At 35.9% G+C, this 144,179-nt stretch overlaps 1 protein-coding gene and 1 pseudogene across 1 annotated transcript; both read left to right on the forward strand.

Annotated features, from left to right (window-relative positions):
• The first annotated feature begins 9,204 nt into the window (after positions 1-9,204).
• NCKAP1 (NCK associated protein 1) lies at positions 9,205-108,793 on the forward strand. Its single transcript, XM_024766872.1, has 32 exons — positions 9,205-9,499; positions 9,692-9,768; positions 25,057-25,167; positions 44,641-44,733; positions 44,934-44,990; positions 45,719-45,861; positions 45,949-46,039; positions 52,021-52,158; positions 52,984-53,032; positions 56,780-56,936; positions 59,580-59,636; positions 62,087-62,183; positions 62,565-62,671; positions 63,422-63,554; positions 65,963-66,044; positions 68,014-68,072; positions 74,360-74,505; positions 76,584-76,716; positions 81,147-81,266; positions 81,912-82,051; positions 82,916-83,047; positions 85,353-85,571; positions 85,760-85,890; positions 86,121-86,218; positions 93,836-93,929; positions 99,778-99,860; positions 100,314-100,394; positions 102,631-102,724; positions 105,197-105,313; positions 105,907-106,016; positions 107,108-107,197; positions 108,228-108,793. Exons 1-32 carry the CDS (start codon positions 9,205-9,207, stop codon positions 108,342-108,344), a joined length of 3,651 nt encoding a protein of 1,216 aa, XP_024622640.1. The 3' UTR covers positions 108,345-108,793.
• Positions 108,794-128,168: 19,375 nt separating this feature from the next.
• On the forward strand, positions 128,169-132,568 carry LOC112414388 (CUB and zona pellucida-like domain-containing protein 1; annotated as a pseudogene).
• The last annotated feature ends 11,611 nt before the right edge of the window (positions 132,569-144,179 follow it).

Genomic DNA, 144,179 nt, shown 5'->3' on the forward strand with positions numbered 1-144,179 from the left:
ATTTAAATTGACTTACAAATATCAAACCATTCTATAATTAAAAGCTGACACAAGAAATTATTTATACGTATATGCTAAAGTTTGTGGGTTTTTTTTTTTTTTTCCGGTACGCGGTCCTCTCACTGTTGTGGCCTCTCCCGTTGCGGAGCACAGGCTCCGGACACGCAGGCTCAGCGGCCATTGCTCATGGGCCCAGCCGCTCTTGGCATGTGGGATCTTCCCGGACTGGGCCACGAACCCGTGTCCCCTGCATCGGCAGGTGGACTCTCAACCACTGCACCACCAGGGAAGCCCTAAAATTTGTTTTAACGTGCTCCTAATATTGTAAATGTGGAATCTATGATATGAAATAAGTAAAAAATTTGATACTAGCTGGGAAACATGGCTTTCCTCTCTTCACAAACTGAAAGTTAACTGTTCATCCTATCATTTCAAATACAGCACAAATAAAGACCATTGGGAATGGGAGAAATACACAAAGTAATTGAGGAAAATTTGAATAAATTCTGATTCTAAAGTTTTGTTGGGAAAAGAGTAACCAGTTGAACTAATTAGAAATAATGGAAGAAATGGTAAAAATGTAACATGCAAATAATCTGGGTGGGACAGTGAATGTTCATAGTTTTAAAGCAGAGAAACAGTAGCAGGTTCGTATGATGGTGGTTAAGTAACACTGGATTTGAATTTAAGTGGGAATAGAAAGTTGAATTTAAGTATCAGTGAACACTTGACTTATTGTAAACATTTAGACTTCAGTGATGTTTTAATGGAGGGAAATCATCTTATAATGCGTTTATAATATTTTAGCATAATGTATATTTTATAATAAGAAATTATTTAATGTCCCTAACATTTGCACATAATCAACACTTAGAAGCTTAATGATTATGCTGTGTGTCTAACATGAAATAGAGAAAATGTCATTTTCAAAAATTATTACTTTGAAATAGAATTTGTCAAGCAAAGCAATGTTAATATAATTAGGTAGGTTTAAAAATTTTTTTGGTTAAGTGCTAAAATACAGAGTTAGCTATATTTTTCCCTAACCACTACTCTCAACTCCTTTGCCACTCTCTCTCTCCATGGCACTCAACTAAAAAAAGAAAAATCTACAACCCTCCATCTCTTTTGTGCCATGTACCAATGTAGAAAATCACACAACTGGGCAGACTGAGGCAGTAATAATAATCACCATAATAGTAGTAACAACAAATATTTATACTCACTGAATTACACAAGGTACAGTCCTAAAAATTATCCCATACATTCCTCAGACAATCCAGTGAGGTAAGTACAATCATTTCCATTTAAGGTGAAAATCTGAGGTTTAGAGTGCTTTGGTCACATATCCAAGGTTGACTGTAAGTGGCAAAACCAGGATTCAGACCCTGTCAGTCTGACCCCAGAGCCTAGGCTTTTTTCTGTTAGACATTTAAATATATGACATCAAACTCAAATGAACATTCAACAATTTCTGACACATGACCTCCTGTTTAGGCTGATGAACTATTTCTAATTTATTGAGAAAATACAAGATATGAGAAAACTTTCTGATCTTCCACAAACCAATTCTATTGACCTACATCAGTGTACACAGCAAGTGGTTAATAGCCTGAGCTCCTCCCCTTACCAGTTGTGACCTTAGGTACAACTTCCTCATCTTTTTAATAGGAATGATATAGTGTTCCTATTTCAGAGTTTGTTATGAAGATAAAAACACATTAATACATGTAAGACACTTCGAACAGAGCATGACACATTGCAAGTACTCAACAAATGTTAGCTAGTATCATTATCCTGTCTTTTCCTGAAACACCTGGTCAACATTAGTTTGGCTGTTTATCATCAGCTTCCCCTTCATCTCTTTCCTTCCTGTTCTGTCAAGGCTTCTGTACCTTTGATTATGCTTTCTCTTTACTGAGTTATAATTCTCTCCCTCTCTACAGGATAATCTGACAACTACTACTGAAAATAGATGAAGAACCCTCCCTTGACCCCTCCAGCTATTGCCCTAGTCTCTGGTTCCCTTCACACTCCTGTTCAGTCTTATTTGCTGACTATTCTTCTTGTATCTGATTCCTAAAATTCAGAGTTCTTCAGGGCTTTGGACTAGGCCCTAGTTTCCTTTTTAAAATACTCTCTCCTGTGGGCTTCCCTGGTAGCGCAGTGGTTGAGAGTCCGCCTGCCGATGCAGGGGACACGGGTTTGTGCCCCGGTCCGGGAAGATCCCACATGCCGCGGATCAGCTGGGCCCGTGAGCCATGGCCGCTGAGCCTGCGCGTCCGGAGCCTGTGCTCTGCAACGGGAGAGGCCACAACAGTGAGAGGCCTGCGTACCACACACACACACACACACACACACAAAAACCACTCTCTCCAAAAGTGATCTCATCTATTGCCATGATTCCAAATACCACCCACATTCTGATGATCCTAAATTTACATCTCTAGTCTAGAGCTCTCCTTGGAGGTCCAGTTCAGTATGTTCAATATCCTTCCCAGTTTTTGAAAAACTGTTCATCTTTAAGGTAGACTAAATGTAAAATATAAATGGATTTTATGTTCAGCTGGAAGTTGGTTATCATCGTAGGTTTAGCCTGTATTCTAACTCAAGTTTTGTTCTACCATTGTTTTTGCCAATTTTACACGTAGCATTCTAATATTTTAAAAATGCTTACGATCAAACTCCAAAGATCAACCAATAAGTGTATGTATACACTGATGCGTCATCTACTATTTAGGTATAAGTCTAAACACAATAAATTTCTTTAAAAAGACCCCAAAACTCACAAGTCCTTTGTACTGAGAAAAGAACCAAGAAAGTTTAAAACCAATCATAAACTGAAATTGTTCATTACATTAGAGTTTTTCCACAGAAAAAACTGAAGTTCTTTGAGTGAATTTAAAAGGAAAGATAAATCTATCTTCAGTTTGCAGAACAGAAGCAAATAAACATGTGTGAAGTGCATTATCAAGATCTGGCAGGCTGTAAGATGAATTTCATTGGATGTGAATGGTCAAGATCAAGGCTGTAATGAATTTTTCATTGTTTTCTTTTTGAACTTTTTGGATCAGTTCTATTTCTGGCATGTCTTCTGCTGACTACTGGAGACACCTTATGTTTCATTTAGACCTGTCTTGGTTACTCCTTTGCAATACCAAGTTGCAATCTCTGGCTAAGCCTTAACTCCTTATTCATTTACTACAGATACTGGGATACTGTTGCTCCATCTTTTCCCTATTCATTTTCTTAATCATTTTTAGTTGAGTAAATTTTCATACCCTGTGGTCTTTGGATATGTAGGAGAACAGAAGTTTAAGTATGGATTTAGCATATATCTTACTGTCTATCCTTTTTATGACCACAGTTAAACCACAGTGAAATCTCCTATTGTCCTTTTCCACAGTTCTTCACCCAAAGTCAGTTCCTCTGTCTTTGGTATGGTCCAAATATATGCAGTCTTTATTTATTTATTTTTGGCTGCATTGGGTCTTCATTTCTGTGCGTGGGCTTTCTCTAGTTGCCGCGAGTGGGGGCTACTCTCCGTTGCGGTGTGTGGGTTTCTCACTGCAGTGGCTTCTCTTGTTGCTGAGCACGGGCTCTAGTTGTGCAGGCTTCAGTAGTTGTGGCACGTGGACTCAGTAGCTGTGGCTCACGCGCTCTAGAGTGCAGAATCAGTAGTTGTGGCTCATGGGCTTAGTTGCTCTGCGGCATGTGGGATCTTCCCAGACCAGGGATCAAACCCGTGTCCCCTGCATTGGCAGGTGGATTCTTAACCACTGCACCACCAGGGAAGTCCATGCAGTCTTTAAAACAATTTAAAAAGTAAAAATTCCTTGCAACACTCCATTAATTTCTTGTTTACATATGCCCGATCGTTTTCCCCACAGCCTGACTCATTTTTTGCTTTCTGTACTCAATTTTGTCAGAAGGTAGCAGTTTCACAATAGGAAGGGATGGAAGACAGACAAAACCAATATATGTCTACTATGATATTTCTAGGCTATTTCTCAGAGAAATTTCGTCATACTTTTCTAGTCATACATAGCTACCTGGTTTGAAGTCTGATGCGAGGAAAAATGTTGCATTTGTCTTTAAGAATTAGTGGAGAGAAAGAGGAAAAAAAATAAGTGGAACATTAACTTTGTCAGGAGATATCCTAATCAAAGGGCTTTACCCTACCCAGGAAGAAGCTTTTCCTCAATTTTTCTTTCTTTTTGTCTTCAATAGGGAAGGAACAGAAGGCTGGGTGATTTAAAAAGGCAAACTGAAATATACTTCATGATTAGCAAAAAGTGTTACAGAAATAATTCCCATTCTAGTTTCTGGAGGAGGCAAAGCTAAAGAAAACCACCTAAAAGACTGGTATACCAATCTGGGAAAAATATGGCAGAGTCTAGCTGTTAACTGAAGAAACTTTAATGAAGGGACTGTTTATGAAGGTCTGGGCAGAGTTAAGGAACTCTAGCAGAAACTACAGAATCATGTTCACTGATGCATGCCAAATTTATGCCATCTAAATTGTTGTCAGTTACATCACAGTGGTTAAGAATATGCATGAACTTTGGAGTTAGACTGATAAAGAATCTAGTACCAGATTTATCACTTTCTATGAGTGTGACCTTCAGTAGTTAAAAACGAAAAAACTATCTGTATTTCAGTTTCCTCACCTATAAAATGAGGATAATAATAGCTCAAAGTATTTGTTGAGAGAGGTGATGAGAAAATGTAACTCAAATAGTAGCACCTGACACAGTACAAAAACACTTAGTCAATATTAAATCTGATTATTAGTCCTTGTTTTATTCCTAGTAGTGATACTATAATGTTGACCTCAAAAACTGTTATCATTTAGTATAAGGTTGGGCTGTGAGTAATTTTTTAAAGAAGTCCCAGATAAAAGAAGCTTAAATAAAACTTTCTCTTTCAAACAAAATCCAGATGTAGAAAGGGCAGGTTTAGTATGGTAGTTCTGCTCTAAGAAGCCCACTTGTACCTTCTATTTCTATGTTCTGCCATCCTTAGTGAGTGGCCATTGTCTTCATGGCCTAAGATAGTGGTCATTTGGTCATTGCATCCTTGTTTCATGTGGAAGAACGAAGTAAGAAGGGACGACTGGCAAAAAGAGATCATAGCAGTCTCTTAAGGAAGGTTCCTGAAAGCTTACATCCTAATGGCCAGAACATTAGTCATATGACCATACTAGGCTGCAAGGGAGACTGGGAGATGTAGTCTTTATTCTAAGGAAGAAAGAGAAATATACTGAAGGATAATTAGGAATCCTTGTCACAGTCAGCAACTATTTCAAATTTTCTTTATTAACCTCAAATTCCCAAGGGTTACCTTTAGTTCTCCCATTTTTTTTGGATATTTCTTCTTCTCCATTGAATTTTTTTCTCCTGCTTTAGCAATCATAGGCCTACATATTTTCTGTTCTACCTCCAGCTTTATTTCCCATTATTTCTTTCATGTACGTGATGAGCATTCCTATTATTTTCCTGCACTTTTTAAAAATCATTTTGCATTTATTAAAGTTGCACCTTCTGCTTAGAGTGTCCTTTTCTCTAAGTTTTTTTTGTTGTTGTTGTCGGTATGCGGTCCTTTCACTGCTGTGGCCTCTCCCGTTGCGGAGCAACAGGCTCCGGACGCGCAGGCTCAGCGGCCATGGCGCACGGGTCTAGCTGCTCCGCGGCATGTGGGATCTTCCCGGACTGGGGCGCGAACCCGTGTCTCTTGCATCGGCAGGCGGACTCTCAACCACTACGCCACCAGGGAAACCCTTTTTCTATAAGTTTTTAAGTCCAAGACTTACTTCTCATTCAAAGCCCAAATGTAAGTTTTAGAATAACTCTTAGGAACTTCAGGAACTTCAGGTTGGAACTCTTCTCCCTAGGTTTCCCTTGTAGCCCTGTATCTCAGGCCTTATGTATATTTCTATTCTCACCGAGAATGTGAGCTCAAGGAGATTAAAATCTATATCTTATACAGCTTTATATCTCCTCCTAGAACAACAGCACTTTGCACAATTTAAGTATTTATTGTTCAATCAAACACATAAGTTTGATTATTATATAGAATAGAAAAATATTCTTTAAATCCATCCAGGATTGTTACTATGAATGATTGAACGTTTTCCAATTAGGATTTTCAAATGTTTACTTTCCTTAGAGTGGGTACCATTATACTTTTCTCAATAAAAAAATAAATTTTCAAACATAGATATATAACTTTTAGTCAGATTTATTAAGATATACTTTATGTACAGTAAAATTCACATTTTTTAAGGTATACTGGTCTATGCTAGCTAACTTTCTATGATTACTACAAATATGAAGCTGTCTTCTACTTTCTAAATCTCTCTGAAGGCTTATGTTCTGAGACAAACAGTGGAAATCTCTTAACTGAAGAGAAACTATTTGAAAATCTTTAGTACCAAAGGAACTGTGAAGAGCGTGCTTGATATGATGAGGGAAATAAAATCTTCAATCATGCTTTTTACTTTTATTTTTATTTTTTTTGCGGACCTCTCACTGTTGTGCCTGTCCCGTTGCGGAGTACAGGCTCCGGACGCACAGGCTCAGCGGCCATGGCTCACGGGCCCAGCTGCTCCGCGGCACATGGGATCTTCCCAGACTCGGGCACGAACCCGTGTCCCCTGCATCAGTAGGCAGACTCTCACCCACTGCACCACCAGGGAAGCCCAATCATGCTTTTTAAAACTTACTTTCCTAATGTCTTTTTTAAACTTTCATAATCACTCTTAAAATGTTATGCTTTTCCAGAAAACTGTAGCAGGAAAAAAATCTACAAGAGGGGCAATTCTTTTAATAACTTTATAGACTGATTCACATGGTATGAAAACTGAGAGGAAATATAAAATGACACATACTAATTACACTTGCCGTAAAATCATACATGCATGGCAAAATATATGATTATTACGTTAGCACTGACAGTATAGTTTATACTACACATACAGTCAAAATTCCAAAGGGTTGGCTCTTAATAACAAAATGCTTTTTGATGGAAAATGTAGAGAAATGCAAGAATTGTGAATACTTCATCTAGACCTAATATCTTTTACTCGAATAGACATGTTCCATTCAATCTAGGGCCAATATGTCTAAAAGTTGTTTATAATAAAAATTCAATAATGAGACTAGAATCCACAGAGTTCTCCCTCTATTGGGTACTCTGAGTTATAAGCAGCTACAAATGTTCAAGTTCATATGGAAACATGACAGTGGCTTTCCTTGACTGATAGTTGTGTTCAAATTTTAATATGGCACCATTTTCTTGTTCTCTCTATACAGGAGTTTTGAAAAAGTAGAAAATGATATAACCTTTCTTTGGTGTGATTCTGTAATCCTGCCTCTGGTTAAATTTGTCTGTGGTCCCTGAAAAGAACACATCTTTACTCTCCAAGCCCCTCCCTGGACCTCTCCTTCCCAGGTCTGCTCTCACTATCTCAGGCTCCAGACTCTTACCTCCTCTAAATTCATATTTAAAATATCAGGTTGGAATGTAACCAGATAAATTAAATCCCCCCAACGTGCTAATGATTAATAATAGCTCAATAGGTGATCTCTCTGAGGTGTTTGCATTAAAAACCTTCATTCAAGTTAAGTTCTGTGTATAGGATTCCAAGCACAAAGGCAGGTAGGACTTTTTGGTGGACTTAGGACTCTATTTAAAGCTTCTTAAATCAAATTCAGTCCGTCTACTGCCTTTCTCTCCTTGACATATTAAAACGAAGATTTCTGTAGGAACTGTACGTATACTAGCTTAAAAAAATGTTTCAAAAGATATTCGTCAAAATTTCCTTTCCCTAAAGTGTTTTGATCAATGAAATGATATTTACTCTTACAATGTCGTTTATTGAAGGTGGCAGAATATTTTGTCATTCACTTAAAATTAATGAATATAATATAAAAGATTAATATATCAGAGGAAATTAGGGCGAAAAAAACCATCAGAACAGCTTGACTCCTCTTTGCTGGAATTCCTCACCCCAGTCAATGACATAAATCCTTAATTTTGCTCACTTTTGGAACCACATCTAATATATTTGACCAGAGGGAGTAGCCTTCGGGTGTGACTGGGAGGAAATTGATCAGGAAAAAAGAAAAGAGAGATGGAAATGTAGAATGCTCTCAAGAAGGGGTGGGATTTGGGGTGGAGGCCAGAAAAAAAAATGGGACCGTTCCTTCATTCATTGAACAAACATTTATTTCTGCCTCCCACGTGCCAGGGCCTCTTCTATTGGCGTCTTCTCCGGAAGGGTGATCCTCGTCGACAAATTCCAGATTCTGATTATCTCAGGAACTTGAGCTGCCCTCACTTCCGACCTCCTCTCTCACGAACTGCCTTGAAGCAGGAGAGTCAGGATGGGATGGGGAGGGAAAGAGAGGCGAGGCCCGCCTCGCAGAGCACATCTGCTGTGTTCAGCCGGGAACGTCTGTCAAGCAGTGGGAGGGAGAAGCGCATGGAGCCACCAGCCCACTCTCGGGAGAAACTCGCCAGAAAAACACCCGCCCTGCCCCCGCCCCACTCCTCCCCGCGGGCTTCTGGTGGTTTCTTTAGGGAGGTGGTGTGGAAAAGCAACTTTTGGGAACTTGAAGGAGAGGGGTGTGTGGCGAACAGAGAAACGTGACGTCATCAGGTTCCAGCTTAGACTCCCCTGCCGGGATCAGGGGCAGTGGGCGGGCCAGGCCGGGTCGAGACGGGTGTGGGGCCGAGGCCGCGTCCCGAGCGGCGGTAGCAGCGGAGCCGGGCGGGGAGGGCGAGGGCCCCCAGGCGCAGTTCTCTGTCCGGCCTCGCGGGGGCGCCGGCGCGGCCGATCAGGTGACCGAGCGCTCGTCCCGGGCTGCGGGAAGCGGCCTCGTTCTCAGCCGCCGGAGACGACGCCGCCGCCGCCACACCTAGTGGAGGAGCCCGGGAAGGCGGCGCGGTGGGGGCTGGGGCGGAGAGCGCCGGGGGTGGGGACGGAAGGGCGGCGGGCGGAAGGCAGGAGGTTGCCGGGGCGCGGGCTGCTGAGGGGAAAGGGAGCCCGAGGCGTCCGCCGCGGCTCGCTCTGTCACCGGCGCGGGTTAAAGGCGCGAGGGCCATGGGCGCGCTCCCCTGAGGCGGAGGTCGCGGGCGGGAGGGGGGGAGGCCCGACAGAGGGAGCTGCGGGGAAAAGGGCGGCGGGTGGGCTGAGGAGGGATGGAGAGCTGGGGAGGCCCGGGCGGTGGGGGCGGCGGGCGGCTCCCGGGACAGAAATCACCGCCTCACGGCTGCAGGCCCGGCCAGGGTCGCCGGGATGCGCCGCGGCCTAATGCGGAGTCCCGGCGCCTCTCCTGCTGGCTCGCGGGCCGGCCAGGGGCGGAGAGGAGCCATTTCCCCGCTCCCAGCGGCCAGATCCGGCCGGCCCGGCGCGGGGTGAGGGGCGCCGCCGCCGCTCTCGCCCCCTTCTCGGCGCCCCGGCTCCCGGAACGGGCTCTACGGGAAAGAGAGGAGGGTGGGTGGGCGAGAGTCTAAAAGGGGGATAGGAAAACTTGGGTGTTCAATAACTGAGGTCGGATGGTAGGAACCTGGCGGAGATGGAAGCAGTTGTTTTCTGTTTTGGGTTTGTTAAGTGTGGGAATGTGGGAAGGGAATGGCTAATGAGGATGAACCCCGCATCCCCTCCACTTTTGCCATTTTATTTTAGATTGCCAAATAAAAGCCATTAGAGAGCGTGTTGACGATTTGGAATTATTTCATTTTGAAGGTGGAGAGGAGGGGGAAGTGAGGGTGGAACCAGTTTTCTCCTGAAATACTTCTGGGTTGTGAGTCACTAGAACAGGAATAACAACCTTCTCTCTTTACTCCTCCTCATCTTAGTTTTTCCAACCATGTCTGATAATACCAAAACATCATTTCTTAAAGTTCGGCGTCTATACAAAATAAAAACTGTGAATATGTTGCTATTACTGCTGATTTTATAGTGTATTCTGATCATTTGAGTAGATCTAGCTAATAGGCCCATTGAAAGTCTTTACGTGGCTTCAGCAGATTAAGGAATGAGGGGCTGAGTTGGAGTTCAGAAAAATAGATGTAAAGATAGAACAAATATTAATTTATCTTAGGAAAGAAAGACCAAAATCCTCTTTCTTTTAAGACAAAGTTAAAGTTTTAAATAATTTGATAAAGAGAAAGTTAAGATTTTTTGTGACAATCTAGATCCTGACAGTTTCCAATGTGTATTTGACGTTATATCTTCGTAATTATTTTTGTTGGCTTTTTATTGCATCCTGAAGGTTTCTTTTTAGTTTAATCATAGCAGTAGAGTTGTAGCCCTTGTGAATTAGGACTCCTGAAGAAAGAATATTTAAAAAAAATTCATACATGGGGTTCAGTGTAAAACTGACTTATTTGAACAATTTGATGTAGACACTGAATTCTAAAGGAGAAAAAACTGTCCTGGCTTAATAGTGGTAAATTTTGTGTAAAGATAGCTATGTTCCAGTCGCTTACCTGGACGTGAGGATTGGTTGACTTTAAACGCAGTGCAATCGGGATAGTAACTGCAACATGCCTGTTCACTTTGTTACATTTTATGTGGCAGGAGCTCAGGGTCATTATAAAGAAGCCCTCTGCATTTACCAATGAGCCTTGGTTGTAAATTTATGTAAATTAGGAATAATTTAATTTTAGATAGTATTACTTATAGGTTGTATTGACCAGAACTTTTTTGTGAAATTACGCTCCTTAACAAACTTGGAAATTGGTTCCTATATGCCCTTTGTGCAAAAAACGAGCAAGTCAAACATTACTAAAAGTTTCTAGACATGTGGTATTGTGGTTAAAGGAAATGGTTATGATGGTTTCCAGAAGAGGAAGTGAGAGTAACATCAAAAGTGATTTGGGTATTTGGGCAAAATACCTTTTTTTAAAGCATTCATTGAACATTTTTATGTCATAAATACAATCAAACTTTACATATTTCATCTTCATAAATGAAATAAGGTTGGACTAAATTCTAAGCATTTGAATGCTTATAATTCCAGTTCACTGCCTTTTCTCAAAAGCATATCTTTTTTTCACTTCCTGTTTTGAGAAACTCCAGGCTCTTGTATTATTAAACTAGTAAAATTTAAAATGAGTTGAATGTGATCATTATATCCAAGTGGCTAATATTTTGAATTATTGAAATGTTATATTTCAGCACTTAACGCATTTATAATTTCTTGAGAAATATTTTTCTACCTTGCTTGATTGTGAGTTCTCTCTGGGTGGGGACAGTGTTACTTATTTTTGAATTACTGGTACTTAGGGCCCTACCTGGTCCATGAGGCCTTCAGTTAGGACTTGTTGGAAAGGATGAATATATTATGTATAGTATATTTTATATATATGCAACATATATATGAATATGTGTATAATCTTGCTCTAGTTTTAATAGTAATAGCTTTTGCTCTGCTCTCCTTGTGTGATTTTGCATACACATACATCAGATGGATTTTGAATCTTTTGCCCTGTATAGAGTTGTCTGTAAAGGCTGGCATAGCTTCCTGGCTGGCTAGGATTGAAACATTTGTTCAAAAATCTTGCCAAAAAAGTGAGTGAGATCTGTTTACCATGTGTTTATAAGGTTCCTGCTGTTTACATTTTTATGACAGTATAAACCACATAATCTTTTCAATCTCTATCTCTTATACCTCAAAAAGAACTTCTACCGCATAATACGTGCCTGCCAGTCAATTATCACATTTTTATTAATGCATGTGTGCATTAGATTGTCTATCAGATCTGATTGCTCTGTTTCAATTGAAAGTCTGCAATGGCAATATTTTAGTGAGCATACACAGTGAAAAATACTTCAGTGACCTAAGCAAAATAACTTTTTAAGTTACTGTAATCAAGAGTAATAGGCTTTAATGCTTATTAGGGGAATGTAACATGGTTTCTGGAAAATGTTTTGCTTTTTTAAATAAAATTTCATCAATTGAAAAATTTTTGAGATCCTTATATATACAGGTTATGAAAATTTTAAGGAATTTGTAGTCTAATCAGGGATGTAAGAACACATAAAGGAGGATTTTAGGGAAAAGAGGTGAAGGTGGTAGATAGTTTCACATTTAAATTTATTGCATAATTCCTTAATTTTTTTTAAATTAAAAATATGTCTTCCCTTTTCTGGACCTAATAATGCTACTCACTTATATAGTGATTTTTAACATTTTCAGGCTACTTTTATATCTGCTACTATGGCATGGCAGGCAGTGTGGTGGTGGAAATAAAGTATACTGGGCCAGAAGTTAGGAGACCTGCCTTCCAATGTTTCAGTCTGTCTCTGAGAGATTTGTAATACTGGGTAGGTGTCTTGACTTCCCTGAGCTTCATTTTTCCTCATCTGTAAAATGGGGGAAAATTAACTGTGAAAGGAACACTAAAGTCTGTTCCAGCTCTGATTATGTTATCTTTCAAGTAGACATTAAGGCCTATTTTAAACAGGAACTGAGCTCAGTTTAGTTTTCCTTAATATAGGGATGGTAATGTGTGCTCTGCCTACTTTACAGAATTGTTTTTGTGAAGATAAAAGATAATAACAATGTGAAAACAGTTTAAAACTTCTCTGAATCTAAGATAGTATTTGTTTAGGAGTCTCAGTAACTTTTGGGGGCAACATTTGTTTCTCTGAAATAATTTACTACTGCTTAGCAAACACATATGCCGAAATTCCAACAGAAGACATTTTAGCTAACCTTAAAAATGTTTTTTTCTTGTTTACTCTTTCTTGTTTTTTCTATTTTTTCCTACACCATCACCAACATGAACTTGATAACAACGGATAACAAAAGGTATCAGTTAATACTTTCATATTTTTCATCTTGTTAAATTATTGCTTCAATTTTAAAGGATAGAAAAGGAGAAAAGACCTACCCAACTATTGCAGACTTCTTTTTAATGGTGTATTTTTGCAGGTTTCAATGTACTTTTACTTCTTTATTTGAGGAGTACTTTTTTTCCCACAGTGTTCTCCCCATGATTTTGGATGAATTTATTTCATGAGGAAAGAAATTAATAGAATAGCAGTGTAAAATTGCAAGTCTTTAGCTGGTATCTGCTTATCTAATGGAGGAAAAAAAATGTATGTGAAGGATGCAGTCGAGGTAAAGCGAGGGGAATCAGATTTAGTGTTCCCTTTCAGTGTTACGTTTCTCTTCATTTAGGGCCTTATTTTCTGTGTTGGTTGATCAGGAGCAGAAGCATGTTCCAAAGATTGGGATTCTGGCAAGTTGTAGACTAATAAACATTGTTAGTATGCATAAGATTTTTTTCCCCAGGGAGATTTCATTATCAAGATCCTTAAACGTGTTAAGAAGGAAACAGTCTCTTCATGAATCTGTATTTAAATAATATATATATTTACATAAACAAATCCTACTACATCTGTAACTTTCAAGGAAGCTGCTTGTAAAAAATGAAGATTTGATAATTCTGTTTCTTGTTATGCTGGATGGTAGGCTGAGGAGATGAAGGTCACTGAAAAATTGCATAGGAAAAAAAATTATTTTTTTAAGTGGCAGGGGTAGGTTATCCATCTTGTGTTTCCTTTGTGGAATTGTTAGATAACTTAAATATTAATTTTTTTAATGATTATAAAAGGAATACAGGTTTATTGTCAAAAACTCAAACATGACTTCAGAAATTCTCTGCCTGCTCATCTCCCACTTTTAAAAATAAGCTGTATATAGTTAAACAATTTTCTGTACAAATGCTGATATATGTGCATGCACATTTTGTATTATGATTCAATTAGGTTCTTTCCAAAAATAAAATTGAGGAAGCAGCATGGTACAGTTTATATATCAATGAAATTAGGGTTCTTAATCTATTGCTAGTATACTTATATTTTAAGAAAATTACAGGGATGGACATATTTAGCTAGCTACATCCAATGTGTTAAAAATGAGTGGAGCCAGATGAGAAAGTGTGTCAGTGTTGAAAATTCTTGTCCTTAACTGGCTAGGATGATTAAAAATTTAATTTGTATTCTTTGATAATTTACTAGCAGTGTTACTGTTAAGTAAAATTCTAACAATAATTTCAGATCACGTTCAGTAGATGTACATTTTATGTGTTTAGAACTAAATAGTTTTATCTCTTTATTGTTCAACAAAAATAATGTGTAATAAAAGTAATACTAGCTGCTATTTATTGAGACTCTATTATATGCTAAATTAAAAAAAAATTTTTTTCTTCATAGATCTGTGATGTAGGTACCTATTCTATAGATAAAGCAATTGAATTTGGAGAATTAAATTTGCCCAATTCTTACTTTAAAAAATAAGAATTGGATTGGCACCTTTCTTTCTTAACCCCTAAGTCTGAGCTCTTAATTTATTTTTGCCATTAGATTTATAGTCATTAGTGAAATTTTCGTGGTAGACATAATTAGATTTTTAACACACAATAACCTTAAAGAAATATGCAGTTATATTACAGAAATAATTTTCCTCTTAGACTACTTTTGTATGAACTTTGTATGGATTTGTTATGAAAAGATCATTGAGATCATAATTATCAGTATACCAGTGATTATTAAAGACTTCTGTTTAGCTTCGTAATGTATTAAAATGAGAAATAGTTTAGAATTAGGAAATTTAAAATTCAGTTTATTAGCATTTTTGAGGACATGTATTTTGTATTTACATTTCATATTATATGCATTTTTCCTTTGTGATTATTTCTAATATTTAGTTCATGACATATTATAATATACAAACTGAAAGGACTGACCATACAAGTAATACTAAGAAAACTAACAGGAAATTTTGCTTTAAACTGGGGGTAGAATATATATAAAGCAGGAAGAAAGGTGTAAACTCAAAGAAACAGTGAAATAGCAATTATCTTCCTTAATTTTAAGGACGCATACAATCATTTCCTCATTGAAGATATTCTGTCTTTAATTTTGAGATTTTAAATATACTTTTTCATTTTACATTTAAATTTTTAAAGTCAAATGGTAACAGTTTTTTCATGGAAAAACCCTGCATGAATTATAAGAAATGCAATTAAGAAAGTGTAACCGGTAAGTGTATTTCTTTCTGTCTTGGAGTTTACAAAAATAGCAGTATTCTTTTCTATTCCCAAGGCATGTTTTTCTGTTGACTGTTTTTAATATTGTCTTTATTAGTAAATGTAGTAAAATCTTAACTTTGATCCTATTAGGAATTTGCAGTAGTGTAATTATTAGATTTTGATTTACTTAATCTGACAGTGATGAGAGAATCTCCTACTTAATCATTTCGTCACATACTATTGTACTGAAATGTTTTACTTAAATAAGTTAATAAGCTCTTGAATTGTTAGTTTGTCTATGTTGTTCAATTCCACTTGCAGCGACATAAACATCTTCTTGAGAATTGAATGGTAATTAGTAACTTTTATTTGAATCTTTAACATTTTTAATAATGAATTTTGAAATATATAATGGGTTAAAGGTTTCAAAGGAATCTCTTAAGTAAAAGAGCCTTGTACTGGAAAAACTTTCTTATTGCACGGTTGATTATTTTAGATATTTGACAGTAATAAACCTGTGTCTTTAAAACTTTTATAAGTCATATGAACTATTCTTTTAGTCAGTACCAAAAACTGGGAGTTTCCTTTTCATTCATTCATTTACTCTTCATTTATTGAATGTCTTCCTGGACACTAGGGAAACAGATAAATTAAGATACAGTTTCCAATGCCAAGAAACTCATATTGTAGTGGGTGAGAGAGATGTATAGATAGCTAACTAAAATGCAGTGTTTAAGTGTGGTTGTGGGTGTCTTGAAAAGGGAGTTAAAGATTCCTGTCTGGGAGAGATGGGAACAAGAGTTAGTGACTTTTGTGCTTGGTTTTGAAGTATGAATAGAAACTTTAGCTGGGCAGTGACAAGGAGTAGCCAGCCAGTCATTATTCAAGATTTCAGACATTTTTTCAGTGGAGTATATAAAGATACAAAATATAAAGTTATAAAATCCCCTAGTAATATCTAATGTCCTTCTTGCTGGCATATAGCCTCTAAACTTCTCTGTTATTTTCCCATACTTGTAGCATATTCTGTGGGTTGAGAGGGCTAGATTCTAGGTAAAGCTCTGATCCTTTTTTTTTTTTTTTAAACTTTGGACAAGTTGTTTAGTCTTTCTGAATTAGGGTTTCTTTATTTAGAAATTGAGAGGACCAGTGGTTCTTAGTCAGGGATACACAATATAATCATTTTAGAAGGTTTTTAAAAATACATATATCTGGGTCATGACCCAAACCTACTGAAAAAGAAAAAGCCCCTGAAGTGGTTTTGATGTTAAGAACCACTAAAATAAGTAAAGTGTAACTTCTTAATACTTCTGATTTCTTTTTCTGATAATCGTTTGCTATAATGATTTAATTTTGTTTTTTGGGGATAACTAAATTTCTGTAATGCTAAGCTGCATGTAGACCCTATACTAGCAAAACCATCTATAGGGTACTTATTTGCTCTCAGCTTCTCTTATGCTTCAAGTTATAGTTTTTGGTTTTCTAAGCCATATTAGTCTTATTGATTCTAATTCTTGCAATCTTAGATAGATATTCCAGTTTTCCCACATTTGTGGAATACTCTTTAATTAGCCTTATAAGGTTGAGAATTAAATGAGTTAATTCACATAAAGTGCTAGTGTAGTGCCTGGCACAAGAGTAAGAAGTGAATAAATGTTAGCTATTAGTTCTACTTCTGGGGCTTGAAACATAGTGGACATTTACTAAGTGTTCATTTTTTTTCTATTAACCCAGCTCAAGACCACCTTTAGGAAGCATTTCTTAATTATTCCTTTTTACTGTCTGATATTATAGTTTGATATCTACTTACTGCTAATACAAAATAACTATTTGTACTTCAGAAGTATGTTTCTCAGCAGTCCTTTAAAGGGCAACTTCTTTAAAGTAGTAAAAATGTGGCCAGATATAACACTTTTAAAAAACTATAACAGAATGCCTTTGTTTATAAACTGAAATGTTTCTGTATATGAGAAGCTGAAAAATGTTTGAGAACAAGGACATAGACATCTTGAGAATTGAATGGTAATTAGTAACTTTTATTTGAGTCATTAAAATGTTTAACAGTGAATTTTGAAATATATAATGCATTGAAATATTTCTTAAGTTTATGGTTTTCCCAGAACCTGTGCTTAGGAAACAGTAATCATAATTTATATACCTTTAAATCTGCTACTGTTGACTCTAATTAAGAGGTAATGTATAAAATTACATTAATTCTAAAGCATTTCTAATAATTTCAGTATACTTTCCTATCAAGCTTCTTAATCCAAACTGTAGAAGTGGGTTACTTCTTTTTCCTTCCGTTTTTTTTTTTTTTCACCTACCCCAGGTCAAGGGGGAAATTGAAAGCAAATTGGTTGGGCAAAATATAGGTGATACGAATGAGGGGAAAAAATGGAAAATTAATCAGTAATAATAGAATTTGAAGCTTGTTTTGGTCTTGATAGAGTTTCCAATACTTACTGGAAAATTTCACACCGTATTTCATTATTTTTAAAATTAGAAAATAAAAGAATTATACACAAGTTCCTTTTATGGTCCATGATCTTATTGGGTCCATTTTTCCTCTAGGCATTAATTTCAATTTGCTGAAGACTCAAGGGAGAATCTTTGTCCCTTTATGCCTTCAATTTTGCAAAGCCTGCTTTAAAACAGGTTTATTATTTCTTGTTTATTGAGTAAAAAGTTAAATTCCTCTTTCTAGCATAAATTGGTCACATTTTGTATTTTTCTCCTCTTTCCTGATACGATTCAGATGAGGCTAATTTCTTTCCTATGCTTTCAAAAATAGCATTCTCACTCTGATCCCTGGGATTTTGTTCATGGTCTTTTCAATTAAGTTATTATATTAAAAGAAATCGTTTTGAAAAAAAAATCGTTTTGTTCTGTAGTATTTTGGCAAAGGAATGTGTTTTATTGCTGAGTTAGACTAGAAATTAAAAAATAAAACTTATTGAAATCATCGGAATTTTCCTTTAATAGTGATTACTCCAATAAAAGTTTTGAGCAGCTGAGGTATTGAAAGAATGGAACTTTTTTTTTTTTTTTTTTGCGGTACGCGGGCCTCTCACTGTTGTGGCCTCTCCCGTTGCGGAGCACAGGCTCCGGACGCGCAGGCTCAGCGGCCATGGCTCAGGGGCCTGGCTGCTCCGCGGCACGTGGGATCTTCCCGGACCGGGGCACGAACCCGTGTCCCCTGCATCGGCAGGCGGACTCTCAACCACTGCGCCACCAGGGAAGCCCTGGAACTATTTTTGTATACATTTTTGGGAGCATATATTTTTATTTTTTAAATTTATGTATTTTTGATTAATTTTATTGGAGTATAGTTGATTTACAATATTGTGTTAGTTTCTGCTGTAGAGCAAAGTGAATCAGTTTTACATACACATATATCCACTCTTTTTTAGATTCTTTTCCCATATAGGTTATTACAGAGTATTGAGTAAAGTTCCCTGTGCTATACAGTAGGTTCTTTTTAGTTATTTATTTTTTATATAGTAGTGTGTATATGTCAATCCCAGTCTCCCAATTTATCCCTCCCTCCTTTCCCCCTTGGTAACCATAACTTTGTTTTCTACATCTGTGACTTTCTGTTTTGTAAATAGGTTCATTTGTACCATTTTTTTAGATTCCACATATAAGCGATATATCTTTGATATGATATGATATGATATCATACGTTTGTCTTTCTTCACTCAGTATAACAGTCTCTGGGTCCATCCATGTCACTGCAGATGGCATTATTTTGTTCTTTTTTATGACTAATATTCCATCGTATATATGTACCACTTCTTTATCCATTCCTCTGTTGATGGACACTTCGGTTGCTTCTATGTTCTGGCTATGGTGAGTAGTGCTGCAGTGAACATTGCGGTGCATGTATCTTTTTGAATTATGGTTTTCTCCGGATATATGTGCAGGAGTGGGATTGCTAGATCATATGGTAGCTCTGTTTTTAGTTTTTTAAGGAACCTCCAGACTGTTCTCCATAGTGTATGTACCAATTGACATTCCCACCAACAGTGTAGGAGGGTTCCCTTTTCTCCACACCCTCTCTAGTATTTATTGTTTGTAGATTTTTTGATGATGGCCATTCTGACCGGTGTGAGGTGATACCTCATTGTAGTTTTGATTTGCATTTCTCTAATAATTAGTGATGTACAGCATCTTTTCCTGTGCTTTTTGGCCATCTGTATGTCTTCTTTGGAGAAATGTCTATTTCGATCTTCTGCCCATTTTTTGATTGGGTTTTGTGTTTTTGATGTTGAGCTGGGAGCATATGTTTTTATTTTTATTTATTTTTTTTAAAAATTATTTATTTATATATCTATTTATATCTTTGGCCATATTGGGTCTTTGTTACTACACGTGGGCTTTCTCTTGTTGTGGCAAGCAGGGATTACTCTTCATTGCTCTGTGCAGGCTTCTCATTGCAGTGACTTCTCATGTTGCGGAGCACGGGCTCTAGGCACGCAGGCTTCAGTAGTTGCAGCACGCGGGCTCAGCAGTTGCAGCACGTGGGCTTCAGTAGTTGCGGTGTGCAGGCTCAGTAGTTGTGGTGCACGGGCTCAGTTGCTCTGCAGCATGTGCGATCTTCCTGGACCAGGGCTCGAACCTGTGTCCCCTGCATTGGCAGGCAGATCCTTAACCACTGTGCCACGAGGGAAGCCCATGGGAGCATATGTTTTTATTTATTTATTTATATTATTATTATTATTTAAATTTATTTTATTTTTTGGCCATGTTGGGTCTTCGTTGCTGTGCATGGGCTTTCTCTAGTTGCGGCGAGCAGGGACTGCTCTTCGTTGCGGTGCGTGGGCTTCTCGTTGTGGTGGCTTCCCTTGTTGCGGAGCACGGGCTCTAGGTGCGTGGCTTCAGTGGTTGTGGCGTGTGGGCTCATTAGTTGTGGCGCACGGGCTTAGTTGCTCTGCGACATGTGGGATCTTCCTGGACCAGGGCTTGAACCCATGTCCCCTGCATTGGCAGGCGGATTCTTAACCACTGTGCCACCAGGGAAGTTGGAGCATATGTTTTTAAATAAGTGTTTTTAGTGTTTTGGAATCTTTGGGTACTTCGAGTAACTGTAAAACCCTGAGCAAGTCACTTCAGATGCTCCTTTCCTCTCTGTTGAGTGATGGTTTAGATAATTTCTAAACCAAGGTGTTTTGCACGCAACAGCTGCCCAGTAAATGTTCCTTTTACTCTCTACTCTTGTGTCTTTATTGTTTTCCTTTTTAATGATTGTTACTTAATCTCTTATGAATAGAGAGAGGACTATTTCTATCTATATATTTTTTAACATTGTGGTAAGGCAGTTTTTGAAAAAACACGTAACATTAACCATATGAAGTTAAGCTGTGGTACGTAATCTATATTGAGACAATCTGAGGAAAGGCCTTGGGAAGGAATTTTGGTGGTAGATTGGCAGAAAGATTTGTTTTTAAGTCATATTTAAAATTACATAAAGTCTGATCTTGAGGTTTCTAATCAAAGATGTTTATTTTGTGCCCCTAATAGAATATTATGTGGTTCTCTGAAACATCTTTGTTCTTTATTTTGGGTAATAACGTTATATTTGTGTTTTGTGAAAAAACGAATTAGGAAATACTGAATTGACAATACTGACATTGAATTGGTTACGTGGAAAATCTTATTTTGATAATTGGGAACTCACTATAGATATCCAGGTGTTTTGAAAAGTTTTACTTAAAAAAATAGAATTGTTTAAAAGTTATAAGTACTTGTGTGCCAGGCACCTGAAATAAGCACTTTATGTGCATTTTGTCTTTAAAAAATCTGAACAGTCTACCCTATGAAGTAGGTAATAATAGTATCCTCAGTTTATGGGTTAGAGTACTGAGGCTTAGGTTAAGCAACTTGCCTAAGGTCATATGGGTTGTGATCCGCTTAGAGACAAGAGTTGTTAATTATTATGTTTAACAGTATTTCCTTTAACACTTGTGTAATTTTATCTGCCACATTAGTCTTAACTTTGTTGAATTTAAAGATAATTAGAATATTCATGGGAAATAAAGTTCCAATTCTGAAAACTGGAAATTTAAGTATATAAATATTTAAATTTGCTTTAGATCTTCTGAGATTTTAAATTATAGTATTTTATGCATTATGAAATCATGCTGAGTCAAGATAAAGTAAAACATAAGGTTTTAGTGTGGTGCTTTTTAAAAAAATTGTGTAGTTCAGATATAGTTTCCTTTTTGTCTGGTGAAATAGCCCTTTTAGCCAATTATGCAAAACACCTTTTATTGTAGGGCCATTAAGATTCAGGGGTTTAGGCACAGTTTTGCCCTCTACTCACCTTTTCTTTTTTGGGGGGTGGGGGGCAGGGGCGGCGGTTTGCAGGTTAGAAGTACTCAAGAGTTTAATTTAATTGAATTGGTAATTTATTAAACCTTTTGATTCAATCTTTTTGGTAGTGTTTCTGGAAAGTATTAGTCTAAAATGAATTGATAACTAAATATAGTAGTCTATATCATTTTCTTAAATCTGCTATTTCAAAGGGCGTTACTTTTAAGAATGAAAGATTAATTTTGTGTAATATTGTTATTGCAGTAAGATAGGGTTTTAGGTGTATCAAGTGTAGGCTGTGTTCTTAAAATATAAGTTGTTATCTTATGATTCCTTTGTCCTCAATGTCATCAAAATGAAATTTTTGAGTTAGAGTGGGAAAGAAGATTAATCTTAATAAAACAAGACATCTGGTTAGTTGGAATTTTGCTGTACTCTTTCAGTATAGTAGGACATTCTTCTTAACTAAATTATTCAGTATGGCTCTTTGCCAAGATGTACTTACCTAGATGACCTTGGGCAAGTTGCTTAACCTAAGCCTCAGTATTCTAACCCATAAACTGAGGATACTGTTATTACCTAGGTACTTTTAGTTGGGTTTTATTTTTTTCTTGCACTTTTTTTGGCCAGAGTATTTGCAAGTGTCTGTATGGGTGTTAAGTAAATAAATCAAGTAGGTTGATTTCAGAAAAAAATAAAATGTGCCTAGTACTTCTGTATAGTGTCTATTAATCTTATATTTTTTATTGAGCTTTTTTGAGTGTTTGTGGTATACCAGATACCTTTAAGAATTCTGCTCATGTACACACATACAGACACTCATGTAATGGGCTTAAAACCTTTTTGGGTACATTGTAATTATTATCACCTAGTTAACAGAGGAAGAACCTGAGGCACAGAAAATCACTTGGGTATATTACAGTTAGGAGCCAGGATTTGAACATGGACAGCCTATATCCATGTTTTTAACTACTAGGCTAATCTTTTTCTATAAGTAAAGCAAATTTAGTATGTTTAGACTTGGAGTAAATAAAGAAATAAGTGATTGGGGGAAGGAGTTGTAGTCATTATTACTAGTTCTGTATACTCTGATAAAGACTATTCTGTGGTTACTATTCATATGAGACTTTTACTTAGGTAATTATAATTATAGCTATTATTAACAACAGTTAACATTTTTAGAGCACTATGTGCCAGTCCTTTTGCTAAATACTGTACATAGCTTATCTATCTGTCTTTTAATCCTCATAATTAACTCTATGAGGTAAGTACTGATTTCCCCATTTACACGTGAAGAAACTGAGATTAGGAGATGTTATGTAATATAGTCAAGGTTCGATGGATAGTAAGTGATGAAAATTGAAATTCAGCCAGTCTTATTCCAGAGTCTGTATTCTTAATCTTTATGGCATACTGCCTCCCAGTGTAGTTTGTTTAGTTATGGCTCACTGAGTAGTGTGGAAAAAGATAAATTAATTCCAAGGAAAGACTATATAACCATTTATTTTTCCATGAAATTCCATTCTTTATGTTTTCAGTGTAATAAGGAAGAGCCATTCATATATAGATATATGTTTAATTACTTGATTAAATTCTTACATAATTTGTGATCATTGGAAATGGGTATGATAGTCTATCATATTTTCATTTGTTGATTGCACTAATATTGTTAGGATGGATAACTGAATTTCTAAGTAATTAGAGTATGAAAGATAATACATATCATTTAAAAAGAATTTGGAATCACTTTGGGATTCTTCACTGCCTCAGGCATGTTTATGAAACTTGCTTTTCATTTTATCATTGATATAAGGAAATGCTAATATGTAACTATTTCTATTGGGACAAATTCTTAGTTATGTGGTTCTTAGTTATTCTTTATAGTATAATATTTTGGGGGAAGTAGATTAATTGGAAGATTAATTTATGAGAAATAATATTTTAAGCAAATGATAGTCTACTCTAAGGAAAAGTCAGATATATTTTAATATTTATGATGTTGAAATGGAATTTACAAAATAGCCTCTTATTGGTGTGGTTAAGGATTACAAAGTTCTAAATTTCTTATCTAATTATGTTTGAGAATTAAGATAATTCTTATTGCATTCCTATTTCCATTTGGAAAATATAGGAATGTTTGCATTGATTTTTATACTTTGGCTTGGAAAGGAGTTAGTTGATATTTGAAAAATAGTTTTAATTTGAGCTGAAGTGCAAAAGTCATCCAATAACGATTTATTTTTATTCTTGGCTACCATTTCTTTTTAAGGTATGTAAAATTTCACTGATGGTTTTGTTCCTGTTTTTATAGTTGCATGTAGTCTTTATTTTTCCTTCTAGTATTATTTTAAGTTGATTTAGAAAGAGCACCAAGAAAGTGACATGGTTGTACACCTACACAGTAGTATTTAAATATATATAAATAATATAAACTCTATAAATCTGTTGTATACTAAAACTTGCTACTTAAAATACCTTTAAAATTATAGCACCATATAGTTCTCATCTTGTTTTGTTATTCGTAGTCTGCAGTGCATAAGTTCTCTACTGAAACGTGTGTCATAGTTTGACAATCATTGTTTACAAGTAATTTTCTCTCTTTTTATTACAATGCTTCCCCAGCAAGGACAAGTTTGGAAGGTTTGCAAAGCTTTTCACCTTCCCTCTGCCCGCTTGCCCGCTTTCAGATCAGTTTCATGTTTCATAACTTCTCTTTCTGCAATCCACAACATAGCCATAGTGAATGATGAAAAAACATTAAATTGCAAAACTGTGTTTCTTCACACATAATAGTTAACTTTTCAAAGGGCACATCCTCTTTAAAATGCAATAAAAAGAAGTTAAGTAAGAATGTTATAATTTTAGTAATTCCCTAAGAAATAGCATCTCACTAGAAAGCAGTTAATTAAATGTCACAGAATGAAACTGAACAGTATTGAAGATTATTCTGTATTGCTCATAGTTCAGATAAAAAGTTCTTTCTAATAATAATACCTTACATTTGTACAATGATTTACAGTTTACTAGAGAGAATGCTGTACTGCTGATGTGGTCAAAATGTAAACATTTCCATTTGTTCTGTGTTTAAGAGATATAGAATAGGTGTAGATTTCATTGTTTGAAGTGCTGCTGGTATGATGGAAACCAATGTTGTAACTCAGATGTTCGGAGGAACAGGCAACACAGCTTTAGTGCTGTGAAGACAATTTTAGCAGCTTCCAGTTCTTTTGAACTAGGGCTCTTGTATTAAAATGTTTAAAGTGAATGAGGAAAACATTTTGGAAGAGACATTTAAACATAAGCTTTTATTATATAACACGTAGAAAGAAACATTTCCAGTACTCTACTGAATATTTAATTTTGTAATATTTTAATAGCCTCAAATGAATACAATCCTACCTCAAACCAAGAATTTCTTTTTCTTTTTCTTTTTTTTAGGTTTGAGCTTTTTCCTTCACTGCTGTTCTGCGCTAACTGCTTTGAAACTTTCCATGCATTTTTTTCAGTAGAAGAACATCTCTGTACTGTCTCCCATTGCATATTTCAGCTGTGACAATCCCTGCACTTTGCCTATTCATTTTGTCACCTGCTCACCAAAAACAAATATCTCCTTAATTTCTGATTACAGATTTGCTATTATTCCTTGGTTTTAGAAGAAGGATGCATTTTACTTTTATTACTGTTGTTTTATAGGCTTGTGGAGACCCCAAGGCAAAACCATCCTACCTTATTGACAAAAACCTGGAATCTGCTGTGAAATTCATAGTCAGAAAATTCCCTGCTGTAGAAACCCGCAACAACAATGTAAGTCATTTAAATTTTTATATTACTTGATTTTAGCCATCTGTAGTGGAAGTAGTGGTCAGTATAATGCTTGAAGTAGCTGTTATTTATCTACTTTATATTTAGACATACAAATTGCATACATTGATTAAGGGCTTTTAGAGATAATATTCTTATCTCTAAACTGGAAAAAAAAATGACTGAGCTACATTGCCATTTTATTATAGAAAACATATGATCTTAATTTCTTATATACACTTATTACCTTTCAAATTGCAACAAAGAGTAAGGTAATAGATACATGTGTATTTCAAATATTTGCATGACTAGTTGGGGAGTGTTTTCTTATAGTCATAGACTTAACTTTGTCTTGAAGTTAGAAAATGTCTTCATAGGGCTTGTATTGTTTTTAGTAATTAGCTGTGTTTAGCTTTAAAATGTATTTGTTTCTCTAGTTTTTTTTATAATTGAGAAAAACATTTTTGAAAAATAATATAACAAGCTGATGGTGTTAGGATCTTTATTATCCCATATTACTTTTCTCTGATGGGAAAATTTTTCATAGTACTCTATTGAAATATTTAGTCTTCCCAATATGTTCACATATCTTTTGGTAATTACTTATAATAACTGCTATGAATAACTAATTTTAGGAAATTGGAGTTATTTTTCACCTTGCTGTGGCCTTTTCATTTAAATTTTGTTGACTTGGAGTCTTTCTGCATGTCTTCTCTTTTTCCTTTATTTTTTTCTTTGATAGTCTTATGTTATAATTCTTGCTATCTCTTTTTCTTAATGTACAAACTTAGTCTAGAAATTTCCTCTTACATGTGATTTCCCTACTTTTAAGAAGCTCTGCTTAAGAAATATTTTGTCATCTTTTGGTTTCCTCAAATCATGTATGTTCATTGAAGATTTGTATTAGCCTGTTGATTCATCTTTCACTTAAAAATATTTTAATGTAGAGGAAAAATACTAGTCACAATTAACAAAATACATCTGATAAAGTGCTTTTAAAGAATTAATTTTTTAAAGTTTTTATGTTTTTTGTGAGTATGGGTTAATAGAAGTCTTTCTTTGTTTCACAGAAGATTGTGTTTTATCATTGGTATATTAAGGTATCACAATTAGTTCCTGATTACAAGTGAGTGATTCAAAGCACACATCCTTAAGAACACTGTTATTTGTGTGGAGAACTCTTTTTTAGTTATTGACATTAATTAGCTAACTCATCTGAGAGATTATGTACTCTAAATTAAAGAGATTTTATAATAAAATCTGTCTTACGTTTAATTTCATATACACTTCTCTTTTTCGTGGCTCAAAATCGCTGTGATATGAGCTCTTCAGAGAATCTTTTCAGTTTAATTTATATACATATATATGTAAATTTCTGTGTGAGAATGAGCATTTTCTTAGAAAATTAGCAAGATCTGATTAAATATATATTCACTGTTTCATAACAGTAAAATTTTTTGTTAAAGAATAAATAGAGAATCTTTGTTCTTGATTTGCTGGGCAAGCTGTTTACAATAATGCGGTTGGGGGGTTTTTTTGGCTTGTTTGTTTTTTAATACTTTTACTTACCTTTTTAACTTTTGCAGTACAAAATTGATTTTTTAAATAACAGCTTTATTGCAGTATGATTTACATAGCATGCAGTTCACCCATTTAAAGTATACAATTCAGTGGGTTTTAGTATCTCCACACAGTTGTGCATCCAATGCCACAATCAATTTTAGAACATTTTCATCATCCCCCTAAGAAAGTCCAGACCCAGTAGCAGTCACTCCTGCCAACATCCACCCTCCCCTGCCCCCAACCCTAGGCAAACATGAATCTGCTTTCTGTATGCCTGCCTATCCTGGAGATTTTATATAGAGTCAAATAACATGTCTTTTTTGACTGGCTTCTTTCACTTAGTGTAATGTTTTCAGTCTATTCAAGTTGTAGCATGTATCAGTACTTCATTTCTTTTTATTGCCAAAAAATATTCCATTGTGTGGGTGTAATGTTGGGGGGTTTTTTTGGCTTGTTTTTTAATACTTTTACTTACCTTTTTAACTTTTGCAGTACAAAATTGATTTTTTAAATAACAGCTTTATTGCAGTATGATTTACATAGCATGCAGTTCACCCATTTAAAGTATACAATTCAGTGGGTTTTAGTATCTCCACACAGTTGTGCATCCAATGCCACAATCAATTTTAGAACATTTTCATCATCCCCCTAAGAAAGTCCAGACCCAGTAGCAGTCACTCCTGCCAACATCCACCCTCCCCTGCCCCCAACCCTAGGCAAACATGAATCTGCTTTCTGTATGCCTGCCTATCCTGGAGATTTTATATAGAGTCAAATAACATGTCTTTTTTGACTGGCTTCTTTCACTTAGTGTAATGTTTTCAGTCTATTCAAGTTGTAGCATGTATCAGTACTTCATTTCTTTTTATTGCCAAAAAATATTCCATTGTGTGGGTGTATCACATTTTATTTATCCGTTCATCAGTTGATGGATGCTTGAGTTGTTTCTGCTTGACTATTATGAATAATGCTGCTATGAATATTTGTGTAAAAGTTATGTGGACATATGTTTTTTATTTCTCTTGGATGTATACCTAGGAGTGGAATTGCTGGGTCATGTGATAATTCTATGTTTAACCTATAAAATCAATTATACAACGTTGTTGAATGTTATGACTACTTGTAGAATGTACTCTGGTTGTTTTGTTTGCAAAGTCTGAGTTCTGTCATATGGTCTTTACAACTATTCTATGTAATGCTATTCTTTTTTTTTTTTTAACCTGCTGAAGCACTGTGTAGTTTTTGAGTATTTGTGAAGTTTTGTGATCTTATTTTGATTTGGGCCTGCTAAAATCCTTTGAGAAGTTCCTAGCCAGTTTAGGTTAGGAAATGAGAAGTGAGGAGTTTAGTTTTATTGTTATATTTAATTCTAGAGAAATAGTTAATAGAAGCTTAAGGACAGGGAATGACAGTAGCATCTCGTATTGATAGGAGCTTGCAGATTTCTGGCTACTAAAGCACACTGAAGAAATAGTATTGATATCACAGTTGGTTTTTTTCTTTCTTATTCCTTACTCTTTTCTTATTCTTTGGGCCATTGTATAAATATGTGCTTCAGAACATGCTTACTTTATCTCAGGGATCAAGAAGATTACTGGTTAGCACTTTTTTGTTTTGATTTATGTTATACAAGCACCACTTGTCCCCAATTTCAGAAAAGGCAGTCACGAAAATTAAGATTTTTTCAGTGAAAAATTCAGCAAAATTTTTGCTTTCAAGTTTCTAAAATAGACTATCCTTACAAAAAAGCCAGTCTTGGGCTTCCCTGGTGGTGCAGTGGTTGAGAGTCCGCCTGCCGATGGAGGGGACACGGATTCGTGCCCCAGTCTGGGAAGATCCTACATGTCGCAGAGCGGCTGGGCCCATGAGCCATGGCCGCTGAGCCTGCGCGTCCGGAGCCTGTGCTCCGCAGCGGGAGAGGCCACAACAGTGAGAGGCCCGCATGCCGCAAAAAAAAAAAAAAAGCCAGTCTTATTTTGTAGCCAAAAAATTGTTGATTTTTGATTGTTTCTTTAGTAACTGCTCCTGCTTCCAGCTCCTATACTTTGAAATCCAGTAGAAGCTGGGAGCACATAGATATCTAGTATACAATGAAGGAAGGCAGTGCCGACTAATAGCAGAATTGGTTCCTAACACGGCTTCAATACGTGATGATGTTGCACTCTGTCAAGTCACTTTTACTGTCTTGCTTAGGCCCTTTTGTGACCAGTTTTAAACTTACAAACTTTCCCCCCCAATTCTGGACTTAGGGAGAGTCTGTACCAAGGAATGTGATTCTGCTTTTTTCCTGGGTCATGGTGTTGAACTAAATGCCCTATACGCTTCAAAGCAGGTTGATTAAGTAAAATTCATATGAATAAAAGCCATCCAGTTTTATAATTATGACACTTAATTGAGTGTCTGATATGTGCCAGGCTATATATTTTAATAGACTTTATAGACTTTCTTATTTAGTTTAGATTAAGGAAAGCATTTCTGAGTTGAGAGATTATCTAATTTGCCTATAACGTGATATCTTCCATTATTTTGAAAGTGTAACTGTCAAATGGACTTATGATTTGTTTCTCATAGGTTTCTTATGAGCATATAGAGGGAAATCTGTTATTTCCCTGGATGGAGAAAATAGTAGAAACTCCTTATTTTATCAACAGGTAAAAATTGTTTTGCCCAAGAAATCCTAAAAGCTAATATTCAGGTGTATGTTAAAACTTTTCTTAAGAAATTTTTTTTTCTAAAAGTTAAAAAACTTAATCTCCCTTCCCCTTTCTTCCTACGCAGCAAAAGTATCTGGCACAAAAGTGTCATTATGGGATTTTCCTCTTTATTGTCCATTTTAGTACAAAATTTTGGACTTGATTCCCAAATTAAGGGGGAAATGATATAAATTACTGTCCTGTATATGTTAAATTAGATCTTAATGCCCTAAGAATGAAGACATTGTGAGTAGAGTGGCACAATAATAATATAGGGATTCTGGACTTAGATACAGGCCATTATTGAAATAATTTGAAATTAAGCTTTCAGACTTAGAGGAATATTTTGTGTTATAGATATTGTTTATTTCCTCTTTCAAGGAGCACAGTATTACAAATACTATGTAATTATATTCTTTATTTAAGTAGCTTACAAATGTCACTCAAGGCAAGACAAAATAAAGCAACTCTAAAGGTGTCGTCATTGCAGTAAGGTTTGTTCAGAGATACAGCATTAGAGTCTGTTTTTAGACACCATTTTATCCCTAGTGCTTGGCAGATAAGAGGTACTAAATAATGATGAGTGAATGAACCTAACTGATATGATTTAATTTAGCTAATTTTCATTTATTCAAACATTGTCTTAGAACTATGTCAGGATTCAAACTTACCAACACTTTTTAAAAAAACTTCATTATGTTATTAGCTATAAAAATAACTGTACTTTTAATTTTTAGTGGAGTCCCAGCTTCCTGAAAACATAAATGTGTTCTGGGGGTGGGGTGGTGGTATTGGGGATGGGGATGGGGAGGCTCTTGACACATGCACTGTGGTTTAGTCAGGAGTCAGAAAGAAAGGATAAGAAAACGTACTCGTTCCTAGTCTCTAAATGGGCATTACTTGTCTTATCATGGCTTCCATTATGATGGTAGTATACTGGTTAAGAGGATGGACAACAAACCAGAATTTGAATTTTGGTCTTTCCACTTAGCTGAATAATATTGGACAGATCATTCAACATCTTAAGGTCTCTTTGTGCTTATCTCTAAAGTGGTGATAGGGACTTTCCTGGTGGACAGTGGTTAAGAATCCGTCTGCCAATGCAGGGGACATGGGTTCGAGTGCTGGTACAAGAAGATCCCATATGCTGCAGAGCAACTAAGCCCATGAGCCAGAATGACTGACCTTGCGCTCTAGAGCCTGTGAGCCACAACTACTGAGCCTGCATGCCACAACTACTGAAGCCCGTGTGCCTAGAGCCTGTGCTCTGCAACAAGAGAAGCCACCGCAATGAGAAGCCTGCGCACTGCAACGAAGAGTAGCCCCTGCTTGCCGCAACTAGAGAAAGCCCACGTGCAGCAACGAAGACCCAGCACTGCCAGAAATTAAATAAATAAATTGATTAATTAATTTAATTTAATTAAAAATAGATTAAAAATAAATAAATGGTGATAATTCCAGTCTTAAGCAGTTTAATATCTCCTAAAGCACTTAGCAGATTTGTGTAACAAATTGCTTTTGAAAAATGGAAGCTGTTATTTATATTACTTCTCTGACTTTTTGGTCTACTTTACTGGCTTTTCTTCTAGCAGCTCTTTCAATGTGGGTATTTCTAAATGACCTTTTTTTCCACACCCTGCAGTATATATGTATGAAAACATTTTACTTCCATGGCCTCAACTAAGTAATATACTATCAACTAAGTAATATACTAGATAGTATACTATCTAGTAATATACTATCTGTAGTTACCCTTTGGACAGCTCCACAAGCTAAATATCAAACATTGTATCCAGTGTTGAATACATGATTATCCTCCATTTTGTTTCTCTTCTGTGTTCTCTGTTTTGAGCCATCACCATTCACTTGGTTACCTAAACTGGAACCTTTGGAAACCCCTTTAACTTTTTTTTATATAAATTTATTTTATTTTATTTATGTATTTTTGGCTGCATTGGGTCTTCATTGCTGCGCGTGGGCTTTCTCTAGTTGCGGCAAGTCGGGGTTACTCTTCGTTGCAGTGCGTGGGCTTCTCATTGCAGTGGCTTCTCTTGTTGCAGAGCACGGGCTCTAGGCACGCGGCCTCAGTAGTTGTGGCGTGTGGGCTTAGTTGCTCCTCAGCATGTGGGATCTTCCCGGACCAGGGCTTGAACCTGTGTCTCCTGCATTGGCAGGTGGATTCTTAACCACTGCACCACCAGTGAAGCCCTATAACAGAGTTTTGTTTTGGTTTTTTTTGCGGTATGCGGGCCTCTCACTGTTGTGGCCTCTCCCGTTGCGGAGCACAGGCTCCGGACGCGCAGGCTCAGCGGCCATGGCTCACGGGCCCAACCGCTCCGCGGCATGTGGGATCTTCCCGGATCGGGGCATGAACCCGTGTCCCCTGCATTGGCAGGTGGACTCTCAACCACTGCGCCACCAGGGAAGCCCTGTAACAGAGTTTTCATGATGTACTTTTGTGAAGAAGTATGTGTGTGTATCCTAATGGCAACTTAAAGAAATATTGGTTTTGACCAATTAAACTTTACCAAAATTCAAAGAATTTTAATACAGTGAGGACTAACTTGTGTCAATATTCTTTTAAAAATGTATCTTCAACATTTAGTTAATATCTCTTCTACATGTAATAGTCTTTAATTCTGCCTTGAATAAAGAAAGTAAATATAAGAATGAACCCCTCATTAGAAGAAACAACTAAGCCTTGCTTTAATATATTTGAAAAGTATTTGAAATAGATCAAGTGATGGCAGGGAATTGCATCAGCCCTAATGACCTACCTAAATGTTTAAATTTTTTTATTTTTATTTTTAATTTTTACCATGCTAACATGAATACATGATAATGAATTGAATAGTCTAGAAGAATTAAGGATGAAAAGCGAGTGTATGTAATCCTACCCCACTCTCTCCCACCCTGGTCATATTTCTCAGGGGGAACTTCTGCTTTTAGTGTATCTGGAGGTTACCTCCAGAACTATAAGGAATATGCTGATTCTTTTATATATTCATTTGCCAACTTTAGACAGGATCTATTAATTCTTTGCTACAAAATATGAAGATTTAGCTCGTTAGGTTTCCTCCCCTCATTTACCCTCTCCCCTCTTCCTGATGTTTGATAGTTTTTTTGTTAACATTTTTGGATCATTGGTTACTTCCTTTTTAAACTTTAAATAATATATAGTTCTTTATATTTGTACCCTTACCCTTGGTCATTTATACTTTCATGTTGTCAAAATTGTTAATGCTTTCCTTTGGTTCTGTAATCATAAAGTGTTCTGAGATTGAATTATATGCTGATTCTAAAAATTAAAATTAATAAAGACCTGAGTGTTCGGTTTGCATTGCTGCACTCCATTATCACACTTTGTACTTATTCTTATAAGTCCAAATATATAATATGTTTACATTATATGTATTTTTATATACATAATATCATATATTTATTATCAAAGTGAAATGGATTCTCTCTTCCAGAATATTTCACAGTTAAATTTGTTACATTGATATATTGACTTTCTTGAATTAGTTAAGTGCCTTCATAGAATTTTAAAATTTATCCAGTCTAATAATCATACCACCTTTCTGTAAGCTTTTTTTTTTTCTGGAGCCCACTTTCCTATAATCCTCTGTCTTCTAACTTCCCTCTGGATAATTTGCATAAGCCTGCTGCATAGCTCTCATCCTGGGACATATTTCTCTTTATTGTCCTGAGTGTAATGGTTTTCACCTGAACTTTCACACTGAGTTTCATAGAGTTTGGAAATCCCCTGAAATTGTGTACAGAGTTCTTGTGTGAATGTATTTTTCAGCTTTTGTCATGTTCCCAAGGGTGGTTCTTATGATCCCAAAACACATCTGTTTTAAAATCACCTTATGTTGTGAATCTTGCCCACTCTATATTCTAATCATACTAAACTGCAGTAATACCTTCTTTAGCTCAAGGATGCTGTCAGTTTTTCTGCAAATGAAATGGCCAATGAGCATTATACTGAGGTTTCATAGCATAGTCCCCAAGGAGATGCATTCCTGCCATTTGCAATCATTTATCCATTTTCTTCAAATTTCCTGAAGTTATATCTTGCCAGTTTTTCAGCTATCTTCCAAACGTTGTTAGCCAATCCCTTTGGCTGCAATGGTGATAATGATTTCCTTCATAATAGCAAAGTATGTTACCAGTACCTAATCACCTGTTGGTCTTTAGCTTTTGTTTTCTTGGTCATTTGTTTGAAGGGGCCTTTAGCCACTTTTAACCTGCTATCCTTTGAGTACCTTTGACATGGTATCTTATTGTTTTTCATGGCCAGTCCGGTTTTACCTGTTGTCAAATCAAAAGTTATTTGCCAAGATCCAAAATTGAAGCCAGCAAAAGAAACTATAAGGAAATGAATAACAAATGTTGTAAAATACTTATTTTCTTTTGTTCTTCCTAGCACTCACTCATCTTGGCTAAAAATGTTTTAAATATGTACAGTAATGGTCTTTGGCCAAGAACATATAGGATAGTATACTGTGTTAGTCCTCATTGTCTGGTGTAGGATAGAATGTAGAAAATGGGGAAATAGATTTAATTGCTTTATTTTTTAAAGAAATATTTTGGGAGAGTGTACACTTTCATGGCACAAATGGCCATTCTTTCTCTTGCCTCTGGGTCTTTTGTTTATGCTGTTTTTACTATCTAGAACAATCTTTCTCTCCCATATTCTTTCACTAGGATAATTTCTACTTGTCTTTCAGGTCTATCCTTAGATGTCACCATTCCAGAGAAGCTTTTACTAACTCTTTCAAATTAGGTTAAGTGCTGCTTGTGTATGTTCTCATAGTCCTCTCTATTATTCATTTATTTATTTAAAACATTTACTGGGTGCCTTCTATTAGCTAAGTCCTGTTCTGGGAGAGGGAATCCAGCAGTAAATAAACAAGTCACTGGGCTTTGTAGAGCTTACATTCTGCTGGGCAGAGATAGACCAAAAAATAAAACCCAAACAAACAAACGAAAAAACACATAGTGCCACATAGAGTTGAGTTCTAAAAAGAACAAAGTGATAGTGGGAAGATGCCAATTTACTTGACCTGGGGAAAGCCTTACTGAGGAGGAGGCAATATAGCAAAAGATTTAAAGATAGGAGGGAGTGAGGTGAGCTGGGGGAGGAGCCTTCTGTGCTGAGGGAGCAGCAGTGGCAAAGGCTCAGGCGGGAGTGTGCCTGTCTTGTTCATGGAACAGGAAGTAGGCCATTATGAATAGACCAGAGTGATTGGGGAAAGGGGCTGGGAGATAGTGGTAGGAGATGAGGACAGTGATTGAAGGGGTCGGCAGATGAGATACGGCTTTCTAGGACATAGTAAGGACTTTGGCTAATTACTCTTGAGTTGAGATGTTATTGGATAAGAGTGGTAGAGGAATGAAATGATATACCTATGATCACTGTGGTTGCTGGGTTGAGAAATAGTCTGCAGGGGAACAGAAGTAAAAAACTGGTTAGGAAATTTGCAGTCATTGAGAGGAGAGCTGATAGTCGCTTGGTCTAGGGTGGTACAGGTGAGAAATTGTTCAGATTTTGGATGTTTTGAAGACAGAGCCTATGGTATTTGCCAATGTATTGGGTATGGGGTATATAAGACAGTGAGAAATGTAAGACCCCAAGGTTTTTGGATTGAGGAAATATCAAGATTTACTGGAGTGAAGAAGCAAGAGGGACTGGTTTGGGGTGGGAGTATAGAAGGGATAGTACTCAGTAGCTTGATATTAGATATGTTAAGTTTGAGAGACCTACTAGAAGTCTGAGTGGAGATGTTGAGTAGCCAATTGTATATATAAGCCTAGGGCTCAGGCTAGCATTAAGCTGAGAATCAAGTTGAAGAGGAATTATTGAGAGAGAGGAGAAGGAGTGGAATAATCACTGAGGAGAGTGTGAGAGTGAATTGATGGTGAAAATGGCATAATGTTGCTACTCAGTTATATTTAATGATTGTGAATTCAGGTTGAGATGGAGTCAGCATAGACATAGGCTTTCTCCTGCTGTGGGTTTTATCAGGTAATTATGATAGAGGGACAAGGGAGTAATATAATGAAGGACCATTATATTACAAGGGAGTAATATAATGATGGCCCAAAAGAGGAAACCGAACATGAGAGGTTGTATTTCAATAAAAAGGTAGTAGGGTGAATGAATAGGAGCTCCCTCCGAGCTCAAAGAATTGATGAAGGTAGGGTATTAAGAGGGTATTAGAGATATCAAGTGGGAAGTATTCTTCCACTGATGCCACGTCACCTTATCTCCAGATCTCCCAAGAACAACAGATGTCCAGAAAGGCCAGAAAAAAGTCAAGACGGCCTAAGCATAAACTTTATTCCTCTTTACAGGCCTACTGATTGAGGCAATTTAATATGAGCCACCACTCTGTTAGTATGTAATCAATTAACAAAAATAATCCCTGAGTGCTCTCTGAGTTTTAGGCCCTCCTTTAATTTTCCCCATCTTGTTTCTTATCTTCACCACCCTTAGAAGCTCTGAACTTTCTTGTTATGGTCTTTCTCATACTATTTTGTGTGTGGGGTTTTGTTGTTGTTGTTGTTTTTATAAACCTCTTTCATGTTATTACAAATTAGTGAGGGTCTTTGTCTTGAAGGGAAGGTGGGAATTAATCATTGTAGTTTTTCACCATCTTTGAACCTTACACTTAGAAGTTAGTGTGGTGTAACCAGATTCTAAAACTGGATAGTTAATCTAAAAAAAGTGAGAATTACCTGTATATCTAGATATACAGTCCTCACTAGATTGGTGAAATTATCATTTCACTAGAAATCATTTTATTCATAGTTTTATCCCCAGCTCTTCCAACAGTGTCTGACAATATAATATCATGTTGGGGTATTTGTTGACTAAATGAATAATATAATTGTTAACGAAATAATTGTTAACTAAATGAATAATAATATTATTACAGTAACTTGTCTCTTTTTAGAGGTTACTTTTCATATCACAAGCCTCTCTGAATCACATCTGGGAACTAGGAAGCAATACCACTTGTAGGAATCTGCTCAAGAAAAATGGAAGTACATTACATGTCCACATATAGATACGTTTATAGCAGCATTCATTGTTCATAAGAGCTTAAAACTGGAAATAATTCAAATGCCCATCAACTGATGAATAAAGTAAATTGGTAGTATATGCAGTTAATGGAGTACTATTTAGCAATTAAAAGAAACAAGCTACCAATACATGTTATAGCATGGATGAACTCCAGAAACATTAGGCCAAATGAAAGAAGCTAGATGTAGAAAGCTTATATATTATTTGATTTCATTTTATAGAGAGTGTCTGGAAGAAGCAAATTTATCGAGGCAGAAAGCAGATCAGTAATTATTAGGGATGCGGGTAAGAATGGGATTAACTGTAAATAGGCACAAGGGAACTTTTTGGGATAATGGAAATGTTCTAAAACTGGGTAGGGCTGGTGGTTGCACAACTCTGTAGATTTACTAAAATTATTTAATTGTTCACTTCTGATGGATGAATTTTATGGTATATAAATTATACCTCAGTAAACCTGTAAAAAACAAATGATTTTGAGCAACCAGAAATGGTAGTTTATAAAAAATGAAGTTTATTCAGAAATAAGCTTTTTGGTTCTCACTGTGCCCAAGCTTGTTGAGTTTGCTTAGGTAAAATTGTTAACACGTATATTTTCTAATGCATTGTACCTTAAAGGGTATTCTCATCAGGAGCAAATGGTAATTGATAGGAAGAGAAATAAAAACTTTAAAAAGTAAAAAGTATAGCCAGCAAGGACTGTTTAATGTTGGCATGTTACCTTGCACATGTCAGTAGCGCCTGAGGCCATCTTGACATAATTAGCTCAGTATAATTGATTACAGTTATGATATCTAATCAGTAAGAAAAGCCTGACTTATTTCTCTGTACCCAGGTTGTGAAAGCAAGCTAACCACATATCTGAAAGACTTTTAAAAAATATTATTAAAATTGAGTGTAAAGGGGCTAGCTTCATTTACATTTTCCTTCATAATGGGAAATGGTACCATTATATGAGGTAAATTGTATTTTCGTTAGTACAGTGTGATATCTTTCATACAAAGATGTTAGATCTGACTGACCACACTATACTGGGGCATATATTTAGTGCTTTTCTAGTACTAATGATAAAATTAGTTTCATCAGTTTGCGTTAATTTAATCATCTTGTGACCAGAAATCTTAAACTTCCAAGATTTTTCCTGGTGCAAGTTAATGTGCTCAGGTGGTGAAATAGAGATTATTTTAATTTCTTTTATTGATCTTTGTTTCAGTTACCGAGTGCTGCCTAACAGACCACCCCAAATCTTAATGGACTTAAAACAACAACAACTCATTTCATATTCTGGGGTTGATTGGGCAGTTCCTCTGCTGGTCTCACCAGCCTTAGGTCACAGCTGCGTTCATCTGGTGGGTGGTTGGGGCATGGGGCCTGTTGGGATAGAGGATGTGTAACCTTCCTTTCTGTGGGATATGTTAGCTTTCTCACACATGACACTTTAGGACAGTGTTCCAAAAAAGAACAAAATGTGAAGTTACAAGGCCTTGTAAGTTAAGAGTATCATTTCCGCTGCTTTCTCTTGGTCAAAGCAAGTCACAAGGCCAGCTGGGATTGTAAGGGTAGAAAAATAAACTACATCTCTTGATGAGAGGAACAGTAAAGTCCTATTGCAAAGAGGCACGCATAAAACCTTTAAATTTTTTTGCCTTTCTGTTCTTTAAAAAACAAAACTCTTTGCTTTTCAGAATTAATTTAAACAGATGACAGCAATATAAACTTGAAAAAGATCACTTTAGTATATAAAATGAAGAGGTTGAATTAGAGTTCTTAGAAGCTTCAATCTGTGAGATTGATGAAGCTACAATTAAATAGAAGTATTTTCTGACAAGAAAATAGCCTTAGCTTTGCTTATCCCTATACTACTTTTGTCATGGTTTGGCAACTTGAGTTTTAAAGTGTATTGAAGAGGTGTTTTGAACTTTGAAATCTGATTGACCTGGATTAACATCTTAACCCTTTTCTAGTCTGTTTCTATATCTGGAAAATGAGGATAAAAATATACCATGACTGGGAAGATGAAAAAAATTCTGGAGATAGGTGGGGTGATGGTTGCACAGCAATGCAGATATATTTGTACGTGTGAACTGCACACTTATAAAATATGGCTATATTGGTAGACTTTGTTATGTTTTACCACAATTTAAAAAATGAACCTTGCAAAGTTGTGGTGAGGATTTAATTTAGTAACAAATATTAAACATTCAGTAATGCTTATTTACTAGGCAAGTGTTAGGATAACTTTCCCTAAAATTTATTTACTACCTTTTGCTCAGAAAGATGCATTTATGAAATATTGAATGCCAACAGAATCATTTGTATATAATAAAATGAAAGTTCAACAAGGTCCCATGAACCTTTTTTAAAATGACTAATCTTTGTGTTAATTTGGATTTTCATATAATCTTAGGAGATTTGCTTATATTTGATATGAATATGTCATTCTCTTTAAATGTTTCTCATTTCTTATCCTGTAAGGACATAATGAAGTATTTTATCCAACAGGGATTTATTCAAGGGATTAAATTACCACTCCGTGTTAGGATACATAAACTCATTTGAGACATGAATTGGTACCTGATATTGCATTCATTGATAATTAGTACAATTTAAAAGTTGATTCTATGACTTATGTTGAGAAACTTGAAGATCATTTATTTATTCATTTAAAGTGCATCTACTGTGTGCTAGTATTCTAGACCTTGGATACAATAGCATGAAATAATACAAACCTCCTTTCCTCTGTGGAATCTCAATTCAAGTTAGGATGTTAGACAACAAACAACTAAAGTGAATAAATACGTACCTTTATTTGGAGATAAGTGGTAGGAAGAAATAGAAAGCAGGATGAGGAGTAAGAGAGTAACGTGGGTGAGAAGACTATTTTAGGTAAGTGCACAACAATGGCTTCTCTGAAGAGAAGTGAAGTGAAGGATTGAGCTATGTGAAGAAGTAGAGAAGAGCATTCCAGACATGATAAAGAGCAAGTGCAAAGGCTCAGAGGTGGGACCAACCTTGGTGAATTTATTTGATGAACATAGCACGCAGACCAGTATGACAATTACTGTGAGAGGCTGGAGGAGCATGAGGGGAGATGAAGTTGTAGAGACAGGCAGGGGTCCTATTTAGATTTTATTCTGAGACATTGGTAAGAGACTTTGTATTTTAAGTGTGATGGGAAACTTACTAAAATTTTTTTAAAAACCCTTTATTTTGAAATAATATTAGACTAAAACAAAAATAATACAGTGAGTTCACGTATACTCTTCATCCAGTGTTAATATCTTGTATAACCTTCATTGGAATCATCTCTTCAGGGTAGTGTGTTACCTTATAATGTCCACTCTCCTGCCACTATATGGAGAAGACTGAAGAGGCAAGAGCAGAAGTACAGAGATCAGTTAGGAGGCTTCTATACTATAGTTAGTAGTCCACATGAGTGTTGATGAGTAGAGTGGTGGCTGGACAGTTCCTTAAAAGAGGTTTATGGGCTTCCCTGGTGGCGCAGTGGTTGAGAGTCTGCCTGTCGATGCAGGGGACATGGGTTCGTGCCCCGGTCTGGAAAGATCCCACATGCCGCGGAGTGGCTAGGCCCGTGAGCCATGGCTGCTGAGCCTGCGCATCCGGAGCCTGTGCTCTGCAACAGGAGAGGCCACAACAGTGAGAGGCCCGCGTACCGCAAAAAAAAAAGAGGTTTACACAAATAGCCTCTCAGCACTCTTATTTTAAAAAGCCTGGTTTAGGGACTTTCCAGGTGGCACAGTGGTTGGGAATCTGCCTGCCAATGCAGGGGACACGGGTTCAAGCCCTGGTCCGGGAGGATCCCATATGCCATGAAGCAACTAAGCCCATGTACCACAACTACTGAGCCTGCGCTCTAGAGCATGCAAGCCACAAGTACTGAGCCCTTGCACTGCAACTACTGAAGCCCCCGGGCCTAGAGCCCATGCTCCGCAACAAGAGAAGCCACCACAATGAGAAGCCCGTGCACCGCAACAAAGAGTAGCCCCTGCTCACTGCAACTAGGGAAAGCCTGCATGCAGCAATGACGACCCAACTTAGCCCCCCCAAAATAAATAATAATAAAATTAAATAAAAAAGAAAGAAAAGCCTGATTTAGAATATCATACTAAGAAATTGAACAAAGCCTTCCCTGAACCAAACCTCTGTACTTGGTGGTTTTTTAAGAGGAACAAAATACTAGCATAGTTTAGGTCAAGAAAAATAATTTATTATGCATAAGCAGTTTCGATGATGAAAGAATATTTGAAATGGGTGAATAAAGGACTTCAGTCACTTTCCTTTATGTTGAAAATCTGAGTTAGCTCTCTTAGTCATTGGTTCCTTATTGTAATTTGCTAGTATCTTTTCTTTGAAAGAATGAAAGCTAGTAAATACTAGATTTCAATCAGTTTTTTAGATACTTATATTTTGTGTAGAAAATGCTTCTTAATTGTACAAAGATTAATTACCAAGATTTTTCATTGCAAAGATATGATCTTATTTTGTGATCTGCATGGCTATTTATCCTGTTTATTTTGTTTCTACACATTTTACTTAAATTTTAAGAATAATGTTCCACAGTCAGAAGCTTTAATGAAAGCATTGTACAGATATTTTGCTCATATAGTTAACCCATGTATCCATTATATGCTTTTAAAGTGTTAGCGAATATTAATAGAATCATTTCTCAAAATTGTACTTTTCTAATGTTCTGTTCCGTAGCATCAAACAATCTATTACTGAGCTATATTCTTAAACCATTTCCTACTTTTTATTTACTATAAAACAAAGAGATAATGGGAAAAAAACTTGTTCTGGATGTTGAACCTAGAAGTTAAATACTTTTTGATAGTGTCTGCTCTACTTCACTTTAAAAACTAAAATAGGAGCATTTTTTTTCAGTTGAAGCCCAGGAGTTGTAGACACTTTTATTCTTTGTTGTTATAGTTGAACTTTCATGCAGAGCTTTATGGAATTTATTTTCATTAAATAGGGAACATAATTGTAACTATATGTAGAGACATTGAGGGGATTTTGTGAAATACTTGTATGTTATTTGGAACACTGCCTGGCAAAGAGAGCATGCTCAGTTAAATATCAGGTCTTATTAGAAGTACTATGAGTAGTATTGGGATTATTTAAAACAGCTTTATTCTTGCTTATTTTGGAGAAGTGGTCTGTGAGCATCTTCTGTTATTCACTTAATATTTAATGAGCAGCTTCTGGGTGCCAGGCACTGTAAAGTGTTCTCATGTATATTATCTTGGATAAACTGCCCACATCAGCTCCCATTTTGATAATGGGGGTATTAGACTCTGAGAGGTTAAGTCATTTAGCCGTGATTTCACAGTAAGAGGTGGGTGTCACTTGCTAAAACATGTCATCTGACGCTGACATATAAAGGTTTTTTAAAATTGTCCTAATCACTCATCTGATAGATGTTTATATTGTGTACTTCTTATGTGCAGAGCTGTTTGGTATGGGCTGTGGAGTTTGATACACTGTCTCATAGTGTTGCAGGTAACTGATATAAGGTAGAAAGTGATATTATTAGAAATTATACACATTTAGAGTAGGGAGATGTTATTTGCATTGAGGGAAAAAGTTCAATCAGGGATGTTTTCTTGAAAGTCAACATTTAAATTGAGTAGTTTAGGAGTAGTAGGATTTGGACATACGTGAGTGGTGGGATTTGGACATCTCAAGAGAGAAAGCAGTAAAGAAAACATGAGATGTGTGTAGAAAATAATGAATAGTTTGTTTTGGCTACTGTGTATAGTGTGTGAATGGATATAGGGGAAATTTAGATTGGAAAGGTAAATTAGGACCAAATTATGTAGGGTCTTAAAAACTTGAGTAGTTATTTTGAATTTAGATATCCTTTAGTTCAGTAAATTTGTTTTAGCCAGTGTAGAGGCTAGTTACATACAATTTGGGGGGAAATAAAATTGAATGAGAAATTGAGACCATAATGAGATTTTACTATTAAAAAGGAAGATGGGGGGCATGTGGAATGGTAGAAAGAACACTTTATCAGGAGCATGGATATGAAATTTTTAATCCTGGCCTTGTCATATTAAGTAGTTATATAACCTTGGGAAGATTCTTTTAAGTTCTGTGAGCATTAGCTTCTTAATATGCAAAATGAGAATTTGTGTAAAAGATCCTTAAGGCCCATAATAAGATGGTGACTGTGTCATTTTTTGTCCAAACTAGGACACTGAAATTGAAAGGAGGCACTATTAATAATTAACCCAGTAGCAACCAAATTATACTTTTGCTTTTTATCCTATTATATTATGTTTACTTTCACCTGTTACCTTGCAAAGTTCAAATTTGAAGTACTGAAAAGTAGGGGAAAGGATTAAGATGTCAATTGTAAATGTTTAATGTTATTGAACAAGGTAAAGGTAGTATAATCTGAGGAAACAGAATCATTTAGAAAGGTGTCTGCTTGATGTTGTGAGTGGTAATGATTAAAAGTGTGCTTATAAACATAGAATTGTTTTGAAACATATATTGTTCAAAATAGAGTCAACTACTACCACAGATAAAGCTAGAATGGTTACATCCATCACTATAAGTATATATCTCAGTTTGCCTGGCATATAGGGGAAGTAGAGATACTTCGTTTACACTTTTTTACATGTCCTCAGGGACTGCCGTGTCTAGGGCACTTTATAATAGTTGGGTCTACCAGAATGCTGTGCTTGCTGTTTTTTGTTTTGTTTTGTTTTGTTTTTTGCTGTACGTGGGCCTCTCACTGTTGTGGCCTCTCCCATTGCGGAGCACAGACTCCGGACGCGCAGGCTCAGCGGCCATGGCTCACGGGCCCAGCCCCTCTGCGGCATGTGGGATCTTCCCAGACCGGGGCACGAACCTGCGTCCCCTGCATCGGCAGGCGGCCTCTCAACCACTGCGCCACCAGGGAAGCCCCTGTGCTTGCTGTTTTTTAAATAGTCTTTTAATAGTTTTTTTAATCTCCTGATGCTATGCTCACTATTATAAATTTTCTGACTTATCATAATGGTTCAATACAATTATGTGTAGAGGCACCTCTCCCCCAACACTCTTGTGTAGGTGTAAGTTTAAGAACTGATTGAGGGCCTCAAAACTATGGGCTTTGATAGCAAGTTTGATATTTTGAAGCACTTTCTCATATTTTCTGGTTTTCTCATGTTCTAGGTGAATTATTTTATATTTAATGTGCATTCAGATCACCTGGGTATCTTGTTAAATGGCAGATTCTGATTTGGTAGGTTTGAGGTGGGCCTGAGATTCTGCTCTTCTAACAGAAGTGGAAGATGTGGAAGTTTCTATTCTGTAGACTACATTCAGAGTATCAGATAGGTTCTAGATGTTTTTCCGGAATTCTGGCAGACTTATGATATATGATGTTAAATATGGCTGGATTCTTTCAGAAATTATATTAATAGTTGTTTTAAAGAGAAAACTTAGGACTTTTGTAAATTTAATAATACAGTTGATTGAAATAATATTTGTCTTTTGTATTCACATTTTTCTTCTTTTTATGTTTACCAGTGTCTTAACTCTAGTTTTGCTTCTTTCTCATATCTTTTTTGTTGTTTTGGTTTTTGCTTTTCTTTAATGTATTATTGTGTTTTGTGGATCTGGTCAGGGAACCGTTACTGTATTTTATGTTTGTATCTACATTTTATTTTGCATGCGTAACGTGGCTTTGCCTGGATGTTCTTTTTGGTAAGTTCCAAATTTATAAAGCATATTGTTTTTTGTAGTGTAAGTTATAATGTTTTTCACTTTCTTTTCTCCCACTTCTAGTAATGTGGTCATGCTCATGAGTTGTTTTTAGTTTTTTTAAAGAGTTCATTTGATAATTTTCCTAACACTTTCCAATTTTCCTTAATAGTAGTGCAGTTTGGTACTAATCTGCTTTGATTCGTTTTATAGCCTCACAATGTCAGTTGCTGGTCACTATTAGCAGTTGCTGTCTCAAGTATTTTGGTTTTTTAAAAGAGCCTTAATCATCTAGAAATATTGTCCTAAAAGCTTGTGCTTCCATTTAGCAATCATAAAAGAAGATAGTTTGTAGTAAAACTAAATAATTTTGTTCTCAGTAAACAATGCATTCTAATTTTGTTTTCACAGCAACAGCTTGCACAACTACAGAAAGAAAAATCAGAGATTCTGAAAAATCTGGCATTATATTACTTCACATTTGTAGATGTTATGGAATTTAAGGTATGTATTTTAATGTATAGAATTTAACATTTCAGAGATAGATTGATATTTGTTAATCATATAAATTGTTCTGTCACTTGTAGATAATAAAATTGGAATTCTTCTAGAACAAAAATTCAAAATACATTTTATTTGTGTGTGTTTTCTGAATTTAGTAGTATTCATATAGGTAAAAGGTTTAAATAAACTTTTATTTTCAGGACCATGTTTGTGAATTGCTGAATACTATTGATGTTTGCCAAGTCTTCTTTGATATTGTAAGTATTATTTTCAGAAAAATTTCCAATTCTTCTGTCTGTTTCTAGTAGAACTAAGGGGATCAAATGCTTTTCTTTAGAGAAAATGTAAATGATTAGTATATAAAGTTTCAGCATTGTTAATTTGGCTTGTATTTTTTAAGGTAAGGAGTTATACTGTATTTTCACTTGTTTATTTGATTGTCATTGAATATAAATCTTGTACATATTCGGAAATAGTTGTTAATTTTAGTATTTTAATAGGCCCAATTTTAAAAGGTTACACAAGTAATCCTTTTCTCTATAAAAAGCATACTTGATAAAAATCTTTCTTGATAAGTCAATTTCTAGATATAGGAAGTCAAAGTGAAAAACGTCTCCACTGACTTAATGGTGAACCTATTTATTTATTTAATACTCCTTTTTTCTTGCTTAGTGAGATTTGCTTTCATGTTTATTATTTTTCTGGTTTTGGTTATTCTTTTAAACTGTTAGCAGTTTGAATAGGGTGATCACAGACTCTGTTTCATCCATAAAATTTTGTCACAAGCACAAAACTATTATCTATAACTCCAAAATTATAGGCATGTTTTTGGTGAAAGGAGTTAGATAGAATTTCAGAAATGGGGGTAAAACAAATAACTATAGAAAATTATTAGCTTTCAGTAGCTGCCATGAAGATTTTTGTGTGTGTGCTTAAAAGTTTGTGAAATAGGAAGGAGTTGAACTTAATGGTTTTTTTCCCCTAGACTGTAAACTTTGATTTAACGAAGAACTACTTAGATTTGATCATAACGTATACAACACTAATGATACTGCTGTCTCGAATTGAAGAAAGGAAGGCAATCATTGGATTATACAACTATGCACATGAAATGACCCATGGAGCAAGGTAAACCTGCATTATAAAAATCTGTGTGAAATTCCCAATTAATTTTATGGCTTACAACTCAGTGATATTTGATATGTCTGTTTTAAGTGACCGAGAATACCCACGTCTTGGTCAGATGATTGTGGACTATGAAAACCCTTTAAAGAAGATGATGGAAGAATTTGTACCCCATAGCAAGGTAAGAGCTGGTTTTTAGGGGTGCTTCAATAGGCATATGATACAGCTTAAGGGTGGATAGTTAGAGTGATAAACTACTTTTAAGAAAGAAAATTATAATGAGATGTGAATAATAGTTATGCATGGTTTTATCTAATTGTGAACCAGAGAACTCATTTATTAGATTCAGAATAGTGAATAGAGATTCAGGAATATATTGATCCATTGTAGTTTTTAGGTTCAGTATAGTGTATAGAGATAGTGAAGTTTAGTATTTGAGAATGTCTATATTTGTATCAGATTGCTTGGGTTCTAATCCCAGCTCTGCCAATTACAGTGTAATATTGGGCAAGTTACTTAACCAACTTCAGTGTACCTCAGTTTTCTTACCTGTAAAAGTGCAGTATTAGATGAGTTACTTTGTAAAGAGTATTTAGGTACATAGTATTTAATAAATTTTAGCTATATTATTATAATATAGCCTCTTAATGAGAGAAATACTACAGGAGTTTTGTGATAATTTGGCATAGAGATACTTCGTTTACACTTTTTTACATGTCCTCAGGGACTGCCGTGTTTAGGGCACTTTATAATAGTTGGGTCTACCAGAATGCTGTGCTTGCTGTTTTTTGTTTTGTTTTGTTTTGTTTTTTGCTGTACGTGGGCCTCTCACTGTTGTGGCCTCTCCCATTGCGGAGCACAGACTCCGGACGCGCAGGCTCAGCGGCCATGGCTCACGGGCCCAGCCCCTCTGCGGCATGTGGGATCTTCCCAGACCGGGGCACGAACCTGCGTCCCCTGCATCGGCAGGCGGCCTCTCAACCACTGCGCCACCAGGGAAGCCCCTGTGCTTGCTGTTTTTTAAATAGTCTTTTAATAGTTTTTTTAATCTCCTGATGCTATGCTCACTATTATAAATTTTCTGACTTATCATAATGGTTCAATACAATTATGTGTAGAGGCACCTCTCCCCCAACACTCTTGTGTAGGTGTAAGTTTAAGAACTGATTGAGGGCCTCAAAACTATGGGCTTTGATAGCAAGTTTGATATTTTGAAGCACTTTCTCATATTTTCTGGTTTTCTCATGTTCTAGGTGAATTATTTTATATTTAATGTGCATTCAGATCACCTGGGTATCTTGTTAAATGGCAGATTCTGATTTGGTAGGTTTGAGGTGGGCCTGAGATTCTGCTCTTCTAACAGAAGTGGAAGATGTGGAAGTTTCTATTCTGTAGACTACATTCAGAGTATCAGATAGGTTCTAGATGTTTTTCCGGAATTCTGGCAGACTTATGATATATGATGTTAAATATGGCTGGATTCTTTCAGAAATTATATTAATAGTTGTTTTAAAGAGAAAACTTAGGACTTTTGTAAATTTAATAATACAGTTGATTGAAATAATATTTGTCTTTTGTATTCACATTTTTCTTCTTTTTATGTTTACCAGTGTCTTAACTCTAGTTTTGCTTCTTTCTCATATCTTTTTTGTTGTTTTGGTTTTTGCTTTTCTTTAATGTATTATTGTGTTTTGTGGATCTGGTCAGGGAACCGTTACTGTATTTTATGTTTGTATCTACATTTTATTTTGCATGCGTAACGTGGCTTTGCCTGGATGTTCTTTTTGGTAAGTTCCAAATTTATAAAGCATATTGTTTTTTGTAGTGTAAGTTATAATGTTTTTCACTTTCTTTTCTCCCACTTCTAGTAATGTGGTCATGCTCATGAGTTGTTTTTAGTTTTTTTAAAGAGTTCATTTGATAATTTTCCTAACACTTTCCAATTTTCCTTAATAGTAGTGCAGTTTGGTACTAATCTGCTTTGATTCGTTTTATAGCCTCACAATGTCAGTTGCTGGTCACTATTAGCAGTTGCTGTCTCAAGTATTTTGGTTTTTTAAAAGAGCCTTAATCATCTAGAAATATTGTCCTAAAAGCTTGTGCTTCCATTTAGCAATCATAAAAGAAGATAGTTTGTAGTAAAACTAAATAATTTTGTTCTCAGTAAACAATGCATTCTAATTTTGTTTTCACAGCAACAGCTTGCACAACTACAGAAAGAAAAATCAGAGATTCTGAAAAATCTGGCATTATATTACTTCACATTTGTAGATGTTATGGAATTTAAGGTATGTATTTTAATGTATAGAATTTAACATTTCAGAGATAGATTGATATTTGTTAATCATATAAATTGTTCTGTCACTTGTAGATAATAAAATTGGAATTCTTCTAGAACAAAAATTCAAAATACATTTTATTTGTGTGTGTTTTCTGAATTTAGTAGTATTCATATAGGTAAAAGGTTTAAATAAACTTTTATTTTCAGGACCATGTTTGTGAATTGCTGAATACTATTGATGTTTGCCAAGTCTTCTTTGATATTGTAAGTATTATTTTCAGAAAAATTTCCAATTCTTCTGTCTGTTTCTAGTAGAACTAAGGGGATCAAATGCTTTTCTTTAGAGAAAATGTAAATGATTAGTATATAAAGTTTCAGCATTGTTAATTTGGCTTGTATTTTTTAAGGTAAGGAGTTATACTGTATTTTCACTTGTTTATTTGATTGTCATTGAATATAAATCTTGTACATATTCGGAAATAGTTGTTAATTTTAGTATTTTAATAGGCCCAATTTTAAAAGGTTACACAAGTAATCCTTTTCTCTATAAAAAGCATACTTGATAAAAATCTTTCTTGATAAGTCAATTTCTAGATATAGGAAGTCAAAGTGAAAAACGTCTCCACTGACTTAATGGTGAACCTATTTATTTATTTAATACTCCTTTTTTCTTGCTTAGTGAGATTTGCTTTCATGTTTATTATTTTTCTGGTTTTGGTTATTCTTTTAAACTGTTAGCAGTTTGAATAGGGTGATCACAGACTCTGTTTCATCCATAAAATTTTGTCACAAGCACAAAACTATTATCTATAACTCCAAAATTATAGGCATGTTTTTGGGGAAAGGAGTTAGATAGAATTTCAGAAATGGGGGTAAAACAAATAACTATAGAAAATTATTAGCTTTCAGTAGCTGCCATGAAGATTTTTGTGTGTGTGCTTAAAAGTTTGTGAAATAGGAAGGAGTTGAACTTAATGGTTTTTTTCCCCTAGACTGTAAACTTTGATTTAACGAAGAACTACTTAGATTTGATCATAACGTATACAACACTAATGATACTGCTGTCTCGAATTGAAGAAAGGAAGGCAATCATTGGATTATACAACTATGCGCATGAAATGACCCATGGAGCAAGGTAAACCTGCATTATAAAAATCTGTGTGAAATTCCCAATTAATTTTATGGCTTACAACTCAGTGATATTTGATATGTCTGTTTTAAGTGACCGAGAATACCCACGTCTTGGTCAGATGATTGTGGACTATGAAAACCCTTTAAAGAAGATGATGGAAGAATTTGTACCCCATAGCAAGGTAAGAGCTGGTTTTTAGGGGTGCTTCAATAGGCATATGATACAGCTTAAGGGTGGATAGTTAGAGTGATAAACTACTTTTAAGAAAGAAAATTATAATGAGATGTGAATAATAGTTATGCATGGTTTTATCTAATTGTGAACCAGAGAACTCATTTATTAGATTCAGAATAGTGAATAGAGATTCAGGAATATATTGATCCATTGTAGTTTTTAGGTTCAGTATAGTGTATAGAGATAGTGAAGTTTAGTATTTGAGAATGTCTATATTTGTATCAGATTGCTTGGGTTCTAATCCCAGCTCTGCCAATTACAGTGTAATATTGGGCAAGTTACTTAACCAACTTCAGTGTACCTCAGTTTTCTTACCTGTAAAAGTGCAGTATTAGATGAGTTACTTTGTAAAGAGTATTTAGGTACATAGTATTTAATAAATTTTAGCTATATTATTATAATATAGCCTCTTAATGAGAGAAATACTACAGGAGTTTTGTGATAATTTGGCATGTCTGTCTTTTATGGTATATTAAAAAACTAGTTCTTAATGAAATAGTTTTGGTTTAGAGTCTTGCCTTTATGGCTTCTCTGAGGGAGGGCTAGTTCCTAAGCACATCAAGGAAATTTACAGGTATCCTCATTATTTATAGATAAGGAAATTGAGGCTGGAAAAGTGATATGATGAAGTAAGCCATTTGGTAGCAATAGTGGCAAAACTAGAGCTAAAACCCAGGATATTAGAATCTTGGCCCGTTGTTCTCTTTGAATGATGAGAGTTAGAATTTTTTTAAAAATTTATTTATTTTATTTTTGGCTGTGTTGGGTCTTTGTTGCTGTGCGCGGGCTTTCTCTAGTTGCGGCGAGTGGGGGCTACTCTTCGTTGCGATGCATGGGCTTCTCATTGCAGTGGCTTCTCGTTGTGGAGCACAAGCTCTAGGCACGCAGGCTTCAGTAGTTGTGACACATGGGCTCACTAGTTGTGGCTCGCGGGCTCTAGAGCGCAGGCTCAGTAGTTGTGGTGCACGGGCTTAGTTGTTCCACGGCATATGGGATCTTCCCGGACCAGGGCTCGAACCCGTGTCCCCTGCCTTGGCAGGAGGATTCTTAACCATGGTGCCACCAGGGAAGCCCGGAGTTAGACTTCTTAGTAATACAGTATTTTGTATGAATCTATGCTTTTTTTTTGACATACAGTTGACAGCAAGAATTTTCCTTCAGTTTTCTTACTCCCATGAAAATTCTGAAGATGCATTTCCAGTTTAATTTCTTTGCATAGCTGTATTATATCTACAAATTTATGTAGGTTTAATGTCTTGGAGTTAGTTGAATCATTTGAAAGAGGCTAGTAGATGACATTAGTTTTGAAGTAAAAATCAGCATTGTAGATGAAAGTGCCAGGATTCCTCAAAGTGCTGAGCAGATCATTGTTGTCTGTCTCTCTGATTTTGATAGTCCTTTTTCCTCATCTAGAAATGTTTTCCCTACTCCTTTCCTATTTTTTCTCTGGATCTGTTTCTAACTTCTTGCCAATCATGTATGGCCTTGTTTTTAGTTAGCCACTTCAAATTTGGTTCTTTTCCCAGTTAGTTGATGAAAATTTCTTTTAAAGGCTGTTGGATCTCTGAGTTCTCCATAGCCATTAGCTTATATTAGACAATTAATAATTACTTGAGGAGAATTGTCCATTTGGATTAGACCAGTTTTTTCCTAATCTTGATTTTTCCGATGTTCTGTGATATCTCAGGGTTTTGATAGAAAAACCATCATGTATTTGCTAGGATTTGTTAAAATTCAGTTAATTTAATTTAAAAAGCTATTCTGAATCACTTGGTGGAGTGTGATAAGAACAGATTCCTGGGCTTTACTCCCAGAGGTTCTGGTTCAGGCAGAGCCCTGGATTCTCTTTTTCTGAACAGACTTCCCTGGCAGTTTATGTGCAGCCAGATTAAAGAACCACTCGTACAGAATTTTTAGGAAGGAGGAGTGAATAGCAAAGAATAGTTAAAAGCAAGCAAGAATCAGATGAGATGAAAAATTAAATACCTAGATAGTAAAGCTGTAATTAATAGACCAAATGGCAAATAGAAGTTAAGTAATTTATTAAGATAAAGTACAGTGGGTTATTTTTAGAAGGCATTCTTTGAAGAAATATGAAACATGTTGAGCTCTATTAACACTTAGTCATGTAACCTTAATGTCTTTTTCTTTCAGTGAGAGCTATTGAGTAGAAAGTGATGCACAAAATGATTACCCTAGACTCTCTACCCTTTTTGAAATAAAGATCTCAAGATTGCCAAACATTTTCACCTGAAGAAAGTAACATGATTTCTTGAGCTAAGCTTTTGCTGAGGAATGCAGAATCTATGTAGCTTCATGAAGTTAAAAAAAAAAAATCTAGAGGAGGATAACTGGAACCCACCTCAAATAGTATATGGAGCGTAGTTGTAATTACGCTCTTATTGTTTTACGATGATACAGTTAGAAACACACAGCAGTTGTAGCTGGAATTTAAATGGAAATTGAAAAAAAAAACCATTTTATTCCTCAACTTTCTTTTTTTCTATTTAATTAGTCTCTTTCAGATGCACTGATTTCTCTTCAGATGGTGTATCCACGAAGGAATCTTTCAGCTGACCAGTGGAGAAATGCTCAATTATTGAGTCTCATCAGTGCACCCAGTACAATGCTTAACCCTGCACAGTCTGACACTGTATGGTTCTGTATTTTCTTTTTTGAATGAAAATAGTAAAGTTGATTTTTTAAAAAAAATATCAGTTAAGCAGTGCTATTGCAGTTTTTCTTCTAATAAGTATTAGCCTGTCAGTGAAGTTTATTTATTGTAAAATGCTCAGTATTAAAATCATACCATTTAGTTTTTGTATTTCTAGATTCTGATGTTAAGTTAGTAAAATTAGTAGTACGAGTATTTTCTTTTAAGGTTTAAAAATTTGCTTAGCCTTATTATGGTAGAAAATTTGGAAGATTCAGAAAATTATAAAGAAGAAAACAAAAATCATCCCAAATCTCACCAACTAGAGAAAATCGCTGTTGTATTCTGTTACATTTCTTTTCAAGCTTTTTTCTGTGTATATGAACATAGATGTTACGCATATGGAGAATACACACACATAATTACTGATTTGGGTGAGACAGTGAACATCGAGGTACATAAATCTTTTCTTTAACTTGACTAAAATTTTATCCTTTGGAATACTGCAAACTCTACAATAGACTTGGGAAATTTGGAACTAGTCATTTACCAGATTGAAAACAATTTAGCAACAGTATTTTTTAAAGAGAAGTTTCAGGGTGTGTAAATGTGAAAGAGGCACAGCTTTCATTGTCCTTTATGGACTGCAAGTATAAATATAGGTTATAAAACTTTCATCCAACTTTTCAAATATGTTGTGGTGGTATTTGAACCAAGAGTTGAGTAGTCAGACTTCTCAGGAGGAAGAGAAGGAGGAGTGACTCAGTACAGAATATTTTTTTAAGACTTTCTTTAAGCCACAAATTTATATTTTCTCTTTTTAAGATGCCTTGTGAATATCTCTCTTTGGACGCCATGGAAAAATGGATTATCTGTAAGTAAAACTGGTTAGTTTTTGATTACCCCCTCAGGTTTAAGTTTTAGAGAAAAATAACAGGTAACATGTATTACTTTTGTGCCACGCACTGTACTAAGACTTCTATGTACATTACCTCATTCAACCCTTATACTCACCCTGTTAGGGTAGATGGTCTATTTTATAGATGAGGAATCTAAAGTTTCGTCCACACAGCTAGTAAGTGACAAAGACAGAGAACCCACACTAAATCCAAGGCTGATGGTCTACATTATATTTCCTCTCAACACGGCCATCCAAACTAAATTTTTATTTTATTTTTAATGATTTTCTTCATATTGCATTTATTCAGTTAAAGTTTTTGGTCTTAATTTACTTTAGTATATGTAATAGATAACTCATGTTTGCATGGGAGATCAGATTACTTGTTTGCACTCCTAGGAAGTTCACAAACTATGGGAGAAATAGACACACAGATATAATATAAATGAGAATTGCTATAATTTTTTCTACCACCCCAGGTCCACTGGCAGAGGGGAATAATTTTGAGCAGTTTGTGCTTTTTAGTTCTTATAGTTCTTGTTTCTTAATTTATTAACATTTAGGTACTATTTGATGACTTTTTATTATACTGTTTCTAAAACTGGTGAAGGACCAGTTTTTCTTTTTTAGTGATTTTTAGATTGATACTTTTATAAAGTACAGTGGAACTGAATTACTGGAATTATCAGATAAAGTAATAAGCAAAGACAAAAAAGCCCACGTTTTAATTATTAGATTCAATTTAATCTAACAATTGGATGATTATTAGGTTTCTACTTATAAATTGCTGTCAATGAAAAGTTTTCTAAATGAAAGTTTCTAAATACTCTCAGTTCTCTACTTAATCTCAGTATGCACTGGCAGTTTGAGTAGCACTGTTATTAGTATGAAAGAGGAAGAATTTAGCACACACCCCCTGCCCTTAGCCATTTTTATTAATTATAATTTTTATGTTGATCAGGTTTGGATGTTTATATTTTCTTTTATAATGGTAGTTAAGGTTTTCGTGCTTTGTTGATTTAAAAACACAACTTTCACAGTATTGATTTTGCTCAAAAGTATGGTGATCCTTGACTGTTTTATGTTTATGGATGTGTGGATAAAGAACTAGTGTGATTAGTAGAGTTAGGTGGCATGAGTGACCTCTAGCATTAAATAGGACTGTTTCCCCGCAGTCTTTACCTTAAAAGGGAATGCTGAATACAGGCTTTGTGTAATGAGCCAGGGATGCGAGTCAGAAGACAGACTACCCTAAGGGGAGGATACCTGGGCATGGAAAAGGCAAACAGATTTGGGATAACCACAGTTGCCCAAAGTAAGGAATGTTTACTCAGTTTTACTGCTTTCATTTATTTGAGCCTTGAGTAGAATTAATAGAATTAGGTCAAACTGTGCACTTCTCTTTTTGACATCAATTCCCACTCTAGGACTTTCTATAGAAGATGGTCTACTTTCTTTAGAGCTTTGCTCTAGATTAGTTCAAAGGCTAGCAGTATCACCTAGGAACTTGTTAGATATGCAGAATACTGATCTCTACCCTAGACCTACTGAATGAGAAACTCTGAATGGATCCCAGCAACCTGTGATTTAATATGCCTTCCCAGTGATCCTGCTAGAAAGCTAAAGTTTCAGAGTCACTGGTCTAGATTATAGCCTAGGACCAAGCATTGTTGAGGGTCTGGAATGTTGAGGACCCTGCTCTTTTGAATGCAGTTACACCATAACTTATCCTGATATTCTTTTCAGGGTCCGTTCTTACTCTATTAATTACACTAAGAGGACTCCTTGGGAAAGACCTCTTTTTAAATTGATAGTACAGTCTTTCTTTCTTCAAAGATTTTCTCCAACTTTCTTGTCTAGTATTGGTCTTCTATCTTGTTTTCTAATATTTTTATAGCTTAAAAAATTTTTTTTCCTGTCCTTTTATTGGGACCTTAGTGGGGAAAGGAGGTTAATGTGTGCTTCAATTAATAAATTGTCTTCCTAATCTTGGGCTATTTTAAATTAATTTACCTTTTATTGACCTTATCATAAACAAATGAATATATCTTAATGTATAATGTGACTCATATCTTAAAAAAGTAAAATATACAGTAACCCATAATGAAACTGATAATATTCTCAGAGAAATTTTATTATCAACAGCAATCTTGTGAATCTAAGTATACATTAAGGTACAAGGCACTAAGTGAAATTTCATTGTACTAAGGGGATTAGAGTATAAAATGTCAGTACATGGGACTTCCCTGGTAGCACAGTGGTTAAGAATCCGCCTGCTTGAAAAAAAAAAAAAAAAAAAAACTCCCCCTATAAATTTATTTATTTAAAAAAAAATGTCAGTACACGAGGCAAAAATTTTTATAAAACTTCTCAAGGATTTTTAAAATTTTCATACAGTATGTTCTATTTCTTTGGTTACATACTAGATCAAATAATTAGGCTTGCATTTAGGGGCCCTGTTGTATGAAAAACATCTTAATATATCAGGAAATTTAAGGAAGTTCAATGTACTTTTGTTTTTGTTTTTGTTTTTGCGGTACGCGGGCCCCTCACTGTTGTGGCCTCTCCCGTTGCGGAGCACAGGCTCCGGACGCGCAGGCTCAGCGGCCATGGCTCACGGGCCCAGCTGCTCCGCGGCATGTGGGATTTTCCCGGACCGGGGCACAAACCTGTGTCCCCTGCATTGGCAGGTGGACTCTCAACCACTGCGCCACCAGGGAAGCCCCAATGTACTTCTGTATGTATGACTCCTCAATATATGCTTAAGAGTTAGCTCGCTTGTATAGTGACCCTTTAAAAGGAAGGTTGAGCTAAGAATAAAAGACAAATGGCAAGTTAAATGTTAACGATTCAGGAGTTTAAAGATGGGAGTGACTATTGAGAATCAGAGGGAAATCTCAGAAAATAGGATTGAATTTGTAACTGGCCAGTACAGTACCTAGTTTATAATACGCACTCAGTAATGTTGAAAGAATGAAAGATGAGGTTCTATGGCCTAGAATAGAGCGCTAGGGAGGACATAAACATGCAGCATTACACATTTGTGTAGGATTTCTAAATTAGATGACAGAAGGTAAAAGATACTCAAATTCATATGATAGGGAGCAGCGTAATATATTGAAAGAATATTGGACTTTAATGGTAACTGCTTGAGGCAAAGTCTAGCTCTAATACTTTATTAGTATAACTTTAGTCAAGTCATTGACCTTCATTTCTTCAATGATAAGAAAAGGATACCACTGGTTCTTTCTACACTATAGGATAATCATGTCAAAGGACTTACCTAGTAACTATAATTTGCTATGAAAATGTGAGATGCTATTTAATTTCTTCTGGAGATTTAGAAGAGTAGATTAGCTTTTTCAGTTCTTGTAAAAACTAATGATTACTGTATTATGTGTGAATTGGTAGCTTCTGATCTCTGGCTTAAAGTATCTTTTACTCATTTTTTAAAACCGCTTCCTTCTCAACCCAGAAGTGACATTTTCCCCCATTTCATCAGTGTAGGTTCAAAGCACTGGTTTTGCAGAGTACAGAAAATTATAATTGAAAAAGAGAAATATTGCTGGTATCTTGTATGTATATGTATTATTAACTGTCACTTAAAAGCCTCAGTTTAGTGATTTGTTAATGTTTCTTTATTTTTAAAAAGCTACCCTGTAACTGAAATAATCTAACTTTGGAATACTTTTATATTTGCACTTCTTTTTCATTTGTTTAAAGTTGGATTTATTTTGTGCCATGGGATCCTAAATACTGATGCAACAGCACTGAACCTTTGGAAGCTAGCTCTTCAAAGTAGCTCTTGCCTCTCTCTCTTTCGGGATGAAGTTTTCCACATTCACAAAGCTGCGGAAGACTTATTCGTAAACATACGAGGGTATGGCATTTTCAATTTTTTTGTCTTTTTTGGAGAAGAGTAGTGAGTGGAATATCTATTAAAGTTTTGGGGATAGAGATGGATCATATTACACAAGAAGATATAGCCTATACCAACTTACCAGCCACACCAAGTTGTTTTTAGCAATGATCCTGATATTTTTTACAGGTAATTTCACAGGTTAAAAAATCTAGTGTTCCTGCCCTTTCAAAATGTACATTCTAGGAGAAAGAAGATATGTACTGTTTTGCATATTGTAATATGGTTTTAGACATAAATATTACTAAAAGCACAATGTACATTTTAAGAGTTGAAATTTTTAGAAGTGCTATTTTACAAGTGTATTTTAGAATATCTTGCATTTAGAAAAGTATATGAATCAATCAAAAACACTTCATTAAATTAATTATAACAAGTACAGAAGTCAGACACTGCAAAAAGGAAATCATGTTTCCTTATAATAAGGAAGTATTCTAAGTAATTCATTCCCTGTAACACAAATGATCCTCAAATTTGTTTTCTTGGAATTTTTAATGCCTGCATTTGTTGAATTCAGGCTTGGTTTTTAAATGTTTTGAAATTAGGAGCATCTAAAATATCCTGGGGGTCCCCCGAACCTGAAAATACTGAATAATTGTGTTGGGTTTGTCAGCAGCTTCACAGAAGTGAAATTTACCTACATTTGTTTCATATCCAATTCAGTAATGTCCTAAAGAAATTGAGATTTTAAAAAATCTATTAGTTGTTAAAACGTAAAGCTATGTCTAGTACTGACAGTTGAAGCCACTATACTGTCTCAAATTTTAGTGTGCATGTGAAGTACCCTGGGATGCAAATTAAAATCTAGGTTCCTGGGCATCACCTCTAACCTTCTGTATCTCCTTTATCTGTATCTTAGAGAGATTAAAGAAATCTGCCCTTCCCCCCCCAGTAGTTTATTGAGGTAAATTTACAAACAGAAGAATGCATAAATTTTAGGTGTACAGCTCAACAAGTTTGCATATGAATACTCTTGGTGACCACTTAGATGAAGATACAGAATATTTCCGTTATCCCCAGAAAATTCTCTTGTGCCTCTTTCTGATCAGTACTGCCACCCCTGATCCCTCTCCCTCTAGCCTTCTCAAGTGACCACTGTTTTGATTTTGTCACCATAAGTGATTCTGGTATTCTCATGCAGGTAGTCTCTCAGTCATAGTACGAGAAACAGTACCCTCTGTATTTTTCAACTCTTAGTTCACCTTTTATTATATAGGGTGGAGTACCTGGAAATATCCTGTGTCGTTGTGAGCTTTGTCATTTTCTGATTGATTCAGTTCAAAAATCCTGAAACTTACGTGATGTCTTAGCATACTGACATCCTGTCTGTGGAATTATATTTAAATATATGTAAACATTTAGAACCAGACAGTCTCCATATATCGAGTGAGCATATGGTACATATGGTACAGATAAGTTAAATGGCATCATGAAACTGATTGTCTTTTTGTTACACCTTTTTTTTTGTCCATGCCACATGGCTTGCAAGATCTTAGTTCCCTGACCAGGGATTGAACCTGGGCCCACAGCAGTGAAAGCCCTGCATCCTAACCACTGGACTGCCCGGGAATTCCCTTGTTACGCAAATTTTTGTTAAATTTACCATTTAAGAATCTCTGTATTTAAAGTTGAAAAGTTTTAATTTTTTATTAAATCGTGAGTGATTGATCCAACTTAAAATGTGAATTATTATAGTAATTACAAGTCAGACCACAAGTATAAAAGCTCATTATTTATACAGGTCAGTGATTACAGAATTAGTGTATTTTAGACATTTCCCTAAAGAACACAAAAATCTTAGCGTACTTAATTTAGAAGTTGAAGTTCTTGGTCTAAGTGGTTTTAGCCAGGTTGTCAGGAAGATAATTTTTCTTTAACATTTTAGGAATTTTGAGTTTTTGCGTTTAGTAGTAAGGAAATTAACATATATTTATTAGCGTTTATTTTTTAGATGGTACCTTTAAACTGTTTGATGTTGGTGTTCAGTTTCTTTTATTTAAATGTTTTTAATTCAGAAAAAAAAGTGTTTTTTTAAAAATGGTGAGTAAAAATCACCCATAATTCTGTTCCTTCAAATGATTTAAAGTAGTCAAATGCTTTCCTGCCCCAGTTTTCTCCACCACAAAAGCCGTATTCCCAAACAGTCACTAGTATTGATCACTAGTATGTGTCCTTTGAGAAATTTTTTTATGCTTACGAGATAGCATAAAAAGTCAAGTGATAAAAAGCCAGAAGTAATAGCTTTGTCAGCACTTCCAATTTTTGGAAATCACTGCTTATTATATTAGAAGTATAATTTTAATGTCTCTATTGGGGGTTTAAGGAAGTGTATTTAATAAAATAAAAATCTACGTGGTAAATTTTAATTTTATTATTGGATTTTAATATAATATGAGATTTATTTTTCTAAGAATAGTTGATTGGATACTTAAGGTGCTAGAAAAGGATGTGGATAGACTTCTTCCATGTATTTCCAGTTTGAAGGCCAGTTTTTCTTGTTGATAATAAGACATTTTTAATTGACTAGTATTTGACGAACTTATTTTTACTGTTGTTGACCAAATTAAGATTAACATATTTCCTTTTTTTTCTTTTTGCTCATAGCTATAATAAGCGTATTAATGACATAAGAGAATGCAAAGAGGCAGCTGTGTCACATGCGTAAGTAGTTCTAACTTACCTGTGGAACTTTTAATCAAGAATTCCTTTCTTAAAGCATTATTTTGTTGAAGTGAGTGCAGATTAATGGTGTGTAAGATATGGTCGTAGAAGTGAAGGACTTTCAACCAGTGAGGAATAAGTTTATAACCTCTGTATCTGTACCAGAGTACAGTGTATTAACACCAACATCTCTGTATTGGTGCTAATGCAGACAGATTTTAAGTATTTTTGAATTGTTTTTAAAAATGCTATAAGGAGTACTATACAGAGGACTTTATTTTGGTATCATTCAGTTCTCTTATTGCCACTATGCTTTGGTGCCAATACTTTGCAAGTTATGATGATTTTTATGATACTTCATGAAAATTGACATATCTTTACACTCTCCCAAATGATATTTACTTTTCAAAGTATGTTAATCCCATACCTTTCCCAAATTTTAGTAAATATATTTTATTAGTAAATATATAAATTAGTGTATTTAAGATGTTTGAACAACTTTTCAATTTTCTCATGAATAATTTGATATTTCATTTAATTGTTATGTATGATATACTTGTATAGAATAGTTTCTCCAGTAAGTCTAGGTAATGTAGAGATAACATTATCTGATCTTTCAGTATTTCTATAAGGCAGAGAAAAGATAAGCACCATTGTCACAGGTAAAAATATAAAACCACAAGAAGTTTTAGAATTTAGGTTTAGGCTATAAAATGGATATTGGGAATTTAAATCATCTTTATTCATTGCTAACTGTAGTATATTATTTCCCATGCATTTTTTCACTGGAATAAAGTACTTATATTATTATAAAATGATTCTCTAGTACAAATAACATACTTTGGAATGTGTTAGAATTTCTTTCCTGACCTACAGAAATACATATGATTATGACTTATTCATGTGTTAGATAGACCCTAGGCAGATATATGGTGTCTCAGCTATCTTTTATAAAGATCTTTTAAAAGTAAGGCATTTTTATTCCCTTTATTTATTATATAAAACAGGTATAAATAGTGAGGAGTAGTAATTCTTATCCTTCATTAACACGTGCCATGGTACTCCATATTTTCTCTCGATGTTAATATTCCTTGTAGCGACCCTGTGTAGCAAAATAATCAAAACATTTGCCCACTTTCTTCTTAGATATTACACCAGATGTGTTTATTATTGTCAGTTAAAAGAGAGCTTGTCATTAGAATTATACTGACATTGTAAAGGTACTATATATTAGGCATCATGAAAGATGTATTTTTTGAGTCAGGTGTCATCATCCCTGCTTTATAGATAAGAGGCTGAAGCTTAGAGAAATGGAACCTAAGGTCACATAGGCAAAGATTGGGTTTTAATGTATCTTCTAAAATTAATCTGTTGTGTCACAGCTTAATTTCTGGTGTTGCATATTTCTTCTATCAATACTTAGTTTTTTGGCATATGGTGTGTGTGGTGTGTGTGTGGCCGTTTATTTTTTGCAACTATCTAAATTTTAAAACTTTTTTGGAATGGTGTATGTTTTGAATAGTATGAGGAGTTGGAATTTATAGAATATTCTGTGATTTTTTTTCCTTGTTAATGTGTGAGAATAAATTTTTCTAATTTGTATTTTATTTTTAAGATACCTAGTACATGAATATTTATGATTATCCTTTCCTCATCTTTCTGTTTTTGAACAGTAGCACCAAATAGATTTCATCCCAGTACCTTATTGAATATAGCTTTTATTTAGTCAGTTTCTTTTTTGTTGTTTTGTTTGGTTTTTTTTGCGGTACGCGGGCCTCTCACTGTTGTGGCCTCTCCCGTTGTGGAGCACAGGCTCAGGACGTGCAGGCTCAGCAGCCATGGCTCACGGGCCCAGCCGCTCTGCGGCATGTGGGATCTTCCTGGACCGGGGCACGAACCCGTGTCCCCTGCATTGGCAGGCGGACTCTCAACCACTGCACCACCAGGGAAGCCCCTATTTAGTCAGTTTTATATATTTAATAGGAATATTACTTAATAAAGTAGGATATAGATTATCAGATATTTATTGTAATATTTATTGATTCTATGTGGGGGTGACAAGTGTATACAACAGAACAGTGCTTACTTTTGAGGATTTCACAGTATAGTTTATAGAGTGCTAGTCTATATGGTACTAAACTGGCAGAAATTACTCAGAAATAGACATCTGTGTATTGGGAAATACTTCTTGAAGGATTGGTCTTGAAGTTTGGGTAGGATTTTGATAGCTAGAGAGAAGAAAATAAGCATGGTTAAAAACAGCACAAGAAAGGCAGGGATAAAGATGAGATTGGAAAGTCACTTAATGACAAACACATAGAAGATATTTGTAAGGGCTTCTGTTTCTTAAGAAAACTTTGGAAGTTGACCCTGAAATGATGTTATTTAATTGCCAATAATAAGTTTACTAGAAACAGATAAACTGTAATGGTGGGTGTCTTTCCCTATAGCGGTTCAATGCACAGAGAAAGACGCAAGTTTTTAAGGTCTGCACTGAAAGAATTGGCTACTGTCCTCTCTGATCAACCTGGCTTGCTAGGTCCCAAGGTAATTGATTTAATCCTTATTTCAACTACAATCAGTGTGTCATATTAAAATTAAAAAAATTTTTTTCTTCTCTCTCTGTGAAATTTTACTAAACTTTGAGTCAGGGACTACATAAGTGGATTTTATATTTAGCTGAGAGTGGATTTGCTGACTTGGCACTCGTAAATCAGACCTTCCTGCATTTTCCTCACATCTTGCTTATGTGCATGCTTTCCCTGATACATTGAAGTTTTCCTCTGTTTTCTCATTTCTGTCTTTTAAAGTTGGTATTATCAGTTTTGCTAATGACTTTTCACTTGGAGAAAGATTATGAATACGTTTTGTTTTTAATCTTTGCATGAGAGTAAATAATGTTATTATTATTTTTTTAATATCTATCAGGCACTTTTTGTTTTTATGGCATTATCCTTTGCCCGTGATGAAATTATCTGGCTACTTCGTCATGCAGATAACATGCCAAAGAAGAGTGCAGATGACTTTATAGATAAGTAAGTTAGCAACATTTAAAAAGTATAATTTTTGTATATTTTGATTTATGGGCTATGGAATTTGGGGACTAAAGTAACATTATTTTTAAAAACTTTTTTTAAGGCTTTTCCTATTTGTCGTAATGGAGGGAATATTTATAATATATCGTTAGGTGATATGAATTACAATGCAAAGTCAATTTTAGCTTAGAATTAGGGCTTTAAATATTTTCTCTTTAGTACTCTAGGTGGTCATAGAATTCTTGTTTGTTTTCTTGCTATAGTATAGTATTTCTTATGGAATTCATGTTTCAAAATTATCTACTACACAAAAATTTGAATAAGAATCCTAATGGAGTTGCAACTGTGTCATTTGTAATATCTTTCTCTCATTTTAGTCCATGGTCCCTCAATACAAGTTAGGTAAATGAATCAGAGAAATAAGAGCATACAGAAAAATCTTACTTCTCCCTAATACTGTAATCTTCTTTCATTTATGATTTTTTAATGATGTATTTATGAAATATCCTCATTTTATTTTTATTTTGTGTTTTCCTTTATCAGTCTTTTATTCTTAGCTTTCTTTTTTTGCTTTCCATGATTTCTTTATTTATATGAAATAATATAAAAAGAAATTAGTTGACATTAAATATTTAACAATGCTTTTTCTAAGGAAAAAACTTAATGTAGCAATATCAAAGGCATTTCATATTTTCCTTGATAACAGTGAATTTAATTTTTGAAATATTTTTCTTGAATTTTTTAAAAAAGGCACATTGCTGAATTAATATTTTACATGGAAGAGCTTAGAGCACATGTAAGGAAATACGGACCTGTAATGCAGAGGTATTACGTGCAGTACCTTTCTGGCTTTGATGCTGTTGTCCTCAATGAACTTGTGCAGGTAAAAAATTATGTCATATTCTCCCTTTTGTTCCTTATTTCCCTCCTCTCTAATAACTGATTTATTTGCTCAGTAAACATTTACGAAAGTAATCTTTTGCCAAGTGGTGAAGATACAAATGTAAGTAAGTCATGGTCATATTTTGTTAAGGGGATCATCATCTAGAGGGGCAAAAACATTTTCTTGTAGTTCAGTGTGATGGGCATTATGCTTACGTGTGTATAAAACTCATAGTGAACACATGCAGGGGATAATTCTTTATCTTGGGGGTGGAGAGGTACAGTAACCAAATTATAGAGGGTCTTGCAAAGGAGGAGGTTAGTCATAAATCAGATTTAATACTTAGGAAGATCACCCTGACTCAGTGTTGGTGATAGATTGCTGGGGGCCAAGTGAGGATGCAGAGAGATCAGAAGAAAAATTACTGTAGTAGGCTAAGTGAGAGCTGTTGAGAGCCTGAACTTGGGCAGTGGCTATGGAGATCAAGAAGAGTTCATGGAGACATTATAATTGATAATTAAGTATTAGAGGAAAACAGAAGATAAATCTTTTCGCATAGTGTGTTAGAGAACGGTGAGTAAAAAAAAAATTCGTCTAGATGTCGTAGTTTAATAAAATGTCCTAATTTTATTTTCAGTTTGGATTTTCTTCTATTGACTTTTAGTCTTAGCTTTTTTCATTTTTTTGCTTTCCATAATTTCTTGATTCAGTCTTTTTAATCTTAATATAGATTTATTTTTATGCCAAATAAATTGACTGTAAGGAAAATAATATTTCAGTGTTTTCATTTTAAAAAATCAGATGTCTATAAACTACTATAAGCTAACATATGGTACAGAGGAAGAGCATCACGAATTATCTTTATATTAAGACTACTCTAAAACTAGTCGTTTTCCACATAAATAACCATACTTTGATATCCGAATTTTCTTTCAAACCTACCTAAAAATGCAAATTAAAAAAAAATTGTTTACCCTGGATTATATACAGTTTATAGTTTACTATCCTAAACTAGTTTATTTCTTTTATCCACTAGATGGAGCTCATATGCTTCCTTTAATAATGTCTATTAAAAGAGGGGATAGAAAAGCTGATTTTATGCTTAGAGTGTTATTGCTTTGCTGCAGTTTTTTTTGGAATAGTTATTACTTACCAGATAAACCAAAGTCTACTGTGCTATCACAATCTAAAAAAGTAAACCAGATTCTTGGTTTCATGGCATTTTGAAACTTACTGTGACTAGTTGGATATTTATTAATACATTTTACAGATTTATGTTAAAGTGTTAGAATTTTTAAGTCACTCCATGTCTTCTGGTGTCTTTTATATAAATTGGATTTTAACAATACTGAGAAAATTAATTTTCTATTTTTTCTGGGATTATAGTAATAGTAGTAGCAGCAGAAATAATACTAATATTAATAATTGGCAAATTTATTGATAGTATATTACTTCTGTACAACTCTGTGACGGTAGGTATAGTGAAGAAAAAAGACCTTATGTAACTTGATCAGTATTGCACAGTTCATGAGTAATAGAGCCACTATTTGAACTCAAGTCTTAACTCAAATGTCTGAGCTTTTTACCACCCACTTCTGTTGTAAAGTATATGCATAGTGTTTTTAACCATTTGTTAGGATTTAAATTTAGAACTAAGATTAACCTGTTAAAATAGTTCATTGTAATAGGTATTAAATTTTTTTAAATTGTGGTAAAATATACATAACATAAAAGTTACCATTTTAACCATTTTTAAGTGTATAGTATAGGACATTGTATACATTTACGTTGTTGTATAAGTCTTAATGTTTGAAAATTATTTATGCTTTTTGTGAGCTAAGCATCCACTTTTTAAAAAGTTAATCATTTAGCATCTACTTTACATGCAGTTATCAAATATTCACTTTTTTTAGCCAGTTTGAGAGGGATTTTTTTTTTGGCCGTAATTTTGTTGAGGTAAAATTTATATATGATAAAAATCATCCATTTTTAGTGTACTGTTTGAATTTGGGCAACTGTATACATTCATGTAACATCACCAGTCAAGATGTAGAGCATTTCCAACACTAAAAGTTTTCTTCTGCACCTTTGTAGTTGATTCCCTCTCTAGACCCCCAGCAACCCCTTGTCTGCTCTTTGTCACCTTTTGCCTTGTAAAAAAGTTTTTCCTATAAATGAAATTGTCATGATATAATTTCTTGTTTTTCATTTCTTTCAATTAGCATAATGTTTCTGAGATTCATCCATGTTATTGTGTGTATCAACCTTCCATTCCGGAAAGGAATGTTTATTGCAGAAAAATATTCCATACTATGGATATGCAAGTTTGTTTATCCATCTACCAGTTGATGGACCTATGAGTTTTTTTTCCCAGCTAGATGTTTTTATCATTATTTTTTGATTTTCAGAATCTTTCTGTTTGCCCTGAAGATGAATCAATCATCATGTCCTCTTTTGTGAACACTATGACTTCTCTAAGTGTAAAACAAGGTAATAAGTCTTTTAAATAAAAACATTTTCTTGTAATCAGGTTTCAAATTAGGTTATTAAGGAGAGGATTTAGCAGTTAGTTTTTACAGAATTACTTATCTCATTTTGGGACATATTTAACCTGTTCTCTTTTGTTTTAACTTGTTCATTCTGAAGCAGAGGTTTCCAAAATGGATGTGTGATGATTATAAAATCATAAGAAGTATAGCTTAACATTTCCTATTATTCAGCAGGGGGAAGAAAGCATTTTGTAATATAAAAAAATAATAAAGAAAAATGAGCACTCCACATCGTAACAAAGTGCATATTTGGTCCAAGCATTACCTATGACAATAATGGATACCATTAATAAAATGATTAATCTGGGCAGGCACTTTATATGTATTATCCTATTTAATCCTCATCAGTGTTAAAAAGCTGTTACTACTTTTATTTGACAGATTTGGAAACTTAAGGTTTGAGAGTTAACCTCCCAGTTATTTAACATGGTTTGCCCACACTCTAACAGATGTTGACTACTACAGTAGGATCTTAAGTTCAGGTCTGTCCATCTCAAAAGTTGATGTCATATAATAGACTGCCTCTCCATTAGTTGAATACTCTATTCCAGTAGACTGATATGATGTTCTAGTTTTATAATCTTTAAGTAAAAGGTATCAGAAACCTTGAAAATTTCTGAGTAATAAATTTATTTAGTTTTATTAACCTTTATAGTTATCACACTTAAGTAATGAATCTACTGTAACCTTGCCTGGTTGTGTTTGGTTTATATAAAGTTATTTTGTGGGACTTCAGCACATTTCTATTTGCAGTTTCTATTTGCAGGATTCCTCATGCTCTATTTTAGGTCCTTTATATTGACGTGTAAGCAAACTGAGAGTCACAGGGTTTAGGAGAGAAGTCTGTACTTTACACTTCTCTTAGCATAACTGCCTCCTTTATCATCATCTTCATAGGATATGAGAATTATTTCACTCTTACCTATTAAATTATTTTTAAATTGCAAAATAAACATAATATGAAATTTACTATCTTATCATTTTTAAGTGTACAGTTCAGTAGTGTTAAGTATACTCACATAGTTGTGCAATAAATATTCAGAACCTTTCATCTTGTAAAACTAAAACTCTAAAAAATAACAATTCCCCATTTTCCTTTCCCTCCAGCCCCTGGATCCACTATTCTACTTTATGTTTCTATGAGTTCGACTATTCTAGATACTTCACATAACTGAATTGTACAGTATTTGTCTTTTTTGTCACTAACTTATTTTACTTAGCATAGTGTCCTCAACATTTGATCCATGTTGTAGTATGTGGCAGAATTTATTCCCTTTTTAAGGCTAAATAATGTGCCATTGTGTGTTTATATCACATTTTGTTTATCCATTCATCTGTTGATGGACTTTTTTTTTTTTTAAGATGTTGGGGGTAGGATTTTATTAATTAATTTATTTATTTTTGCTGTGTTGGGTCTTTGTTTCTGTTCGAGGGCTTTCTCTAGTTGTGGTAAGCGGGAGCCACTCCTCATCACGGTGCGTGGGCCTCTCACTATCGCGGCCTCTCTCGTTGTGGAGCACAGGCTCCAGATGCACAGGCTCAGCAGTTGTGGCTCATGGGCCTAGTTGCTCCGCGGCATGTGGGATCCTCCCAGACCAGGGTGCGAACCCGTGTCCCCTGCATTAACAGGCAGATTCTCAACCACTGCGCCACCAGGGAAGCCCCTGTTGATGGACTTATTGGTACTTCCACCTTTTGACTGTTGTGAATAATGCTGCTGTAAACATTAGTGTACACATATCTTCAAGACCTTGCTTTATTCTTTTGTATATATGTCCAGAAGTGGAATTGTCTTAGCTCTTAAATTTTAAAATGTGATTATAGGTTTGTATAATTACATTATTACAAATTATATTAATTACAACTTAATTACATTAATTTGGCTTGTAATCTTTTTTCTATTATTGTAGTTGAAGACGGGGAAGTATTTGATTTCAGAGGAATGAGATTAGATTGGTTTAGATTACAGGTAAGAATAATTTTCATTGTCATTCTGTTTTGTTATTGAATACCTTAGTTAACATGAAAACATAACTTAATATGAAAAAAATATTCATTATTATATACCTATTGAAAAGACTCTTTTTGTATAACTAACATAGTCCACTTCATGAAAGAAACTTTTTTTTATTGAGGTATAATTAACATGAAACGTTCTGTTAGTTTCAGGTATACAACATAATGATTCAATATATAAGTATGTTTTGAAATGATCACAGTAAGCCTAGTTAATATCCGTTACCACATGTAGTTACAAAGTTTAGTTTTTCTTGTGATGAGAACTTTTAGGATTTACTCTCCTAGCAACTTTCAAATATATAATACAGTGTTATTAACTATAGCCACCATCCTGTACATTACATACCCAGGACTTACTTATTTTGTAACTGGAAGTTTATATCTTTTGACTACCTTCACCCATTTCACCTACCCCTGACTCCCTGCCTCTGGCAACCACCAATCTGTTGTCTGTACCTGCAAGTTTGGTTTTTTCTTTTGTTCATTTTGTTTTGTTATTTTATATTCCACATATAAGTGGGATCATATGGTATTTGTCTTTCTCTGTCTGACTTCTTTCACTTAGCACAATGCCTTCAAGGTCCATCCATGTTGTCACAAATAGCAGGATTTCTTGCCTTTTTCATGGCTGAATAATATTCGTGTGTGTGTGTGTGTGTGTGTGTGTGTGTGTGTGTGTGTCCCACAACTTTTTTTATCCATTCATCCATTAGTGGACACTTAGGTTGTTTCCATGTTGTGGATATTGTAAATGATGCTTCAGTGAACAAAGGGGTGTAGATATCTTTTTGCATTAGTATTCTCATTTTCTTAAGGTAAAAAGCCAGACATGGAATTGCTAGATCATGTTAGTCCTATTTTCAATTTTTGCAGGAACCTCCATACTGTTTTCCATAATGGCTGCACCCATTCCCATTCCCACCAATGATGCACATGGATTTCCTTTTCTCCACATCCTCACCAACACTTGTTATTTATTGTCTTTTTGATAATAACCATTGTAACAGGTGTGAGTTGATGATTAGTAATGTTGAGCATCTTTTTATGTACCTGTTGGCCATCTGTATGTCTTCTTTGGGAAGAGACCTATTCAGATCCTCTGCACTTTTTTAATTGATTTGTTTTGGTTTTTTGCTATTGAGTTGTATATATAGAAGACACAATTTGTATTAGTTGTTAAATTTGGATAAATAAATTTCTCACTTATACCAATAAAAAAGTTTTGATTACAGTATCATATTTTTTACATAACTAGGTTTTTGGGCCACGTAGTCTTTGTTATAACTATTCTGCCATTGTAGTGTGAGAGCAGCTTTATTTAATATGTAAACAAATGGGCATAGTTGTGTTTCAATAAAACTATTTATAAAAGCAGGCAGCTGGCTCACAGACCATAGTTTACCATCCCCTGATCTAGTGCTAAAAGCTTCATTTTTCTGAAATGCAGAAATAAATATTAGACTTAAAAAGTTTTTATTCAAAATATAACCATCACATAAATAGTTTTGAAGGACTTTTTAAAATTCGAGCCTGAAATTTTTGTATGTACTGTAAATTTAATGATAGAATTTAATTGCCCCTTAAATATTTCATAATTATGGGGAAACTGTGGCATGGTATTTTCAATAACTGTATATTTAAAAATAATATATGTTCTCATTATAAAAAGTCAAAGTATCCAGAGGTAAAGTAGAAAAGGAAAATTCACACTTTTCCCAGTTTCATTCCCCAGAAATATTAACTTTTAATAATTGGCCTATGCAGTATCCTTTTAGATGTTCAAACCTATAAATGAGGTTATACTGTATACTGTTCTGCAACATAAAAAAATTTTAAAGCATTTTAATTAAAAGTGAAAATATAAGCACCATGTGTTTGAGGAAGAGATTTTTAGATGAATACAGTCTCAGGAAGCACTCATAGAAAGAGCATAGTTTTCTGGCAGTCTGCTTAGTTCCCTGAGGTGCTTTTGCTTTTGTTAGGTTCTTTCCTTCCAGTGTCAAAATATATAAACACTTTTCTGTCTCTTGATCTGTGTTCTACAACAGCATATTTTTAGAAATTAAGATTTTATAAATTAAGCCACAGTTTTAAGTAACTTGCCTGAGATTACAGAGCTGGTTAGTGGGAGATCAGGGAAAGAATACTTGAGATACCACCATCCCCAAATGTTTAATGTGTATATATTATAGGTTATTTTCTTCCAGTTAAAAATAAAGTTTAGAAATTAACATTTTCTTGTTTTAAAAAATGCTCTGGGGCTTCCCTGGTGGCGCAGTGGTAGAGAGTCTGCCTGCTGATGCAGGGGACGCAGGTTCGTGCCCCGGTCTGGGAAGATCCCACATGCCATGGAGCGGCTGGGCCCGTGAGCCATGGCCACTGAACCTGTGCGTCCGGAGCCTGTGCTCCGCAACGGGAGAGGCCACAACAGTGAGAGGCCCATGTACCGCAAAAAAAAAACCCAAAAAACAAAAAAACTCTGAAACAATACATAAGCAGTGCTTATAAAATGAATGAAAATAGAAGTGGAATTACTCTGCCAAAAGATATATACATCAAAAATTTTAAAAGTCATTGCCACAAAGTTTGAACTGCTTTCAGTCTCTTACTCTTAGTTTGTGGGAGTGCCTAAACCAACATTTAGGTTCAGAGAATTTTAGAGATTTAGATGCAGTTCAATTCTACCCTTATTAAATACTTCCAGGATTCTTAAACTTATTCATTTGAAAAATTTACTTGAGAATTTTACCTTTGTCCAGTGCAGTCATACAGCAGAATATAAAGCATCTGAGTGAGCATTAGAGGTATAGAATTGATATATCCCTCTGTGAGATTTTTAAATTTTACTTAGCTTATAAATGCAACACTGTAATGACATTGCTATCTCTCTTCACATAGTCTTCCTTTGTTTATCTGTGTATCCAAATTTCTTCTTTTTTTTTTTTTTTTTTTTTTTGCGGTACGCGGTTCTCTCACTGTTGTGGCCTCTCCCGTTGCGGCGCACAGGCTCCAGACGCGCAGGCTCAGCGGCCATGGCCCACAGGCCTAGCCACTCCATGGCGTGTGGGACCTTCCCAGACCGGGGCACGAACCCGTGTCCCCTGCATTGGCAGGTGGACTCAAAACCACTGCGGCACCAGGGAAGCCCAAATTTCTTCTTTTTATAAGGACGCTGATCATATTGGATTAGGGTCCACTTTAATGACCTCATTTTAACTTGATTACCTCTATAAAGACTCTTTACATTCTATGGTATTAGGGATTATAATTTTGGAGGACATAATTTAACCCGTAACATTGCTCTTAACCAGGATTGTGGCATACAGTCACTCAACCCCTTTCTATTGCATAGTAGGTTCTTATTTTTTAGTGATAATAGGTCAGAACATACCAAGGAAGAAATAATGGGACATAAAACTGAGCCAGAGAAGTCTTAACTAGGAAGAGGGGGCAGAAGTGCGAGGTCGGTGGCAGTGTCCAGAATCTAGGAGGTTTGCAGAGATTATTAAGAGCAGGTCAACAATGAGGATTCTAAGACTACAGACTAGACCATAGGATGCAGGATATAAAATATTGACAGTAGTATTATATAATCTGTAGAAGAGTACAAATCCTCTTTTGGGTATTTTATAAATCTGGCTATGAAGACAAGGCATAAAACATGAAAAATTAAATAGCAGTTTAAAATTCTAAAAGCTTAAGTTGAAATATGCCACCAGCAGAGTATGATTAACAATTAATTATAGTTTTCTTAGGAAGGAGAAAGTTTTTTTCAAGTTGGAATTGCTAGTAATGGCTTTATAGAGAAAGCAACGTTTTAACCCAGACATTGAAAGATAGGTAGAATTTGAATAGGAAAATAGCTTACACAGGAAAGGGCAAGTAAAGAAACTTTTTAGTGTAAAGTATTACTACAAGAAGGAAAATATCAGTATCTTCACAAAAGATATGAATGATCTGCGTTTGATCAGTGATTTGGTAGAAGGACAAGAGTTATTAGGTATAAGCATATGGCCAGAGAGAGATGTCCTGAGCTCTATAGATATCACTTCTTGAGTAGAGAAGGGCTAGAAGGATAAGCATTTGGGGGAATGTTATAATATGCTTTGTGCCTTCACTGGAGTCTTTGTAGTCTTAAAAGAAGAGCTCTCCTTCTCTACATGTATTCTCTGCCATTTTTTTCTGCTTCCTAAGGCATCTCATTCCACTGTGTCTCATTAGTCCCTTAAGCATCTTCAGTCACTCATTCATTTAGCTTCTTCTCTTCTGCCTTCTAATTTACTTGGGTTGTTCAAATCTTAGACTATTATTTAAACCAATTCTTTTTTAGTAATGTATGTTTCTTCTTCCATTGTTGTCAGGCATTTCAAATGAGTGTTTTAAATCAAATTATCTCATTTTGTCACCATCTATTTCATCTGAATTTATTTTCACAGTGATATTTTAATTCAGAATTTTTTAAATGAGGCTCAGTTAATGGAAGTCTTTATTGAACTCATGGCCACTACTGGTTTCTCTTTATACTTTAAATCTGATGAAAGGTAAATTAAACTTCCGTTAGACTTAGTTTGTGATAAATGTCCAGAATATATCTTGCCATTAGAGTACTGCCATCATATTCCTCATTCTCTCCCCTTTACTGGCAGACACAAACAACAAATATAAAACTCTGCTTTGTGATGTGCCTGCCTCAGTGAATGGTAATTTCCTCCATGTAGAAGCTGAGATTTCCCATTGTAGAAGCTGAGGTTTGATTTTTATCCTACTTAAAAGGCAATAACTATTTAGTCTCTTAATATTTCATGGGTACTAGCAGAAGACATGGGGGTCTTGGATCAGAGACAAAGGACTTAATTCACTGCACAGGAAGTGGCATGAACATCAGTATATATACATCATTTTTCCCTTGCTTCCGTGTCTCATGTGGGTAGTACAGAGAGACCCAGATGAATGCTATGCATTGGTCGTGTCTTGCAGCTAAGGAGGACTGAGTTTGAGGAACCCTCTGTTTTGTCATCAACAGTAAGCATACTTGCTCTTTGTTCCAGAGGGACACATTTCTTTATTTCTCAAGTTTGGTAGATGCAAATATAACCCCCAGAAATGGCCTGGATAGTGAGTGGTCTGGGCCTTGCGTTTTTGGCATATCCAGCAGGGTGTGTAGGCACGCATATGAGATTTATGAAGGAATGTCTCCCTAAAGCCAGAACCCTGGCCATCATCCATAATTCTCTGTTGCCTCTCACATCTAGTCATTCCCAGATTAAACACTTTTGAATTGTATGACCCTAGACCATAGCATAATCCTGTCTGGATTATTGCCACCACTTCATCCTAACAGATCTCTGCCTCCTGTTCCCTTTCTGCCCACCCCTCTCTGTTTCCCCTTCCACAAAGAATAATCTTTCTAAACAATAATTAGCTATCACACAGAACCTTCAGTCGTTCACCAAAAAGTTTAAATTCTTTAACATGATTTTCAAGGGTCTGCAGGATCTGGTTGAATCTCTTCTTTTACCATTTCCTTTCTCTTCTTTGCACTCTAACCACAGCCATAGTGAGCAGTGTTTTGTTCTGTAGGCACCCCTCCTATTCTTGTTCTCCACCCTTCTGAAATGTCCACCATCTGTGGGCAGGTTTCGCTTTCTGTGAGTTGGTACCTCTTTAGTGGAATTTCTTTCCCTCACAACCTATCCTGATGGTTTCGGTTAAGACCTATTGCCTTTTTGGTCAACCTACACTAATTTTACCATCTTCACAGTGGTTTTCTGGAATCCATCAGTTAATACAATGTGTTATGTTATCCAGTTTTTAATGATTCAGTATAATCTAAAACCTCCCTGAATCAACATGTACAATACCTACTTTCATCTTATGGTTTCCTATATATGTTTTCTCTTGAAATAGATTGAAAACCTCTTTTGGTAGGGACACTGTGACAATTCATTGTTTTATACTTTTGATGTTGTAACTTCACTTATTTTGGGCATTCAAGATGAATGACCCATGTATTAGATTCTGTTTTATGGACAGTATTTCAGTTTATTTAAAGAAATTCTTGATAGGAATTTCAAGTTTGGGTCACTGTAGACAATTTTTAAAAGGTGATGTTGCTCATAATAAACTTTAAGTATTTTTCAGTAGTGTGTGTTTTTCTTTTTGCTTTCCCCCCTGTAGACTTGGTCTATACCTAAAGTCATTATCTAAACTACTTTTGTTTTTTGCTTTACTTTACAGGCATATACTAGTGTCTCTAAGGCTTCACTTAGTCTTTCAGATCACAGAGAACTTGGAAAGATGATGAATACAATAATTTTTCACACAAAAATGGTAGATTCCCTGGTGGAAATGTTGGTGGAAACATCAGATCTCTCCATATTTTGGTATGTTGTAATTTTCTTTAAATCAGAATTTGAAATTTTTATTATCCAAAGGTATATTTCTTGATTATTTATGTTAGTGTGGTGCTTAATACAGTTCAGTAATAGACTCTTAAGAATAAATGGAATAGTGGACAGCTTGCCAATAAAATGAAGTTTACCAAGTTGGGATTTTATATCTGTTTTTCTCTATAAGAGCAACTCTTACTGATGTGAATTTATTTTTTACACTTTCTTTGAGGAGGTGAAAACAGTCACTTCAGATTGTGTCATTAGACTAAAGGAAAAAAGTTTTGGGTCAGGGTTAAATAGAGCAAACATTGGAAATTAAATAGCACATAATTTCACTCTGCAGTATTAAGTTAGACATTAATATTATGATGATGTGGTGACTATTCCCTCCATTGTGCTCCACTCTCCTTTGCTTCTATCATATAGCTCTTTTGTTATACTTAGTACTTTACAACTCTTTTTCTCCCCCACATAATATGGTTCTTTTTAAATTTTATTTATTTATTTTTGGCTGCATTGGGTCTTTGTTGCTGTGCGTGGGCTTTCTCTAGTTGGGGCGAGCAGGGGCTACTCTTCGTTATGGTGCGTGGGCTTTCCATTGCGGTGGCTTCTCTTGTTGCGGAGCATGTGCTCTAGGTGCGCGGGCTTCAGTAGTTGTGACACACGGGCTCAGTAGTTGTGGCGCATGGGCTTAGTTGCTCCACAGCATGTGGGATCCTCCCAGACCAGGGCTCGAACCCGTGTCCGCAGCATTGGCAGGCGGACTCTTAACCACTGCGCCACCAGGGAAGCCCCATAATATGGTTCTTGAAGAAGGTCATGTTTTTGTTTCCTTAATGTCTAATATAGTTGGTACTTAATAAATATCTAAATGAATAAGTGAGCCTGATTGTAATAAAAGTAATAGACAGTGGTGTCAGGACTCAAACTTAAGTATTCTTACACCAGAGCTGTACAATAACAACTCTGTTTCTGCTTCCTGACCTTTTTTCCTTTAGGGAAGTTGATGGGAATAGTCTAGTAGATCCCTTTAATTCTAAAATGCTGAGATAGTCTCAGTGGATAGTGATAGTAGTTTCTTTGTATTGAATAGAGATCATTATGAAAAGTGTCTCGTTGCTTTTATTTTTGGGGGAAAAAACCAATCTACACTGATTTTTGCAGTTTGTAGTATGGCTTTAATTAGCAGTGTTACAGAAGAAATCCAAATCGCCAGGTGGGGAAGACATAGGGATCTCTTAATGCAACTCATGAAACACAGTTATCACATAACAAGTTTGTAAGAATTTTAAGGATTATTTGGAACCCTATCCTATTGTCTGACCCAAAGGCTACCTTGGAAAGAAAATGGAACATTTTACGTTTAGGTGTTTTTGAGCTACAGAAAGCTTCCTATTGCAAAAGAAGGATACAGCAATCAGAAATTCCTCTTCTCTTTCTTGGAAATAAAGGCACTTTGAATAATGTTTAAAATTTGCAAATTTTCAGTCATTTAATTAGTTTTTATCCATATTTTCTCTTAACCACATTCTTACTTTGTCATATCCAAGATAAAGACATGTTTACGACTTCTGTTTGTCTTCATTATTCCAAGATGTACTATATTTTATCACCTCACATTCTTTTAGATTTAACATCTCTTAAATCCGGAAGTAATTTAAAATTGATGGTGTGTCATTGTTTAATTGACAATGTTTTTCTTTCTTAGTGGTACATAAAATAATGGTGTTTCTTAAAATTGATAGTGACTTAGCTTTGATAAAATTTGATGATGTAAGATTTGAATGTCATATATTCATATGCCATAGATATGGTTTATCTTCTCTTTAATTTTTTTATTTAAAAATGTGTTGATGTTATATAAATAATATTTTTATTACTCTGAAATGATTATTGGTGTGTAAGAGATAACTCTTTGGAAAAATAACTTTTCTTTTCCTAAGAGAATAAATGCTACAGTTGGTAATTTTTACTCACTTGAATCAAATTAAATTAAATATAAGGTACTGGGTCATAAAATTTTAATTTTAACTATAAAAATTGTGATTCTAATTTTTGTTTCCTTATAGTTTTTATAGTCGTGCTTTTGAGAAGATGTTTCAACAATGTTTGGAGTTACCCTCTCAGTCAAGATACTCAATTGCATTCCCACTACTTTGCACTCATTTTATGAGTTGCACACATGAACTGTGTCCAGAAGAGGTAATTTCAGAGTAGTATTGTGATTTATATGGTATGCAGAAAAAACTACTCCAAACATAAAGCTGACCGAATGTTCACAAAGACTCACAAAGTCCTAATTATCTAATCTAGCTGCCCACTTAATGCATCTCTGTGCAGAATCAGAAGAATGCTTGAATAGATATATGATATAGACATAATATATATCTGAATAATCAGATAAATATACATACATGTTTGTAAGAACATATAAAGTCACTTGGAATTACCTTTATTAAAATAGTGAGTCAGGTATTAATATTTATGGTAAAGTTATATAGTGATTGATTTTTGAATGCTTAGTTTTCCTCTGAAACGCTCATTGAAAAGACTTGAAAATTGGAGAGATTACTGACTAAACATAAACATTTCAAAGAGAAATTTCACTGACTCGTCAATATAATAGATACAGTAAGCAAAATCCAGATTTGCTGGTATTTGTAATATATTCACATACAGGCACACACAGTTACTGAGTAATTGAACTACTCAAGTTTTACAGATACCAAGTATCTATCAAAAATGTACTCAGTATTTCTTCTAATCTTTCAAGAAGAAATATCACTTTGTGAGTATGGTAAGAATATATATTAAAATTAAATAGTATTTTAAAAAATAATTTAACTTAGTGTTGAATCCCTTTACTTAGAGCTGCAGAACTTGTCAAAAAAAACTTACAAATAGCAGCATTATTATTATCTTTAAGCATTAGGTAGTATCTGTTGTAGATTGTTTTTCAGCATTCCATTGGAAGCAGACTCAGACAGAAATTAGCCTGCAGGAAGTTTATTAGGGAGTGCTTTTAGGATTAATACCTGTGAGGATATAATACCACCAATTTTAATAGATTTGTAGATTTTTTACAATTAAAAGATTTTTTTCCCCCAGTCGTGACACCTAAGATATATTGTCAGTTTTTCCTCACCATCATCCTTCCCATTAATTACCCATCAAGTCCTCTTCATTTTATTTGTATGGTATATTGTAGTTCAGCTTTTCAATGTTTTTCATCCGTACTGCTAAATGATTTTTCTTCCTTCCATATCTGCCTTAAAGACTAACACAATGCCACCAGAGTGCCTCTTTCCTTCTTAAAGAACCATCAGTGGTTCTCCATTGCATATGGAGAAAGTAAAAATTTCTTAGGCATTTAAAATCCTCAACAATTTGATCTCTACCCCCATTCTTTTTTTTTCTTTTGTTATATGTCTTTAAGAAAAAAAAAATATATATAAACATAAAAATGTAATTTTAAGTATTTAAAATGTATAGTTCAGTGACATTAATTACCTTTACAGTGTTGTGCAACCTCACCACTGTTCATTTCTAAAACTTTCATCACCCCAACCAGAGACTCTGTATACCCTTAAGCAATAACTCCCCATCCTTCAGCATTCCATTGGAATGGTATACTCCAGTCTGCTTTCTATGAATTTGCCTCTTCTAGAGAGTTCATATAAGTGGAATCATACAATGTTTGTCCCTTTGTGTCTGGCCTGTTTCATTTAACATACTGTTTCAAGGCTCATCTGTGTTATAGATATATCAGAACTTTCATTTTATGAATGATAATAATCCATTGTATGTATATATCACATTTTGTTTATCCACAGTCTTCTACTTTCCACTCCCTACTGTAACTATCCCACCTTAGGTAAACTGTACTCATTTACTAGTCTACTTTTTGGCATCTTAGAGGCTTTTTTCCTCATACATAAAATTCATTTCACTACACCTCTACCTGTCGTACTCTTACTTTTTCTTCAGTGATCAGCTTAAATTCACCTCCTCCAAAAAGATTTTCAGCATTCCTCCAGTTAAAATTTGTCTCTCCTTAACCATAGTTTCATAGCACTTTCATCATTATTTTATCTATCATCATCTTACCTGTATCATTTATTTTAACGTTTCTACCTCATTTTGTTGGTAAAGTTATGGTTCCTTAATGGGGTAAGACTCAATTCTTACCAAATAATTACAACAGGTAATTAATAGTGTGTTTATATTTATGTAGAACCATAAAATTTGTACAGCTTTTCTCATCTTTTGTTGCATTTGATTATTACAACAAAGTAACAGCATAGTCAGAACTACTGATAATTTCTGGTGGACTGATGGTTTTTTTCTCCCTATATTCATATAGCTAGTAAGTGGTACTATTCTGTTTTTCATTTAGCTAACTTGTTAAAGCCTGTTATATTCCAGCTGTGCCTTCTTAAACCTGTGATTGAAAGGATGCAAAGACACAGTCTTTACCCTAGACAAATCCGTGATCTGATGATCTGTGTTGTGGTAGAAATATACATGGGGCACTCTGGGAACATTGAGGGAATTCACTTAAGGGTGATGAGGGAATTCACCTAAGAGAGGATAGAGTAAGTTGGTGTGCACAGTTAATAGTTCTCAGTGCAGTCTTGCTTTGTAATTTTAGTTATAGCCATTCATCTCATTTAGATCAGAAAGGTTATAAAAGGCCTCTAGAACAACTTCTTAATGCTGAGGCTTTAGTTTAAGCTGTAGTACTTACAGTGAATTTGAAGAAAGATGGTACCTTTTGAACTAGATTTGAAATTCACACCCTCCTGGGTCAGCAGGATTCCCAGATAATGGTAGCCAGTACTAATGAGAAACTAATTATCATGTTGCTATAACTGTACCATCTAGTAGAGTAGTTCACTCATCTTTTCCAGTTTCCAGTTTCATTGTTTAAAAATCTTCCATATGCTAATGTCTCCTAAATCTATATCTGCAGCCCACACCTTTCCCTTCGAGTTAGATTTTCTCTATATCCTGCTGCAACTTAGATATTTTTAGCCATCTGAAGTGTAACATGTCCAGAATAGAATTATTGATTTTCCACATCCACCGCAACTTGAAGCCTTTCTGTTTTGGGCTCTGCCTTTATATATGTATATATATATATTCAAACTCCTGCCTCTTCTCACCCTTGAACAAGCCACATCATCTTTTGCCTGGTTGATTGTTATTGTCTCCTAAGTGGTCTCTTTGCTTCTGCCATTATCCTCTGTTCTCAGCACAGAGCCAGAGTTAAGAAATCTTAGTTGTTTTCCTTCCAGTCTTAGCATTTTTGAGCCATTGAAGAGAAGTTGTGAAATCAGATCTGTATTTTAAATAAGTTAGTCTAGTAAGTTTGAAGCAGTGCTAGTTCAGAGTTCTTTTTTTCAGGAAGAAGGGATAGCAAGGGATATGTTTTATCTTTCAAGAGTCAGAATTTGGTTAAATAAAATGCAAATGTTTATAATTTAAAATTTTTCCTTAAATAAAGTGAACCATTATTCAATTGTATCTCGTCTGTAGATCCCTTTAGGTTTTGCTTCCTATTCAAGTTTTAAAGGGCATTTAAAATACATTATAAGGTCGCATGGTACATCTAGGAACAGTTATTTTACATGTTTAAGTATTTTTATATTCTTTTATATTATCTTATATTTATTTCAGCATAGAAATAATGTTTGTAATGTCTGCATATGTTTGTTATATAATTATGGAAGATCAGGGAAGGAAAACTTATAAATCTGTCTCCAGAAACTAACACAACATTTTAAATCAACTATACTCCAATAAAATTTTTTTAAAAAGCTGTCTCTTTGTAAGTATTGCAAATGTATAGTGCAAAGTTGTACAGCATTATATACTCAACATTCCAGTTACCATTGATAAGAAAAACCCATTAAACTATTGCAACACCCACCAAAACTAAAATGATACAGAATTCTGTAGCTAGAGATAGATTGATTTGAGTGAGTGTATGTATCTACATATACGTATATAATCTCCCAAACATTAGATATAATGTTCTTTTCTCCCCTGTTGTGTTCAGAAAATGCATTTGTGGTCAGCCTTTTTTTTCTCTTCTGGGATGGGGAGTTTGATTTTAGAGAGTTGAATGCCTTGTGCATTTGCTTGTTTACTGAGTTGATATCTAATGATTTTATTTAAATATTTTAACATTTCTTTTCTGTTTATACACTACAAAATTCTGTGTTTTCAAGATTTTTGTATATAATCAGGTGAGATCAGAAAACATAACTCTTAAGTCTGATCTTTCGTATTGTGTGTTTGATATTTTAGTATTTAAGAACTGGATATAGGACATTGGAATTTGAAAATTAATAGTTTTTCATGTTAAGGAAGACACTGATCCTTTCAGATTCCTTGCAATCATAATTGTATAATCACCAGGTACTTATTTTATGTCGGTTGTGTGCAAATACAGTACGGTAGGTTAGTTGTTAAAAGAGATAAAAGAAATCTATAACATCTCCCATCCTCACTCCTTATTGTAGAATAGACTTGAACCTTATTTTCCATGTTTATTTAAAAAGTGTTTTAATTCAAACTACTTTCTTATCATTTTTATTATTGTTGTTGTTACTGTTTTGCTTTAACAGAGACATCATATTGGAGATCGCAGTCTTTCCTTATGTAATATGTTCCTCGATGAAATGGCCAAACAAGCTAGAAATCTCATCACTGATATTTGCACGGAACAGTGTACTCTTAGTGACCAGGTGATAATTTAAATGTTCCCTTACAGATAGGAAAATTGTGTAGGAAGGCAAGAAAATGATCTCTTAGCTAGTTCTTTTCCATTTTTAAATTTTATTCTCACACTATCAGTAAATCTCATTACCTCATGTTGTGAAACTCCATTATTAGGTTTTTAAAAAATTCCCTCTGTCCTTAGGATTACAGTTTAAAATTAAGCTTCTAGCTTGGCATTCAAGTCCCTTCCTAAGGTAGCTCAAACCACTCTAGCCTGTACTTTATACACCACTACCTAGTCATTCTAACTAGATTCTGAACACATCATGTCCTATCATAGTCTTGGTCTTCATAGGCCATTTTCCTTTCAGTAAAATGTTCTTTCTTATTCCTCATTTGCCTGGTATTTTTTAACTTGTCCTTTAACTGTAGCTTTGGTATAACTACCTCTATGAAGTGTTTCTTCACGCAAGATTTACCTGTTTCTGTTTTTCACCAAGCTGAGTGGGCTCTCCAAGCTGGCTAGGTAAACTCTACATCTCACCTATTACCTCTCTTCTTAGTGCTAGCATGATATTTGCCACATAGTCTGGATTTAGCTAAGGTTTGTTTCAGTAGTTAATGTTTTCAAAATAATTGGTTTGTATGATTTCATTTCTTTTTAAATTTAGTTGCTGCCCAAGCATTGTGCCAAAACCATCAGTCAAGCAGTGAATAAGAAGTCAAAAAAACAGACTGGTAAGAAAGGGGAACCTGAAAGGGAAAAACCAGGAGTTGAGAGCATGAGGAAAAACAGGCTGGTAGTGACCAAGTAAGCCATCCACTATTATTGTATCTTTTTGTTACAGGTAGAGGAGTATTTTTTCATTTTTTGTATGGCATTAGTACTGAGGAAATGCTGGTAATTGTAAATTCTTCATTTCCCAGTTGTTAATTTTTTTGACCTTTGTGAACTTGATTAGCCAGTAAGTGCTTATTTTATCTCAAAATACATATTTTGGATTTTTGAAGAAAATACATGTAACAGATGTCATTTGTCTTTATATGTTGAATATTGAAGACCAAGAATCTGTCTAAAAATTTGGGGGGGTGTACTATAAGCAGTCTATAATTTTCAGTTTATTTAAAGTCAGATGTCTGACACTATTTTGGCATCTTGTCATATATTAGAAAATACTTGACGTCCTTTTTTTTTAATGGGTATATTAGACTAGATAGCATTCAGTGCTGTTTGTTTGTTTGTAGGGGAGGTATAGATGAGCAATAATAGGTGAATATTTTTTGTTTAAAGTAAATTTCCTACTTCCTTGCCTCCTGTGTTGAGCAAGCTATTGGCCATTTTGTAGACAGCTTTCTTCCTCCAGAACAGAAAATACAGCAGGAGTTGGAAATAATTCTTTATGAGTGCAGAATAAGCTTTCTTGTATATTAAGTCAGTATAGTCATCATCTGAATGAAGAAACGAATGATGCTGTCTTTAGAAAATTGCTCTCAAAGGTTAGTGATACCCTTAGAGATTTTGAACTTGTCAGTTCAGATCTTAAGAGAGAAAAAATCGATTTTGCAGTTATTATTCCCAAATAAAGTCTGATATGTTTATAAAATTAATTTTGTATTGCTGTGATGAAATGCTAAAAAAATTTTTTTAATTTACTGTTTAATAATATTTTTTCAGCCTTGATAAATTGCACACTGCACTTTCTGAGTTGTGTTTCTCTATAAATTATGTACCAAACATGGTGGTTTGGGAACATACCTTTACCCCACGAGAATATTTGACTTCTCATCTGGAAATCCGCTTTACTAAGTAAGAAAGAGTATAAAACTGTTTTTGTTTGTTGGTTTAGTTAATGAGTTTGTTATATTTATTCTTCATATCTATGCAATGTTTACTTTTATGAGGGAAAGCATTAGTAGAAATGGTATATAAATAATATATAAATTAGTAGAAACTGTAGTATAAAAAATAATGAACTGGGAAGTATAAAGAATAGTGAACTGGGAATTACTTAAATTATCCAGATTCTTATCCCATATTTATTAACTAGTTGTAACACTGGACAGGCCAGTTAATCTCTGTGAGTCTTAACTTCCTTGTAAGAAAAAGGGAGAAGATTAGAGCAAATCAGTGTACTTCAGCGGACAGGTGGCAACCCAGTAGGATCATGAAATCAGTTTAGAAGGTTGTAGTCAATATTTAAAGGAAGAAAGAAGAGGGAGGGAAGTGAAGAAGGAAGAAGAAATAGGAAAAAAATCAGTGCATTGCATGTAGTAAGTAGAAATACTGCTTCATGAAACTGTTTATGTATGTGTGTACTGTGTTGTGATGCTAGATACATATCTTATAGTGGATCACAGTCAAATGTGTGAAAACCTCAGGACTAGGTGAACACTTAAGTCTTGTGAATTCCAACGTATGCTGTTATGCCAGTAGAATTCTAGACTCTTGAGGCGCTCAATTCTAATTTTATAAGTTATATATATGTTTCTTGAAATATTTTATGTAACAAGTCAGAAATCTTTTAATTTTGTAAATATTGCTTCAGCCTTTTTCTAAAATTACACACTTATTTATTAAAGAAAATATTGATTCAACATGTTTTTCTTGAAGGCCTTAAGGCAATTTATGAAGCAAAATTTTGCCAAAGATTTTTCAAAAACTTTAGCAAAAGGTTGTAGTCACTAACAAGTGTTTGTGCCATATGCATAACATTGTGTTTGTTAAGTACTATGAGTAGTAATGAAACGGTATAAAGCTTAGAGCTTCGACAATTATAGAACAAAGTAGAATGTTTAAATAGGCAGTAAATTGAGTGTTAAGTCATCAGCTGAGAAGAGTCCAGTGTTGAGCAGACTATCTTTTGCTCTTCTTTAGTAAGGTAGGCATCCTGAAAGTGAAACCCAGACTGCTCCAGTATTTAGACCAAAGGGACATTACGCCTTCTGGTATTTATTGCTCTCAACTGGGTGGGGTAGGGAGTGGTGGGTGGAAGGTAGGGTTCAGTTTACAACTCCGTTGTTTTCCTTCTGTAAACAGTCTGGTCCGTTAATCCACGGAGAAGCAGATGTTCTTTTTACCAAACATCTACTTAGTGATCAGGATCAAGGCAAGGCTATATAAACTTGTTTACCTGGGAAAGATATTTATGCCAGGACAAATAGCTTGTGAGTATTAGTTTGTTGATTTTTGCTGATCACTTGAGCACAGTCTTAGGACTTAGGGGCTGTGTACAAGGATAGCAGTTTTTGTCTTGAGTTGTTCTTCTGGGACTGATACTAGTGATGGGGTTTGTCTGGTGTCTTTATGGATTCATCCTTACAAATACAAGTCTAAGATCTTTGTAAATCTAATGCTCAGGGAGTTTTAAAGAAGGTGGCTAATGTGGGAAAAGATAGTTTAGGAAAGTATTTTCAACATTTGTTTCCTTTTAGGCTTATACAGTTTCTTGGGATATAAACCAAACAGATCTGTGTTTTATGTGGTGTGAGTGGTTATTGTACAATAAAGCTTTTGTTGTTGCCATGCTTTGATTGTCATGCATTTTGTTGAGAGGTAACCCTAAGTCAGGCAGGTGTGGGGTCAAATCCTAGACCCACCACTTCCAAACAAATTGACCTTGAGCAGTTTACTTGAATTCTGCACCTTAGTTGTCTTTTTTTTCCCCCTCTATGCAATGGTGCTGATAACCGCATAGTAGGGTTATTAAATATGAAGATTGTAGGTAATATATATAAAGCCTAAAAAACTACTGGCACATAACAGTGCCAAAGGAATTCAGGCTATGGACTAAATAGTCCACTGTACTTGCTGGAGACAGCATATCGTGTTAAAGGAATTTTTTAAACCTCTTTATTCTTAAATAATTTTTATTACTGATGCCCTTAGTATTTTTTTAATCACTTGCATTTCCATTTCATTATACCTTTTAGGTGTATATTCTTTTTTAAAGTTGTTTCTTTGGAAGATAAACATAGTAGTAATTTCATGAACTTGTAACAAAGTGTATTTAAAATTTCATTGCTTATTTAATATTAGAGAGCAGTAGATTGAATGGCCTGTTTATATAGATACAACAATTAGAACTTTTTAATTATTTTTTTACCCCCCCCAGGTCTATTGTTGGAATGACTATGTATAATCAAGCCACACAGGAAATTGCAAAACCATCAGAGCTTCTGACAAGTGTAAGAGCATACATGACTGTACTCCAGTCAATAGAAAACTATGTGCAAATTGATATTACAAGAGTATTTAATAATGTGCTTCTTCAGCAAACACAACATTTAGACAGTCATGGAGAGCCAACCATTACAAGTCTGTACACAAATTGGTAAGGAACATATTTAGAAATTTGGAGTGATATAAAGTTTCTTTGTAATAAATGCGTTCTGAAAGTTTTTTTTTAATGGATAATTGCTCATTCATGTTATTAGTCAACTTTAAAATTATATGCAGTAATGTATACCATAATAAATTTTGAATTAATTTCTCCATTTGTAAATTTACTTTTCGCCTTAGGTATCTGGAAACTTTGTTAAGACAAGTCAGCAATGGTCATATAGCTTATTTCCCTGCAATGAAAGCATTTGTGAACTTACCTACGGAAAATGAATTAACATTTAACGCAGAGGAATATTCTGACATATCAGGTGAATAATACTCTGACATGTTTTAGAGAATGAAGAAAGCTTGATTCTTTTGGTTTTGATTCTGTTGTGACTATTTTTATTCAATTATATGGATAATCATACATTGTATCTTAGACTTAGCTTTGCATTTGTGTTCTTATTTATTCTACTGACTTTTCTTCGGGTTTTCCATTAATAATTTGCTTCTTAAAATATTTGCTCTGTCAAAGTAAAATTCCATTTCCTTTCAGAAATGAGGTCGTTATCAGAACTGCTAGGCCCATATGGTATGAAGTTCCTAAGTGAAAGCCTTATGTGGCATATTTCATCACAAGTTGCTGAACTTAAGGTAATATAGTCTTTATTGATTTTAGCTTTAAAACATTTCAAGAATATGAGCAGCAAGCCTAGAAGCCTCAGGGAACAAATTTCTCATCTTTAATTTCTTGTGTTCTTTTCTGTATGAAATAATAGAAGAATTATGGTCCAGTAATTTAGCTTTTGCCAACTATTTTTTATTTCAGACTGAATAAGCAGATTCTTGTAGAACTGTTTGTATTTTTAGTGCTTCTTTGCCATTTAATGTGGTGGGTTGAGTACTATGATGTGATAATAAAAACTAGTCTATTCATATCTATGAGAATTCAAGGTATCTGATATCCTTAACAGTGCTGCAAGGCCCCTAGAGGATCTGGCCTTCCACTTTTTCTCACCTTTTACACTCCTCCATCCTGGCTGGCCTACTTGCTATTGTGTCATCTCAAAATACTCTTCACTAAGATACTGTCTCAGCTTGTCTTCTCATAACATTCATGTATTTTCAATTATCAGAATATCCCTCCTTGAACACACTTTTAAAAATCGCAACCATTACCTTTTATTGTTTTTATCCAGCTTTATTTGTATTTTACTTGTGACCTTTCATGTCATGCATCTTACGTCACTCACTAGAATAAAAACTCAATTATAAACGCTCTTAAAACCTTGGTGCTAGGCCTTCCCTGGTGGTGCAGTGGTTGCGAATCTACCTGACAATGCAGGGGACACGGGTTCGAGCCCTGGTCTGGGAAGATCCTACATGCCACGGAGCAACTAGGCCCGTGAGCCACAACTACTGAGCCTGTGTGTCTGGAGCCTGTGCTCCGCAACAGGAGAGGCTGTGATAGTGAGAGGCCTGCGTACCACAATGAGGAGTGGCCCCTGCTTGCCACAACTAGAGAAAGCCCTCGTACAGAAACGAAGACCCAACACAGCCAAAAATTAATTTAGTTAATTAATTAATTAAAAAAAAAAAACACCTTGGTGCTAAATTAGTGTCCAGCACATAGTAGTGCTTGGTAAATATCTGTTGGATTCAAAAATAAAAACAGGTAGCTTTCCTTACTCTACTTTGTTCTAGGACTTTTCTAAGCTCTTTATATATTTTTTATTAACTCCTTTAAATTCTTAAAACTGCTATTGTCCCTGTTTTACAAATTAGAAAAGTAAGACCAAGAAAGATTAAGTAACTTGTCCAGGCTCACATGCTAATAAGTGGTGAAACTTTTAATTTGAATCTATATAGTCTATCTGGCTCCAGAGTTTATACTAGTACCCTACTACACTGTCTTGAGAAATGCAAGAGATCTTAGCAGTCAGCTAACCCACCCTTATCTGATGCTGGAATATACATTTTTCTGGGTGGATGATTTGGTCTTCTTGAAAATGAGGCAGTCGTATCAATTACTGCATATCTCTAGTTATGTTAATATCTAAGTAGTAATTTTTGATTGGTCCTCATTCTTACATCAAGAGGTAGAGACTGCCTCTAACAACATGACCCTTCACATATTTAGAAACTTTTGTTGGTATTACCTTTCTCTTCCCTAAGTGAAGTATATTCATATTTAGTCTCACTCTCTTCTGTTACAAATTCTGTCTTACTGGTGTCACTTTTAGAGGCTGGTGCCCTGAACTGAGAATAAACTTCAGCTAGAGATCTGAGTAGTGAGGGTGCACCTACTTACCCGGGACACCATACTTACTGATACAGTTTAAGATAGCATCAGCACTTTACATAGCTATACCATCCTGTTTTCAACTTGGAATCAGGTACCCTTCCCCCTTCCTCCTTCTCCTTTCCTCCTTTCCCCTGTCCCCCTCCCCTTTTGTTTTCATATACAGACTTGAACTAGGCTTTCTACATCTTGTATTTTGTGTGATTTCGTTTTTTAGACCTTTATTTTTGTTCCTTTAATAATTTATCTTGTTAGATATTGTTCATTATTTCTGGATTTTTTTTAGTTCAGATTTTGTCATAGTCTTTCAGTAATCCTTTTATAAACTTAACTGTCTTAGCTATGTCCTTAAGTATCAATGTTATCAAATACATTCCTATTCTTTAAAAGAAATGGAAGGAGCTTATGTTTTAACATTTCTCTTTTGTATCTTGGAATGACCATATTTTCTTTCTCAGATATTAAAATTTAATTTAAAGTTGATGTCATAATAGTATAGTGTTGACTTCTTTTTTAATACTATGAGTTTTCTGACTCATGAGTGTTATTTCTTGGCTGGATTCTTTTTCAAATATTTGGTAATATTAAACCTGAGTTAAAAAGCTAGACAAGAGAAACTTTTTGTGTAAGAACTTAGATTTATTATCTTTGGAGATACATGGGTGTGAATTAGCTTGGGTTTCTCATTAAATGTAGTATACCCCAAAACCAAGATGGTTTAGGATACTAAAATTTTTTTCTCTAAAACTTTTGATTTTAGTAATCTATTTGATTTTCCTTAACTTTTCTTTTTACCTTCATAAAAACTTGCCTATTTTATTAATGATTTAATGTTAGTTGTAAGACTTTTAGAAAATCACATAATTATGTTTTGGTATTTAGGGGCTTTTTATTTTTATTTTTTTGCTTCTCAAACACTAAATCCTGATTTAGTTGAGTATTTTTCAGACGTCTTCTTCATGTGGTCAACCGTAAATATGAAAGCGTTACATTTCTAGCATTGTGCCCATTATCATTTAGATTTCTGCAAAACAAAGCTAGTCCTGAGGATTTAGTTTTCTGGAATTGCACAGTGCTTTACAGTGGTTTTCTTAGAGATCCTTCTTAATAATCCCAAATTGTAATTCAGATTTCTCTGAATTTATTATTTTTTTAATTAATTAATTTATTTATTTTGGCTGCGTTGGATCTTCATTGCTACACGTGGGCTTTCTCTAGTTGTGGCGAGCGGGGGCTACTCTTCATTGCAGTGTGCAGGCTACTCTTTGTTGCAGCGCACAGGCTTCTCACTGTGGTGGCTTCTCTTATTGTGGAGTATGGGCTCTAGGCACGTGGGCTTCAGGAGCTGTGGCTCGCGGGCTTAGTTGCTCCGTGGCATGTGGGATCTTTCCCGACCAGGGATCGAACCCATGTCCCCTGCATTGGCAGGTGGATTCTTAACCACTGAGCCACCAGGGAAGTCCCTCTGAATTTAACTACTTGTATATTATTAAGAACTGGAGGTGTTATTTATGACTTTGTATTCTCAGCCTCTGTGTACTGAGGCATACTTCAATGTGTATTCTTATAATTTATTCCATAAGAAATCTTATGATCATAATATAATGGTGTTTCATATAGACAAGTTCAGTATGTTTTATACTGTTCAGTGTGTTTTATATCTCATTGAGATAAATCTCCAAAAGTACTTGTCTATCAGTGCTGATTCTAATTGCTTTGCATTTTTCAGTGTCCTATAAAATTACTTTCCTTAGAATACAAATTTATGAAATTACAGAAGTAAAATAACATACAGATTGCTGCTTCCAATACTGGTAGGCTAGGTTATTTAGATCAACTTTTCCCTTAAGGACAACTCTTTTGAAATGTATATATATATACATATATATATGAAACATTTTCTAAAAAAGAGCTAAAAGGGCAGTGAGGTGTTTATTTCTAGGCTAAAATCAAGGAAAGCCCTGGAAGCCACTGTGCTGATGTGAGGACATTTGCTGATCCAGAAGTAACATTTGTTAAGATTCAGCTGAGTCTTGGTGGTCTTGTGGCACAAGGGGCTCCATAATCAAAACCCAAAGACTGCCCAGAGTGGGAGTGGAAAGGAATTCTGCTTAAATTCCCTTTCACCCTCTTTACATAGATACCCCAAAGAGTTATACCTTCAGGGTAACAGTGAACTGGAAATGATTCACACACACCCCCGTACCCCAGGATTTTCAGCCCTGTTTGTGTTACTCTTTTTGTTTTGAATCTCAAGTCTTGAATGTGTATTAAAAGTGGTCCTAGATTAGTAGTGCCCCAAGGTGCTTGGCAGACGCTAATAAAAATCCTCTCTGGAGAAAGGTATCTTCATCCTAGGATTCAAATGATTCCTGCAAATAATTTTTCACATGCAGTCACCTCCAGCTGAAGAGTGGAAGTCCGTTGGAGATTAAGGGAGGGAGGAGGGAGAAGGTCTAATACATCTGGCTGGCTATCATGATTCTTAGGTCGTTCTCCCTTTCTCTCTGGCCACCTTCTGTTCCTGATGTTCCTGAATGTAGAGTCTTCCTTGTCAGCATCACTTCTTAAGACGATGAGAAGTTGGGTGTGTAACGACCCCCTCCCCCTTACAGACATGTAATAACCCTCTTGTTATCAAGCCCAAGTCTTCCTTTCTATGCCACTGCCTACAATTTCTGAGTCCTACCTAGGCCCTGAGGCTTGCATTAGCGTGCCTTCTGCATAGTATCTCACCTACAGGAACTTAACTGCTCAAATTTCTCATCTCCACTTATTCTTTGCTCCAGTTTTCATCTTCTAGAATTTTGTTGGCGTCTCTCATTCTTCTTTTATCTCCTTTGTTACCAAAGATTTATGCCTTTTTATTTTTTTCCTATCACTTCAGTGTATTTCTGAAAGAAGCAGAGTTTAGACATACATATAGAGTTCTCTACATTTAGCCAGCATGTAGTCTACATACTTGTTTGAACATTTCTATACGACAAATTTCTGAAAGTGGATCATTTTTTTCTGATATTGTCAAATATCCCTCAGAAAAGATTGTAACTCACACTCCCCATATTAGAGCATGATGATACCGAAATAGCATTTTAATCTTTATGAAATTAGTGAATACAGTGTTTTGGGGGGAATTATAATATTTTTAAGATAGTTCTGTAACATCTTAGCTTTTAATTTTCTCTATTTTTATTTTTTATATTTAATCTAAACTGACATAAACTAAATATTATGTGGCTGCATCTTGTTTTTATCTTAAAGATTACCTTAATTGATTGTTTCAGTTCCTGTTTTAGCTGAGGACCTTTTTTATTTCAGAGTAAATTTGTGGGCCAATTAAAAAAAGGAAAGCTTCTTTATACTTAATGGTTGTGAGTAAATCATGTGTCAGACATAGTCAACACTATGCACATGTACTAATGATAAAACGTGTTTATTACTTTCTGGAGAAGAAAACAACCAGTGTCTCCATTCCTACTAAAATTCTTGGGGTGTTTCATGTGGAGTTGTGCCCATCGAGTCAACTTCTTCAAGTCTTGCCAGTTCTTTCAGTTCTTCTAGTTCTTCAGAGTCCTAGAAGGATGAAGTAAGAAATTTAAATATGAATTGTGCCAAGAATTTAACACTTTCTAACAGAAAACCAACATTTTTTTTAGTAGTCTTGATTCTTTTCACTTGATTAGTCTCAGTTTGTTCCAAACCATTTAGTTATAATTCCTAGTTACAGCTTTTGGGCCATTTGTCAGAGATATTAATCAATGGCTTTACATGTATAGAAAGCTCTGTTTCAGGGTGCAATTGAGGGAGAAAAGAAATTTATATAAACTGTACTTTTAAGAGGAGACATCATTAACTTTTTTTTAAGAGTAATGTGCAAACAAATAATTCGGGGTAATCGTTCTTAAACCATGGTCCCCAGATAGCAGTGGCAGCCTTGCCTTGGATCTTAATAAAAATGCACAAGTTTTGGTTCTACCTAAGATCTGCTAAATCAGAACCTGTGGAGCTAGAACCCAACAAGTCCTCCAGATCATTCTGATGCACACTGAAGATTAACAACCATTTCTTTGGGGATTAAGAGCATGGATTTTAAAATCAGGCATACCTGAATTTAAATTCCAAATTCCACTGTTTAATATCTATAACTTTGGGCAAGTTATCTAACTTCTCTGAGCCTTAGTTTTCTCAGTTGTGAAATTGGACTGTCACCTCCCTCATTTGGATCAGGGTAAATGGGATTGTTTGTAAATTGCCTAGTAGAGGAGCTTAAAAATGATTACAGAATCTTACTATTAAATATATACAATAATTTATTGATTCTAAAACAATTATCCTATATTAGCATTTCTGAAATTATACATGTCTTATAGTCATATGATTAGAAAACATTGTGTCAGTTTAATTGGTAGAGGTTCTTTTTAAATTTATTTAATTTATTTATTTTTGGCTACATTGGGTCTTCGTTGCCATGAGCGGGCTTTCTCTAGTTGCGGCAAGCGGGGGCTACTCTTCATCGCGGTGCGCGGACTTCTCATTGCGGTAGCTTCTCTTGTTGCGGAGCACAGGCTCTATGTGCGTGGGCTTCAGTAGTTGCAGCACGCGGGCTTCAGTAGTTGCAGCACGCGGGCTTCAGTAGTTGCGACACGCAGGCTCAGTAGTTGTGGCTCGCGGACTCTAGAGTGCAGGCTCAGTAGTTGTGGTGCACTGGCTTAGTTGCTCCACGGCATGTGGGATCTTCCCAGACCATGTCCCCTGCATTGGCAGGCAGATTCTTAACCACTGCGCCACCAGGGAAGCCTGAGTTTTTTTCTTAATGGCACATTAGATAATGGTGCATTTAATATTCATTGCTGTCTTTGATTCACTGATACATGATATTATGTTCAAGGTGCGTGAGCACAGTCAAGGTTGGGCATATATTTGAGTGTATACTGATTGATGGGACAAGTATTGAATAGGCCTCAGAGAGAGCAGGTAGTCTAATTAGACACTGTAGAGGTTGAATTTAGCAAATAAATGTTACTGGAGCTGAACATCTGAATGAGAGCATAAACAGAAATGATCTCAAGTGGAACATAAGCAAAATTCATACTAGTATGGGAAAAATTACTTTTATAGATTTTCCATGGAGTTTTTCATGCTCCTCTTAAATCAGTTGTCATCAGCCTTTGGCTTGTAACACAACCACTATGGCACTTCAACAATATGCTTGCTACATACATCTCCACACCCAGACCTGCTGAATTGAGATATCCAGGCTTTCCAAATACATATACCCACTACCTCTGCCAGAATAAAATTAATTATATTTGTTTGAGTTATAACTTTTAAATGAAATTACTTTTCCAGTACTCCTTTTAAGAAAAGCATTGTTTAATGAGTTATACTTTTCTTAATTAGCTATCCTTCACTCTCTTCCCTCTCTTCTCTTCCCTTTTCTCAGTGGTCCCTGAAAGAGGAGGTAGATAATTGACATTTCCTTTTTGTGCTAGGAAACATTGCTCTGTTCTCTGTGAAGTGGTACCATACCCCTACAAGTTTTTCTCCCTCTGATTATATATATATCCAATGATGAACTCTAGGCTACCTTTAGCCAGCTTTAACTTTAGCAAGTTCTTTTTGTTTTAGTTGGAATTTATTGCTCTCTGTATCCACTTCAGTGTCTGCTTTTTATTATTGGTGCTGTTCTGTGTCTAAGCAGAAGATAATCCTTTATACTACTACTTATCTTTATTGCTTTTTCCTGAACTCCTCCCTTCTTGAATTTGCAAACTGAAGGAAAACATTAATTTTATGTAAATAATTTTAAAATTCTTTTATGAAAACAATAACAGAAACATAGCATAGAGCATCTAGATTTCATGTATTATTTTTCCTACTTGCTAGATTGTAATTTCCAAGCATGTTCTTATCTCATCAACATAAGGAGGTCTATGCCTGACCTAGGATCTTCCTTTTCCTTTCTTTAGAAACTTGTGGTGGAAAATGTTGATGTGCTAACACAAATGAGGACCAGCTTTGACAAACCCGACCAGATGGCTGCACTCTTTAAAAGATTATCATGTGAGTAAATCATGATACTTTTTATAAGCATTAAGAACACCTTGACACTCGGTATTTAGCTTTTGCTCAAATTTTATAAATATAAATAGTAAGTTATGAAAAATACTCTTCAGTAATGAGGAGAACTAGAAAATTTTTGCAGTCAAAGGAACTTTTAAGTGAATGGCTTACCTGTTTCATATTTTGTTTTCTTTACAATACTCTTAGTACCATGTGTCAGATATTTGATATCATTATCAATTAGTTCATGAACCCATTAAATTAAATACAATAAGTCTATATTAATTTAGACTGAAGGAGATTTAACTTTAGAGTCTGTAATTTTCTGAAAATCAACTTTATCGAGGTATTGCTTATGTAAGTAAAATGCACACATTTAAGTGAACGGTGTGATGGATTTTGACAAATGTTGTGTACATCCACATAACCATTACCACAGTCAAGATGTAGAGCAGTCCAGTCACCTCAGAAAACTTCTCATGACTCTTTGTAGTCAGTTTCACACCGTTAGACAGTGACTGATCTGATTTCTATCACTGTAGATTAAATTTGCCTGTTCCAAAACTTCATATAAACAGAATCACACAGTATATACTCTTTTGTATATATTGTTGAGATTCACCCCTCTGTGTTAAGTGAATCAGTACTTTGTTCCTTTTATTGCTAACTAGTATTCATTGTATGAAAACCTGAGCCTACAACTTAAAAAAAAATCTTCTTGATACTGATTCTTTGTGGGAGATATTTGAAATAGCAGTGAATCTTAAGTGTTTATTAAAGTATGTTTAGCCAAGTACCTATTTTAGATGTACTTGAATTAATTTCATTTGATTTTTGTCCTTGAACTCAAAGTTATAATTAAAAATTATTTTAAAGTCATACTTCTTACTGATTCATTCAAAAGCCTTTACAACATTAAAAATTTAGTGAAATCCTAAATAAAATATTCTCCGTATTTGAGAAAACCAGAGAGTTTATTTTCCCAAGTAAAAAATAACCCTGAAGTAAATTAAAGATGCATATATTTTATATACTTCCCCTTTGATGTTTTTCTTTTAAATGTTTTGCAGCTATATCAAATTTTATAAAACTATAAAATGATTTAGAGAATCACTTTATTAGGCTATCTTATCCTGCTTTCAAAAATAGAAACTTAGGGACTTCCCTGGTGGCACAGTGGTTAAGAATCTGCCTGCCAATGCAGAGGACACGGGTTGGAGCCCTGGTCCGGGAAGATTCCACATGACGTGGAGCAAGTCTGTGTGCCACAACTACTGAGCCTGCACTCTAGAGCCCATGAGCCACAACTACTGAGCCCTTGTGCCACAACTACTGAAGCCTGTGCGCCTAGAGCCCGTGTGCTGCGAATAGAGAAAGCCCACACGCAGCAACAATGACCCAACGCAGCCAAAAAATAAATGAATAAAAAAATACAAAATTATTTAATAAAAGTTAATATAAGACTATACTACAGGGGCTTGCCTGGTGGCGCAGTGGTTGGGAGTCCACCTGCCGATGCAGGGAACACGGGTTTGTGCCCTGGTCCAGGAGGATCCCACATGCCGTGGAGTGGCTGGGCCCATGTGCCATGGCCGCTGAGCCTGCGCATCCGCAGCCTGTGCTCCGCAACGGGAGAGGCCACAACAGTGAGGGCCCGCGTACCACAAAAAAACAAAAACAAAAACAAAACAAAAAAAAACTATACTACAGGTTGCCTTTTAGAACAGATCAGTGGTTGCCAGAACTGTAAAGGGAAGGCAGCAAAGGAGTTTTTTGGGGTGATGAAGTTGGTCACCACTGTGGTGATGGTGGTAACACAGATCTACACATGTTAAATTTTTCCTAGAGCTGTACACTGAAAGGGGAAAAAGTCAAGTTTACTGTATGGAACTTTAAAAAATGAAATGAAAAAAAGGAAAGATTGACTTGGTAGCATTATAGGGAGGAGGAGTGTGAATAAATACTTAGTAAGGGGACTTCCGTGGTGGCACTTCGGAATCCACCTGCCAATACAGGGAACCCAGGTTCGATCCCTGGTCCAGGAAGATCCCACATGCTGCGGAGCAACTAAGCCCGTGCACCACAACTACTGAGCCTGCATGCCGCAACTACTGAAGCCCATGTGCTGCAACTGCCGAGCCCGCGTGCTGCAACTACTGAAGCCTGTGTGCCTAGAGCCCATGCTCTGCAACAAGAGAAGCCACCGCAACGAGAAGCCCGTGCACCGCAACTAGAAAAAGCCCATGCACGGCAATGAAGACCCAACACAGCCAAAAATAAAAAAATTTTTAAAAAAATCTTAGTAGGATATTATTTTTTAAATCCCTATCTGATCTCTTTTGTTCATTGTTTTTTTTTAACGTCTTTATTGGAGTATAATTGCTTTACAATAGTGTGTTAGTTTCTGCTTTATAACAAAGTAAATCAGCTATACATACATACACATATATCCCCATATACCCTCCCTCTTGTGTCTCCTTCCCACCCTCCCTATCCCACCCCTCTAGGTGGTCGCAAAGCACCGAGCTGATCTCCCTGTGCTCTGTGGCTGCTTCCCACTAGCTATCTGTTTTACATTTGGTAGTGTATATATGTCCATGCCACTCTCTCACTTCTTGCTAGCTTACCCTTCCCCCTCCCCATGTCCTCGAGTCCATTCTCTACGTCTGCGTCTTTATTCCTGTCCTGCCCCTAGGTTCTTCAGAACCATTTTTTTTTCTTTTTTTTTAGATTCCATATATATGTGTTAGCTTACGGTATTTGTTTTTCTCTTTCTGACTTACTTCACTCTGTTTGACAGACTCTGGGTCCATCCACCTCACTACAAATAACGCAATTTTGTTTCTTTTTATGGCTGAGTAATATTCCATTGTGTATATGTGCCATATCTTCTTTATCCATTCTTCTGTCACTGGACTCTTAGGTTGCTTCCATGTCCTGGCTATTGTAAATAGAGCTGCAGTGAACATTGGGGTACATGACTCTTTTTAAATTATGGTTTTCTCAAGGTATGTGCCCAGTAGTGGGATCGCTGGGTGTATGGTAGTTCTATTTTTAGTTTTTTAAGGAACCTCCATACTGTTCTCCATAGTGGCTGTATCAATTTACATTCCCACCAGCAGTGCAAGAGGGTTCCCTTTTCTCCACACCCTCTCCAGCATTTATTGTTTGTAGACTTTTTGATGATGGCCATTCTGACAGGTGTGAGGTGATACCTCATTGTAGTTTTGATTTGCATTTCTCTAATGATTAGTGATTTTGAGCATCCTTTCTTGTGTTTGCTGGCAATCTTTTGTTCATTGTTATACTATATACTTATATTTACTAGTATGTTTTACTTTATTATTATTATTCACATTTCTTTAATTTTTAAATACTCATTTGATCACCCAGCTGGCCTTAACCCTACTTAATTTCATGCTAATAAACAACGTTTTGACTGTGTCATCTGGTTAGAAGCAGCTAATCCACTGCAGTGTTCAATGCATGTTTACTGTTACTTTAACTCTTCTATTCGTGGATTTGAAACAAAATCTTTTTTGTGATTTGGAAAAAGAAAAGATCTGCTTGAGAGTGACTTATTTAGGGGAATAGAGAAAGCTACGCTTTGAGTTGAACTGTTTTCCAGAATACTCTCTTTTGTCTCTGATCTCTTCTTTACCTTTGTGCTGCCTTTATCCCATATACAGAAATTGATTTACTTTTGTAGCAGTTTGATTTTCATAGTCAACAAACACATTCTTTTAAATACCCTAAAAAAGAGAAAGCAATATAATTTATTAAAAGTAGCTCTGGGGAATTCCCTGGAGGTCCAATAGTTAGGTACTTTCACTGCCATGGCCTGGATTCAATCCCTGGTTGGGGAAGTAAGATCTTGCAAGGCACGTGGTACGGCCAAAAAAAAAAATGTAGCTCTGAATTGGGAGACAACCTGAAATTAACTTTTAGTTTTTTGGAATTTCTGACTATGTGACTTGAGCACATTTATTTTATTTATTAAAACAATAAGTTAAACAAGATTTCTTAATGTGAAGTTTCTCAGAACTTTTAATGTTATTGTGCATATTCAAGAGGAGGTTATAGCTATAGTCTTTGCAAACTTCATTAAATTCTGGGTAACATCGAAGTATATGATTATATCACACTACTTATTTTCTGATTGTTCACCTTATTCTCTGCATTCTTTTTTCTGGGTTTGCTGTCTTGTTTTTTAGACTGGAATGCCCTTTTGTTCTCACTCCTTTATGCCCATAAATTGGATGACATATTCTCAGAGAAATATTTTCTTTTACCCTCATTTCTTCTCTCCTTATCTGGATAGTAACAACTTTCTAGTCTCATTTCTTGAATAACCATTTTATTGAACATCTTCTAGTCTTGTGGGTCTTAAGTACTCTGCTGAGTGCTATAAATAGATAAAAAGATTAATAAGACTTTGCTCCTGTGGAATTTATAACATATTTGTGCCTTACATGATTTTGTTAACACTTTTAATTCTCATCACATTTTGGCTTCTATTATGCCTTTCCATGTGTATTAATAAAAGATGCTTATGGTAAAGGTTTAAACAAACCACACAGGAGGTAGAAAGTCAAAACAAAATTCTCTCCAGTTCTACTTCTCAAAGGTTTAACTACAGTTAACAGTTTTCTGTACATCTGTCAAGAAATTTATTATGTATATATAAATATGTGTGTGTATATATGTATATACATATATACCTTCTCTCATATAAATAGGATCATATTTTCTTAGTTTTCTTGACAGTCCATTTAGACTGTTATTAAGGTCTAGATTATTATTTTGTTTATATTTGTTTCTTATATAGTACAATGACTTGTGTATGGGGAGTAATTCAATAAATTTTGGTTTTTTAAAATATGAAGATATTGATCCTTCTAATTCTAATATCTCCTGATTTTATTTAACCAAGTTTTGATATTGAATATAATAGCAATAAATTTCAGAATAATGTTCTCTAACCAAAATGTAAGTGATCAAATCCATTCATAGTCTTCAGAAACCTGGTCGTACTGTTTATGATCTCAATAGTCATTTTGTTTCTGGACTCTCTAGATCTCAACTGCTTAATTTAGCATCTCCAAGTTCCAGGGCCAGTTGATATTTTCTCTCTTTTTTTTTTGGCTGTGTTGGGTCTTAGTTGCGGCACACAGGATCTTCATTGAGCCATGCGGCATCTTTTGTTGCAGTGCGCTGGCTCCTCATTGTGTCACGTGGGCTTCTCTCTAGTTGTGGCATGCAGGTTTTTTTCTCTGTAGTTGTGGCACGTGGTCTGCAGAGCACGCGGGCTGTGTAGTTTGTGGCATGCGGGCTCTTTCATTGAGGTATGTGAGCTCAGTAGTTGTGGTGCATGGGCTTAGTTGCCCAGAGGCGTGTGGGATCTTAGTTCCCCGACCAAGGATTGAACCCTCATCCCCTGCATTGGAAGGTGGATTCTCTACCACTGGACCACCAAGAAAGTCCCGCCAGTTGATTTTTGAGGATCCACTCTGATCAGCTTCTTTTTCCCCTAGTCTCTCTCTCCTTCCTCCTATCACTACCATTAATGTGATAGGATTATACAGGTGGCTACTTGCATGATTGTTTCAGGATTCTGATGAACCATCTAAACCATTTTAAAGAACAGAGTGTACTCCACTGGAAGTAAACTATAATTTCCTAATTTTAACATCAGTTTTCAGTACCCTTGCCTCTTTAATCATTGGTTGTAATCAGATTGTTTTTAATTGTGCCTTTTATCATGGGGATTTTATGACTAAGAGTTTTCTCCATGGTTAAGAAAGAATCCAATTCACTCTCTTCTTTTCTCCCTTTCCTTCAAATTTAGCTGTTGACAGTGTCTTGAAGAGGATGACAATAATTGGTGTAATTTTATCCTTCCGATCATTGGCACAAGAAGCACTTAGAGATGTAAGAAACCATTACGAGTACATATCCTATAGCCAAATAATCCTTTTTAATTTCCCAGAAATTTAAAAGTAACTTTAAAAATTTATAGTTGGCAGTAATATAATTAAAATTCCAGTTTTCATAGTTTATGTGAAATAAAGCATATAAAAATTATAGTTACTTAAACTCATTTTTTGTTTTGGTATTTAAATTTAGGGGATATAACTTGCCTGAATATTGTGCTACTTTTTCAACTTTTTTCTTCATTAGAGCATTTTCCATTTTGACTATACTTGGTTTGGCATCAAATACATTCCGTTTATGTGTATTGTAGTACTTTAGAAAATCACTTGAAAATAGACAAAGTAAAATAATTTTTATGCAAACTAGAAGTAATTGAATGGTAATATCTCATAAGTTTAGAGGTTGCTTTTTAAAAATAATTCTACATTCTTAATTTGTTTTCCTGCCTAGGTCTTGTCCTACCACATTCCTTTTCTTGTCAGTTCAATTGAAGATTTCAAGGATCACATTCCAAGGGAAACTGATATGAAGGTAATAAAACTTCTATTTGGATTTTACAGTTTCTAAAATGACATATTTAACTTACATACGAAGTAAAATTTAGTAAATCCTAAGCTACTATAAAGTTTATATTTTAGAGTGATGGGTTAGCATGCTTGCCTTTGAAAATGCATCTTAGAGAGCTCAGCACCAAAATACTATATAGGCATTTTGAAAGTCAATCTTCCTTGATCACCTATAGCAATGTAAAATGGGTTAAGATCAATCACCTTTTCCTTAAACTGATAGCTGTTTATACATGGTCATAAGCAGAATGAAAAAGATAAGCCAGAGCTTCCCTGGTGGCACAGTGGTTGAGAGTCCACCTGCTGATGCAGGGGACACAGGTTCGTGCCCTGGTCCGGGAAGATCCCATGTGCCGCAGAGCGGCTGGGCCAGTGAGCCATGGCCACTGAACCTGCGTGTCCGGAGCCTGTGCTCCGCAACGGGAGAGGCCACAACAGTGAAAGGCCCGCGTACTGCAAAAAAAAAAAAGATAAGCCAGTGAAATGAGAGTTGTTTTGTTTTAAATAAAGCTAATTTCAGTTTTTAAAAATTGATGTTAAAAAAATCTTATAAAAGGATGTTAATTATAGGCTATAATTTTTTAAATTAGTATCCTGTTTTAAATAAATATAAGAAGGTTGGTAGCCTTACCAGAATCCACAGGTTTTGTTTGTTTTGTAAATTTATTGATCATTTATTTATTAAATCAGCCACTGATTTAATCCCAGCAGATTTACCAGTGGTTACACATCTAGTAAGTAACCTATCATATCTATATTTTCTAAACTTTAATGTTTCTTGGAAAGATTATTTTCTGTTTTGCATATTTTGAAAAGTTCTGACTTGAAAAAGTTATTTCTAAACTTTTTGTATGGCGTTCAAGTCTCAAATTTATTTTTGAGGCTTAGCTTCCATTACTTGTTCCATCCTTCTCTCTCTCTCTTTACTTCCTTACTTTATCCCTCTCTTCCACTGGGTCCTGTAAGATGACCGAATCTTGTTGTGTGCATTCTCACATTTTCTACTTTGTTCTCTAACTTATTCTTCCTGAAAATCCTGGCTGCTTCTATTTTTGCCTTTTGAAATCCTGCCATCTTTTAATGCCTGATTCAATTGCCATCTTCTAAGAAATATTGCTGGATCCCCAAGTGATCATTTCATCTCTTCTTTCTTTTTTTTTTTAGTATTATCAGAGAACTTTATGTTTGTTCATTGTAGAATTAAATATATTCTGCCCTGTATTATAGTTGTGTTTTAACACTTAAATTTATACTAGATTGTAAACATTTGTTGTTGTAATATCAGGGCTAACCAATTATGTAGGTAGTTTTGTTTTGTTTTTAAGTTTTGGCTGCATTGGGTCTTCGTTGCTGTGTGCGGGCTTTCTCTGATTGTGGTGAGCAGGGGCTACTCTTCGTTGCGTTGCGCGAGCTTCTCATTGCAGTGGCTTCTCTTATTGCGGAGCACGGGCTCTAGGCGCACGGGCTTCAGTAGTTGTGGCACACCGGCTTAGTTGCTCTGCGGCATGTGGGATCTTCCCAGACCAGGGATTGAACCTGTATCCCCTGCATTGGCAGGTGAATTCTTAACCACTGTGGCACCAGGGAAGTCCCATGTAGGTAGTTTTTAACTGAGTTATTGAGCGGAGTATCCTTGAAATCCTTATGTGATACCAAAAGAAATTAGTCATTTGAAATTGCTTTATCAGGTTTTAAATTAGTACTCCTTTAAAAATCTATTATAATAAGTAATTTACTGTATGATTAGGCATTGAGCCACTATAATTTTAAATTAGACAAGTATGGACATAAAACGTAAGGCCGGTAATTTTGATTCACTTTTGTTCTTTTTTTCATATCTGTTGGTTTGATCTTGATCTTACACTTATGCTTCCAAGAAAAATAATAGCTTTAGAATGATTCTGTTGGAATTGCCACAGAAAGCATACAAGTTTTGTTTGGCTTAGTAGTGTCAAGTTATAATCAGCAGTGCACACACACAAAATACTAAATCAGCTTGTTCAGTGTAGTTAGTTGTGCTGTAGTTCCTTCTATAGCCAAGTTTCTGTAGTTCCTTCTATAGCCAAGTTTCTGAAATTCTCTAGTGTTCTTGTAGGCAGACTCTAATTTAAACACTATACCTTTTCTTACTAAAGTGAGATTTCTCAGAAATTTATAATCTATATCTATATCAAGAAATCTATAATTCTTGTATTTTTTAGGTTGCAATGAATGTATATGAATTGTCATCAGCTGCTGGATTACCGTGTGAGATTGATCCTGCCTTGGTGGTAGCTCTTTCCTCACAAAAATCAGGTAAAATGCATTAGTAATTATGTAGTAGTCTTAGTAAATAACCAGGACAACACAGATATAGCTGTGATACTTATCTGTTTGTTCAACTGCCTGCTTTATATCAAGGGTTTTTTTTGTTTGTTGTACATACAGATTAGATATTTAAGTCATAAGACTGTCTGAGGTTATTAAGCCCATTTAGTGTGCAGAAATAAAGAGGATCAGAGTCTGAGTCCTGGTACACTCTCAAGTTTAAGAGTTCAGGGAGAAGAAGAAGAACTACTAAAAGATAAATTTGAGAAGGAAGGATCTGTGAAGGAGAAGAAAAACCAGGAAAGAATCGCTTCGAGGAGAGTGGAAAGGGAATGATCAGCTATGTAGAATTAATACGTGTGACAAGAGCAATGTCAGTGAAGTCTTAGAGGCAAAAGGCTCATTAAAGAGGGCTTAGGAGAAAACAATTAGAGATAATGAGTATAAAACAACTCTCTCACAGAGTTTTACTGTAAAAAGGGGAGCAAAGAAGTAAAATTATAGTAGCAGGAGGCAAGAGTAAAATCAAGAGAAGGATATTTTTCACATGGGGAAATAATAGCATTTGTGTGCTGATGGAGATGGTCTAATAGATAGAAGCATTGTTATCTAGAAAAGGGTGTCTTGGGAATTCCCTGGCAGTCTAGTGGTTAGGACTCAGCTGTTTCACTGCCAGGGCCAGGGTTCAATCCCTGCTTGGGAAACTAAGATCCCGCAAGCTGCTGTGCAGCCAAACAAACAAATAGATAAAATGTATAGAAAAATAGAAAAGGGTGTCTTATATTAATTGGACTAGAGCTACTTACCATAAAGAGTCTGTGCATTATTATGTAATATTAAACGTTCAGAATATTTTAGAATCAGCCCTTTGAAATGTGGTACACAGAATTCTCTAGATATTTCTAGATTTTTCTACAAAGTAAAAACATTTCATCTGCTTCTGGCACTGAAATACCTTCCCCTACTTCCTTGGATGTAACATGGTGTTTGACTGAGTTCATCAGTTCTTTTTTGATTTGACATTACTTTTGTTTCATCATTCTTACAGTATGTTAATTATAGTTACATGGATAATTACTATAATTACTTGATTTGCCACAGCTATATTTTTCATAATCAGCCAGATTTTTTTCCCCTGAAATATAGTTGATTTAGTGTTGTGCCAATCTCTGCTGTACAGCAAAATGACTCAGTTATACACATACAGACATTCTTTTTTTTATATTCTTTTCCATATGGTTTATCACAGGACATTGAATATAGTTCCCTGTGTTATACAGTAGGACCTTGTTGTTCATCCATCCTGTATATAATAGTTCACATCTGCTAATCCCACACTCCCAGTCCTTCCCTCCTCCACCCACCTCCCCCTTGGCAACCAGAAGTCTGTTTTCTATGTCTGTGAGTCTATTTCTGTTTTGTGGATAGGTTGATTTGTGCCATATTTTAGATTCCACATATAAGTGATATCATAAGGTATTTATCTTTCTCTTCCTGACTGACTTCACTTAGTTTAATAATCTCTAGTTACATCCGTGTTGCTGCAAGTGGCATTATTTCATTCTTTTTTATGGCTGAGTAGTATTCCATTGTATATATGTACCACATCTTCTTTATCTATTATCTGTCGATGGACATTTAGGTTATTTCCATGTTTTAGCTATTGTGAATAGTCATGACCAGCCAGATTTTTAAAATATATTCTGGCTCTTTTCGTATGTTCAATTCTTAGTTATATGTGTTGATAAATAATAAGGTGACTAGAAGTTCCCAGGTACCCGATAAGTGAAGTACCTAGATAACCCACAGTTTTAGTATATGGATACAATAAATATTTTAGATAAATTATTTTACAATAAATATTTAAAACCTTAGGACAATACTAGTTGTATTCATTTATGACTGGTTTCTCCTGTCTTCTAAAATGGAGAAGTTAGAAATCCAGTCTACTTTCCACATTTATCTCTTTTTAATAGTACATTTCACTTATATCTATTTTAGAAAAAAAACTTAAGAGTTTTCTGGATGATTTTGCAGAGTAAGTTATGACATAATTTTCTATACTGAAACATAGAATTTTCCTATAAAGTAATTTATTATTAGTTTTCAATTAGGAAATTTTAAGATTCCAGTAATTCTAAACATATTTTTAGTCCTGTAACTAAAACTGTATTTAGTTACAGGACTAATATTTTTAAATCTTACAGTTTAAAAAAATTTTTTTCGCTTTATTGTTTTATTAGAAGTCCTTGAAATATGCCTAAGGACTTGATAATAGCCAATAGTAATGTGTTTTATTTCTATTCATTCTGTATGTCTTGTAACAAAATTGTAATCAGTTCTATAGAGACTCAGTAAAATACACAAGAATTAAAATATGCTTTTTCTGGTTTAGATGATCAACTCTTAACTAATCTTGACAGAAATGCCTTGACTTTATTTTTAATTTTTATCCCTTAGAAAACATAAGTCCAGAAGAAGAATATAAAATTGCCTGCCTCCTCATGGTCTTTGTGGCAGTTTCTTTGCCAACACTGGCCAGTAATGTGATGTCTCAGTATAGCCCTGCTATAGAAGGTAATAGTGGTTTAAAATTGTTTTGGCACTGGAAAAGTTATGAGTTTTGACATAGTAGGTACTTTTCAAGTAATTGATTTTTTTTAATAATAAAAAGTGGGTTAAGTTCTGCCGCTTACTAGTTGTATAACCTTGGATAGTCAGTTTTTCTTTTTCTAAGCCCCAGTTTCGTATACACATATGAAATGTGTATATGTGAGCCTGTGGGTGCCTGAATGTGTGTGTGGCAGGGGATGGTGAAGGGAGTATCCAACTCTTAGGATTATTTTAAGGATTGAATGAGGAAATATTTGTAAAGCAGCTAAGCACTTATTTTTTAAGTTTCCAAGACAATATAAAACTGATATATGGTTTCTTTTAGGGGGTTTTGAAAATATGCCTGTTTAATATAGATATAATTATTTGTTGTTCTCTTCTACACTGTTCTTAAAAGCACTAGTTCTCATGAAAGTGAAGGGAGAGCAAGCAAGGCAGGTTATGATGCTTCAGCTCTGTTTTTAATCATGCCACTATTTATGTAGATTATGAAGTCATTAAAGATTTGATATTTTGGGGTCACACAGAAACCACAAACCCTATTTGCGCTTTCTCAGGGCACTGCAACAACATACACTGCTTGGCCAAAGCCATCAACCAGATCGCTGCAGCTTTGTTTACAATTCACAAGGGAAGCATTGAAGATCGGCTTAAAGAATTTCTGGCGGTGTGTATAATCAAACAAAACTCATGACAATTTTTAGAGAAAATTAAAAATCGTAACTATGAAGTGTAACAAAGTAAATTCTCTTAATTAATTAATTAATTTTTGGAATAAGGAATAAGTAAAGACAGGGCATTGAAGTCAAGGAGCAGTTAGTTTAGCATTTTTTCCTTTGACTTAGAAGTCTCTCATTTCTAGAGCTCTGCAATGTGACTTTTTTTTCTAAGCTGATGTTTGGACTGCCCTAGAATTTTGCCTAGAGTTTGAAAGAGGAAAAAACAAAACAAAGGAAAATTGAGGCAAAAGATGAATGTATCCCTCTAAAAGGATGTATTTTACTTATTTCTATTTATTTGGAGAAAGACAGTTAATGGAATCAAACTCAAAAGTAAGAATACTATTCACTGCCAAAAGAGGGTAGTAGTGCTAACTCTAGCCTCATGAAGTATAGCTTTTAGTTTCTGTGGTAGTGTAGCTCTTCCTTCCCTTTATCAACTTAACCTTTTTCATATTTTAATTAAAAGAAAGATGCAGTGTGGTATAAAGAACACTAGAATATTTGCTTCTTTTTAAGTTATAAATCCTGTTAGCTTTAAAAAATTTTTTTTTTAATTTTTAAAGTAAACGTAGTAGCAAACTAACTTGAGGACAAAATAACATCTATTTCAAAGAAAACGGTATTAAGAGTTAAAATTTTTCTTTTCATTTTCTTTATTTCCTTTATTTAAGACTTAATGTTTTAATCTCATTGTGGTCCTATTAACTCAAACTCAATGTGAAATTTTCTTCTTATTTGGGAATTAAGAAATATAGTTAATACAGTTACTGGGAAGAGAAAAAGCAATTTAAATCATTTTTTTAAAAAAGACTTGTTCTGAAAAAAATCAGTTTTAAAAACCAATAAGAATATTTGATTACATTTATTACCTTTGTATCTGTTTATACCTTAATAGCTCTTAAATTGTTGCTTGAATGTAAAGAGCCTAAGCTCACCTTATGATTGAAATGTGTTGCAAGTTGAAGCATACTGAAAATAAGTGGTGAACATTTATTTTAAAAAACTTATTTATTTAAAATGTATGTACACTTTTAAGCTTGCATCCTCCAGTCTACTGAAAATTGGCCAGGAGACAGATAAAACAACAACAAGAAATAGAGAATCTGTTTATTTACTGCTAGATATGGTAAGTCTTATTTTAATTTTTGCTAACAACAAAAAAGTTCCAGTCATTCCTGATAGTCTTTTCTTGATACTTCAGTCATTAAATTATAATAAGAGCTGATGTATTTTTTTTTAAACATCTTTATTGGAGTATAATTGCTTTACAATGGTGTGTTAGTTTCTGCTTTATAACAGTGATGTATTTTTTTGACCATTTATATTCACTCCACCCAAGCCACACACTTTCTAATAATTGCTAAATAGACTGATATCGCTTGTACTTTACCATATGGTAATTGCATCAGAAAACAACAGAATAAAAGATCACCATTACCTGTAGAGTATTCTTTTATGAATAGTTTTTCAACCTATTGGGAAACACTCAGGCTTTATATTTTCCTAGTGTATCAGTTTGAACTCTTTTCCGAATTTTCTGTTTTTTGACTTCATCCCACCCATCTAATAACATTTCCTGTAATTTTCTGTGCCTCGTCAGTTCCTTCTCTTTACTGCCGTGAAACCACCTGTGCTTGTTTCTACCATGTGATTCTTTCCTCACAATAATTTCCTTTATCTGCAGAGGTCTGTGTCTATCCTAATAATGATTCGGCATACCTCGTAGCTCGAATCTTTTTTCAGATAGACTTTCTTGATTACTTTGACTTATGTTAACTTTTCTACTCTTTTGAACTCTCTGGAACTTAACAGCTTTCCACTTAATCATAGATGGTCTCATGTTTGATTTGGCTTTTTAGCTTAATGTTGGGTTCCAGTTAGACTTGATGATATGGACCATATTTTAAATGTGATATATTGTTGAGGGCAATGCAAGTGCTCAGTATTTCCTGTTGATTAATTGATTTAATTGAAAAGTAGTGATTTAAAATGTTTTGATAGCATACACTGTGGCACATTCGCATTTCAGATTTTAAAGTGAAAGGAAAACTTATGTGTGTTCCCAATAACGGCAATATAAAATTGTGCTTTACTAGTTGTCAGTAAATGTTCCCATTATAAATAAGTTGAATTGATGCATTTTTGGGATTTTTCAGATTGTGCAGGAATCCCCATTCCTGACAATGGATCTTTTGGAATCTTGTTTTCCTTATGTCTTGCTGAGAAATGCATACCATGCTGTCTACAAGCAAAGTGTTACATCTTCTGCATAAAATACCTACTTATTGAAGACAAGCACGCATTTTTGTTGCCTCGGTTTTACCTGTAAACTGTGGAACTATTTTACCTTAAGGCCTGAGAAACAGTTTCGTGGATTATAAATTTCTTTCATACAGTTGTGTTTTCTGATCATTGGTTTCTTAATATCGTTGTACTTCAGTATACTTGGTTGATTTAGGTTGCACATTCACTGAATTCACTGAAATTATTTCAATAATTTTAGAGTATCATTTGTTTGAAAAACATGCATTCTCTATGTTTTTGATATTTGATATGAAAAACCTTTGCTTGTTTATTTCTGAAAAAGAATTGTATTTAGTGATTATTTTAGATAGTGATATTATAGCATTCATCTGTGTGTAAATTATTTCATATAGGGAAGAGTTCTAACCTGTACCTATTATGGTTCTTATTGAAAACAAAACTGGATGTGCATTTCTGTGATGTTATGAATACATTTCTACTTTATTTTGAAACATTTGCCAAACTAATTACTATAACACTGTATAACATTAAAAATGTTAAAGGACTGCTTAGCATTAGAAGCAGGCTGTGTCCCAAAATTCTAAAACAGCAGCAAATGTTGTTGCTTGTATAAAGCCTAATGATAATTTTTAGACTAATTTCCATGGTGCCCTGTTGGCATTAGCACTACCATTGAACCCTGCTGTATAATAAACAATCTTAGACATTTATCAACTGTTGATACAAATGTTAGTCCCTAACCACTTTTTATATGTTTTAAATTTTTGAAATTCAAGTGTACCTGCCATAACATAAAATAAACACTAGACTGTATCACATTTTGAATGATTTCTTTAATTTGGGATCCTCAGAAATTTACTCAGTAATATGAAAGTTTTCATTTAAACTTAGTTTAAAGTAAACTTTAATTTATTCTAGGAATGTCTAAGTAGCATGTTGATACCAGGTCACCTATTATAAGATTTGTTTAAATGTTTTGAAAAACATTCCACTAGAAAAAATATTAAAATTAGAAAATAAAATTCCGTAGCTTTTTTGTGGGGGGGGGGGCGGGTGCGCTCCCCAGATCTTAGTTCTCTGACCAGGGATCAAACCCGCGCCCCCTGCAGTGGAAGTGTGGAGTCCCAACCACTGGACCGCCAGGGAAGTCCCTCCATAACATTTTTTTTAAAATTAAGAGCTAAAAATGAATCTTGTGTGCCATCAACTTGCTAATTTTTTTTTTTTTTTAACTTGCTAATTTTATCTGTGAGCAAGTGGACAGATACATTTGAAAGATTGGGGGGAAAAATGGAATGATCATAGAATTAGTGAAAATGTTGAGAACTACTGCATCAGTCAGTAATGAATGGGAAAGACATAAAGGGCCTATTGCTTGGCAGTTGTCACGGAGGGCAGAGCAGCTCATTTAGTTTGAAAACTAACCAGATGTTTTGCTCTTTGATTGGCATTGTAAAGACTGTTTCTCAACAGCTGTGTATCTGGATATCTTATAGAGCTTCTGTTGTTCACAGCTTCTTATGTATACACCCTGGTAACTCATGTTAAGATAAAAGAAAGCTCCTGTGAACTTAGTTACAATTTTTTGTTGTTCAGATACTGGGATGAAATTGAAGTGCCACAAGATTATCATATTTCTATTTTGTGTATGATTTCTCCAATCTGTATTTAAAGCAGGGAATAGTTGTCACTATCTGTTGAAAATTTCCAGTGGTTCCATGAGGATTTTCTAAAAGGGAAGGAATTTTTAAATGGAATATTTTAAACTTGAAATAGCCTAAATACACAGGTAACAGTTGAAACTAAGATTAAGTGCTGTTTGCTTTGAAATATTAGGATCCTAGAGTGGTAATAACTTGTCAATAATGATATCCTCGGAGGTACAGTAGGCATTTGAGTATATACACTTTGACTGGGGTGATATGTTGAAGGGTATAAGGATGTACATAAGACATAATTTACCCCTCTTCGGGCCAAGAAAAAAATCGCTCTTTTATAGTCGTGTGAAGTTTACCTTGCCCCAGTTTTTTCTCATATATTCAAACTGACTGACTGACTGATGTCCTGTGTGATTGCTTTTTGCAGAGTCTTTCTACCTCCAAAAAATAAATAAATTTAACATTTTTTAAAATAAAGTTAAAAGTAAATTGACTACTATTTTTAACATCTTGTTTTTCTTAACTTTATTTTCTTCTGAATTTATACTACAACATACTGTTTTTATTTTCTCAACAGTGATGTCATCATACCATGTATGCTTGCCTGTAATCTACTTTTTTCACTCAAGTAGAAAAGGGTCTTTGATATTTATATTCTTTTTAAAGCCTTCATATATACCATAACTAGTTTAAAAGATTCATCTGGATGAACATTTAGACAGATTTCTTCTTTTTCACTACAGGCATACCTTGGAGATATTGTGGATTCAGTTCCAGACCACTACAATAAAAGTGCATACCACAATAAAGCAAGTCACACGAATTTTTTGGTTTCCCGGTACATATAAAAGTTATGTTTACCCTGCACTGTAGTACGTTAACTGTGAAATAGTATTATGTCTTAAAAAATGTACATACCTAAATTTAAAATGTTTCATTGCTAAAATAATGCTAACCATCATCTGATAATGCAGGGTTGCTACCAGCATTCAATATACAAAAAACGCAGTATTTGTGAAGTGTAGTACAGCGAAGCGCCATAAAATGAAGTATTCTTGTATTACAAATATATTGTATCTTAGTGAACTTGGACTGTTATCTCCTTAAGATAATTTCTCACCGGTAAAATTGCTTGGTGGAAGGGTATATACATTTTAAACTTTGATACCTATTAAATTTCCCTCCAATAAGATTGTATCGGTTTTAGTCCTGCAATTGTGTGAGGATAATTTCCTCCTATAAGTAAACTATATACCAATTTTACTATTGTTGATGCATCTTTTCCTCCTTAAAAGATGAAACATAAATCTTGTTTTAATTTGCATACATTTGCTTATTAGTAAAGTGGAATACCTTTTTTTATGTTTACTGGTTTTTATTTAGTGAATTATTCATTTTCATTCTTTTTGTTGTTTTCAAGTGGAGTGGTCAAAAGATTTTCTCTTAAAATACTAATTGAACACATTTGCATGTATAAGATTTTTTAGTGCATGTATTTAGGATTGAAAACACCCCCATACAGTGTTGAGTATAGTGATATGACTATTAAAATATACTAACAGTGCATAGTAATTAAAGTTAGTATACAGCTACTTTGATTACTGAATTTTAATTGACTTTTAGAGGTAGAAAACATTTATTTCCAAATCCAAGTTAAGAACAGCATTGATATAAAAAGGGTATATACCTGTTAAAGACTGAAAAGATGTCCAGTTTAAATATATGAACTACAGAGTAGATTGAAATTATACCAAACTCTAATTCCTTAATTGTAAATTTATACTATTAAATAGGTGTTGTAAATGACATAATAAGCTAATTCCAAAAGATGCTCTTTGTGTGTTTAGATACTGTATGTAGGAAACTATATACCAATTTTAACCTCATTTCTCAGAGATGTCATTTTGAAAGCTTTATCTTTCTCAAGTAAAAACATCTACCAATCAGAAAGTAAAAAGTTGTAAGGCTTTCCTTGCCTTTCATACTAATAGCCTGGTATACCTAATTTTCAAAAAAGAAAAAAATATTTTCCCCCTAAATTGATGTAATTAATACTAACCTTTTAAATTAGCAATAAAATAGCCAGGTAAAATAACACCCTCTAAAGTTAATTTTTAAAACTCTTTATATTTTAATGTGCTTGCTAAAATTACATTTGTATTACTCATTCCAGCCCAGACTTCATTTTCTGGAAAGTTTTCCCATTTTACAAAATGTTTTGGAACCTAGGTAAAGTGGCCTTTTTGTTATTAAATATACAGAGGAAATAGAAATCTATATGATATATTATTTTAAATGTAATTAAGAAAGGAAATCACTGCCCTACCGGTCATTAATCCATCTTTATTTACTGTAATCATTACCTATTTAATAGATTGAACTAATGCAGGATCTCTGGTCACAAAGTGTCCTCTGTTCAGTCAGTTTGAGAGCAGATATCTGAGCTGTTGGAGATAAAAAAGATGTGTAAGATCTTGCCCCTGCCTTCCAGGAGCTTAGAGTGAACTTTGTACTGTTTTAAGTCATAATTTAGTCGGCTATTTATTCTGTTGTGCCAGTGTTGCCAGTTTCTTAAACTACTCCCGCTCGCCCGCGCCCCCAGTAGGAAAATATTAGAAGTTCACTGCCATAGGACTAGGGCTCTGGTATCTGTTCAGGAGAAAAGACAGTTGGGAACTTAGAGGCAAGAGAAGGTTGGGTCCAGAAAAAAAACTCAAGAGCCTGGCTTTATGGGTTATAATTGGCACAGTGCTGTGCTGATAGCTGTGAGATGCAGTTGTGCGAGTGTTGGCTGGGTGAGATCAATTTAGTTTAAGCTAGCAATACCCCTACCAAGTCTCTGTGTTTCCCCAGTTATTAAAACAGTACCTCAAGAGTTAAAAATGAGTTGTTCCTTCCTTTCTGCTAGACTCTCATGCCTTTTGTTTCTCCAGCTTATCTCTTAATTTTTCCATCCTCCTTTCCAGAGGTAACCATGGAACTTGACACACGTGCTTCCCATGACTGCCATTCTGGATCTTCGAGTTATAGTTATTGTCACTCTTACTAATCATTTTCTTCTTTTCCGTTCATTCATTGATTCAGCAAGTACTTATAGATGCTTGGGTATAAGGGTGAGCAAAATAACGAAGGTTCCCCTTTACACTTAAGTTCACATTTTAATGATGGTAGACAGTAAAGGAGCAAACTTCTGATAGTGATGGGGAAATATCCAGGATGATGAACTGAGGAGTGGAAGAGAGAGTTGCTTGGGGGCAGTACTTTAGAAAGTGTCATCTGGGAAGGCCTCTGTAAGAGAAACATGAAGGATGAGAAGGAACCAGAAATAGAACAGTGAAGGTAAAGGCCCAGAAGACAAAAACAAACTTGGCATATATGAGAAGTAGAAGCACACAAATTAGCATTTCTGTCAGAAGGAGCACTTGACAGAGCCTCATTTGGCTAGCTAGCGCTTTACCTTTTTCTGGTTTGCCTGTCTTCCTTTGTTCTTTGATTGTATATTAAGAGTTCACGATCCAGTCAAGGTAGGTTGGTTGTAAAGAAGGAAATGAACTGAATTCACTGGTGCTGTGGCATTGATCTGAGAATGGTAAGGTCTATTACACACCATCAGGTTTTCTAAACCAAGCCCAAGTTCTGTCAGGCAGTGAACCTTAACATTCCAGTTAATTTATATGAAATCATGCCCACCCTTCTATTACAGTGACCTGCCTTTAGGAGATTTCAGCTGTGCTATTTGTAAAGACTTGTGAATGAATAATCCTTAAAGTAGTGTAACTCCTTATATCTGTTCTTCATCTCTTTTATAGCCACTTGAGCATGAAGCATCATTTCATTTGATGGTCTTGGCCTGAATTTCCAAATAGACAACTTGCCCTCTTTTTCTAAAGGTATACCATGACTTCTGACTTCGGGGAAAAGAATCGGTTTGAAATTTTAAATGTTTTAATCTTTAATGAGAAATGATTTTTGAGTTATTTGGTCCTGTTGAATGAAAAGGAAAAATATTTATTGACTCTGGTGTTATTTTCAGAGTGGAAAGTTGCTTTAAATGTATTAAAATTGCATTCTTCCTTGTATGAACCAAACTTTCCATACACGTTGCTGTAGTTAACATTTCAAGCATGCCTAACTGAAATGTTTCATTTCCAAGAAAAGTTTTCATTTCATTTTGACCTGAAAATAACAAAATAAGATAAATTAGCAATCTAAAGTCAGGATCCTAGCCATAGAGGGCCATATCTCATTTCTGATTAAGTGCACCCACTTGACCCTTAGCTTTCTACTTCTTTCTCTTCGGAAGTAAGATGGATGGACAAGTCTTGATGTAGGTTCTGGTCAGCCTTTTACATGATGTTCACAAACCTGGAAAGTGGGTGAGCTGGAGATAGGGTATGCAGCCTTGCTGACTGCCATGTCTTAACTGTGGTATATGGCTGAGTCACATTTATAGTGCACATATTGACCAAATGCTCAATGATTGATTCTTGAAATTAATATTTGGCCAAGGCCTAAGTTTAAAAGTACCATCATAGTATACAAGTTCTAAAATACATGAATTAATTTTATTCAAAAATTATAATTTTATTACATCAATTATATTTAAAATTTTTAGTGTAGTTCAGAATCATTAATTTCTCACTTTTTTCAACTGCTCAATTGCTCCCACACTCATGTTAAACTACTTATTTAAGGTATTAAGTAGTTACTTTCAAGTGTAGAGCAGAGACCAACTCATGATGAAGTTTCTATCAAATCATTTGCTTTTTCTCCGTTAGTAAGTTAAAAGGTATTTCCTCTTTAACTCCTGGATTTAAAGTTTTGGGGCTCAGTGGTGATGATACAGTTTTATTAAAGTATTCTCACAAACTGAAACTTTATGCACAATTGGATAAAGTTTTCAGAAACCTAAGATATGTTGTCCTTGTTTATTTTTTTTCTAATGTTTTTGCAGGGATTTACTGCATCACACATTTGCTTGAGAAAACAATTGTCAGTAAATGTTGGTTCTAGAAATCTGGCACTGGAGTGATGTGACTGGCTCTCAACATAAAAATATTGCTTCTGAATTTCAAGTTGCATATCATTTTTAGTTGCATGTATGCACACCGATTTCAGCATCTTCCCTGCAGTAGAAGGAGAATCTTTACAGCAAGCATCATGTAAGAAATACTTGCATTCTAAAGGCACATTCACACTTAAACTGGTGGATAGAATTCAACATGTAGAGCACATAGGGAGATTTTCACTCCCAAGTTACATCTAAAATGTTTATCTGAAAGTGAACATTCAATGATTAATTATAAATCAAGATGCCATACTAATTAGGTATGACCATAACCTATGTAATCACATAGTCATTGATTATACACAAGCTGTGGGTGCCAGAAAGCAATCTGAAGTAGGCATTCAACTGTTAAACCTTGCAAAGGCTGAAGTTGAGGAGCAGATAATGTACAGGTTCCCAGGCTGAAGCTGAGCTTCAGTTCATTCCTAGTTCTTACCTTCAGCCAAAACGTACAAGGATCCTTGTATGCAGCATGAAGCAAGGCCCAGCTGGCAGAACTTGAGGCGGCAATGAAGAGAAAATTTGACCTTGACTTTTTTTTTTTTAAATCTTTATTGGAGTATAATTGCTTTACAGTGGTGTGTTAGTTTCTGCTTATAACAAAGTGAATCAGTTATACGTATACATATGTTCCCATATCTCTTCCCTCTTGCGTCTCCCTCCCTCCCACTCTCCCTATCCCACCCCTCTAGGTGGTCACAAAGCACCAAGCTGATCTCCCTGTGCTATGCGGCTGCTTCCCGCTAGCTATCTATTTTACGTTTCGTAGTGTATGTGCATGCCTCTCTCTCGCTTTGTCACAGCTTACCCTTCCCCCTCCCCATATCCTCAAGTCCATTCTCTAGTAGGTCTGTGTCTTTATTCCTGTCTTACCCCTAGGTTCTTCATGACATTTTTTTTCTTAAATTCCATATATATGTGTTAGCATACGGTATTTGTCTTTCCCTTTCTGACTTCACTCTGTATGACAGACTCTAGGTCTATCCACCTCATTACAAATAGCTCAATTTCGTTTCTTTTTATGGCTGAGTAATATTCCATTGTATATATGTGCCACATCTTCTTCATCCATTCATTCGATGAGGGACACTTAGCTTGTTTCCATCTCCAGGCTATTGTAAATAGAGCTGCAATGAACATTTTGGTACATGACTCTTTTTGAAGACCTTGACTGTTAATAGGGGGTTTGTCCAAACTGAAAATGTTGGCTAGAGTAATAATGAGAACTAGTGTTTATTGAGAATTCATTATGTACTAGACACTGGTATAAGGTAAGTTTTATCTAATTTAATTCTCTATTGCTCGTTTCGTTCTCACAATAACTGTGTTTGATGGTTATCCTCATTACCAATGTGGAAACAGAAACTCAGGGAAAGTAAGTAAGCTGTTCAGACTCACACTGCAAGGAAGTAGCAGGGTCAAGATTTAAATCTGGCCCAGAACTGTACTTTTATCAGTACTTTGTCTTTCAGATATGAATGTGGGCTTTTTTTTTAAATCCAGTAGTGTTTAAAGCTGCTTTGCACTAATTTAACTGCAGCTCAAGGAGCAGAAGAATAACCCTTACTCAGTGCTTATATTGTGCCACTCTTGATACTAGGCATTTTCATGTCCCTTATTTAATCTCTTAAACCAAATTACTTAGTAAGGATTATTTTTTTCAATTTTCATAAGTGAATGGGAAACTGTTTTACAGCCTTAAATCCCTTGCCCCAGTGTCACAGAATTATTAGTGTCACCCTTGCCCCAGAGTGACAGCATTGAGATTAAAATCTACAGCTGTTGGATTTCTAGCCCATTACTACTACTGTATTGTGCTCTTTCCCAAAACACTGAAAAACATTCCCTGGGTAAATAACAGTGAGAAGCTAACCCAGCTGTTTTTTTGGGGGAGGGCTGCGTTGGGTCTTCATTGCTGTGTGCGGGCTTTCTCTAATTGTGGCGAGTGGGGGCAGCTCTTCATTGTGGTACGCAGGCTTCTCTTTGCGGTGGCTTCTTCTGTTGTGGAGCACAGGTTCTAGGCACACACGCTCTAGAGTGCAGGCTCAGTAGTTGTGGCACACGGGCTTAGTCGCTCCACGTCATGTGGGATCTTCCTGGACCAGGGCTTGAAACTGTGTCCCCTGCATTGGCAGGCAGATTCTTAACCACTGTGCCACCAGGGAAGTCCCAAAGCTAACCCAGCTGTTGAAGTGAGATCCCACTTTGGAATATTCAACACTTGGCCTAGCATTAGACTTAGTGTATGGAGCTCTGTAAACATGACTGATTAAATGATTCTGCGTTTTTGAAAGATGACCTTATTTTTAAGATAATGGCTAATACTTAAATGAAAAGCCCATTATGCAGCAGTGATTGTAATAAAGGAGCGTTTTAGTGTTTTACAGCTGGATAGAGCCTTAGAAATTGTCTACTTCACCTTACTCAAGGGTTAAGTAATTAAACCAAGTTACTTAGAAAAAAACTATGGGATTAGAATACTATCTTCATGATTCTTGGTATAGTGCTCTTTGTGCTGTGCAGTGCTGCTGCATATATGCTTGTAGTTACATAGTCATAAAGTCTTAATCATAATGAGCTTTCACTGGTTCTTGGTAGGATTTCGGGGGTGGATGTGAGGTATGATGCCATGTCATCAAATTAATCTGGGATTTGAATCCAACTCTGTCACTTAGGGCTGATTTGCTTGACTCTTCTGAGTTTGTTTCCCTAAGTGTAGAATAGGGATAATACCTACCTCAAGGACTATTGTGAGAATTAAAGTAAAGGAGATTATGTATATAAATCAATGAGATTGGGGCCTGCCACATAGGCAGGCATTCAGTTAATGGTGATTGTTTTTCTGATATTATTCGGCTATTTGGTTTTGCTTATAAAATTGCCTTCTGAGAGTTCCATCATGTTTTTATGAATAGTATAACATAACAATTTACATTCGTGAGAATGGGGCATCTTCATGTCAGTCTATATTCTAGCTCTGGTTTGAAAGTCGTTATGTTGTCTTAAATGTGAAAGGTTTTTTTTTAAAGACTGCTCTGTACTGTATTACTTTATACTGATTTTTATATACTACATACAACAGAGGTAAAGCTTGTATTTTCAGATATCATTGCAACATCCAGAACAGTTTCAACAGTTGCTCATTGGAAGCCTCTGTACTTTTCCTCATGTTGTTTCCTACCTCTGGAAATAGAATGTTCTTTTATATTCTGGCTGGCAAATCATCACCTCCCTTTTTCTTAGCACATCATCCTCTGTTTCTTTTGAACCTTTTAGGTAGCTTTATTATAGTACTTACTGAATCACAGTGTATTTGTTACGTGTCTGTGTCTTCTTCAAGTCTGGGAATGCCTTAAGGTCAGGGTCCATGTTCATTTCACCTTTCAGTTTAGTCATCCCCCCAGCCCTGCACAGCCCTCAGAAAATATGCTGTGAGGTGGAAAAGACTGATGGCTAGACAGATACTATAGAACTCCATTGCTGATGATACCCATTGCTTCATGATGGGAACAAGTGGTTATTTTTCCCTTTGTTCTTGTGGAGGAGGAGGGCATTATTAGTTACAGGTAGGTTGGGGTTTCTAGCACCTGGAATGGACGTAGCTCATTGGTGATACAAAGAAGTGGTTTCTGTGATTTCTCCTAATGAGGCGATTCACATGTCTGGAGTATTTGGGGGAAAAGATGAGGGATCTGAGCTTCTTATATATCGATAAATAGGCATAAGGATGGGAACATTGGTGGGAGATCAAAAAGGTGTTACATGTTATAGGAAAATGATTTTTTTAATTTGGAAATTAAGCGAAATGCCACGGGCAAAGAAGAAGGACCACCAGAGAAATTACAGAGTGACTGCTCAGGTCACTGTTCTGAAATAGAGAAATGATCCTTTTATTCTGGTGACTTCTAGCTAGAGTCTGTACTTCATAAAAGAGGCAGGAGCTTTGAGACACTTAATTGTAATCTTATCCCTTTGCAGAAATACCTCCCATACTCAAGCAGGTTTGATGGTCTTCTCATGTCACTAGACACAAGGATTAGCAGACCTTGAAATGTTATCCTATCGGTATAACTTCACATCTATTCTCAACATTGCACTGGCAATTAATTCCCTTGGCAGCTGATCACACAGTGAGGACCGACCAGGTTCATAGGCTTCCAAGGCAGCCAAACACCCTTGAAGAATAAATGCCTCTGCTACTGGAGGTCACGGCACCCAGAAAGTGATTAGAGGAAGCAGCTGATGACCTCTCTAGTGAGTTCTGCTATTCCTGTCATATCCAAGCCCAAGTCCAAGGGTTGCTGGCAAGTTGACCAATACCATGACTCCCGTCTGAAAGATAGACCACACAACCCAACTATATTCTCTTCAGCCCTAAGCCATTCAGACTTCTAGAAAAGCAGGCTGCATATTGATTCTGTATAGCCTGTGACAGTTGGAAGATAGATGTGGTGTTTCAAGAACAGCTTATGAATCCCTCAGGCCACCCTATGTAAACCTATCATAGGAATTTTGCTTTGCTTCATGTATTAACCTCATTGTACCATTGAGGTAGAGATTCCTAAAAAAGTGTACACAGGGTGAACCCTGTTAAAATAATGAGTTTAACTCTCTCTGCGTGTGAGAAGGAGGACACCGTGAGAGTACCTGTGTTCTTGGGCGGAACACCCAGGTAGAGGTGCTCACCACATGCTCTGACATAACTACTTGCTCCCAACGTGAAGCAAAGGGCATCTTTACCAGCGGATTTCTGTAACATTTGTCTAGCCGTCAGCCTTTTCCTCCTCACAGCATATTTTCTGAGGGAGAAGTTTATTAGAGGGGTTTGTTTCCTTACCTTTTCAATCTTGAAATTAATAGAGCCCTTCGTGTAATTCTAAATAGCTTAAGTTCTAAAGAGAATCAGAAAAGAGAAAGAATACTGTGGCACTTTTCAAATGTGCAGTATTGTCAATAATGGTTATTGTGGACAACGGGTTTCTGAGAGTCTCTCGTTTTCTGTTTTAGCTGTTTTAATTGATTTTTCAAAGATTAATTTGATAAGAGTTTTCATTTTAAAAGTAATGCTTGAGTCGGGAAATTAAAGAAACAAATTTCCAGCTTTAATTCTACTCCTCCTTGGAGCATTATATATCTTTCCAGAATCCCAAACCTCAGCAACTATTATTTCATCTCTCTCCATTTTCCTTCTCAATGCCACATAATTCTAAAATTCAAAGAAACAATGTATTATGTCATATCCTAGCAGCGGTTCAACAAATGTTCTTTACCTCCTATGTGCCAGATACTAGGGGCAGAATGATAAAACTAAAAATACAGTTTAACTAGTCTGTGGTGACCTGCCCTACTCACAGCTTCATCTTGGAGAGATATTCCTAATGGGGGCTCCCTTCTTCTGTGATTATCGATATGTGAATGCATTAGAAAATTAGTGTGATATCATTAGCAAATAAAATAAATTGCACTTAACTAGAATTCAACGTGGGCTGGGCTTCCGTCCCTCCCTCCCTCCCTCCCTCCTTCCCTCCCTTCTTTCCTTCCTTCCTTCTTTCCTTTCTCTCTCTCTTCCTTTCTCTGGCTACAATATTATGCTAGTGCACATATTTTGATTTGGTGGAAGGCGTTCATAACAAAATAAGTGAAAAGCTGTAAATGTTAGCACATATTTATTCCAGTGACTAAGGAGTAATAAATCATTTTGTCAAGTTGCACTGTAGCAGTCAAGTTTCATCTCTATTATGGCTAATTGGCCAGGAATTTGTAACTCCATAGAATGGAAAAAAAGTGTATTAACTTGTAGCAATAGATCATTGAACTTATTAAATGTACCTTTCCTAATTCATACTTTCTTATGCTGAAAATAAGTACCTCTCTCAAATATATAATTTTTACAGGTCATTGGAAAAGAATGCTGTACAACAGGATTATTATAATGTGCTAAAAATGGCACTTGTATCTCATTGGCACGTAGAGAGCTCATGTGAAACCTCTTTTTGATCTTTGCTGGCTTTTTAGCTGAAAAGATTTGGAAATCTTTTTGGCACTGGCAAAGATAGCACTCTAGTGGCTGTTGGTCGATTTTTAGCAACAGATAAGATAGTCTTTGTTGAAGTCAGTTGATTAATACATAATAGGCAATATGTTGCCTTAAAAGCAAATGCATATTTTTCTCATATCAAAAAATTCCCCAGGTTTGCCAACATTCAGAGATATTTAAAAGGGGTCTACATTTTCTTTTCCAGTTGGTCCTATGTTGAGAAATAATACTGCCACCCTCTGAGTTTTAGCAATTTTTTAGGTAAAAGGAATTGTTCATGATGTAATTGATACTGTAACTACTCAGCTGGACTCCAACTTTGAAGGGCTAAATGCATTTGTTGATTTGTTTGCATTTCCTACTCCAGCTAAAAGAATTCAAAGACATGAAAAGTCTACTGTGAAAAATAACGCAAAAGGGGCTTCCCTGGTGGCGCAATGGTTGGGAGTCCGCCTGCCGATGCAGGGGACGCGGGTTCGTGCCCCGGTCCGGGAGGATCCCGCGTGCCGCGGAGCGGCTGGGCCAGTGAGCCATGGCTGCTGAGCCTGCGCGTCGGGGGCCTGTGTTCTGCAGCGAGAGAGGCCGCGGGGGTGAGAGGCCCGCGTACCGCAAAAAAAAACAACGCAAAAGTCATCCTCAAGTGGGCTATCAGAAAGGGTACCAAAAAAAAACAGTTATTGCTTTCTAATACAATTATGAAAAACTTAAATTGAAAAAAGTATAACCATCTCAAATTTGTCAAGGCAGTTATAAAAGAGTACATAAGGGAAGGTTTCCCCTAAAATGTTTTTTTAATTTAATAAAGTCTTTTTCCCCCAGCTTTATTGAGGTATAGTTGACATATAACATGTAAGTTTAAGGTGTACAAAGTATTGGTTTGATACACTTATATATTGCAAATATATATATTGCAAAATGATTACCACCAGAGCATTAGCTAACACCTCCATCATGTCACATAATTACTACTTCCTTTTTGTGGCGAGAACATTTAAGATCTACTCTCTTAGCAACTTTCAAGTATGTAATACAGCATTATTAACTATAATCATTTGATCCCCAGAATTTATTCATCTTATAACTGGAAGTTTGTACCATTTGATCAACATCTCCCATTTCCCCCACCCCCACCATTGCCTGATAATCACTACTCTAATCTCTGGGTCTATGACTGGCTTTTTTAGATTCCACATGTAAGTGATGTAAAGTATTTGTGTTTCTTTGTCTGACGTGTTTTACTTAGCATAATGCCCTCAAGCTTCATCCATGTTGTCACAAATGGCAGAACTTTCTTCTTTCTCATGGCTGAATAATATTCCATTGTACATATACACCACATCTTATCTATTTATCTGTTGATGGACACTTAGTTGTTTCCCTATCTTGGCTATTGTGAATATGCTGCAGTGAACATGGGAGTGCAGATATCGCTTCCAGATCCTGTTTTCATTTCCTTTGGATATATACCCAGAAGTGGGATTGCTTCATCATACAGTAGTTCTATTTTTAATTTTTAAGATACCTTCATACTGTTCCATAGTGGCTGTACCCATATCTATTCCCAACAACAGTGCACAAAGGTTCCCTTTTCTCTACATCCTCACCTACACTTGTTTCCCTTTCCTCATCTTTTTGACAATAGCCCTTCTAACAGGTATGAGGTAATATGTCATTGTCATTTTGATTTGCATTTCCCTGATGATTAGTAGTGTAGAGCACTTTTTCATGCACCTGTTGGCCATTTGTCTTCTTTAGAAAAATGTCATTTTCTTAGCTCATTTTTAATTGGATTGTGTGGAGGGGTTTTTGTTTTAGATTTTTTTTTTTTTTTTTTTGCTGTTGTATGAGTTCTTTATATATTTTGGATATTAATCATATATCAGATATAAGATTTGCAAATATTTTCTCCCATTCTGTAGATTGCTTTTTCATTTTGTTGACTGTCTCTTTTGCTGTGCAGAAGCTTTTTTTTTTTTTTTTTTGCAGTACACGGGCCTCTCACTGTTGTGGCCTCTCCCGTTGCGGAGCACAGGCTCTGGACGCGCAGGCTCAGTGGCCATGGCTCACGGGCCTAGCCGCTCCGCAGCATGTGGGATCTTCCCGGATCGGGGCACAAACCCGTGTCCCCTGCGTCGGCAGACAGACTCTCAACCACTGCACCACCAGGGAAGCCCCAGAAGCTTTATAGCTTGATATAGTCCCACTTATTAATTTTTATTTTTGTCGATTGTGCTTTAGGCATCATATCCAAAAAATCATTGCAAAGATCAATGTCAAGGAGTTTTCTCCTTGTTTTCTTCCAGACCTTTTATGGTTTCAGGTCTCCTGTATTTGTGAATGGCATAAGATAGGGGTCCAGTTCCATTCTGTGTGTGGTTATGAAGTCTTCCCAGCACCATTATTGAAGAGACTATTTTTTCCTCATTGAGTGTTTTTGGCTCCCTTGTCAAATATTAGCTGACCATATACACATAGGTTTATTTTTGTGCTCTTCTGTTCCACTGGAATTTATGTCAGTACATACTGTTTTGATTATAATAGCTTTGTAGTATAGTTTGAAATCAGGAAGTGTGATGCCTCCAGCTTTGTTCTTCTTTTAATTGGTGCTTTAGCTATTTGACATCTTTTGTAGTTCCATTCAAATTTTAGGATTGTTTTTCTATTTCTGTGAAAAATGCCACTAGAAGTTTAATAAGGATTGCATTGAATCTATAGATGACCGTGGGTATTATGAACAAGTTAATTTTAATTCTTCCAATGCATAAACACAGGATATCTTTCCATTTATTTGCATTTTCTTTAATTTCATCAGTGTCTTATGGTTTTCAGTGTACAGATCTTTCACCTTCTTGGTTAAATTTATTCCTAAGTATTTTATTGGTTTTGATTCTATTGTGAATGATATTGTTTTCTTTGTTTTTCATTGTTAGTGAATAGAAATGCAGCTGATTTCTGTGTGTTGATTTTGTATCCTGCAATTGTACTGAATCCATTGATTAATTCTGGAAGTTTTTTGGTAGAGTCTTTGGGACTTTCTACATCCGCAAACAGAGACAATTTTAATTTTTTTCTTTCCAATTTGGATTTTTTTTTTTTTTACTTTTTTTTCTTGCCTGATTACTCTGGCTAACACTTCCAGTACTATCTATGTCAAATTTATTGCAAGAGTGGGCATCCTTGTCTTGTTCTTGATCTTAGAGAAAAAGCTTTCAACCTTTCACCACTGAGTCTGCTGTTAGCTGTGTGCTTGCTACATATGGCCTTTACTATGTTGAGGTATTTTCCTTCTGTACCCAATTCGTTGAGCATTTTTATTGTGAAAGGATTATAGTATTTTGTCAAATTCTTTTTCTGCATCTATTGAGATGATCATATGATTTTTATCTTTTATTCTATTAATGTGTATCACATTTATTGACTTTCATATGTGAAACATCCTTGCATCCAAGGGATAAATCCTGCTTGATCATGGTATATGATCCTTTTAATGTGGTGTTCAATTCGGTTTGCTAGTATTTTGTTGAGGATTTTTGCATCTACGTTCATTGGGGATATGGTCTGTAGTTTTATTATAGTATCCTTATCTGACTTTGGTGTCAGAGTAATGCTGGACTTGTAAAATGAGTTTAGGAGTCTCCCATCCTCTTCAGTGTTTTAGAAGAATTTGAGAGAAAGCTTGGTCTTAAGCCTTCTTTAAATGTTTGGTAGAATTCGCAGTGAAACCATCTGGTCCTAGGCTTTTCTTTATTGGGAGGTGTATGACTACTGGTTCAATCTTCTTAGCGATTATGGGTCTGTTTAGATTTTCTATTTTTTTTACAATTCAGTCTTGGTAGATGTATGTTTCTAAAAATGTATCCATTTCTTCTAGATTAGTCAATTTGTTGGCATATAATTGTTCACAGTAATTTCTTATTTGAGTCTTCTCTCTTTTTTCTTAGTCAGGCTAAAGGTTTGTCTATTTTGTTTATCTTTCAATAAAATAGCTCTTATTTACATTAATCTTTCCTAGTGTTTTTCTGGACTCTATTTCATGTATTTCTGCTCTGATCTTTGTTATTTCCTTTCTTCTCCTAATTTTGGGCTTAGTTTGTTCTTTTTCTAGTTTCTTTAGGTATAAAGCTGGTTATTTGAAATCTTTTTTCTTAGTGTAGGTGTTTATCACTATACACTTCCCTCTTAGAACTGTTTTTGCAGCATCCCATGGCTTTTATATTGTTGTGTTTCCATTTTCATTTGTTTCAAGATAATTTTTTCCCTTTTGATTAATTCTGTGACCCATTGGTTGTTCTGAAGTGTGTTGTTTAATTTCCGCTATTTGTGAAATTTCCAGCTTTCCTCCTGTTACTGATTTCTAGTTTCATACCATTGTGGTTAGAAAAGATACTTGGTACGATTTCAGTCTTCTTACATTTGCTAAGACTTGTTTCATGACCTATCATATGATCTGTCCTGGAGAATGCTTTCTGTGCACTTGAGAATAATATATATTCTTTTGCTGTTGGATGGAATCTCTTCTATATGTCTGTTAGGCCCATTTGGTTTGAAGTATGTGCCAAATCCCACGTTTCCTTGTTAATTTTATGTCTGGATGACCTATTGTTGAAAATAGGGTTTTGAAGTCTAGTATTGTACAGTAAGTCCCCTACAAACAAACGAGTTTGGTTCTGAGCATGCGTTCTTAAGTCCAATTTGTTTGTAAGTCAGAGTTAGCCTAGGTACCCAACTAACACAATCAGCTATATAGTACTGTACTGTAATAGGTTTATAATACTTTTCACACAAGTAATACATAAAAAACAAAAGATAAAACATTTTTTAACTTACAGTACAGTACCTTGAAAAGTGCAGTAGTACAGCACAACAGCTGGCATCCAGGGGCCGGCATCGAGTGAGCAGGCAAGAAGACCTACTGACTGGAAGTGGGAAAGGAGGTGGGAGATAGTAGAGCCGAAGGATCGTCAGCGATAGAAGACGGAGGGCAAGCTGCAATTTCACTCACACCTGACGTTGATGGCACAGGTTCTGGCTCCTTGCTGGATTCAATTCTATCTACCCTCTTAAAAAAAGGATCCAGTGATGTCTGGGTAGTAGCCCTTCTTGTCTCATCATAGATAACATGGTAACACTAGATTGCATTCTGAATTGCTGCTGCACCCTTTGTGTACCATTCTGCATTCGGGTCCTGTGCCTCAAAAGCTAACAGTGCCTCCTCAAATAAAGAAAATCCCCTTGCCATTTCCTGCGCAACCACTTCTAGAGGATGCACACACGTGACAATATATGCCAGACACGTGAACTAACGTGATTGGGCATGCAAAAGCACGTTCGAATCTTTGAAAGTTCGCAACTTGAAGGTTCGTATATGGGGGACTTACTGTATTGTCTATTTCTCCCTTTACATCTGTTAGTATTTGCTTACTATAAGTGCCTCAGTGTTGGGTGCATATATATTTATAACTGTTATATCTTTTTGATGAATCAACTGCTTTATCATTATATAATGACCTTATTTGTCTCTTGTTACCATTTTTGGCTTAAAGTCTATTTTGTCTGATACAAGTATAGCTACCCTTTCTCTTTTGGTTTCTATCTTGCATGGAATATATTTTTTCATCCCTTCACTTTGAGCCTTCCTGTGTCCTTAAAGCTGAAGTGAACCTCTTGTAGGCAGCATATAGTCAGGTCTTATTTTTTTTTAATACATCCAGCCACTCCATGTCTTTTGATTGGAGAGTTCAACCCATTGACATTTAGATTAATTATTGTAAGTAAGGCTTTACTAACACTACCTTATGAATTGTTTTCTGGCTGTTTTGTAGTTCCCTTGTTCCTTTCTTCCTCTCTCTTGCTGTCTTCTGTTGTAAATTAGTTATTTTCCATAGTGGGTATGCTTTGATTCCCTTCTCTTTTTTTTTTTTTTGGCTGCACCGTGTGTTTTGCAGGATCTCAGTTCCCTGACCAGGGATTTAACCCAGGCCACGGCAGTGAAAGCCAAGAATCCTAACCACTAGGCCACCAGGGAACTCGCCCCTCTCTTTATCTTTTGTGAATCTGCTGTGGGATTTTGCTTTGTGGCTATCATGAGGCTTACATAAAGCATCTTATACATACAACAATCTACTTTACATTGATAACAATTTAACTTCGATTACCTACAAAAACTCTACCTTTTACTCCCCCTTTTATATTTTTGATGTCAAAATTTACATCTTTTTATTTTGTGTATCCATTAAGAAATTATTGTAGCTATAGCTTTTAAAAAATACTTTTGTCCTTTAACTTTTATACTAAGGTTAAGTAGTTAACATACCACTATATTACAGTATTAGAGTATTCTGAATGTGACTATATGCCAAATTTAACCAGTGTGGTATATATTTTCATATGTTTCACGATACTAATTATCATCCTTTCATTTCAGCTTGAGGAATTCCTTTCAGCATATCTTGTAAAGTAGGTATAGTAGTGAAGAACACCCTCAGCTTTTGTTTGTTAGGGAAACTGTCTCACCTTCACTTCTGAAGGGCAGTTTTTCTGGGTAAATTATTCTTGATTGGCAGTTTGTTTCTTTTAGTACTTTGGATATATCATTTCATTCTCTCCTGGTCTGTAAGGTCTGTGCTGAGAAATTTGCTCTTAGCATTCTGGAGGTTTCTTTGTTATGTATTTCTCTATTGAATTCTTCAGTTCACTCTGTATTCTTCAGCTCCAAAATTTGTTTGGTTCATTTTTATGTTTTCTTTCTGTTGAACTTCTCATTTTGTTTTTCTGTTGTGTTCCTAATATTGTTAAATTATTTATCTGTGTTCTTTGTAGTTCTCTGAGCATCTTTAGAACAATTATTTTGAACGCTTTGTTGGGCAATTCCTGCATCTCCATTTCTTTGGGGATCGTTACTGATGGCTTACTGTATTCCTTCAGGAGAGTCGTGATTCCCTGATTCTTCATGATCCCTTGTAGCCTTGCATAGATGTCTCTACATTTAAATAACTAGTCATCTCTTCTGGGCTTCATGGACTGATCTCAGCAAGGAAAGACTTTCACCTGTGGTTTGGGACATGCTGGAATGTGCTGTGACTCTGGTTCTAGTGGAGGAAGGTACCAAGTGTGGGGACATGTGGTGGCGCTGGGTCCAGGGGTGCATGATGTCTCCTTGGCTCATGCTGCTGAGGTCCACGACATCAACAACTGTGTGGTCCTTGGGAGCACTGTGGAGGTCTACAGTGGCTGTAAGGGCTGTTGGGGTCCTCAGTTATGCCTCTAGGTCCAGCAACTAGTGACCAGGCCAGACAATGATGGTGGCTAGAGCCAGTAGTGTACATACACTGGGCTATGGGGCCTGCTGCAGGTGCCTGTGTGGTAGCTTGGATCAGCTGCAGACACATACACAGTGGTGGGGGCCAGGGTAGGCAGCAAGCTGGGCCAGTTGTGGGCTCACAGGCAGCTGTGGGGGCCCTGGCTGTTGGTGTGCTCTCCTGTGACTGCATCGTCTCCCTCTGTGTGTGCACTGCAGGGGAGGCCAGTAATGGGGGTCAGGCCAGGAGTATGCAGGTGCACAGCTGGAGGCCTTAATTGCAGGTAGTGTGGTGCAGTGGTGCAAGACAGTGACAGAAGACAAAGCCTGATCCAAGCTCACAGGCAGTTATGGGGACCTTGGCTGTCAGCATACTCTTCAGTGGCTGTATTGTCTGCCCCTGGGTGTGCACACTGCAGTGGACACTGGTGACAGGTATCAGGCTAGTGGCGTGCAAATGCACACCTGGAGGGGCTATGTCAAGTACACACTAGGAAGTAGATGTCAGCTGTGGGGGTCTAGGCTGGCATCTAGCACTCATGTAGCCACAGAGGCCTGGGCTGGCCACCAGTACAGTTCCTGGGGTCTGGCATGGGTGAAGAAGGAGGTAGCAGGGAAGGATTCAGGTGGCTGGTGTCAGTAAATACAAATACCTGTGGGGCAAAAGCTGGTGAAATCCCCAGGGGGTCTCTGGCAAATGTGCTGGTGTTAACACGTTTCTTCAGTGGCAAAATCTTCTGGATTTGTCTGCAGAGCAAGTCACAAGTCACTACAAACCATGATTGTTATTGGTAACTCCTGCTTTTCTTCCTTGTTTCTGTCTCTCTGTGTGTCAGCTTTACCAGTCTCTGGGTGGGGTGAAACTGTAATGGGACCTTCATATGGTTCCCCAAAGGCTGGGGAAGCTGGTTGCTCACTCCATCCACTCTTCCTTTCCTGGCTAGGGGAGCTCTTTCTAGCTGGGAAGTTCTCTCTTGACCCTGAGCAGTGCTGGCTTGAGGAATGGGATAATGCAGGCAAAATGAAGCTTTCTTCCTTCTCTTCTCATGAGGTTATTCTCAGATTTTTGTTCCACTGTGTTGCTGAAGATTCTTAAGTGGATTCGAGAGCTCTCCAGAGTTGTTCTTATTCATGGAGAGCTGTCTAATTGCTGATCTTTACTGGGGGATGGAGGGCAGGGTTTTCTCCATTACTGTTTTGGTAATATCACTCCTGCCTTCACTTCAGGGACTTTGTGACAAAGGCTCTGTACTTCCATATGTGTATGCTTTTTCCTAGGGAAATAATTCATATTGTTCATCAAATTTTCAAAGAGGCTAGGGAAAAGGTTAAGAATAATTGCACCATATGACATATATAAAATATCTGTTACATGAATGCTTGCATTGGACTGTATTTCTTCTTGAAAGATTTCTTTTAATATGTACCATTTCTTCTTGAACAATATCTCCTTTAGAAACTCCTCAACTAACAAAGGTAAATGAGTAAACATTTTTTAAAAATTCTTTCCTTTCCCAGAGCTCCCTGCTCCCCTTTTCTGGAATCTTTCATATTTGAGAGGCAAAGTACTCCTGAACGTCAGAGAAGCTACACAGACAAGTTGTGGCCCGAACACTTGGGAGCTATTTGTTCCTCCAAATATAAAGTTCTGGCTGTGGTGCAGCCAGAAACAACACAGCCGTCCATGTCTTCAATTAGCACAGGGCCCGGCTCTCATGGGGACACTGCATCCCATTCTGCCTGGCTCTGTTCCTCAGGCTGCAACGCTGTTTCTTGGGCTGAGGAAGGCACTGGTGAGAGGTGGGGGAGGAGATGGCATAGCCTGAAAACTTGCAGTTGTGATCACCTAACTTTGAACTGATCTAGAATGAAGCCTTTTTTCCCTCCTAAGCTGCAAGTATTTGAAGTGCTCAGTGGCGTCTTTGGGGTGGGAAATTAGCATAACTTCCTTCTCTGACAGTCAGGTCTTCCAACCTCCCAGTGGGGTTTCTCTTTGAAATAAGAGTCATGTGTGTGGAAAGGATTCAGGAGCAAGGCTTGGAGGACCAAGAAGAAAAGCAACCGGCCTATTTCCCATCCAAAGAGTAACCAGATACAGCTGTAACTTTAGACTGAGGTGCTTGGGAAAATGATTTTTATTATTTATTATTTTTTAAGAAGCAAGTGTATATTGCTGAGGAAAGGGCCTAAAATGTGGCTGAGGAAATCTGGCCTTGATGATATAGTCCAATGTACTATGTAAAATTTAACAAGCTAGTTGATTTTCTTTCTTAAGGAAAAAACTCTTTAAATTAATTTTTTTTTAAAGACAAAATGAGGCTTCCCTGGCGCAGTGGTTGAGAGTCCGCCTGACGATGCAGGGGACACAGGTTCGTGCCCTGGTCCGGGAAGATCCCACGTGCCGCGGAGCGGCTGGGCCCGTGAGCCATGGCCGCTGAGCCTGCGCGTCCGGAGCCTGTGCTCTGCAGCGGGAGAGGCCACAACAGTGAGAGGCCCGCGTACCGGCAAAAAAAAAAAAAAAAAGACAAAATGATTACATATCAATTTAGAAATACAAACCAGAGATTCTCAGACACCCAGAGGATACGATAGACTTATAGCCCATTCTTACTTCCTTCCATATTAGCTACATTCAAGTTTGAGCAGTTATTGAAGGAAGTTAAAATTCTCTTGTGTTTTGACTACCTGTGGGAGCTATAATAAGATCTCAGCTGAAGCAGGAAACATACAATAAATCCTTCTTTGATGGCTGAATTGAACATCGTTTATGGTATTTGCAATAGTCGTGTAACTTTGTGGGGGAAACAATTACATTGTAAGTTATGTATTGCCAAATAGCCTCTGCTGAATAATAACCTGTTTTGTGTATTTGCCACCTCTTTGTAATAGTAGCTTGTGTCTGCACTGTAGCTAGCACGTAATCAGCTGTGATATTGAAATGAAGAGAAAAGAGGCATTTGACACTGGGTTCGTGAAAGGTTATATGTAATGGCATTTCCCATGAGCAAATTAGACCAAGGACTTCCCTGGTGGCACAATGGTTAAGAATCTGCCTGCCAGTGCAGGGGACACAGGTTCTGAGCCCTGGTCCGGGAAGATCCCACATGCCACAGAGCAGCTAAGCCTGCGAGCCACAACTACTGAAGCCCCAGTACCTAGAGCGCCTGCTCCGCAACAAGAGAAGCCACTGCAATGAGAAGCCCGCACACTGCAACGAAGAGTAGCCCCCGCTCGCCACAGCTAGAGAAAGCCCGCACGCAGCAACGAAGACCCAACGCAGCCAAAAATTAATTAATTAATTTTTAAAATTAGACCAAAAAAGATACACTACATTTTATTAGTTTGGAAAGAAAAAAGGTGACTTAAAAACTAGGAATTATGTCAAGCACATGGTTTATTGGCTCAATATATTTTTTCAGGGAGGCATTATTTATGAGCCTGAATGATACCCACGCCCTTTCTTTTAGCCCATTGAAGAGAAGTTCAACATAGTTATTCTTAAATTACTGTCACCAGAAAACCAACCTTTAAAAAAGAAAGAAAAGGAGAAACAATTGTATTTTTTTGAGTCCAGTTCATTTGGAAAGCCTATGTTGGAGTCACCATATATGTGGGTTTGAACAAAACTTTTTGTTCAGGTAAGTCTATGCACCTCAGATCCAAATTTGGTGGTGTTCCAGGATACCTGCAGCACCACTCCCATCTGACTTTGCATCTCCAACCTATAACCTCAGCAAGAATGGATGTAATTGAGATGGGACTTGTAAGGTGTATCCCTTACCTCGACACTGTGCAAGATTCCAGTTTAACTCCTTTGAATTCTTGAGGTGTCTGGGCTCCGTGTATCTCGAGTGTAAGGTTTCATAGTGGTAGTAGTAATCAGTCTCGCTGCAACCAGACTTTTTCTGAAGGAAAAGAGACATTTCTTCATACAAATAGAAGACTAATTCTGTCATAGGATGCATTCATCTGAAAAGGGATTGACGGGCAAGTGGAAATTCAGAATTTCAGTATCAAACGCATTGAAACCCAGATTCAACCTTTTAACAATCTGCATCTGTTTTCATTCATGGTCCTTGTTCTGAATATTGTGATTGTGGCTACAATTCTAGCAAGGCATGTTTGTGAGTCAGAGAACAGACTACAAAGTCCAGAAACTGCAGGACCATTAACTAAAGGGTTCAGACTTAAGTGAAATGCATTTCTCCTGAGTGTCGAAGAAGTGCTACCTCGTGGCTAGATACATTAGGAATAAATTAAGGAGGGCCCCATAAAAGAGGGGGGAAAACCTACAAACCACATTCAAGAAAATTAAAAAATAAAAAAGAATCTCCTTCCATGAGACCTTTACACTGAATCTTTTAGGATATATTCATTTCTACTCTATGTGCTATTTTCTGGAGTATACCATAGCTTAAATAATAATGCAAAAATGGATTCACTAATGATTCCTATATTTTACGTGTGCAACACCTAGGCCTCTGTCATCATCGGGTTGAATCCCAATCTTCTATAGCTGAAAAATAACATTTCCATATTTATTTCTTTAACGCCTTCATCTTAAGAGCTGGTGTTCTACAGAGAGGATATTATACTAGGACTACTCGACTCTAAGGTGGTATTTCCTTGTGGAGCTAACCACATTTCCTCCTTTGTTATTAAACTGGGGAGGCAGTCTTAGATGGATAAAACAAGAAGGAATTGGATGCTAAAACAAACAATTTTCCCTGTACTCCCCAGCCATCAGTACTTAGGTTGACAGGTTAGCTACCATTTTGCTTGCCGTGTAAAGGTACAGTGTGGAATTAGGTTCATCTTCACTTCAAAAATCTGAAGATGTTTCCCAGATGAATTTAGAGTACATTAAGCAACGATTAAATGCCCTTTTATCATGTTTCAGATTATGGGAGGCTCACTGCCCTCAAATTTGTGTGAAAAGTCAGTAGCCTCAGGAGGTCCTAGGAGTTCAAAAGCTGTAAGTGCAAGTGTTCTCAACCCAAGGCCTGGGATGGCGGCTGTGACTTGGTTCCCATGTCACCAGGCCCTACAGCACAGATCAGCTCTGCCTGCCACAAAGCCTAAAGGGCATGAGACTACATTGATAAATTTGGGCTCAGAAGGTGTAAACACATAAAAATATGCATTTTTTTCCCTTGAGTATGATATAGTCTTTTTTTTTAGTTGTTGGGGGTAGGAGTTTATTAATTAATTAATTTATTTTTGCTGTGTTGGGTCTTCGTTTCTGTGCGAGGGCTTTCTCTAGTTGTGGCAAGCGGGGGCCACTCTTCATCGCGGTGCGCAGGCCCTCTCACTATCGCGGCCTCTCTTGTTGCGGAGCACAGGCTCCAGACACGCAGGCTCAGTAGTTGTGGCTCACGGGCCTAGTTGCTCCGCGGCATGTGGGATCCTCCCAGACCAGGGCTCGAACCCATGTCCCCTGCATTAGCAGGCAGATTCTCAACCACTGTACCACCAGGGAAGCCCTGATATAGTCTTTTAATTGGTTAATATATGATTTTTTCTTCTAGTGTCATCCAATTAAATAATTTTTCCATGTTATAAAGTAATACTTGTTTATTGAAGGAAACATATTTACTGAAGAAAATACATGTTTATTCAGGAAAAATACAGACAAGGAAAAAACACAAATGTTAAATCACCCCAAATCCCATCTTTGTTAACATTTTATCTAGATACAGGTATAAAGTTATCTATAGAGATTGAGATTGACATACATACACTATTGATACTATGTATAAAAGAGAAAACGAATGAGTTATAAAGGTATATACTTTGAACCTCGTGGTAATAAATAACAGTTCTTGTAAATCTTGAAAAAAGAAATCATTCTTTGAAAAACAATCAAAACAAAAAAAGATGTATATCTAGATATATCTATAAATATAGATATGTATACATACATACATATATATATTCTAGAGCTATATGCATTTCTATATTTACATCTACCCCGTACATCTATCTATTGATCTATTGATCTACTTATCTATTTCAGCATCTATATCTATATACACTTACTTGAGATCATACAGTACCCACTGTTTGATAACTTTTTAAAACAACATATATCATATGCATTTTTCCATGTCATTTTCTTCTACTACAGTATAGTCTACTAAATCGTTTTTAATGTTTTAATGCATCGTATTCCATGTGCCATACTTTTACCAGTCCCCTATTGTTTATTAAGATACATTCGCAGAAGTAGAATTATGAGCCAAAATTGTAAGTCTTCTGCTATTCAACAACACTGTCTTCCAGATGGTCTGTTCCTGTTTCTACTTCCACCTGCAGGGTTTGAGAGGGCCTGCTTCCCTGCCTCATTACCAAACATTACTTTAAACTCTTATAGGGTATTCTTTATCTGAACAGCTCAAAGTTTCACGCAGACATCCACTTAACAATTTATTCTTTACTAGGCAGGGGAGTGAAAAGGGTTGTTATACTTGGTTTAGTGAAAAATGTTCAATATTTGGCTGAAGTAGGAAACTCAAATTAGGTCAAGCAAAGACCAAGAACAGACTCCTGGTCAGCAGAGTTCCCAGTTATATTTCTTTTTTTTAGCTAGATTGCCAGAATTTCATTTAACTATATATTCAAAGAACTGTTATTTTAGTTGAGTGGCATGGTTCCTTTTTTAATAGTAATAAATTTTTTTCAGTTCAGAGTTTCAAAATGAATTCTAATATGTGAGAGTTTAATTCAGGGCAACTTCAGGACAAAATAGGTTTTAAAGAGATCTGTAAAAGGGAGATCAGCTTTGTGACCACCTAGAGGGGTGGGATAGGGAGTGTAGGAGGGAGGAGCAGGAGAGAGGGATATGGGGACATATGTACACATATAGCTGATTCACTTTCTTATACAGCAGCAACTAACACAACATTGTAAAGCAATTACACTCCAATAAAAATGTAAAGAAAAATAATAAAATGTGTTTAGAGTTCCTAAAGAACAAAAGTGACTTGTAAAAAGAAACTAAAATAAATTCCTGGATTTCAAAATATCCTTTAAATAGAATTGGTGAGTAAAGTAAAAATTTTAAAAATAGATTAAATTTTCTGACAACACTCATTGACTTAAGAAAATTATACTGGTTGGAAAATACATTTTGCTAAACACAAAATATTTGAAAAAGAAGTTTTTGCGAAGTCTACAATATGTCAGAATTTATTCAACCCTAGTTTTTGTTGCATTTTCAAATATTAACCTATGGTATTTAAGAGCATCTTCACAAACTAAGAGGAACTAGCTCTAAGGGGCTGCTATATAAAACATATAATACCAATGCTGCATACTTAAGGATAGATGTACTCTAGGAGTTACTGTAAAATGGGATAATCTGCATTGGATTCATGTAGAATATCAAAGAAAACACATGAAAATGCAATTTGGGAAGAAAGTACTTAATGATAGAGGTAGGCACGGTCTGGGTAGAGGTAGGTGTCCCAAGACTACTGCCCCTGTGTAGCATCTGCCATTTTCACATATGCACCTACCTCTTCCCTTTGTCTTCTTTCACACTCATCTCTGACTTCTTTTATTTCCCCTTTTCTATATATTTCAATCTTTTCTTGCTCTTTTATCTTCTCCTTTTATTTTAGGTTATCAAGGTTTCCATAGCCTTGTCCAGTGAAGGAAAAAGAGGGAATCTGCTTCTAATTGTGATTCTTTATATTGACTCCCTTTATCTCCAATGGAACATCCCTGCGTGTTTCTCTAATATAAAACAGGTAAACATATAATGGGATGGAACCTTAGTACCATTTAGCCTGCGGCATCGTCCTTCAGCTGTAGGTGGTAAAAAGAGAATACTGTCCTGGAATTGGTGATATTAAATGGACTGGGTCAGGGGTCTGAAAGCCCTGGGTTCAAATCCAAATCTACTACTCACCAGCTCTTTGCTATTGGACTGACCTAAAAACTCACAGTGTCTTAGGATTAAATGAGATAACGTAGCTCCAGCATCTAGCACAAGCTTGGCCTACAGGAAAACATTTTTTAGGAGGTGAGATAAACAACCATCTGGGACTCTTATTAAGTATGTTGTCTCCACTAGGTGTTACTGGGGGTTACTTTGCCCTCTTAAGTGTTGAATACCGTTCCACTAACTGCAGAAAATCCAGTGTTTTCCCAACAAATAACCATGAATTCCTGAGGAGCTTATGGTCATGGTCACCTATGGCTCCCGTCTCCTGCTTCTGCCAAATTATTTGTTAAGGGACTGTCTCACCATGCCATGAATGTGTCCATGTTTTGTGCCACTTTGACCCTGACATGTCACCCAGTGATTTTATTTTGCATACATACACAAAAAGTACTCACAAAAGATTTATTTGTATGTAGAAAACTTGACTGAAGTTTCAGGTAGAGGAATTTATTTTACAGACATGTTAACTTACAAATTAAATATTGGTTATTCTTGATTTTGAAAGTACCTTGGCCATTTTTTAAAAGTGGGCTCTAGTTTCTATAAAATGATGATAAATAGCAATACCTAAGTCATAGGATTGTTGTGAGGTTGAATAATGTAAACCATGAAAAACACTTAGAACAATGCCTGGCATGAAGTGGTTAGCCATTCCTTCTACTCTTACTATCATTATCGCTCTTATTGTTATCTGCCCTGCCGCTATGTGGCCTGGCGCTCCTCTCCCTTCTTTATCTCTTCTCTTTCTTCTGCCACCCACATTTGTTTGTTGTCTTGGCGGCTGCTGACCTTTAGCTCTGGCATTCATTTATGAAAACATTTCCTAAACTGAGAGAGTTTCCTTTCTAAGGAGAATTCTGCTGCTAGCTGTTAAGATAAAACGTGTTGGCAGCTTTTTCCCCTACTGCTTATGTATTTTAAGCATATAAATTTATTTAGGAAGGTAGGTTCCAGATGTATCTTATACTGAGATCAGATTAATCCCTGTTTCTTTAAACAATTTATACCTACTAACTATCCAGTTTATTTATTGACCCAATAGTGTTTCTCATCTTTGTACAAGGGTGTATAGTCTTTGATGGCAAGATTGTGTCTGACACATTTTGATTTGACCCAGAGACTTTCATGTAGTGGATGTAATAAATAATAACTGATCGACTCCTTTCTCCACCATCGTGGTATGTGCGGTTGACTCCTTTCCTTGTCATGTCTTCTACAGGACCTTCAGGATCAGGTGATTTCTGGCTAAGAAACAAAAGCAGAGTCATTTCATTCCCCAAAGACTTCAAATGAAAATTCACAATACAGTCAGGTACAGCTCCAAGAGGAGACACTGGCGAGGAACCAGGCTGTGTCTATAAGGAATCGCACATCCGAGGCTCACATTTATACTGTAAAAAGGTCACTAGCATTTTACCCTATCAAGCTGAAAAATTGCCACTACCGGTCCAGTTGGACATATTTTACTGGGAAAATTTTTTTTCTTTATGCTTCTGCACTAATAGGTTGGTTCAGCAATAAATATGTGAGACCTTTTGTTTAAAAAGCAATAGCTGATTGAATAGATGGAACAATATTGAGTATATTCAATTCCAAGGAAGAAAAGTGGTTTTTTTATTTATTTTTGGCTGCACTGGGTCTCCGTTGTGGTGTGTGGGCTTCTCATTGCAGTGGCTTCTCTTGTGGTGCGTGGGCTTCCGTAGTTGTGGCACACGAGCTCAGTACTTGTGGCTTGCATGCTCTAGAGCACAGGCTCAGTAGTTGTGGCACATGGGCTTAGTTGCTCCACGGCATGTGGGATCTATTTCTTATTGCTGTGGCTTCTCTTGCTGTGGAGCATGGACTGTAGGTGCGTGGGCTTCAGTAGTTGTGGCATGCAGGCTCAGTAGTTGTGGCTCGCGGGCTCTAGAGCGTAGGCTCTGTAATTACACACGGGCTTCGTTGCTCCACGGCACTTGGGATCTTCCCAGACCAGGGCTCGAACCCGTGTTCCGTGCGGATTCTTAACAACTGTGCCACCAGGGAAGCCCCCAGCAATTTTGTTTAAGGTAGCGTGGAGAGTTTTAATTGAATCCTTCTCTCACAGAAGGAGCGGAAGAGGTGAAGATGATTATGCAGAGAGACCACCAGTCTGCCCCAGCTGAGCCCACCAGCAGAGGGCATTCTGTGAATGCCTCACTGCGGCTCAGCTCCCAGCAGTATAGGTGCTAAAGAGACCTGTGTGGGAACAAGTGGCCTACAAGGTTTGCAGTGTGTGTGCACATGTCTGGTTGTGTGAGTCTGTGTGGATGGGTGTATCTGTATGCAACGTGCAGCAGCAGGCGGCCGGAGGGGTGTTGAGGAGGCGGGGAGGGGGTGCTGCTCTTTTCATCCTTGTGTCCAGCTGAGCCATTTTTTGGACAGCTTTGGATGCCTTTGGCATTTTAAAAATCTTGTAAGTACCCTACCAACCTCGGGCCTAACACAGTTTAGGACGTTTTATATGAAAGAGGACATTTACATAATTCTTAGAACTCAAAGATCAATCTTTACCTTCTGCAAAACGCAGGGATTTGACACCTATTCTGCTTTTCCTGATGTCGCCCGAGATATTGCTGTATTTCACCTTCCTTGAAAGGAAGGAGGAAAATGAATGATATTTTTTAACTTAATAAACTGTAATCTCTTAGTGTTTATTGAAGACCAACATCTCAGGATGCAAAGGCAGCCCCACCCCCTGCCACCTACACCCTACCTAGGCAGAGCTCATCAGCTCAGTTATTTACACTAGAGCTGAAAAAGTATGTTCCATTTAGAACTGGCTGGAAAAAAAGTAGAATGAGGGGCGAGTTATTAGTGTAGTGTTTAGTAAGGTAGAGTAAAAAACAGCACTGATGAGGAGGAAAGTCAAGGAGAGAACATGGAAAGAAGGGAAGAAGGGAGGAAAGGAGACAAGGAGGAAAACAAGGAAGAAGGAAGGGAAAGAGGTATGTTGTGGTGGGATTCTAGGGCCTGCTATGAATTTACTCAGTTTTCACTGTGGAGAGAGTAGGTCTGGGAGTGGAAGGGGATCAGATATCTGCTTACTTTCTTTTTTTTTTGGTTGAGGTATAATTGACATATAACATTATATTAGCTTCAGGTGTACAACATAATAATTTGATATTTGTATATATTACAAAATGGTCACCACAATGTCTAGTTAACATCTGTCACCATAGTCAAGATTTTTTTTCTTGTGATGAGAACTTTGTTTTATCAGCTTTCAAATATGCAACACAGTATCATTAACTATAGTACCATGCGGTACACTACAGCCCCATGATTTACTCATTTTGTAACTGAAAGTTTGTGCCTTTTGCCAGACACTTTCTAATTATGGCATTGCTTCACTGGATTCTGAGGGCCATGGAGCCAGCTGTTATGTCTGATCTGTTCATCACTGTAAACTCAGGACCTAGAACAGTGCCTAGAATTGAGCAGATACTTCTTAAATATTTGTCAAATGAACAAACTCATTATTTTCCTAAAGACAGATCACTTTCTCTTTGTTTCCCATATTTAAAATAAACAGTTATTTTCATCCAGCATGCTAACTTGTGACTAAAAGGTCCACAGCAAGGGCTGAGCTGACCTAACTTTTCAGGAATCCCAAACCAGGGAGGGTAGCTGGGACCAGCCTGGGATCCACCTAGAGGGGACACAGATCACAGACCCATTTACACTTTCCAGTCCAGGAGAAAGAAACAGCAGAAAGTCTTAGAGTGAGAATTTCCAATTTAGTTGTGCAAATCCCTCCACACACCCTTTGTAGAAATCATGAAGGTGGCCTCCTTAGCCACAAAGTGTACCATTGGGTGAGCTGACTCATCCAAAGCCAGAAATCGCCTCATTGACAAGCATTGGAACTGTTATTACATGGAAAAAACCTGTTGTTAGTTCCCTAAGCTTCTATAGAGATAATAAGCTCTTACACAGATAAGGATGAGCAATTATTAATTACCTATTTCCTTTGATGAGAAAATACAAGTAATGAGTTCAGAATGGGGAAGGTGGGGGAAATGTCCAGGTTATATGTAGGAAGAGCAGGTACCGTCAAAAGAGAGATGCTTGGATAGGTAATGTGCCCACCTGACAAAGGGGTGGGGAATTTTTAGGATGGGGAGAGATGCTTTCACAGATAATACTAATACTACTAATAATAGTAACAACAGCTAACACTGATCAGGCCAGGCACTGTTCTAATTGTTTACACATATTATCTCATTTAATCCTCACAACAACCTCATGAGGTCCAGTACTGTTATCATGCCACTTGACAGGTGGAACTGAGGCTGAGAAGGGTTGAGACACTTGCTCAAGATTACACAGAGAGTTGGTGGCCTCCTCTAATGATGGATGGGGGAAATAGCCAATTTGGGAATCTCCAACCCCAGAAAAATTAAAATGAAGGGCTAAAATCTTAGGGGCTTCCACTTCTATTCCAGAAGTAAGTTGGCAAGCATAAACCTGGGAGCACGACTCTTAGCAGTTGCCAACTTTGTAACTTCTGATGTTGGCTGTCTTTATCATTCCTCTCATTCCCTGTCAAAATTCATTTTACAATTTTAAGTGAAATGAACTGGAGTGCTTATACCTGGGAGCAGTAAGGAAAATTGAGCATGGGACCAAGAGACAGGTCAGGGATGGTGGCTGGGTTCCCTGGAGTCTGTTGGAAAAAGGAAACCACAGGCACAGGCACGTAAAGAGTCCTTGGAGATGAGCAGATAATTCCAGGATATGCAGACTATGTAAATCTTGGAAGCAGACTCAGGCATCATTGAGAGAGGTTGTGGAATATTCTTTTCTGAAGGTGTTTAGATTTGGGGCTTGTTTTCTTGATCTGTTTTTATATTATCACTAAAAAGGAGACATGGTCTCCTGTGTCGTGGCCACAGCATCTGAATTGTTCTCTGTCCCCCACCCATGCCAACAGATCAGACCTAGGAGGCTGCTTCCCCTAGACTCACTTCTGAAGCATTGCTAAGAGTGCTTGAAGAACTGTGGAAACAATTTTTTTATTAAAAATTTTATTTGAAAAATGATGGGAATACAACATAAACACCACTTATCCCGTCTTTTTTATCATCATGGCATAAAGTAAGTGGCTAAATTCCTCCTCCCTCTGCTTACACACACATTTAATTCTGCTCTCCAGGGGAAAGTATACCTTGCTTATCCTTTCCAACTTGTTTCTTCAGAGACATGGTTGTTTTTTGTAGACATTATCTTATTTTACCCTAAAACTGCCTTTTGATGTCGAATGAGAAGGAACTATTATGCCCATTTTACAGATCAGGATACTGAGGGGCAGAGAAGTTCAGTGACTTACACAAGGTCAAAATATTAGTGTGAGATGGAAGTAGGACTCAAACCAATTGTGCCTTGCTAGTCTTCATATTAGGTGAGGTTGTCATAATGAATAACTTCTCAGTGTTGCTGTTCCTTCCTATAACCATCAGTAAAGACTATTCTTCACAGTCACTCATTCATTAATTCATGCAACAATTTTTTTTTTTTTTTTTTTTTTTTTTTGCGGTACGCGGGCCTCTCACTGTTGTGGCCTCTCCCGTTGCGGAGCACAGGCTCCGGACGCGCAGGCTCAGCGGCCATGGCTCACGGGCCCAGCCGTTCCGCGGCATGTGGGATCTTCCCGGACCGGGGCACGAACCCGTGTCCCCTGCATCAGCAGGCAGACTCTCAACCACTGCGCCACCAGGGAAGCCCCAAACTGTTCTTTTTGATGCAGTCATTCACAGGGCTGAGATTGCCCATATGCTCACCCTGAAAGTTAATGGCCTACAGAAAAACCTAGTGCTAACCTGATTTAGTTTTATAATTTTATTCCAATAACAAGGGATGTTTTCCACTGAGTGGGAAAGATACATAAGGCATTTATTTGGTGAGATAGGTGGTGTCAAGACTTTTCTAGTCAGAGCATTTTTGTTCCATGATTAACAACATCAGATTTTCTTCTGAAAGCCTTCTTTTGGAAAGACCACGTTGAACTTCAGAATGTATTTTAAGTGCTGTATTTGCTCTAATAAAGATAAACACTGTGACCATTTCATAAATTTCAATGTTCACTTCATGTCTTTGCCACCCAACAAAGACAAAAGGGAATAAATGAGCTCCAGAACTTTTGGCATAGTTCATCTAAAATGTTTTTTGTTTGCTTTCTTAAAACTTAGGGCCATAACTCCTATATTGTCCATTTAGGAGTGGGTAAATGCAGCGACCCTGACTTTGGCAAAAGCTCATTCTTTTCTTTTTTTTAAATTGAGATTTCTGGAACATTTTCAAAATGTTACACTAAGGAAACTTTAAATGGTAGCAATAAGGTTTTGTTTAAGCTTGGTCATTTGACAGTTTCTGTCTGAAACAGACTGCCTAACATGCATCTACCATCAAATACACAAAGTAAGTTACATTTGTAGTTCAATACACCGTCTTGAAACAAAATGGCAGTCTAGGAGAATTTTCAAGTCAATGTAACATTTTATGGGTTTCTAGAAAATGTTTAATGTAAATGAGTTATTATAGAGGCTTCAATTTTAGACTGGCATATTAATCAAACTGTAATGGAAAGTCTAACTAAAGTTTTTCTAATTAGTTTACTTTAAATCAAATATATTTGAAATATGTTGCTGGTTTGAAGAGCTGTATAAATTACACATTGAAAATTCTATTATTTAAAATAGAATGGAATGCCTTTCCAAAGAGTTGTATTTTGTTCATGTTTAATCCAATTTCAAGGCCTCCTGTCTTGCTGCAGAGATCAAGGCTCTGGGCAGCTCTTAGCTATAGTTGATGGCACTATTCACAAGTAGATACTGTCTTGTCTTTTCTAGAGCCCACAGTAATGAGACATTGAATCTAATTCTAACCTTATGGTGCTTCACTTGTCAAATCAGAGCCATCTCATCAGAGCTGGAAAGAGGGAAAGAGATGGTATTGATAAATGGCTGATGAAATTGGCTGGGAAGTTTCTTACCCTCTATCTGCTAGTGCAACTGATTCCCAACCCTGGATGGTTTCTCTGCGTGTCTCAATGACCTGTTTTTTTCCCCTTCCTCCTTCTCCCCTAAATTATCATTATCCTTGAAACAATTAACATATACTTTGGAGATAATGGAACAATTTAAGCTATATAAATTTAATTGAGAGCTGGTTTATCATTGAAAAATAGGTTCAAAAAACCCTAACACCAGCACCAAACAACCAGATAAGTCAAAATTCAGTTATATTCAACCTGGCTCTTTATTCTTAATTAGTCAAATTTCTTTATTAATATGTAAATTCAATCTAAGGGCTTAAGAAGTAGACATAAGATTGATCTAAAAATAAATAGAGAACATAAGAATTAATTATACAAATATAAGTATGTGTATGTACAATGAGAGAAAGGGAAGGGGAGGGAGAGAGAGAGAGAGAGAGAAGAATCTTGGGTTTGGTGAGAAAGTGGGGTTTGAAGGTTGCAAGGTGGAGGAGTTATGTATCCGCTGGAATGTTTGCAAATGTAAACAATTTCAGACCATGTCTGGTCTCAGGTACAGGGATCCATTTTGAGGTTTTTAGTTTCATTTTCATCTCTGCTTCTCTTGTGTTTTCCCCTTCATTAGTTTGAAAGTTATACGCCCTATTGCTATTTTTGTAGTGGTTACCTGAGATACTTTAAAGGATACATTTAACCTAACACAATCTAATATTAATAATTAGACAATCAAAGTATCCTTCCAAATGATAAAAGATTTTGGAATATCTTAGCACTACTTACCACTCCCTTTGGAATTACATGCTACTGTTATCTAGTAAAT

The sequence above is a fragment of the Neophocaena asiaeorientalis genome, unplaced genomic scaffold (assembly GCF_003031525.2).
Source record: "Neophocaena asiaeorientalis asiaeorientalis breed wild unplaced genomic scaffold, Neophocaena_asiaeorientalis_V1.1 scaffold113, whole genome shotgun sequence".
Taxonomy (NCBI): domain Eukaryota; kingdom Metazoa; phylum Chordata; class Mammalia; order Artiodactyla; family Phocoenidae; genus Neophocaena; species Neophocaena asiaeorientalis.

What these genes read in the sequence shown, in the direction of transcription:
- NCKAP1 (XM_024766872.1), top strand. Translation starts at nt 9,205, where the DNA reads ATGGAGAGCTGGGGAGGCCCGGGCGGTGGGGGCGGCGGGCGGCTCCCG. An exon ending in TCAGATCTCTCCATATTTTG is followed by an intron (nt 74,506 to 76,583) that starts GTATGTTGTAAT and finishes GTTTCCTTATAG; the next exon opens with TTTTTATAGTCGTGCTTTTG. An exon ending in CACAAGAAGCACTTAGAGAT is followed by an intron (nt 99,861 to 100,313) that starts GTAAGAAACCAT and finishes TTTCCTGCCTAG; the next exon opens with GTCTTGTCCTACCACATTCC.